A 144,179-nucleotide genomic window follows, 5' to 3' on the forward strand; every position below is an offset into this window, starting at 1 on the left:
CGCTCCCCACTTGCGACGGCCATCCCAGCTAATAAGCCTGGCACTTCTCTAATCCTCGTCTTAAGCCACCTAAGCTGGAGCACTGCTGCGGAGGATCTCTGGGTGTGGGAGCGGCGGGGGGGAGGGGAGAGGCAAGGGCACCCCCTCTCCCCACTCTTAGCGGAGGCTTGCGGGGCTGCTGTTGCTGCGGGCAAGTAGTTGCGCCTACCCTGACCAGCCTCAGGACCTAATAACGCTTTGGGGCTTAGCCTGCCCGCTCCCCAAGGCGAAGACACACGTCGCCCCTGCAGGGCATTGCTGAGAGATCTGGCTCTCCCGTTGCTGCAGCCGAGGCCAGCCGTTCCCCGCCCGCCCGCCTTTGCTCTCACCTCTCTCCAGCCGCACCGGCTCCCCCAGCGCCGCCATCTTCTCCTTCTCCAGCTGCTCTCGGGGAAGTGACGCCGGGCAAGAGGCGGCGCTGCTTCCAGGACGCGCGGAGGCGAAGGAGGGGCGAAGGCCGCGGCTTTTCCCGGCTCTCGCCGGAACTAGTGAGGCGCGCGAGGGGATGGCGCGTCGGGTGCTCTCGTTCTGCCTCTTAGGTAGGCGGGCGGGATTCCGGAGCCCGTTCGCCCAGGTGGGCGGAATGGTAGCTGCTCGAGAGAGAGAGATGGAGAGAGAGAGAGAGAGAGAGAGAGAGAAGTAAATGGGGCGCGTGTGTTAATGGTTACCAAGTGGGGTCCAAAGGCCGAGAAAGTGCGAGCAAGAGGTTTGCCCAGCACGGATGGAAACGGAGGTGCCCTCCGAAGAGCAGAGAGGTCCTCCCAGGGCGGGTGCGACGCGCTTGCCGGGTGAGATAGGCAGGCAACGCAGAGAGAATTCGGCTCCCGCAGTTTCGAGCTAGATGCCTTTAGGGCATGAGGGCAAGACTGGTATGCTGAGGGCGACGCTTTGCATGGCGAGTCCCAAGACCAGAGGAGCCAACTCCTAGGGGTTTAGGTCCCTTTGGGCCCCGGTAAAATATTTGAGGGCCCCCAAAGTTGATGGACATTGCCATTCAAATAGTGTGATCGATGATGCAGGGCCCATGGGCATAGCCAGTATTTATGTTGGGGGAGCAGAACAGAACTATCAGCAATGCAGCTGGTCAGTTGGTTAAGTATTTTTATTTATTTACTTGATTTAGGGGGGCAGTTGCCCCCCTGGATGCCCCCCCATATTTTATTCGAGTTGGTACCCCTGCCCAAAATGATGGTGTGGAACTTGTCCCTGAAGTCCAACCCAACAACTCTATTCCACAGCCTCGCTTTGAAATCTTTGGTAACTTTGAACTCTTTGTTTCCTGGAAAACTGAAATACTGGTTTCAAAAGGTCTTTGGACTCACTAGGTGTGTGCCCCTTCAGCATGTCTGTCTCAGTGTGGAGGTAAAGTAAAAGGTAAAGGACCCCTGGACAGTTAAGTCCAATCAAAGGCGACTATGGGGTGTGGCACTCATCTTGCTTCAGGCCAAGGGAGCTGGTGTTTGTCCACAGACAGCTTTCCGGATCATGTGGCCAGCATGACTAAACTGCTTCTGGTGCAACTGAACACCGTGGCAGAAGCCAGAGTGCACGGAAACGCCGTTTCTAGGTTGGCCGAAGCTGGAACAGATCACCTTGTCGCACGGATTCAAACTGCTGACCTTCCGATCAGCAAGCCCAAGAGGCTCAGTGGTTTAGACTACAGTGCCAACCTCTCCCTGTGAAAACAAAGTAGTGGAATCATCATCCTAGAGATAATAGTCCTGTTCAGAGGGTCACATCCATGTGTACAGTAAATTTGTGGAATGGAGAGGGGAACCTCATTTGCTGGCCCCACCCTTAAGTGTCCATGTGTTCTATTTGCCCCCAACATCTGTGTGATGTGTGAAAAGGGAGCCTTATTTCTTATCCAAAAAATCAACATAAATGGCATCTATAAAACTACAGATGCACTAGCTTTTGGAACATGCGAATGTCATGCCCCTAATATAATGGTGGCACAGGTAAACTTCAATACGGATTATGGTGCCAAGCCCTAACACACAGCGCAAGGATGTTGTGAGGGCAGCCCAGATAACATTTGCAAAGTGCAGCCTATCCTAAAAATGTGATCAGTGTGCTCTTGTGGGTGGAGAATTAGTTAAACTTTGAGTAATCTGAGTTCATATTCCACAATACGCCCCATGCTTTTCAACTATTTTTCTTCAGGATTAAAAATCACCATACTATTGAAAAATACTGAATGTTTAAAGTGGCAATCCTATGTATACTTCCTGAAGCTGGGTAGCCAATGTGGTGCCTGGCTCCACTGACCGATGTTGCTGGACTCAAGCTCACATCAGCCTCTGCCAGCCTGGCCAATGGTTGGTCATGATGGGAAGTAGAGTCCCAACAACATCTGGAGGTCACCATATTAGCCTTCCAAGTCCTTGGAAATGAGTTCTATTGGACTAAGTTCTGAGTAAATGTGCATAAGATTGGCTACACATCTGCTGCCTGTACAAGGGATGCTTTTTGCTAATACTGAATCAATCCCTCCTTGATGCACATGGCTATGTCCTCAGTACTATGCCTGCTGGCTGTATGTGTGTTGCACTTTTTCCTGAGTGCTTCATCTGTCGTCAATTTACTCTTAGTGTGTGGGGCGAGTTTCTTCTGTGTTGTTAAAGTGATCAAAGCATCGGGTGCAAGAAGGACAAACCCATTGCATGCCAAAGCTTTTTTTTTTTTTTTTTTTTTACAGAAATGGGTGTGGACTAGGGTCTGCCTGGAGGGCATGTGCTTATGTGTTGTTAATTTCATCCCAAAGTATTTGAACTCTTGTTTGAAAGCACATGCTTTGGCTTAATAAATGACACGACCAAGATGCCCACTACTAGCCCTTATACACCCAGAGGGATTCCCAGCTTCTGGGATTCATTTTAAGGTTGTCAATCCTTCAGTTGTGTGATGGAGCATTCTGCTATGTGTCTTTCAATGAGACATTCAAATGTGAAGGAATTTATGTCAATGAACAAAGTCAAATCACAAACACGTTTTCAGCCAGGGACAAGCTGGGGCTGAAAACACTATAAAATGTTTCTTTAATATAATCCAGATGTTTGCACTTTATGGTGTTCCATGATCTAACTGCCCGTTTGCTTTGGCAATGGTGTCCTTTTTAGGAACCTGCAGCTGATGTGTGGACATACAAAATTAGCTGGTAGTATAAAATCCAGATATGTACATCCTCCACACCATACATTTCATAAAGTTATAGAATTGTAGAGTTGGAAGGGACCAGGAGGGTCATTTAGTCTATCCACCTGCAATGCAGGAATCTTTTCCCAATCTGGGGCTCGAACCCACGCCCCTGAGATTAAGAGACTCATGCTCTACCAACTGAGCCATCTCATTTAAAGCACTTCCAATGTATATTTAAAACACATGGTTCCCCGCCCTCCCCCCAAATCCTAGGCACTGTAGTTTGGCTCTGTGAGGGGCAAATTACAGTCCCCAGGATTCTGTGCAGGAATCATGAGATTTTAATGTCCATTTGATGTGCTTTAAATGTATGGTGTGGATTGTGATCCACAAACCACCAAAGTCAGAGTAGCTTCCCACAGATCACAGTACAAGCTACAACAGGACCAATTTATGACCAAGGAATTTATTCTCATGAACACTTTAGTATTCTCCCTACCTCTGCATCACATAGTAGCAAGGCAGGTGTTCTCCTATGCTATCCTGGGCTGAATTCAGCACAGGTTCAATCTCTGACATCTTCAGGTAGGACTGAGGACTTCTGCCTGAAACTCTGGAAAGCAGCTATGAGTTAGTGTTAACAACGCCCAGCTAGATGGACCAATGGTCTGAGTCAGTAGAAGGCAGTTTCCTGTGTTCTAAGGTGATCTACATCAGGCATAGGCAAACTCGGCCCTCCAGATGTTTTGGGACTACAACTCCCATCATCCCTGACCACTGGTCCTGTTAGCTAGGGATGATGGGAGTTGTAGTCCCAAAACATCTGGAGGGCCGAGTTTGCCTGTGCCTGATCTACATGATCTCTCTGTGCTGACGTGGCTGAGATTAATCAGGTGCTTGATTCTCTACCTCTTTCCTGTGGGCCCCCATGACCTATACTGGTACTGTATGATAAAAATATATGTTGACTTGACTCATGTAGAACTAACTGTATAATACAGCCATGGGGGTGGCACTGTGGTCTAAACCGATCAGAAGGTCAGTGGTTTGAATCCCCACGACGGGGTGAGCTCCCGTTGCTTAGTCCCAGCTTCTGCCAACCTAGCAGTTCGAAAGCACGTCAAAGTGCAAGTAGATAAATAGGTACCACTCCAGCAGGAAGGTAAACGGCGTTTCCATGCACTGCTCTGGTTTCACCAGAAGTGGCTTAGTTATTCTGGCCACATGACCCGGAAAAACTGTCTGCGGACAAATGCCGGCTCCCTTAGCAGGTAAAGCGAGATGAGCGCTGCAACCCCAGAGTCATTCGTGACTGGACTCAACTGTCAGGCGTCCTTTACCTTTACCTTACTGTTATTGTGTCTTCATTCTGTCATCTTGCAACTGAACCCATACTGAACATTGCAATAAATATTGAATGTTTATTCAGTATGTTTACTCAAAAGTAAATCCCACTGAGTTCAAAGGGACTCCTTAGTAAGTGTGTTTAGGATTGTAGCCTTAATGTGCTGCCTCTTGATCAATTTGGGGCAGCTCTGAGACAACAGAAGCAATGCAGGTTTGAGCTGAAAACAAAACATATTGTTCGTTAAGAGGCACATGGGCACATGCTTGGCTGCAGCTAAATCTGTTAAGAACTCTTCCGAAGTTACAACTTGCTTGCGTCGTGCCAAGAAGAAATTTTGAGCCTCTTCTCACTAGATTGAAACACATTTAATTGATCTTGAAAGGTCATCCTGTGCCTCCAGAAATGTTAATCAAGAGTTTTGTGGGATTGCCCTCAGTACAGAGGGAGTCTTCCATATGCCCCAGCAGAATACACTGATCTGAGTAAAAGAATGTAGAAGAAATGTTGGCATTGTACTCAAGTTTGGCAGAATGCTCATTCAAGCAGGTGAAAATGGTTGGGAACTGGATGGGATATCTCGGGGTAGGGTTGTTGTTTTTTAATAACCGTCTTGGGTATGCGGATATGAATGCTATTTTTTAAAAATAAAAAACCCTGCCTAAATTGCAACTCATTTTTGTCCCGGCTTAGCCCACTTTTTGATTATTTTTAGCTGTCTTACAATTACTACAGCATAGTCAAATTCAGGCTTCTGAGAATTTGGCCCCAGTATTTGTTTACAACCTTACTTATTGGCAGAACCCAGAATAAGTTTCAGCGCTCGCTTTGCTTGCACAGTCTCATAGATGAATTGATGACACCGCATAGTAGAGGCCACCGTTTTGTGCATGCTTTGGGAAGTGTTCAAGGATTCGTCATGCATATGTTCATGTGGACACCTGGCCTCACGTCACATAGCAGATTTCTGCACTGGTACACACCAGAGAAAATGCCTTATGATTAATCTGAAGTGCCGACTAATTTGCATGTAAGAAGAACCCAGCGTTTTGTTATATGCCACAGAATGCTTTTCTTGATTAATTTTGCACAGAGATTGACTGGCACAAGCTCATTTAGAGAGTTTTCACATTCACTTCTGGCAAGCGTGGGAGTGCACAGCGGACATATGGAAGGACCTTTTTGTGCATCAGCTGTTGGAATTTATGTCATTATGATGCTTTTCTCCCTTCTGTGCACATGAAAACTGATTGATATGATAAATGTGACTGGTATGATAATACTGACACAGAAGAACTTGCTGATTCCTTGGAGAAGGTTCTAAAAGACTTTGGATGGGAATGTTAATTAACTTTCACTTTCAAGCATGTAGTTTGTTAACTCTTTATTTATAGGATCCTAGAGTTGTAAGGCTGTCAGTGGATAATCAAAGCCAATGTCCCTCCAGATTCACTCTGAAGCAGGGTATCTTAAACCTGAATCGTCACTTATAGGCCCTACCTTTCCTTGAAATGTCCCTGGAAGGAAAAATCTGGTATCAAAATTTCACCATAAACCAGGAGCTTCAATAAAAGATAAACATGAACATAGCAATAGCATAAAACTAAGCATTTCTGAATGCCTGTGCTGCGACCAGGAAGTGCAAGATGTGCCTCTAGGGCTAGATTATTCCAGAGATGAGTTGCCACCATGGATAATTTTCTCTCCCTTGTACCTCAACTGGGGCTGTGACCAGTAAGAGAACCCCTCCTGAGCAGCATGATATGGGGTGAGGCATTCCTTCAGCCCCAAGTCATTTAGGGCTTTATAAGTCAAATTAACACTGTGACTTGGCCTCCAAAGCATATAGTCTGCCAACGCAGTTCCCTCAATACCTGTGTTATGTAGGCTCATCTAGAAGTACCAGTTAATATCCAAGCAGCTGCATTTTGCACTAGTTGCAGCTTCTGAACTGTCTTCAAGGGTAGCCCTACAGGAAGCATATTACAATAATCTAATCTGAAGGATAGGTAACTGTGGCCAGACTATGACCAGCCAAGGCCCTTGCTGATGTTCACCTTGATTGGCCTTTTCCCCTCTCCTACCTTTCCTGATGTCATGCAAGTGGCTTACCCTGCGCATCAGGACTTAATTGGGATGGGCACAGGATATCGGGCATAAAATTCAACTTGAACCATGGGAAAGATTATTAAAGATTGGTATCAGATTTACAACATCCAATGCAATTAAAGAGAATATTATGACAATGTTTCATAGATGGCATGTAATGCCAGTAAAACTTGCCAAGGTATATAAATCAAACTCCAGTCACTGTTGGGCATGTATGTGAAAGTGTTTTGGAATAGTGTGCATGAGGAGTTGAAAAAAATGTTAAAAATGCCTTTGGGAAAAAAACCGGAAATATATTTACTAAACTTGCTAGGCAAAGAGATCATGCAAGATAGAAGAAATTTCTTGCTTTACGCAACAGCAGCAGCAAGGTTACTGTTAGTGAAAAATTGGACGAGTGCTCACATACCCTCGAAAGAGGACTGGTTAAATAAGTTATCAGATTTTATAGAACTGGCAAGACTAACTGCGATAATAAGATATCAATCAAATCAGAAACTAAGATCTCAATGGAAATACTATGAGGAGTATATCAATAAGTTTGCACAGTATAATCAAACCCAAATGAGAAGAGGAGTAAAGATCAGATAATTAAGTTCATAGATTCGAATTGGAATATATGCAATGTAGAACGCAGTTTATGGGATAAGGTACGGATGAGAACTGGTGGAGGGAAGACACATGGGATGGGGAAGCTGGGTATAACTTTATTATAACTTTTGATTGTTAGTATTGGTAGTGGCATTTGTAGTGGCATCTCATTTTTTTCTTTTTCTTTTTGTATATGTATGTTGACTCTTTTTTTTAAAAAAAAGCAGAAAAAAGGACTTAATTGGGTTAGTGACACTTCAGCTGATATTGGGAGTCAAGACAGGCTCCTGCCATTACTACAACACTATCTACTATTGTTGTGCACTTCCTTGATTGGTGAGACCAGCTTCCTCAAACTCGGCCCTCCAGCTGTTTTTGGTCTACAACTCCCATGATCCCTAGCTAGCAGGACCAGTGGTCAGGGATTATGGGAATTGTAGACTCAAAACATCTGGAGGGCCGAATTTGAGGAAGCCTGGGTAAGATGCTTTAGGGATTAAATAGGCAATCCTATAATGCAGCTCCCCAGATACTGTATCTACTTTGGCAGTCCCTAGGCTTCAACCCAAATTTCAGTGTGTCCATGTGCTCATTCTCTCTCTCTCTCTCTCTCTCTCTCTCTCTCTCTCTCTCTCTCTCTCTCTCTCTCTCAAACATACCTGTTACTGTAATCAGCTGGAGGGTGTCACATTGTGTAAATACTTTATATACATTTATGACATTTGTAATCTAATCTTAAATTTGTACTCCATTTTAAATTGCCTATTATTACTGGTGGGTCTGTTAGTGTAAGAAAGCCTGTTGAGCAGACACACACTCACTAACAGTCACTTTTGCAGCAATCAGTAGCTCCAGTGAAAGTATATGAAACTTGGCCACTGGGGGAGTCTGTAAAACCTCTAAAAAAACAAGCAGTGTACTTGATCAATTGCGATAACAATCAGTTTGCAAAATACGTTTCTGTTGGATCTCTAGGGGTATTTATGTATTTTCTCTCAGTGTTTGTGCCAGAGTCTTCTTTTTGCTAGTTTATAAGTTTAATTTTTCATTGAATGTTGTTTTACTGTTGGGACCTTTACTAGTAAAATATTTTGTGTCTTTTTAAGAAGAGAGATTTTGTATTGCACAGATTATTGAAACTGACTGTTTTGTGATTTCTTTGATCATTTTTCTTTATTATTTATATTTTGCAATGGATTGCTATTGATAGAAGTGCTGTTGCTAATGTAGCTATTATTAGTTGTAAACTACTTTGGATTACACTCATGCAGAAATGGGTATATAAATAAATCTGTCTTTACTTTGTTGTACCTTGATGATTGAAGTTTCCAGGCCTTTAAAGTGAACCAACAAGTACCAAAATTCTACTGTTTGACTGTAGACTATCAGGGCCTTGTGGAATAGACCACAAGGGCCATCGAGTCCAACCCCCTGCCAAGCAGGAAACACCATCAGAGCACTCCTGACATATGGTTGTCAAGCCTCTGCTTAAAGACCTCCAAAGAAGGAGACTCCACCACACTCCTTGGCAGCAAATTCCACTGTCGAACAGCTCTTACTGTCAGGAAGTTCTTCCTAATGTTTAGGTGGAATCTTCTTTCTTGTAGTTTGGATCCATTGCTCCATGTCCGCTTCTCTGGAGCAGCAGATAACAACCTATCTCCCTCCTCTATATGACATCCTTTTATATATTTGAACATGGCTATCATATCACCCCTTAACCTCCTCTTCTCCAGGCTAAACATGCCCAGCTCCCTTAGCCGTTCCTCATAAGGCATCGTTTCCAGGCCTTTGACCATTTTGGTTGCCCTCCTCTGGACACGTTCCAGTTTGTCAGTGTCCTTCTTGAACTGTGGTGCCCAGAACTGGACACAGTACTCCAGGTGAGGTCTGACCAGAGCAGAATACAGTGGCACAATTACTTCCCTTGATCTAGATGCTATACTCCTATTGATGCAGTCCAGAATTGCATTGGCTTTTTTAGCTGCCCCGTCACACAGTTGGCTCATGTCAAGTTTGTGGTCAACCAAGACTCCTAGATCCTTTTCACATGTACTGCTCTCAAGCCAGGTGTCCCCCATCTTGTATTTGTGCCTCTAATTTTTTTTGCCCAAGTGCAATACTTTACATTTCTCCCTGTTAAAGTTCATCTTGTTTGTTTTTGCCCAGTTCTCTAATCTGTCAAGGTCGTTTTGAAGTGTGATCCTGTCCTCTGGGGTGTTAGCCACCCCTCCCAGTTTGGTGTCATCTGCAAATTTGATCAGGATGCCCTTGAGTCCATCATGCAAGTCGTTGATAAAGATGTTGAATAAGACCGGGCCCAAGACAGAACCCTGTGGCACCCCACTAGTCACTCTTCTCCAGGATGAAGAGGAACCATTGATGAGCACCCTTTGGGTTCGGTCAGTCAGCCAGTTACAAATCCACTGAGTGGTAGCATAGTCAAGACCGCCTGAGTCACCTGATGTCATGATCATGCCAGGTGACTGATGGGTGGGTAGCCCCACCTACTTGTCAAAGTGGGTTGTCAGGAGTTTAGGAATTGGCCTGCTGGGCTGAAAAGGGTTCTCCCAGACTTAAGTGGCAATTTAACCTATGGGCATGTGCTACAGACAGGTCTTCAAGTTCCTAACGTGGAACTTGGTTGGTTCACTATGACTAGTCAACTTGAAATCATACAGCTCAGAACAAATGAATCACAGTTAGTTTTACGTAATGGAGTCCATATGTCTAATTAGAGGGAAACACACACATGGCTCAAGGTTCAGGATTTGCTCACATGTCACATCCCCCCCCCCCCAGCACCACAGGAAGTAAACACTTACCGAGTCTTGGGCTGCAGATTATAGCAGTGAACTTAAAACTGAAATGTATTTAAGACTGCTTGAATACAGTCTATTGTACTACCTATGGAAAGCTGCTCAAACATACCACACTGGAGAGACCACTGAAAATATTTCCCTCATCACACTTACTAGGAGCTGTGCCTCCAAATGCAAAAGTGATCTTTTTCCTTGGAGGGTTTTAAACAGAGGTTGGACGGCCATCTGTCATGGTTGCTTTAGCTGAGATTCCTGCATTGCAGGGGGTTGGATTAGATGACCCTTGGGGTCCCTTCCAACTCTTAAGATTCTACAGTATGATTCTGTGATCTTGCATTGTGTTCTGCCTTGCCTAACAACTCCATGGGGTGTGACGCTGCATCATAGAGCCCACTCACATGTGTTCTGGCTTATGCATTGTGAAACCTGCTCCAATTTGTATTCACTCCAAGATGCAGTGAAAATCCATGGTCTCAGTTTTGAGCAGAATATTAGAATTATTAACACAAGGGAGGTTTGACCTGACATTTTGGTGGCTGTTAATTTTTATTTTCCTTTCTTTTCTTTTCTCTTTTTAAAGAGAAAAGGTTATATTTCTGTAGCTCCATCTGCTCATATCTGCTTGATTTGTGAGTGATCTGCAGCATGTAGAATTTGTGTGTGTGTGTTTGAATAGCAAAAATGCAGCAATACAGAATAGTTAGTAGAAGCCACAATATTGCAAAGCACTTGGGTAAATGCTTCCAAATAAATTATAAATAAAATCACACATAGGAATAAATAAAGTAATGCTTGAGTCTCACAAGGAGCAAATAATGAGGAAATCAAAGAGAGTAAGCTTTATTTTAGTACACGCCAACGGTGCTTCCTGTTCTTTTCCCATAGCTCAAACGATTTACTGGTATTTATGCAAGACACAGATTTCATTTTCACCCATCAGAGATCATCTTAAAGGAGATCATTGATGCAGCATAATAAAAGCTTCTTAATGGACTTGTGTGCAGAAGCAACAAGCTGCTTCAAATAATGAACTTTCTGTGCTCAAAAATAATTTACAATAATGAATTAATGGATGTGCACAGTAAAAACTTCACGGGTGGGGGAAGAAGCTGTGTATTTCCCCCAACCCCCATCTATATATTATGGATTGGCTAGTGGCATATCCTGCTGAATTTGCGTGCATCCACAGGCTGCAACTTCACGCACTCTTACTTGGGAGTAAGCCCCACTGCAAAAACACCTCTAGCAAAAGTGAATCTTCTGTAGGTGGCTCTTCCACATTCTGTATATGTCCGAAGATATTCATTATACAGCGGCACGTCTTCCCAACATGAACCTGAAACTCTTTTCAGAAGAGTGACCCAAGAAGAAGAGTACTGTATTGGGTTAAAAGCAGGGCTTTTATCCAGGGAGAACTCAAAGGAACTCAGTTCCGGCACTTCTCACGTGGATTCCATCACCTCTATGATGGGCGTGTTTGTGAGGTACAGATTGTGTATCCTCCGTATATAAGACACAGGGCTGCCCCTCCTCCCCAGATACATTCTCTGGGGACAAGGCCTTATCCCAATAGTGCAGGGATGGGGAACATGTGGCGCTCCAGATGTCAATGGGCTTCAACTCCCATCCTGCAGCCCAAGCCAGCATGACTAAGGGTCAGTTTGAAAGTGTCATAAGGCAAAATGAGGGGGACACACGGAGAATTCATTTTCAGCTGTGTATTTTGGGGTTATTGGCTGCTTGTCCCTGGAGATCTGATGGGGAAACAGCAGAAAAGTTTTTAACCTGTGCCACTACCAGTGCTCAACTTGCATCTCTCTAAATAAACTCCACTATTAGAAAATACCCTAAACCTTTTGTGACTTCCTTCCAAAGGATATTGTTATTGTTGTTGTTATTAATAACAAATTTATATGCAACTTATTTGTAAAAAACCAGGTAAATGCTGTCCCCCATCCCGCCACCCAGGCCTCCTCACTGTGTAGAGTAACAATACTCAATAAAAGGTAAAGGGACCCCTGACTATTAAGTCCAGTTGTGGATGACTCTGGGGTTGCGGCGGTCATCTCACTTTACTGGTTGAGGGAGCCGGCGTTTGTCCGCAGACAGCTTCCAGGTCATGTGGCCAGCATGACTAAGCCGCTTCTGGTGAAACCAGAGCAGTGCATGGAAACGCCGTTTACCTTCCCGCCAGAGCAGTACCTATTTATCTACTTGCACTGTGTGCTTTCGAACTGCTAGGTTGGCAGGAGCAGGGACCGAACAACGGGAGCTCACCCTGTTGCGGGGAGTCAAACCACCGACCTTCTGATCAGCAAGCCCTAGGCTCAGTGGTTTAGACCACAGCACTACCCCCTTCCCTTAACAATACTCAATAAAATATTGCAACCTCTATGAACTTTCTGAAAGTAAGAGCTGTTCAACAGTGGAACAGTCTCCCTTGGGAGGTTGTGGACGCAAATGGTATTGAAAGCCTTCCCAATGGCATCATGAGTGCAAAGCATGCTGAAAGCACCATAAAAAGGACGTATGGAGAACCCCCAGGTGGTGTGAGAGAAATAGTCCAAACATTGCTAAAAGACCACTCTTCTTTTTCTAAGTATTTCTCATGGTTGAAAACTAAGCACTGAGTGGTTTTATGGCTAAGTCCCTTGTCCATAGTTATATCCTCTTTCTTTTCATTTTTCATGGCTGTTAGCCTTTTGAACCAAGGACGGGGAACCTGTAACCTATTTGTTCCCCCTTATTTCTTTTTCTGTTTTCTTTTGGCATGTATTTTTCAGTCTTTCTGATGGTAAGAGCTGTTTGACTGTGGAATCAACTCCCTCAGAAGGTGGTGGGCTCTCCTTCCTTAGAAGTTTTAAAGCAGAGGTTGGATGGCCATCTGCTATAGATGCTCTAGCTGAGATTCCTGCACTGCAGGAGGTTGTTCTAGATGACCCTTGGGGTCCCTTCCAACTCTACAATTCTATGATTCTGTGACTCGAAGAGTAATGCAAAAATACATCAGTACTGTATACTGAATTGGACTTGTGTGGTTAAAAAAAATGCAGAAAAGGTCAATGTATAATTGTCTTTTAAGTGCAGTCCAGTTCTGCTTCCTAAGTCCACTCATGGTGCAAATTTTGGAGCTGTGTTTCCAAAGAGCAGTCCTGCATGTCTCATGGCAAAGTGCTTTTGAAGGTGACATGCTTTGAAAAATGGCTTGTGATCCAAGAGCAGGCTGCGTGTATGCAAGCGTGCAGGCGTGAGGTGTGCAAATGCACTGCTGTTCAAACGAAAACATTCCTCTAGGCATGCACAAAGCTTTTGGCTCATGTAAAACAGCCCTATGGAACCTGGCCATACATGTGTTCTCTGCATATGAATGTCCACTCCTTTCTCTCCAGAGGGCACTTTTTGGGGTTCCTTTTGTTTATGTGATTCATATGCTATACAATTGGAAATTGATTTTAAGTGGAATGGTGAAATTCCTATAGCCTTCAGGAAACAAACATTAGGGTGTGTGCGGGTGTACCTAACTAACTACAGGAGCCAGATGGGGTTTTTCCTGCTGCAGGGCTGCCTTCACTCTTCTACCGACACATAGATCTGGCACTGAATCCAATGTCTGTTTTCACCCTTTTCTTCATGCTTCAGGCAGGCTTCTAGCTTTTTTCTTACTTTCTTCAGGTGTCTGACATGCTCATTTGATTAAATATTTATTTTGCAATCTCTTTCGTAAAGAGCTGAAGCAATGCTCTAGGGTCAGTGGTTCTCATATATTTTTCTCTGGGTCACACTTTCAGAATAAAAATTGCCACACTGAATTTTTTATTGATAAGAAATACATTGGACAAAACAAAAATAAACAACTCCTAGCAAGATTTGATTTATAACATAAAACACAACTACTTTATAATATGATCACGAGACATGCAGAAAGTACAAAGCAATGCAGCTACAGAAGAACTCGAATCATTCCCAAAATATAATAATAAATGAGTCTTCTTCTGTACTCTGTTTGAACAGCAATTCTGGATCAAAACTAGGGTTGTCATCAGTGTCACTTGATGCTCTTGCTCTCTTGAAAAGATATCTATCCATATTCTGAAAATAACAAAAATAAAATAAAATGATACTATACTACCCTTTTTGTGTGTAGCAAGCCTTTTTCAGGGTAGTAAGCAACAAAGTAATAAATAAATTCAGAGAACTCAGAACCTTGCTCACAATATTGTGACATTTTGGTTGGTCCTAATACAGGTACTGCCCAGCTCTAGATTTTGGAAGTCTTCTTACAGACAAATACCGCTTCCTTGGCTTTTTATCAAACACAAGTGGCGTTGCTATCCAAAGGCTGCCTATTCAGAGAGGAAAAGGCTATCAGTGACAACTAGGTGTGATGGCTCTGCACTGCCTCTACTGTCAGAGGAAGTACGTCTCTGGATACTTGCAGGTCCCACTTGCAGGTTTCCCATGGGCACCTGATGGGCCACTGTGAGAACAGGCTGCTGGACTAGATGGGCAACTGGCCTGATGCATCAGAGTTCTTCTTATTATTATTTTTCTGCAATCTTGATTAGGACTCCTGTCAAACAGACAATTCCACGCTCTGTTAAAAGTTCAACTTTGAGAGTCTTCCAGACTGCAGTGGGGATATCCATTACTGGAAGCACTTCATTTCGTACACTGTGTTCTGCTCGGCATACAAGCAACCACGGAACACCTGCTGGCCATTAGAAGATGCACAAAACAGGCTTCTTATGTTTGAGGCAAGCCTGGCCATGTTGAGAAGAAAAGGATGGGGTCTTTGCCAAAGTTTGTGTATGTTTTCTGCCACAGTCACGCTCTGTACACCCTAACCTTAAAAGCATGAATCATATCAGAACCCGGGGCTAGGTCTACCAAATAAATATGTTCCAATCACTGTTTTAGATCAGAAACACAGAGGACTTAATACCCTGCAGAAGCTTCCCCAAAGCTCTATAAAGGGAGGCTCAGTATTTTGTATTCTTTGCCATTCACCCCCACCTAACACTACTCCTTTCTCAAGGGCGTGATCCAAATCACAGATATGTAGACAGGATTACCACCACCCCTGCCTCCTCTGTAAGTCAAAAGCTTTGGCTCCTGATCAAAGACTATGCCTACACTAAGAGAAGGACCCTAATAAAAATGGCTTTCTATACAGGGGGACAAAAAGACTTTCTTACACCTGCAGATCTGCAAAGTCATCAGAAAGCAATACAGGAGTTTTCCTCTTGCACACCCACAGCAGATTCGATAACTGATTCCGGAGCCCCCATATATTGTCTTCAGATCAGGCCTACAGGTATATTTCTGAAACATGGAGACTTAAGTATATCATTCAGCAAACTCTGTATTTTTAATGCCTACAAGGCAAGGAGATGGGTGTAACTTTGGATGTGTATCTGTGGGTGTTTTTGTGTGTGTGTTTTTTACTGGTGTAACCTTATAGCACACATTCAAATGTGTGCTATAAGGCTATATTTATTCATTATATTTATCCATTATATTTACACTTACTTCAACTGTGCTTAAAGGACTCAACCTTTAGCAGTGGCATGAAAGGCAAATAAAGAGATTCATTGCCCTCATAGTTCACCACATCACCATGAACAGAGCACCTGTGTATTCATGCTAGGGCAGAGGCAGCTTCTCCCCTCATCTCTGTTCTAGAAAATGCCAGATACTGAGCTGGGAAAAAAAGTTTTAAACCCCCACCTTGGGCTTGCTGCCCAGGTTGCCCTATCCTTGTCACGTGGAGATAGTATGTAATTCAGATAGGGTGGGGCAGATGTCTGGCCTTTGCTGCTTTGCTTCTTTCCTGCTGTCTATGTGTCTCCTCTGTCGAAAGCCCTGAGACTCTGCCGCGTTGACCCTTATTAGAGCTAAATAGACGTTAAATAATGGGAGCAATTCTGTTACTAATATAATGGATGCTGTCAAGTGCTGCTGAATGAGGGCGCGTTTCACAGCAATCATTCTGTTTGTGCGCTTGATAGCCTTTTAATCCAAACATTTTGAGCGAGGCTGTAACCTTGTTGTGATGTGCTGGCTCCATCCCTCCCTCCCCGCTAATCAACCTTTGTTTATGGCTTTCTTTCTCTAAACTGTCTTCCTCCACCACCTGTTTCCCAAGCCAATTTGTTTCTCGTTTGAACTTTAGTCGCCTGCAAGATAGTGTCAAAAGCAATCAGGGCAGGAACAAGCTTTGTTTTATGCTTTGCATAAAATATCTCCGTTGAGCATTCTGCGTGGGAATCCTGGATGCAGCCCTGAGAGGCTGAGATACAAAAGCATTCCAGTGTGGAGTCCCCGAGCCACCATTTGTCTCATCTGCAACCTGATAGCTGCAACATGTGCGCAAAAGCTAACAGGGGAGCTCCAGTCAAATGTCACGTTTGCCCACTAGAGGATTGCACTCAGTTTGGCCTGCCAGCACTTGTGGCTGGGCATGAGGCAGAGGCTACCACACCAAGCCTGCACAAGTTGGGACCCATCAAGCAAAACATAGTCCAACAACTGTGGAGCATCTCCACTCCCATTGTGAGGTCCAGCTCCGAGGGCCTTCTGGTGGTTCCCTCACTGCGAGAAGTGAGGTTACAGGGAACCAGGAAGAGGGCCTTCTTGGTGGTGGTGCCCACCCTGTGGAACACCCTCCCATCAGGTGCCAAGGAAATAAACAATTATCTTACTTTTAGAAGACATCTGAAGGCAGCCCTGCTTAGGGAAGTTTTTAATGTTTGATATTTTATCGTGTTTTAATATTCTGTTGGGAGCCGCCCAGAGTGGCTGGGGTATAAATACAGTGGTGCCTCACAAGACGAAATTAATCCGTTCCGCGAGTCTCTTCGCCTTGTGGTTTTTTCGTCTTGTGAAGCACAGCTATTAGCGGCTTAGCAGCTATTAGCGGCTTAGCTGCTATTAACAGCTTAGCAGCTTAGCGGCTTTAAGAAAAAGGAAACAAGCTCGCAAGAACTCGCAAGACGTTTCGTCTTGCGAAGCAAGCCCATAGGGAAATTCGTCTTGCGGAACGACTCAAAAAACAGAAAACTCTTTCGTCTTGCGCGTTTTTCGTCTTGCGAGGCATTCGTCTTGCGAGGTACCACTGTAATAAATTATTATTATTATTAATCAGGCATGGCAGCTCACCAAGGTGGGTCTCAGTAAGCTACTCTGAGTGTATTGGTCCTCAGTGTTGCCAGACTACAGCTTCCATCATCCCTGACCATTGACCCTGTTGGCTGAGCTTGATGGGAGCTGGAGTCCAGAGGGCCACATTACCTGAGCATGAAAAGACACATTCAGAAAGGTCAGAAGCCAGGCTAAACATGACCAGCCTTGATTCTGTGGGTCTCTTCACAAAAGAACAATAAACCAAGCTGCCTTTCTGTCAAGGCAAGATGCACCTGTATCTTGGTGCTTTTCTGTATCTTAGCTGATTTCCATGTTATGTTTCGTATATTGCTGCTCCTTAAGACTGAAGGTTAGGTATGCTTGGAGCAGGGATGATTTGCTGCCTGAGATGAAGGAAAGTTGGTGCTGCCTCCCCTGACTGGGAATTGGAACCTACTTCAGCACTAGCAATGGGATAGCATTCTCCACTGAGGCAACAGGCAAGTTTAGGTGGCCCAGGAAAGGCCTCATGACAGACATGCCTTTCCTACAATGAAGGAGAATGGCTAGGAACAGCCTGCACTGTCTGCCTAATAGTAGGGCTTGCCTTGGAGTATTTTTTCTCTCCCTTTTAGGATAGAATCATGGTCAGCTTGAGGATGCAGACAGAATTTTCAGCATGCCGCCCTTGTCTTTCAAAACTGCCACCTCTGCACACAAATTGCAAGCGTGCCTCCGAATTTTCTGTGACATTGCTTAGGGTTCTTGCTCTCTCAGTTCATGCTCACACCTTTCCCTGCCTGTATAGCAAAACAATTTTAGCTGGCCCTAGATTGAATTAGGAAGATCTAGACTCCTGATGCAAATTTCTAATGGCCCAACAGTGACCTAACCAAGTCTCCTGGGAAATTAAAAACTAACATTAAATAGGGTGATATCATTGTTGGTCATACTCAGAGTATGACTCACTGAGAGCAATAAAGTAAAGTAACAAGTCCATTGGAATCAATGGCTCTACTCTGACCGTGTCACATAGGATTTGATAAAAAAAACTTCATAATACTGGTGTAGATCAATTTTAAATAATATTTGTCAGAGCAGCCATCAGGAACCCTGAGAAGAACAGTGTTTGAGAATGCCGAGAAAATTATGCCAGCAAAAAAATATGATTCCCAGGCAGTCTTGGTGTCCTCAGCTGAAAGCTAATATGGCACCCTCAGGTAAATGCTGGGTCCCTGGGACCCTCTGCTGTTGACAACAAATCTGTTCCCCTCTTCTTCTTCTTTGCCCAGCACTGACGGGAGAAATGGGCTTGTACAGCTGCACTCCACCACACACAATTTGAATTTCCCCACAGTATAACCCATTGTGAGGGCATTCAAGTGGCGGTCTGGTGCTCCTGTCCACAGCACAGTTGGGCCACTCAATGCTGGCAGCTCTTAGAGCCCAGAAAGCCACCTGCCTGACAGCAGTATATATGGCACTGAACTGTGCAGGGTTCAAAATGGCAAAGGGGCAAGTTCAGCCAGTTGAAGTATCAAGCCAGACCTCCTGTCAACACCCTGTTCGTTGTTACTGCCACTGCTGGACCCTCTGCCTACCAGCTGGTAAAAAGTGGGTATTTTTTCTGTTGTATTTCCCCCCCACTCCATTTTCTGGACCTTTGACACAGCTTTGACACTAGCCTCTTGCTGCTGGTCATTCCGTCATGTCATTCAGCCTTTGAATCTCAGGCTTTGGGATGCTGGAGAGAAGTGGTATCTTTACTCTTACCTCTTCTTGCAAGGCTCCTCGATGTTTTCCCTGGCACAGCTGTACTCCCAAGGGACAGCAGAGCACCCAGAGGAGAGCTGGTGTAGAGTGTGCACAGAGGAGAAGGGGCATGGCATTGGGGGAATCCTGAGAACAGAAAAGCCTGGATAGCTACATTCAGCCCCCAGGCCTGAGGGTCCTTACCCCTGGCTTAAGGGATGTATCCATTTGGTCCTGACCTGTGTTCAAAGCCAGTATGTGAATGGCACTGGGAAACCATATTCTCAGTGAAATGGCTAACTAGTGTACTGAATCTTATGTTTACTGAGGTAGGGGAAGGGGAAGGAGAGGCTGGCTGGCTCTCATTCGTCCAATCCAGCCTGCTGCTTTTTGGATAATTGTGTGGAATTTGTCTTTCTTTTGGGGGGGAAAGGAGAGGAGCAGCAGGTGTTCCTGGCTGCCCGGGCCGTAAATTGAGACAGGCCAAAATCCTCGAACCAGCAGTCTAGTAGTAATACACCCGCAGGCTGGCCACTCCCTTCTCTTCTCACCCTCTGAAGCTTGACTGTGAAAGGGAAGCTGATCATTCCACCGTGAGTGGGTGGCATGCCTGTTATTTTTCCCTGTGCTGTAGACATAAGCAAGGGATGACCTACCAAGCACCTCTACAACAAGGTGGGGGGAGGGAGAGTAGAGGGATGATGGCAGGGAGCTCAGACAGTAGAGCGGACAGCTAAAAATGCCTCCCGATGATGGAAGAGTAAGGGCTTTTGGCATTCATACCTTATGAGACTTAACACTTCTGCTTCTCATGGGATTTGGGGATGAAAAGTGCGTGTGCCTGTCTGTCTCGCTCAGTGCATTTTAGTGTCATGTGTTTAACTTTACTGAGGGCAGTCCTCAGTTGACAAAGTCCTCTTTTTTTAGCTCCAAGCTCTGTTTAAAAATAAAGAATTAACAAGGGAGTGCAGAGGCCTTGAAGTTACCCACTGATAACACCTGGGCAGCAGACTGAGGAGATACGAAGGTGAGTCGGTCACAGTCTTCCCCCACTATAGCGAGATGCATTGTATTTTTAAATTTTAAACTGTAGTCATAATTTCTAAATTTGCATCTATACTTATAAATCAACATATGCAAATGTTACCAGGAGCAGCCATGGGGCAGAGCCTTGGCAATTGCTTCCCAGAAGCAGTGGCACCGCCACTTAACAGGGTGGGGGGGGGGGCAAGGTAGTGGCTATTTGGGAGCTCCATGCTGCACTAGTCCTGCCAATGCACCACATAGGCCTGATACTGCTGTTGCCTTACCCTTCTTCCTGCTGGTAAGCAGAAGCAACAATATTGGTAGGAAGTTATCACTGTGGTTTGGCCACACCTGTGAACTACACCCTAACCTGTATCAGCGGAGTAGCTAGCTACTCGGGTGCCGGGTGCGGCCCGTGCGGCCTGCAGCCAGGGGCAGGGTGAGCCGTCCATGGGGTGGGGGCACGCTGTGTGGAGCCTCTCTGCAGCCTCCCCCTCAGCTGTAGGGCAGCTGAGGGAGAGGCAGTGGGCAGACACAAGCCCCATGCTGCCATTTTAGGCAGCGCGGAACCTGCAGGCGCCCAAGCCACAACATCACTCCCAGGAGAGATACTTGGCTCAGGCATGCTGCGGGCCCCACGGTAGGTGCCAGCCGCATTTCATTATGTTTGTTGACTGAACTAAAAAGTTTTGTGAGCCCATTTTAAAAAAACCTCATATTTTTGTCATTTTGTCACAACCCCTCCCCGCAGTGATGACACCCGAGGCAGCCCTCAATCCCCTTCCTCCGCCACTGACCTGTATACATTGCCATTTCTCTTTTACATGACTTCCTCTGAAAGGGGATGAATCCATGCAGTGCTTTTTTTCTAAAAAAAGTGTTTAGGGGTACTCTCATTTTTCTTTTCTCCCCCCAATTTTTTATTCATTTTATAACACATATAAAAAACACAAACAGAAAAGACAAACAATACAAACAAATTCTTGTCATATCCTTCCTTTTTCTAAACATTGTTAATCTAAACATTGTTAAACTCTTATTTTTCTACTCATATTGAAATACAGCCCTGCATGGGAAGTTGGGAGGTTGGGGTGAGTGGATTTTGTGTGGGAGGGTGGGGGGAGGGAGGAAAAATGGGGAAAAAAATAAGGATGATATGTTTCTGGATAATATGTTTTGTTTTAATTTTGAATAATAATAAAAAAAGAAATACTGCCCTGCAATGAGGCCAAACTTAGATTCACAAAATGTTTAGGGGTATGCGTCCCCCCCCTCCCGAAAAAAAGCACTGAATCCATGTGCATATGTAATGTGCCTGACAAACAGCTATGTTAAGTGACTTTGCATTGATGAAAGAAAAACCATCAATTATTTTAATTAATAAAGTTAATTTTAAAAATGGAACTTTGAACAAGTTAAAGTGAACATTTATAAAAAAAGACTTCATTTTTAAAAAAGTTATGCTTCATTTGAATCCTATACTTCAAATGCATCTTTTGTCTTGTTACTGAACTGTCATAAGCATTTACCGACTCAGTCCTGAAATCCTTCATCTATACCAAAAATGTATTCAAAGTTTGAAGTGTAGAACTTAAATACTGGCAATATGAAGATTTGGCTAACTCCTATCAGTCTCTCATTACACTCAATTCTCAGTTTCAGGAGAGAATGGAAAATAATATTGGATACTCCTCATGAATTAAAGTGACACATCACTTTATTTCTATGCCAAGAAAAGTTTCATTGGCTTAAATTTCTGTATGTCTGGTTGCTATTAAAAGCACAGGAAAAGGTCATGAAAAAGGTGGCAACTCTAAAAAGAAAATAGTGGCCCCCAATCCACAGAATGCTATTCTGAAATCCCATTGAATTCAGTAAGGCATAATGTAGTTGTGAGGGAGCTGTCCTGTGGATTTTGGTGACCAGCCCTTTTCATACATTATATTAACAGCAAATCCTATATACGTCTACTAAGAAGTAAGTGCTACTGATTTCAATGGGACACTCCCAAATAAGTGTGTAAAGGATTGTACTTTCAGTGTGTGTCGGGGGAGGGAAGTATTGTATGTGTCATTCCTATCACAAACTCATATTTGCAATTGATATACTAATCAAAAGGAAGGACAGAAAGCTGTCTACTGCTCAGTTTACCATCCCATATGAAATCATACTCAGGTTCAAAGTCCAAGTTATGGTGATGATTCTATCCAAGTTAAGTTGAATGATGAAGGTCTTATAAATCATAGAATCATAAAACTGTCGAGTTGGAAGGGACCACAGGTGTCATCTAGTCCCAACCTCTGCCATGCAGGAATCTTTTGCCCAATGTGGGGCTTGAACCTACAACCCTGAGATTAAGACTGTCATGCTCTACCGACTGAGCTATCGAGTCAGGAATATATAACTTGGCTATGGGAAGTTGCCAAGAAAGCCAGTGTTTCGCCCCCCTCAAAAAAAAATATTGTATTTTGGGCCAATAAATATGAGAATCAAACTATTGGTCAGGTAGGCACTCTGAGGAGTAATTCTCCAGGTTTGTAACACAGGAACAGGCAGCCTGTGGGCTTCCAGATATTGCTGGACTACAACTCCCATCATTCCTCGGCTTTGGAGGCCGAGGCTGATGATAGGCAAGAGCCCAACAACATCTGGAGTGGGGGCACTAGCCTTTATGGACCAGTCGGCAGCTTTTAAATTTTGAGTTGGTGCTGTGGCCACCAGTCACAAAATGGCTGCCATGGAGGCATGGTATAATGCAAAATGGCAAAGGACACCCAAATGGCAAAGGAGGTGGTGCCCCACATGACTGCCTCAACTTCCTTCCCTTCTGCTTTTTCCTCTACACCAACACATAAGTTAGAATTCTAACTGACTGTCATCCAAGGCTTCCTGGATCTGCTTAGTTTTCTTTCCTTTTATTTTTACTACAACTCTTAAGATCTACCAACCGGAGCCAAGAACACATGACATATAATTAGAATTAAATAACAGAGTGCCTCTGAAGCACATTCAGAGCCTATCAATTTATTTCCAGGATCAGATGTAAACTGGAATCACAGTCCTTTCACACAAAACTCTATTCCTGCTTAGCTTTCTAGTTCAGGTGAGGAAAGTTGGTTTGTGTTTGCTACCATTCAGCCACTGGTAGTAAAAAAAACAACCCCTTGACAATCTGCTTGCAGATCACCAAGAGATCTACCAGTAGATTCCAATCTACTTTCTGCTCCCCCCTGCAGTGAATCACACCACAAAACATTCATAATTTTAAACAAGGCAACACATCTCTCAAGATGCTCAGCATGGGGCTACATCATTTCATCCTCCTTCTATCCAGAGAACAATGGGCATATGGGGCAACTTGGGAGGATTGGAAACTTGGTGAATGTCAACTTAGCATAAAGGGTGTACTTTGCAGAAAAACAAATAGCCAAAAGTCAGACACACCGTTGTTATTTTTTAAAAAAATATTGTTTACCCTGCCCTTCAGGCTTACAAGTCCCAAGGCAGCTGACAATCCAGAGTTGAAAAAGGATTAAAAAATAAAGCATTGGTAAAAGGAACAGAGAAAAAGAGAAACTGGAAGATCCATGTCAACTAACAGTGTGCTGCTGTGAGTCTGTTCAGAAGTTAGCCTCTTTAAGTTCAGTGGGCCTTATTTACAGGCAAAGGGATAAAAGGTTGCAGCCTAAAACAGAGTTAGCCAATGAATTTTTTTAAAAAGGTCCTCAACTTCTGCCAAATTCAGCACCGGGTAAGGTTCCTTCCATAGCGTGTTGCATAACTGGGGCACACAACATAGAAGCCCTTTCCTTTGTCCCCATCCAACTATCAAAAGGCAGAGGCGGCCTGAGAGGGGCCTCAGAAAGGCAATGTTCAGGTCAAGTTCATATGGGTGAAGGTGGCCCCTAGGAAACCCAGACAGTCAATGGCTTTAAAGGTTAAAGATGGTACTTTGAATAGTTCCTCAAAACAGATGTTGCAGCCAGCAAAGCTGCTTAAGAAGTGAGAAGATATGTTTTGTGTGGCCAGTTCTGGTCAGCAATCTAACAGCTGCCATTCTGAGTCACTTGAAGTTTCTGAGTATTCTTCAAAGGAAGCTCACATGCTCTGCTTGTAAATGTGTTCTCATCTGTCAGTAGCCCACCAGGTCTGAGACTGCTCCCTGAGTACTAGCTGGGCAAGGAGAAGACCGCCTGTGAATCTCTTGGTTCATACATACTGCCCACTGAGTGGTTTCTACCAAGTCTGCAGTCCATGTGACTGCTCAGTCCAATGTGTAGCTGCTGCTATGGGCTATCATACTGCTTAAGTCAATATGGCTTTCCCTGTTACTTTCCAATAGCACCTTACTCAAAGAAAATCCAAAATAGACACATGCTTGGGACCTGCAATGTGTTTTTCTTAGAAAAAGGAGCTGTGGAGCGTGAGCTGAGTTGGGACTTTGGTGCAAGGAGAAGGGGATTTAACCCTTTCCCCCAACCCCCCCCCCAATTGTCTCCCCCTCTGAAGCTGCTATTTTCATTTTGAACTTGTTCTAGTATTTCCCCCCCCCAAAAAAAAAAAAAAAATCTGCAGGTGCAAAGGCACTGCATTAGAAGCAGCTCTGCTTTTGCTGGATCTGCTGTACTAAGCCTGACCCAATAAAATCAATGTTATAGTTTCCTTGCAAGCTGACTTATTAGCGGACCTATGTCATTGTTGATTCCCTTTAGTGAAACACAATAAGCATCCACAATAAGACTACATGCTAACTATGCAAAACTTTCCCTGCATAATTAGGCTGTGGGGACTGAAATACTCTCGCTGCCAACCTCCTGTCTCTCTTACACCTGATTTGTGATCAAGGCACCAAGGCATGTCTGCTTTATATGACCCCTTGGCGCAAGGCTAATGGATGAGATCAGATGCCTGTCCATCTGCAGCTCAAACAGCTGAGCAGTGGGATTAGCACATTAGTGTGTTCCGAAATGGGAGGCCTACCAAATGAGATTAAAGCTTTGGCTAGCGGTAGCCAGTAGCATCCTGTAACATGATGTCCTGTTGCATTGTTTGAGAGAGGGGGGCCTGTATGCAACTTTTGGATAGCAAGAAGGATCAAAAAGAGTTGCTGCGGGAAGCCTATAATGGGGGGGGGGGAGTCAGATTCATTGGTAATTTCACTTTATAAGGATATATATATATATATATATATATATATATATATATATATATATGCTTTCGTAGATTTTCACGGGTACAGGAATGCAGGTTTTGGTGTCTTCGGGTGTCTCTCAGAGGATTGTTAAAGGTGACCTCTCATCTTGAGGTCCAAGAAAGAAGTGTGACAAGGAGAGAGAAATTGTAAAACAGGATGCAACCTGAGAGTATCAGTTTAAACAACAAGGAGATAGAGAAGTAAGCTAACTGGGACCTTCAGATTCCCAGACTAACCTAACTCTGTCTATTTCAAACCATGCAACACCCTTCTTCTATAAGCTGAGTTGCACTCAAACATCCAACAGTTTGGTTTGAGAAGTTCCTGGGTACTTGTGCTCACCTGTAGAGGGAGATGTGAACTGCATACACAACACCAGCCAGTTCCAGAATCTCACAAGCCTGGGCAGCCCTGAGGCAATAGGAAGCACCCTATCCACCTGCTACCCAACACCACAGAGATGGCAAGCAGAAGCACCATGTTTGTTCAGGCTTCAGATCTCTCGGGGCCAAGCATCTTTGTGGCTGAAGCCCAAGAACATAACAAGATCCTGCTGACTCCTATCAAGTCCAGCATCCTCCTGCAGCTTCTGCCTCTAAGAGTAAAGGCAGGACATAGACATCAGTCTATGGGTGCTTCTGCAATCTGATGGAAATTTTATTAAACCCCTGTATTTCAGTTCAAAACCCAAACTTTATGTATTCGCTCCCATATATTGAGAGAGAGCTGGACCATAAAGAAGGCTGATCGCCGCAGAATTGATGCTTTTGAATTATGGTGCTGGAGGAGACTCTTGGGAGTCCCATGGACTGCAAGAAGATCAAACCTCTCCATTCTTAAGGAAATCAGCCCTGAGTGCTCCCTGGAAGGACAGATCCTGAAGCTGAGGCTCCAATACTTTGGCCACCTCATGAGAAGAGAAGCCTCCCTGGAAAAGACCCTGATGTTGGGGAAGATTGAGGGCACAAGGAGAAGAGGACGACAGAGGACGAGATGGTTGGACAGTGTTCTCAAAGCTATGAACATGAGTTTGACCAAGCTGCGGGAGGCAGTGGAAGACAGGAGTGCCTGGCGTGCTCAACTAAAACACGACTAAACAACATATATATATATATATATATATATATATATATATATATATATATATGCAGGTTTTGGTGTCTTCGGGTGTCTTCCCGTGTAAGAGTTGGGGTGTCTAGGCGACGTTTCGACGAGGTCTCACTCGTCATCTTCAGGCTGGTGCTTTCGGCTTCTTGTTACTGGAACAGAGCAGGATCTCAGTGTTTGAGTTCCTATAAATACTGTTGAGGGGGTGTGGTGTATAGCCTCCAACGTTCTGGGCAGAGAGGAAGTTCCCAGGTTAGTGTGCCTTTTCTTCTTTTGTTCATTAATTACTTGAGGGATATCTTGAGTGATTTCTTGAGTGATATTCTGAGTACCACTTAGGAGGGTCATTAGGTGTGGATTAGTTGCTAAAGCTTTTGTGTCTTGACCTCTTGAGCTTGTGAAGAGTTTTTCTGAGAAGATGGCTGTACTGCAAATAGTTGTGCTCTGGCTTGGCTTCGTGTATAGGGGCGAGCTGTGGTTTTGTGCCCTGTGCCAGCCAGATCTGTGTAGGGATTGCAGGGGGGTGCAGCATCCGGAGGTGCCACTATGGTTTGGCTACTGGATGGTGTCTGTAATTTATCTGTGGAGAGGGTCTGGGTTTGGGTCTGGTGTGGTTGATTGGAGATGGCGTTCTGTGTGCCTCTGGTTCTGGTGTCGGTTTTTGTGGGGAGGGCTAATTTCCAGATGTCTGGCAGGCGGGACGTGTCGTCACGCTTGTTCATGTTGTGAGGGTGTTTCTCTATCTCGATGGCTTCCATGATTATTCTCTTGTGGTGATGTTCCATGTTAAAGAGCAATTTGGAATCTGCAAAATTAATTTCGTGTCCTGTTTCTTTCATGTGTTGGTAAAGAGAGGAAGTTTTTTCTTCTTTTTTGACGGCATTCTTGTGTTCTGCGATACGTGCATTTATTCGTCTGTTTGTTTGTCCAATGTACGTGGCTGGGCAGACTTTGCAGGGTATTTCATAGACCCCTTGGTTTTCTAGCTGGATTTTATCTTTGGGGTTTCTGAGGATATTGGCTATTTTTTGGTTGGTGCAAAAGGCTGTTTTGATATTGTGTTTATGGAGGATTTTGCTAATTTTATCTGTAGTGCCCTTGATATAAGGAAGGAGGGCCATGCCATTGTTTTCTTCTGTGTCTTGGTTTTTGGGGGGTGTTTCTTTTTGGATTAGCTTCGTAACCCTGTTTTGCTGGTATCCGTTGGCGATTAACACATTTGAGAGATTCTGTAACTCAGTTGTCAAGTGGTCTTTGTCAGCCAGGCGTTTGGTTCTGGAGATGAGAGTCTTGGCTACGGAGTTTATTTGTGCAGGGTGGTGGTGTGATTGTGCATGTAAGTAGCGGTTGGTGTGTGTTTTTTTCGGTAGATAGTGTGTCCTAGGGAGCCATCAGGTTTTTTGTAGATTAGGACGTCAAGGAAGGGAAGTTGGTTGTTGGCTTCTATTTCCATAGTGAATTGTATTTTGGGGTGTAGGCTGTTGAGATGTGTGAGGAAGCTATCTAGTTTTTCCTTCCCGTGTGGCCAAATTACAAAGGTGTCGTCAACATATCTGAGCCAAAGTTTGGGTTTGTGTTCTGACTTGTCTAAAGCATTGGTTTCAAAGTGTTCCATGTACAGATTTGCGATGACCGGAGAGAGGGGTGATCCCATAGGTGCTCCTTCTATCTGTTTGTATCTTTGTCCATTGTGGATGAAGTACGTGTTGGTTAGGCAGTGGTTGGTCAGGTCCAGGATGTATTCGGGGGGATTGTATTTGTTTTGAATGGCTGTCAAGGCTTCATTAATGGGCACTTGTGTGAAGAGAGATACAACATCGAAGCTCACAAGTAGGTCATCGGGATGTAGGTTTTGCTTCTTTATTGTTTCTATGAACTGGAAGGAGTTTGTAACGTGTGAAGCGATAGATTCTGCATAGGGCTGAAGCTGCTTAGCGAGAAATTTAGCGAGATTTTGTAGAGGTGAGCCTATGGAGCTGACTATTGGTCTGAGTGGTGTTCCATCTTTGTGTATCTTGGGGAGACCATAGAGTTTGGGGCATCTGGATGATTTTTCTCTGGGGATGATTCTTAGCTGGATTTCTTCACTGATAGGAGAGGCTTTTATTTTGGATTTGGTGGTTTTTTCCAGATAGGTGGTGGGATCTGTTTTTATAGGTTGGTAGGTAGGGTCTTGGAGTAGATTTGATAGTTTTGCTTGGTAGTCCGATGTGTTCATCACAACAGTGGCATTACCTTTGTCTGCTGGGAGAATGATTATGTTGTTGTCTTTCCTCAGGTTGGTGAGTGCTTCAGCCCTATGCAGAATCTATCGCTTCACACGTTACAAACTCCTTCCAGTTCATAGAAACAATAAAGAAGCAAAACCTACATCCCGATGACCTACTTGTGAGCTTCGATGTTGTATCTCTCTTCACACAAGTGCCCATTAATGAAGCCTTGACAGCCATTCAAAACAAATACAATCCCCCCGAATACATCCTGGACCTGACCAACCACTGCCTAACCAACACGTACTTCATCCACAATGGACAAAGATACAAACAGATAGAAGGAGCACCTATGGGATCACCCCTCTCTCCGGTCATCGCAAATCTGTACATGGAACACTTTGAAACCAATGCTTTAGACAAGTCAGAACACAAACCCAAACTTTGGCTCAGATATGTTGACGACACCTTTGTAATTTGGCCACACGGGAAGGAAAAACTAGATAGCTTCCTCACACATCTCAACAGCCTACACCCCAAAATACAATTCACTATGGAAATAGAAGCCAACAACCAACTTCCCTTCCTTGACGTCCTAATCTACAAAAAACCTGATGGCTCCCTAGGACACACTATCTACCGGAAAAAAACACACACCAACCGCTACTTACATGCACAATCACACCACCACCCTGCACAAATAAACTCCGTAGCCAAGACTCTCATCTCCAGAACCAAACGCCTGGCTGACAAAGACCACTTGACAACTGAGTTACAGAATCTCTCAAATGTGTTAATCGCCAACGGATACCAGCAAAACAGGGTTACGAAGCTAATCCAAAAAGAAACACCCCCCAAAAACCAAGACACAGAAGAAAACAATGGCATGGCCCTCCTTCCTTATATCAAGGGCACTACAGATAAAATTAGCAAAATCCTCCATAAACACAATATCAAAACAGCCTTTTGCACCAACCAAAAAATAGCCAATATCCTCAGAAACCCCAAAGATAAAATCCAGCTAGAAAACCAAAGGGTCTATGAAATACCCTGCAAAGTCTGCCCAGCCACGTACATTGGACAAACAAACAGACGAATAAATGCACGTATCGCAGAACACAAGAATGCCGTCAAAAAAGAAGAAAAAACTTCCTCTCTTTACCAACACATGAAAGAAACAGGACACGAAATTAATTTTGCAGATTCCAAATTGCTCTTTAACATGGAACATCACCACAAGAGAATAATCATGGAAGCCATCGAGATAGAGAAACACCCTCACAACATGAACAAGCGTGACGACACGTCCCGCCTGCCAGACATCTGGAAATTAGCCCTCCCCACAAAAACCGACACCAGAACCAGAGGCACACAGAACGCCATCTCCAATCAACCACACCAGACCCAAACCCAGACCCTCTCCACAGATAAATTACAGACACCATCCAGTAGCCAAACCATAGTGGCACCTCCGGATGCTGCACCCCCCTGCAATCCCTACACAGATCTGGCTGGCACAGGGCACAAAACCACAGCTCGCCCCTATACACGAAGCCAAGCCAGAGCACAACTATTTGCAGTACAGCCATCTTCTCAGAAAAACTCTTCACAAGCTCAAGAGGTCAAGACACAAAAGCTTTAGCAACTAATCCACACCTAATGACCCTCCTAAGTGGTACTCAGAATATCACTCAAGAAATCACTCAAGATATCCCTCAAGTAATTAATGAACAAAAGAAGAAAAGGCACACTAACCTGGGAACTTCCTCTCTGCCCAGAACGTTGGAGGCTATACACCACACCCCCTCAACAGTATTTATAGGAACTCAAACACTGAGATCCTGCTCTGTTCCAGTAACAAGAAGCCGAAAGCACCAGCCTGAAGATGACGAGTGAGACCTCGTCGAAACGTCGCCTAGACACCCCAACTCTTACACGGGAAGACACCCGAAGACACCAAAACCTGCATATATATATATATATATATATATATATATATATATATATATATATATGTTGTTTAGTCGTGTTTTAGTTGAGCACGCCAGGCACTCCTGTCTTCCACTGCCTCCCGCAGCTTGGTCAAACTCATGTTCATAGCTTTGAGAACACTGTCCAACCATCTCGTCCTCTGTCGTCCTCTTCTCCTTGTGCCCTCAATCTTCCCCAACATCAGGGTCTTTTCCAGGGAGGCTTCTCTTCTCATGAGGTGGCCAAAGTATTGGAGCCTCAGCTTCAGGATCTGTCCTTCCAGGGAGCACTCAGGGCTGATTTCCTTAAGAATGGAGAGGTTTGATCTTCTTGCAGTCCATGGGACTCCCAAGAGTCTCCTCCAGCACCATAATTCAAAAGCATCAATTCTGCGGCGATCAGCCTTCTTTATGGTCCAGCTCTCTCTCAATATATGGGAGCGAATACATAAAGTTTGGGTTTTGAACTGAAATACAGGGGTTTAATAAAATTTCCATCAGATTGCAGAAGCACCCATAGACTGATGTCTATGTCCTGCCTTTACTCTTAGAGGCAGAAGCTGCAGGAGGATGCTGGACTTGATAGGAGTCAGCAGGATCTTGTTATGTTCTTGGGCTTCAGCCACAAAGATGCTTGGCCCCGAGAGATCTGAAGCCTGAACAAACATGGTGCTTCTGCTTGCCATCTCTGTGGTGTTGGGTAGCAGGTGGATAGGGTGCTTCCTATTGCCTCAGGGCTGCCCAGGCTTGTGAGATTCTGGAACTGGCTGGTGTTGTGTATGCAGTTCACATCTCCCTCTACAGGTGAGCACAAGTACCCAGGAACTTCTCAAACCAAACTGTTGGATGTTTGAGTGCAACTCAGCTTATAGAAGAAGGGTGTTGCATGGTTTGAAATAGACAGAGTTAGGTTAGTCTGGGAATCTGAAGGTCCCAGTTAGCTTACTTCTCTATCTCCTTGTTGTTTAAACTGATACTCTCAGGTTGCATCCTGTTTTACAATTTCTCTCTCCTTGTCACACTTCTTTCTTGGACCTCAAGATGAGAGGTCACCTTTAACAATCCTCTGAGAGAACAAAAGGAGCAGGCATAAGTGCCTTGTTCTTCTCTAGTTAGACTAGAACTGGAAACTCCTATTCAAGTTATGTATTTCCTACAATAAGCAACTTTATTATTTTGTTACCTACAGGTATCTGTGTATGTAACATGTAAAGTAAACTCTTTGAGCACGATTCACGAGCTTAAATGCTATTCATTCTGCATACAAAATTGGTTTCAATAGGTTATCACATTATGCTTCCTATTCAGAAAGGCTAGGAATGATACTAACCTTATCTCTTAGGAATGATACTAACCTTATCTCTTAGGAAACTCCTGGTGTTTTGAGATTAATTCCCTTGTTATATGAGAGGTTTGGGTAGGTTGAGGAGTCTGTCTGTCCTTTTGACAAGGATGAGGAATCTACTGAATGTAGAGAGCCTTTGCTTCTCCATCCAAATACATCAAATTGCTTCCTGGGCTGTATACATGCCTAGCCAAGGTACCTAATTAAATATATATATGTTCAAATGCAACATAGTTCAGTAGACTGAAATTGAACTTGGAAATCAAAATCTCCTGATTTTGTTCCATTTTGAAAATGTTGGCAGTGATATTAGTCTAAGTTTCTTGTCTTTTAGTAATTATTATTTTTTTAAATAAAGGGGTTTTTTATTAGCAGGTGAAGAAAGCATACAGAATTGCAGGGCAAGGTATATGTTTTGCTGATGTTGGGTTGTCAAAGAGATCTTGGTTTGCTTGAAAGCAAGTGAACTGTATGAATTGATCAGCACAAAATTCACTGTCAATAAAGCCAATTTTTCGGGGCCACCAGGGGGAGCATTGGAAGATGGCCGACAATAACATCTCTCCGACCCACACGAGGTAATTAAGAGGCTGCTATGGGAAGTATGCAGCCTTCCTGCCCCCCCCCCCAAGGGGATGGGGGGACTGCCTTGCCAGCGGTGTCCATAATTCACCCCCGGATTTGAAAGAAGGGGGTGCGGACACTTGGCACAAGCCCTCGTGTGAAGTCGGCTCTTCCTGATGCTGTCTCCAATTAGCGCACTGGTTCACTTTGGCTTGAAATATATAATTGGAAATACATAATTGGAAAGAAGCTAAAGCACATACATCAAGCGAAGATTGGGAGTTAAGACTGCTGATTAATGGATCTCTGTGAGTGGAGCGATGGGCGGGACAAATAAATCAAGTGATGGGGGGCCACTAGGGGGCGCATCGGAAGATGGCTGACAATAACATCTCTCCGACCCACACAAGGTAATTTGGAGGCTATGATGGGGGTAATTAGCCTCCTTACCCCCCCCGGATGGTGGGGGGGGACTGCTCTTGCCTGCTGTGCCCTACACCACCCCCGAATTTGTGGGGGTGGGGGCACTAGGCACAAAGCCCTCCTGTGGGATTCCGGCACTCCTGGACACCGTCCCTGATCCGCGCCACTAGCTGCAAGAACTTCAAAAGAAACAATTTGGATGAAGCTAATTGCACATATTTCAACGAAGAAGGGGGAGTAAAGACTGCTGACAGAAGAGATCTCTGATAAAACAAGACAAGAATAAATCATGAGAAGATACGCCAAGATACGGTATGGCAAATGACTGATGGGGGAGGGGGAAAAACTTTCCTTTCTTTCCTTATGTGATTAAACAAGAATCCCCTCCCCTCACGAGTCATAAATGTCATTTTAAGGACTTAAGCTGTGGATTTAAGACTGTGTGGAGATAAACTTTCGAACCAAAGCATGTTTTAAGAAGAGCGTGGAATGTACATGAGCTCTGGAATGACGCAGTTAAAATTGCCGTCGCCATATTGGGAAGTTCTGTCGGGGGTTTTGAGTCTGGGAGGAGAAATAGAGAAATAGAGCTGCTTTTATACTGTGGGTGAAACTCCTCAGAGGGACTCAAGAGCGACAGTTTTGCGAGATAATGATGGAAAGAGCGATGTTATCTATGAAGGTGATGATATATGAAAACCATCTCGATTTGAGGATTGGAAGAACGGAAAAATTCACACAGGATTAATATTGGTGTTTATTGGCTTAAGGAGACTATCAGAAGAGATCATAAAGAAAAAAGAGAAAATATATGAACAAGATGTGATGTGGAAACAGCAAGATAAGACTGGATAGAATTATGAACTCTGTTTGGACTGATTTGGTCTGATTTGGACATTAATGCAGTAGCAAGAAGATGATCAGAATCCCCCTTCGGATCTTGAAATATGGGTCCCCCCAACAAAATTTAAAATTCGGCTTTGTAATTCGGAACTTATGTGATGTGATTTAATTTGATTTGATTGGCCGGTTAATAAAAATTATTTTTTAAAAAAATCAAGTGATGAACCACCATTAAAAGACTGGTAAGTCTGGAGTGAAACAGAAAGGGGGTGGAGGAAAAAACTTTTCTTTCTTTTTTGCCTTATGTGAGTATTAATAACCCTCCACCCCAGAGAGAAGAATCGTTGCAATTTATTTATCACAAGCAGGAATTTAAGAACTGTGTGGAGTGAATTATTGTTCAAAGAGAGGATTGGTAAACATCGGAGAACGGAGGAAAGCTTTATGATGCAGTTTCAAATGGCGTCTCGCTAAGACAGGCTTGCCTAAGAAGGATGGGGGAAGGAGGACCAGGGCCATCGGAATGCGAAGGATTTTTGGAATGTGATCTAGACCTGGCAGAGCCCTCTGAGATATGTTTGGCAAGCCTGGGGAAATCAACGGACAGACTGAGGGAAAGTTCTTTACGGAGGTGTGGAATGGCGTCTGTCCTTATGTGATATGATTTTTGGAGAGTGTAAAACCCACACAGAGGATGTTTGTTTTCAACCCGCTTGTGAAGATTATCAGAGATCGCAAAGAAAGGAATATATGATAACAACAAGAAGATGAGGAAAGTAACAAAGAGACTATCTGGACAGAACTGGATAGAACTGTCTAATTAAAGCAGCAATATAAGTGATGTTTGGACCCCTTTTCGGAGCTTGAAGTATGGGTACCCCCAACAAAAAATTAAAAATCTGGCTGTATAATTTGGAACTAATGTGATTGGAAATAATGTGATTTGATTGGCCTGTTAATAAAAATTATATTTAAAAAAAAATAAAGCCAATTTTTCTGTAGATTACTGATTCCATCATATGTAGCTATGATGATTTACGTTGGGTATTAACAATTCTCAATTCAATTATTCCAAAGCAGCTTTGAAGTAATTCAGTTGGATAGAGGAGAATGGGTGGTTACTTCTGTCATAGTTTTAAGATGTTTTAAAGATGCTTTTAATTGTATTGTTTTACTGTTGATGTGTTTGTCACCCTACAGTCCTTTGGGAGAAAAGATGGAATATTACAGTGGTGCCTCGCAAGACGAAAAGAATTCGTTCTGCGAGTCTTTTCGTCTTGCAATGTTTTTCATCTTGCGAAGCACGGTCCGTCGCAACTGCGCCTCTTCAAGCGGCTTTAAAAAAAAGCGCAAGATGTTTTCGTCTTGCGAAGCAAGCCCATAGGGAAATTCGTCTAGCGAAGCAACGCAAAAATGGAAAACCCTTTCGTCTAGCGAGTTTTTTGTCTTGCGAGGCATTTGTCTTGCGGGGCACCACTGTATTATTAATTATTATCATCATCATCATCGTCACCACATCTGCATGCCCCATGCAGAAGTGTTTGTGGGCTAATTTCATTAAATGTTTGTCTCATAACTTTTGTGTGTTCCCAGCCCAGAAACACCCACCCAATCCATTGGTTTCTTTACAAAGGCCATAGGTACTACCTTTCTACCATCTACCATTCAAAGTGCTGAAGGGTACTGCACAAAATAAAATAAATATTCATTACTCCACCCACTTTTTCTTCTGGCCCGCCCACCACGTGGCCCCTGGAAGGTTGCCTGGAAGGTAATGTGGCCCTTGGATTGAAAAAGTCCCCCCACCCCTGGTGAAAAGAATGGGGCCCTCACAACTTCACCAGTTCAGCCTCAGCTTTTGCCATGAGATAGAACTTAAAGCCAGAGATGAATGTTCTTCCACCATCTAAAGATGGGACTTGATATTTGGTGATTTCATACCCTCTGACCACTAAGTAACATTATCGACTTTTACCTAGCACACCTCCACTTTTGTTAATACAACCACTACCTCCTTCTCTCCTTAAGTCTGCAGCACAAGGGACTTGTACTTGGAGCTGGACAAAAGAAATGTGTGTGTGCACTACACAATAATGCCTTCATTTCACCACTTTCTGTTCTCATGACAACTGTCCTCTGATTCCAGCCCCAGTTCATCAGGAAGACCAGTCCCCAGATATGTGGATTGCAAGTTGTCAATGCTATGCTTCATCCTGATGAGGCCTCACCGTCAACCCTCTCTGTTTCGTGACAGCGTTTTCTGTAGCAGGGAAGAGTTTCTGTGGAGTAATAATTGGTTTTCTTTTCGTTTTGTGGCGCTTCTTAATTTTTTTGCTGCTGACAAAGCCCTGAGGGCATCTTAAGCCGGTCTGCAAAAGAGCAACATGACAATAACAGTAGTAACCAGAGGTGCTTTTATGAGAGATTTATAAAGCAATTCAATGTGTGTACTTTTTACTTTATTTTTTGGAGCTCATTGCAAAACACCTTAACAAGGGAATAATGAAATCTATTTTGTAGTCTTGTGTAAGAGCTCTGCCATTCTAGCACATACATTTCCACCTCCACTTACATTGTGTTGTGGTTCTGAAAAACAGCATCTCCCTTGGATAGCTGAAGTGACAAAACTAATCCAGTTTTTCATAAACGTTCAGAATGGTGCACTATTCTCAGTGTGATAAAGTTGTTCTTGTTGTTTTCAAAAACCAGAAGGTTATGATTGTGATTACAGAAGACAAAATACAAAGCATATTTATCAGATGTGTCTGTGTGTTTAACATACATTAATACTGTTGTTTTATGTTTGTTGTACTTATAATGAATGGCAGGGCTGTAACAACAACAACAACAACAACAGCAACAATTTTATTATTAGCAGACCCAACAAGGGTCCCTATTTCCCAAGGACGTCCCTGATTTAAAGAAGCTGTCCCGGTTTCTGATTTGATCCCAGAATGTCCCACTTTTCCTTAGGACGTGCCTATTTTCATCAGAGAAATGTTGAAGGGTATGGAGTTATCCGACCCCTGAGCCATCTGAAGGCAGCCCTGTATAGGTAAGTGCTTTAATGTTTAATGTTTTATTATGTTTTATATATGTTTGAAGCCACCCAGAGTGGCAACCCAGTCAGATGGGTGGGGTATAAATAGTAAAGTTGTTGTTGTTAAATAGGATGTCCCTATTTTCACCAGAGAATTGTTGGAGGGTATGCTTTGGGTGGCTTCCAACATATATAAAACATAATAAATCATTAATTTTTTTTAAACCTCCCCTCTTCAGAGCTGCCTTCAGATGTCTTCTAAAGGTTGTGTAGTTACTTATCTGCTTATGATGGGAAGGTGTTCTACAGGGCGGGTGCCACTGCCCAGAAGGTCCTCTGTCTAGTTCCCTGTAACCTCACAATGAGGGAACTGCCAGAAGGCCCTCAGAGCTGGATTTCAGTGTCTGGCTGAATGATGGGGGTGGAGATACTTCTTCAGGTATACAGGGCTGAGGCCCCATATGATTTCCATCTCTCTTTGTACTGTTTTCCATTCCATAACCTTTCACTCAGATTTGTGATAAAATGTAATAAAATACTGAACATAACTGCTCCGTCCAGCCAGGACATATGTGCTTGCTACTAGCCAGAATGGCTGTGTTCTGCCTCCACTGTTGGAGGCAGTATGCCTCTGAATGCCAGCTGCTGGTAATCGCAGGTTGGAAGAGTACTGCTGCAATCTTGTGGACTCCCCATGGGCATCTGTTTGGCCAATATGACCACAAGATGCTGGACTAGATGGGCCTTCAGCCACCATGGCTTTTCATGCATCTTATGTATGAGGCAGACAGGCTTTAGCATGGCTCTTCCTACTCATTTCCTAGCCCTTAAAATACTCTCTAGAAAAGGACTCCATGTCCAAGTCAGATCATTGGTGGTAGTGCTATTAACTGATTTGTGAGGAGGCAGAATGTGAAAGACTAGATTCAGCACCACCTCTCTACTCTCAGCATCTGAACAGATAACCACTGCCACTTCTGATGATCTGATTGAGACCGTAGTTGTGTCCACACAGCAGCCCCTGAGTGCTTTGGAGGCAATGCTTTTTTGTAACTATGTGGAGGTGGAATTAGAATGGAGGTTCCACATAGCATGTAGTATAGTATATTACAACTATATTAACTAGCAGCATTATTCCTCCCTATGGCCAAAGCCCATCACTCATGTCTACTCAAAAGTAGCCTGCAAAGCAAATTTAAATAAATGTTTGTTGTTTGCTTGGTCAGCCAGTTTTATTGCTTCCTATTAATTGCAGGAGGATTCGTGAATAGCGTTGAATAGCCTCTCTATAAATTGCCCCGTGTAATTTTATTTCCAGGGAGGGGATGATGATGATCAAAATCAGTAACTAAACACCCCACGAAAAAATAAACTGAGGCAATTCACATATAATCTACTCAACTAATCCCCCAACCAGAATGAACAGGAACAAATGAAGGCATCTGACCCTGCAAAAAAGGAAATGTTGCATTTGAAGGCACAGGAGCCCCCACCTACAAATAAAAATACCCTTAATGAGATTTTGTCTATTCACATTGGATGAGGTGGAACATCAATTGCATTTTATTATAGAAGAATGGTCACAAATTAGTCAGTAGGGGTGGAGATAGGAGGTGAATAGAGTAAACACTGAAAGGCAATGTTTTGCAAATGATGTTCTCTGGGTATTCTGGGAAAAGTGAGTAAGCATTCAGAGAATGTGGCTGATGTGGAAGCACCTGGTATGTGCCTCTCCAGACAGCAATTATTTGGTAACATTGGGGACTCACTGCAGATCAACTAAGAAAGCAGAATGTTGTGTGGGCACTCAGAATACCAACCTATAATATAATTATTAGAGGAAGTTCATATATTAGTGACAGTGGACAGTATTCTCCCAATGAGTCCCATCAACACAAAGATTTAGGCTTTCACAATTAGACTTCCACCCCATCTCCCCCGGCAGGCACCCCACACCATTTCTCAAATCTGTTCCAAAGGGTTGGAGGAATCCCTACAACAGATTTCATGGAGAAGAGGGGACATGTTCTGTTGTGGAAGGTGTGTTGAATTTTGTCCAGGAACAGCTAGTTTTTCAACAATTGAAAATTCAGTGTAGTTATGGGAAAGATTTCTCAGTTTTGTTTAAGTCTCAGAACTTCATGGAAGATAACATATAATTCAAAATAGTCCTCAGTGAATTAAGATAGTAGGCAGCATACTTGGACTGTGAGGAGGTGAGTTCAATAAATGCAGAGGAGCTAGCAAGAATGTCTCATTATTGTCCCTCAAACATTAAATTTGGTGAATGGATAATATTGGTAAAAGAGTGGGAACCTATGAGCAATTTCATTGGGTAGAGGGGAGAAGGAAGAATCTACTTTGCCTCTCACACACTTCATGAAATTTATATTTTGGCAATCACCCAGTGGTATAATGAAATGGCATTTAAACTAACGGGTCAAGATAGTTTGTTAATTGTAAATCTCATTTGGTAAGTCAAAGTTGTTAATTGAGCTGAGAATACTGCTTGATACAGCAGGGTTCTCTATATTAATAGAGGACCTGAATAATGTAGAAGTCAAAGAAAGAACAATTTTGTGTGTCACTTTGAGCTTTTGCTTTGAAATTGCTACATTCCTTAGATTATGTAAGATCTGAAATGTTGATACAAGATCCATTTTTTAAAAAACCACACCACTATATAAGCAAGGGATTAATTTATTACTGGTCAAAGGAATTTTTTCTCTTTTTTCGAAGTGAGAAAGATGTGAGAATATTGCTGAACTCTCTATTTATAGCTGTAGTGAAGCTAAAAAGCCTTGGGTTCTTAAGTAAGAGACATACTTCTAAATATAACAACGCTCTCCGTTGTGAATTTATGTCATTTTCCAATGGCAGGAGAGCAACAGTTGTCTATTCCAAGAAGGGCGATAACTTTTTGATTTAGGATGGGTCAAAAAGACTGTTGTTCTGATCTCTGTACTAGCAGGACTCCATGTTGAATGTCTTAATGTGTATTTGGTGCTTACAACATGTTGGGAACACCTTAGCATACAGACCTAATCTAGTCCCTGCCAAGAAGACTTTACAGAGACCACATAGGGAAGGAGTAGTTTTGCATGTATCAGTAGAAGCAGAAGCAAGGCATGGCAAGGTTAAAGAAGAGGGTCTGGAGGATGAAATCAAAGCATAGGGAGACACCCAGTTGAGTACCAGGAAGAGCTTGATGCAAGTATGACAGAAAGCATGTAGGTAGGAGAGGCAAAGGGAAGTGATAGGAAATGAACATGTGCAGAAATGGTCTCCTATAAACGCTAACAGGATGTGCACCACCATCTTCCTGCCCTGCCATTTAACTGTATTTGTATGTTAGCCAGCTCTTGAATGATATCCTGAATTTTGGTGTGGAGGATACAATTGGTTTTTCCATCTTCCCTCTGGTGGCAGAGCATGATCTCAGCTACGGGGAAGATGCTGGCTGAAGACCACATATGTTTGCAGTTCACAGCGTTCTCTTACGATGTGCCATTTGTGTATCTCCGAAAAACCTTAATGTCATTGGAACATAGGAAACTGCTTTATACCAATTCAATCCATTGGCCTGCCTTTTTATTAACACTGACTGGCAATGGGTTTCCAGGGTTTCACATTCTCAGTCCGAACTGGAGATGCTGACGATCAGCAGTGTAGCGTGGGTTGCTGGCACCCAGGGCAGGCCAAGTGTTACGCCTCCCTGGTGGACTGGGCAGTTGGTATGGGGGCGCAAACAAGGGGGGCATGCACAGAGCCTGCATGTAGGGTGAATGGAGCCCGCCTCCCCCTTGCAACCCCATACCCCTAAACCTGCTCCAGAAGTATGTCTTTAAAAGTTAGATATTACATTATTCCAGTTATTGAACTACACACTGGAACAGTTTCATGCACCACTATTGTTACCCTCTTTTTAAACCAGGAAATGTAAGAAGGATGTGTACTGATTTTTGGATACTCCTGAATAAATTATTGGCATCTGGGGCTGGGGTGGGAATGTGGTTTCGATTTTTTTAACTGAGCTTCAAATTTTTTATCATTAAGATTTATTTTATTATTACAGGACTGTAGTGTCATTAAGTGTACAAAGGCTTGGCAGTTATAGCAGAAACATATCTTTTTAGTGATGCTATGACTATGTTCAGTAATGTACAATTCAAGCTGGGGGTGTATAACCATCATTTTCACTGGACAGCTGTAATGACTTGTAACCTTGTCAGAAATTCCTGCTATCCTAGATTTCTTAGTGACAGGTGTGATTGGCAGATGATCATGTGAACACGGCATGAATGCATCACCTGCATCCCTCCCATCCTCCACAGAAAAAGTACGTAAGGCCAAACTACACATAATTGATTGCTTAATAGGACTGTACTACTTCAGATTGCTTGTGGGGAGGTTGCACTGCTATGTATAAAAGAACAAAAAACAACAGCAACAACCTCTCTGCACAAAGTGAAGTCCTATATATTGCAAAAGCACAGGTTGGAAACACTGATTCTGAAATTCTAACTTTCCACAAGCAGGGACTTTTTGATGGGGTACCACCTTTAGCCATGTGATCTCCATCCTGCATTCTTAAATGGCAGGTTTTCTGTAAGTACAATTACCTTAAAAATGCAGAAAAGGATATAAAAGCTGATCAGTGTCCCAGTTTTCAAAAAATTCAGTGCATGATCTGTCTAACAATGATGGCTCATTTTGCCAAAGTTCTAGAGCGGGGTTGGAAAGCCTATATCCCTGTCGCTGGTCAGGCTGATGGGAGTCTGGAGGGGCAAAGATTCCCCACCTGTGTTCTAGGGAGTGCTGATGCAGAGCAAGGAAGAACTCTTTTATGTGAGCAGATTGGTCTTTATTGCTGAACCAAATTGAGCAGCTCAGAACTGCACAGAGCAGAATCAGTACATTGGAGACTTTAAATATTTTCTGGAGCTATCAGATCCGGACATCATATATTCACATACATGATTCAGTTTTTTTATATTGATATATACAAAGTTAGACTTGTTCATTGTTTTATAGTTGAATGAAAATCATGATGTTTGATCCATGGATGCTAGTTTTGCTAGGAATTATTCTGGGAGGAGCGGGGGAATCCTTTCTTTGTGTGTGTGTGGAAAAGGACCTCTTGCAACTCCCCCTCCCCTGCCAACTGTCCAAATATGAAACAGCTGCCTAGCTGCCTTACCAAGAAGATTTTATTGTTAAAATAAAAGTAGATTTTGCTTTTGGGGGAAAAAAAGAACACACATCTTCATTGTAAAACTCATGTTTGGTTTACAATTAGAGAAAAGTCACATGGTCCCAAAAAACCCGAGTTTATATATACTGTATATATATATATTGAAAATATATTTAAAAAACATAAAAATCTATATTTAAACATATATTATATGTTAATCAGTACACTTAAATATAGCTTAATTTTATTTACAATGTGACGCAGATGCTTGTAAGATTTAATGCCAGATTCATTTTTTTCCAAAAATCCCATAAAATTATATAAATATACAATAAATATTTGTTACACATGGTGAATAAGAGAGAACAAGGCCACAGACATTAACTTACATTTGCAAGAGGTTTTTTTTTTTTTTTAACAAAACAATAGGGCCAAAGACATGCATGAAATACTTTTGCCACAGACAGATCACAGCAAAAAAATAAAAAATAAAATAAAAATCAATTGAGTGACATTTTTGAAACCCCAGTTCAACTAAAACTGCCAAGCCTGTGATCATGTATTTATTTTGTTGTAGTAGGTCTGGCATAGAATGGGTGTTAAGAATAGTGCTTGTTTCAGTTTACAAAAGCTAGGGCTATATTGATTCGTTGCATAGCAGATTCTGCATCCAAATAATGATTTGTAGTTGTTTGTGTGTTTACAGTGTACTGTACAACTGTTAATAAAAATTTAGTATTCCTAGATATACGAATTACATTCTCATGTAGCTTTCAATCTGTGATACTCAAACTTGTGATTCCACAGTAAGCCCATGGAATTGAGTAGATCTGCTATAGTGGTTGGAGACAGTGAGCCTTAAATTGTCCTGTTTGAAGGCTGCAATCTTTTGGGTTTGTATCAGTCATTGTCCACTAACGGAATAGGATTCTCCAGTTTATTAGGAATAGGACTGGCTAAATCTGATTTTATTTAATTTTTAATCCTATGTTATACGATGCCCAACAGGGATAAAGTTATTATAAAGCTGATTCACTCTGGATATGTACAAAAACATTTCCATGTTCTGTTCTGCTGGTGGATTATATTACAGCAAAAATCATTTTCTTTCCTTGTGAGTTAAAAAATAGCCAGAGACCAATATTATGCATCCAGATATAAGATCACATCTATTCCAAGAGTCTTTTATATAGGCTAAATTAGTATAGTATATCTGATATGCAATAGTTACCTTATTTTCAGATTTTCCCTTTGTTTAAATTGTGAACTGCATGACTCTAAATAATGATCCACTGCAATTTTTTAGTGGGAATTTAGGTGACAGGCTTTAGTTAGGACTGAGTGAGGATGTTGACCTAGTTATATACACAGTGGGGCTGGAAGGGAATTCATTTATATCAGCGGAAATGGTTTGAGAACAAGTCTGCACACTGTTTCACTACATAAAGTTAGGAACAGCCATAAAGCAGGGAACTAGCCTAATGGATCTGAAGGAAATCAGGATCATGATATTTTCTCATTGCATAAGAAAACATCACCGAGGGATGACAATGATTCCCCTCCATTTCCACTTTCAAAAGTGTGAACAAAAGCAGCTTCTTGCTTATAACACAATCTTACAAAGACTTTCCATTCCAAATGCATGGATTAATGTAACCCAGATATTTTCCCTGCCTTTAAGTTATATGTCTTATATTAAATGTCTACTAGGATTTTGTGGTGAAGATAGCCTGGGATGCAGGTTAAAGCTAAATAAAGGGATTGCCATTGGGCTGAAAGGCTGATTTAGCTCCAGTTGGATTGCCTATTAAAAATGGACAATGACAGCATCTGCTTTCCTTTAAGGTAACAACCATTTATTTGCCCAGTCTTGGGCAGTCAAGAGTTCATTAATGGCAAAGCATCTACCTGCATACTGTCGTTAATCAATTGGGTTAGTGTTTTGTTTTTCAACAGTGAACACATGTCCAAGGAGAGTGAATAGATTTGTAATAACCAGAACCAACCTTCTTCTTCCCGTATTAGAAGTTGGTGAAAAGCTTTGATATTTTCTATAAATAAAATAAATAAATACGCTAAGTTTGTTTGCATCCAATTTTTACTTCTGATAACTGCATAAACTGACCATTAATGAAATGAGGGACTGATTTCTACTGCTAAATTAATAATCCCAGGATCTGAAATGAGCTTATTTTTGGATTGTGGTGTTTTAAGACACATTATCTTAAGGCCTGAGTCTTCTAGTGAATTATCACCCAAGAAAGGTTGGGTTTTTATTTATAGCCTAGTTCAAACAAATAGCACATGAAATAGTAAACCAGTGTCTGGACTGTACTACTTTAGACTGCAGGTGGAGATTCATATAATTGAATGCCTCCTTTCCCCCTTCACATAGAAAACTAGATGTCAAAGGAGAAGGGCTGTAGCCTAGCCTTCTCCCTGACACGACTGCCTCCCCACTCTGGGGAGGTGGGGGTATTTCATTTTCAGTTTGAAATGGTTCAGTCCAGAAACAGATTTACCTTATCTACCACTTTCGAAAACCTAGGCCTACATCAAAGCAAAGACCTCTGTTTAGCAAAACATTGGACCCCACCCATGGAAGTAGGCATCGTCACTATGAAATATACATGCAACTATCCCTTGATAAATGACACTGTCTGCATTGCAACGTGTGGGTTATATGATGCATGCCAAAACAAAAACCGAATATATTTAGTGAGAGGTCACGCTCTTGCTGTGGCATTTCTAATGTAGTCATTGTCTATTTGTGTTGCAGGTTGTGATGGATTTGCTGATAATTCTCCAAGGCCAGAGGCATCAGTCCTGTGCTCAGTTACTTACTTAAGAGTAGCACTGGAGTTACCTTTAATTAAAGTGCATGCAACTGATTTCAGGATTGCATCCTAGGATTTCCTTTTAAACCAAGAGCTATGGTTCTACAGGATTCTCTTGCCTGTAGAAGATAAGGCTATTGTGTGCTACCTCTCAAAAAGCCATAGACCGTTGCAGACATATTTAGACGAAACAGGTAGTTGGGTTTTGAGGTAGAAGGCTCTGCCTACCTGATTCCAGAGCCACTCCTTCAGGCCTGGATTCTGTCATATTATCTCAAGTAAAAAAAGTAGCAGGTATTTGAGAACCGGGGCATACTAGACATTCTTTTTTACAATAAGAGCATCTGGCTGCCCTGCATATATTTACTTGCACAGGGAAGCCTTTACTGCTTCACTGTCTGTGCAGTTCTTTTCAGTAGCGATTGCTAATCCTTCCGTTGCCAACACAACTGTAGACCGTCTGGATCCATAAGTTACAGCATTGTGGCATTCCAAATGTATTTGCTAAAGTACCATCTGATATTCATGTGATTCTTTCCCTTTTTTTTCTTTCTTGCCAAGATTTGGTAATTGTACTTCAACGGGATAGTTAATCCAGACACAAATACTACTTCTCCCTGAACCGACTCCGCTCATACAACGAGAGGATGGTGATGAGATTCTCCATCCTCACCAACCTCAGTGCAGCTTGGCGAAAGATCCTGGGGAATCCACACCAGCTGTATATGCAGATCTCCCTTCCTAGGTTGGGGCAATCATCTTTGTTCTCAACACCCAAGGAAAATGGGGGGAATATGTTTGAAAGAGAATGCAATTTGTTTTCTTCCTAAGAGAGGAAAAGTGTTGGGGGACGGACGGACCCCAGAAAAACCAAAATACAAAACAAGCAAAAGGCAGGTCTTTAAAGCAACAATCATAGAATAGAAACCACACCTAGACAAACATAAAAGTGCTGCCTGTAGATTAGAAAAGAGCACTGGGAGGAACATCAACACTGTCTTTTTCAGTTGCCTTTTTTATTATTTTTTTCAGTAGTCTGATTTGATATTGCAAACACCTTCACAACATACAAAAAAACCCCAAATTTGTTTTATCCAGAACATATACGGTGACGACAGGGAGTAATCTCCTCTTTTTAAAACCATGTGGGAATTTTAAAATTAAAAAAAAAATCAACAGTAAAACTATGACAACAGCACCTTGACATTGTTTTAATTCCAACGCTACCAGAAGAATTTAAAAGCAGTAAACAGATATAATACTAATAGGAATCAAGATACTTACTGTCTAAAATGTAAACGGAATGTTTTGGTTCATTTTCTTTTTTTTGAAAGGACAGTTTATCATCAATTCACAATTGAAGCAGCATGCAATTTTATTTTTTTAATTTTTTTAAGTTTTCAATTCTTGGCAACAGCAACAAACCACAATGTTAGAGGAATGTAATGCATTTTTTTCTCAAAGTTGTGCGCAAATGAATTTATCTCTCTCTCTCTCTCTCTCTCTCTCTGTCTTGTTCCTCTTTAGCTCATGGATATGTTCAATAAATAGATTGTGGAACCACTGTACTGTATAAACTTCATTTATACATGCAGTCCATAAAATTATTATTTTTTCTTTCTTACTGAATAATTTACCCTGTTATGTATATATACAAATAGATAAATTTTGTCTCAATATAATCTATACAACACAAATCCACTATCTTCCCCTTTTTATGGTCAGTGTACAAACACAGGAAGTGTCTATTCTTATAAACCGCCATCCAACTCTCTTCTTGTTATCCATAGTGAGAGCTCGCACATAAGACTGGGTAGTTCGGCACTGGGAATTCCAGTACCTCTTGTCTATGCCCCGGCAGCCCTCTTTCGTATAACCCTTGGAGTTGCATTTGGTCTCATAAAAATATTGCTTCAGTTGGCCTTTGGGTACCGGGACTTTTTCCAGGACTGTGACAGTTGCCCCCGACATGTCCACCGCCGTTTTTTTCTCGGCCGCCGTCACCCACTCGCTCGTACTGTCACACACACTCAGCTCCCCACGGCGAGCCGGGTCAGAGTGACGCCGGACCCTCATGGACATGTTTGCAGCATCCAAGTAGTTTTTATACTCCTCAAGCAGAAAGAGCAGTGGTGGCTCCAAAGGCACTTGACTGCTTAGCATCACCCGAGATGAGTATAAGTCGGCATCCTTATTTTCCTTGCTGGGCTGGATGACCTGCTGCTCATCCAGGAGCTCCTCTATGACATGTTCAAAAGTGTCCGCCAAGGACGTCAATCCTCTGGAGGCGTCATTGGGCCCGCCGAGGTTCTCCAGGTTTCCCTGTGTCCGGAGACCGGGATAAGCCAAGCTGCCTGGTCCTCTGATGCTCACTTCTTTCATTGGGGCAGCTTTCATGCAACTGAAGTATGAAATAACCATAGTAAGGAAAAGGATGGTCATCACTCTTTTCACTTGGTGGAACTGTGGGCGACAAGAAGAGGGGAAGAAAGATAGAAAAGAAGGAATTCAGAACAAATAGATGAAAGAAGCAACAACCGTTTGAGGTGCAAAACAAGCATACATCCCCCTCCTCTGCCAAGTTGGAAAGAGTTATGTGTTAACCCTATGTAACTTTTTAACCTCACACAGAGACAATGGGCATGCGTTTATATTCAGTCATCCCAGTCAAGCGACAGAAATCACACCTGGAAAAAGGTTTCCCACATTTATCTTTTATGTCACAAAGGCATTCATTGAGAGCACTCACTATGGCAGAAGCCAATGATTGGACTACCCTGCTTGGAACTAGTTAAAGATGTTGGCCTGAAGTCTCAAGAACCCTTGCACAGTAAATGTCACACTCTAGGCATGATAATTAATTACCCTCTATTTGCATGACAAGTGTAACAGCATGCTTGGAAAGGTTACTAAGCATCTGCGGTATGCATGCAGTAACGGGGAAAGATTTCAGAAAGTTATTGTCTTTTGTAGAAAGATCTCAGCACGGAGGTTGGAACTATATGAACAGTAATTACCTTTAAAAAGACAAAGGGGGGAAAGGATTGTCTCACAGTATCTAAGGCTCCCAAAACTACATTTCAGAAATTGGGGAGCAAATAACCATCTGTCGGCATGGGAGGGGGCATGGAGAGCATGCACACAAGCCCAAACACACACCAGACTTTCCTGCAATGAGCTTTGGCTTGCTTGTTTTTGTGTAAAGGTAAAGGTAAAGGTACCCCTGCCCGTACGGGCCAGTCGTGTCCGACTCTAGGGTTGTGCGCCTATCTCACTTAAGAGGCCGGGGGCCAGCACTGTCCAGAGACACTTCCGGGTCACGTGGCCAGCGTGTCGAAGCTTCTCTGGCGAGCCAGCACCAGCGCAGCACACAGAAACGCCGTTTACCTTCCCGCTAGAAAGCGGTACCTATTTATCTACTTGCACTTAGGGGTGCTTTCGAACTGCTAGGTGGGCAGGAGCTGGGACCGAAAGACAGGAGCTCACCCCGCCGTGGGGATTCAAACCGCCGACCATGCGATCGGCAAACCCTGGGCACTGAGGTTTTACCCACAGCGCCACCCGCGCTTTATTGTGCTTTATTATTTATTATTATTATTATTATTATTATGCTTTATTATTTCTTTATTGTGTAGCAATAAATAAATAAATTGACCTATGGAACTCACAGATGCCAGGTGCAATTACAACACATATTTTCATGCAGCTGAGGTGGCATTCATAAGTGAAGGTAAAGGTGTATTAAGGGAATACTGAGTAACAAGGGAAGCATTCAGCTATCCCAATTAAAGGTAAGCCAAAATGGGTGTGTGGGGTTGTTCATGAACATTTTAAAAATCCAGCCCAATTACATCCTTGCCTTTTGCTATTTTGTGGCACATGGAGGTGCTTGCTTGCTTGCATGCTGCTCATCTCTCTGTACTAAACTAGCAGCAATGAAATTCAGTGAAGCAGAGGTCAAGACCCCTCCTTCGTGCTCTGAGGGCCAGTGAAGCCCCTGCACTGCCCTTGGTCTGTATAACTTGGGGGAGAAGGAAAGGGAGTGCGACAGCCCATTACCAAGGCAACAAGGCGGGTGCTCCCTGTCAAGCTGTCCCTCTTCATCACTTTTCCAGTCTGCTCTTGTTTTCTAGCATGTGCTCCCTTGCAGAATATACTATGGTAATTTTTAGAAGGCATTTGTTCAATTTATGCCTTTAGTATATGGCAGTTTAGGTAAAACACTGTTCTGTGGGGAAATTTATCTGGAGCGAGTGTCTGGGAAAGATATACCCCTGGAATTCCTGACTGGACACATCTCCCCAGACCAGTTTTGAAGGGTGAAAAACCAAGGTAAAGTGTGAGTACATGGTGCCTAGCTTGCAAACAAGCAAAAGAAACAATCATGTACAAAGCTTTGCTGCTTACATAGTGTGCAAGTTTAGGAGTATGTCTTTAATTACCGTTTTAGCAGAAATGGTTAAATCTCGCCATAAACCAAAGAGTTCAATTATGGAATTTCTTTTCTTTTTTCTTTTTTAAAAAGGGGAGGAATCAATGTACCCTCCATGTTTCTTTTCATAGGGTGGGGGGGACGAGGAAAGCAAAATTGATCCTCATATGGGCCCTTTTCTAAATTATGGCTAGTAATACTGTTGGGGAAAGCAGATCTCCCATCCTCCCTCTCTGTTTTTTTACTTTATTTTCATGCTGGACCTTGCTATGGATGCTGTTGGCTGCCATATTTGAGGCTGGGCAGGAATTTTTTCATCAGGCAAATTGCCCCACGATTCACGGTGTTTGCCTACCTCATAGCAATCATCACAACTTTGGCAGTTTAGGCATTGGGTAAGCTTTAGTCTTGGCTGGAGGGGAAGCTGTAGCCTCTGCCTGCCCCTCTGAGTAATGGGTACCCCATTAAAGGGATCCAGGAGGAGTTTTGTCTGTCCAAATGCTAAGGCAGGGGCCACAGCACTCCTCAGGACAGCAGGTGGCACTCCTATTTGATGTAAATCATAGGTCCCCCTCCCCTCCATCTGCTGTTGGGTTGACCCAGGTTTTAGTTCCAGCAGGTGGACCTGGAAGTCCTTGGTAGAACCCAATGCTTAGGCCAGACCTCTGACACCTGTAAGCAATAAATTTGTGGCCTTATTTGATCCCAATACACTGTGTCAGGTCTATTGTGTGGATTGGGACGGCGGGTGCTGCGGGACCTTAGCACACAAAAAACAAAAGAAAATGAAAAGATCCTACAAGCCTGACGTTTCCCCACTCTTGAGGAAACATATTTGAATGCTAGATGCAATAGGCAAAAGAATTCATAGAGTGACATCATCACTTTCTGAGTAAATGCCATGTCACTACGGGAAAAAAGTTTCTCTTAATTGGGTAAAACTCCTAAACAAGTTAATGCACTGAATTATGAGGATGGTGGTATGTAGGGATTGCAAGAGCCATTCTAGATCAAGGACACCTGAGGGCAGAATGAGGCATAAACCCTATCTGCTTCTGCTGATTCCCTCAGCTAATTGCATCTATGATATGAGATGGATATTGTAGATATGGTTTTAATTTAAAAATGGTCCCCCATCATATGCACTCAGACGGATTACTGGATGACATGTGTGGTCTTTCAAGTTCCTGAACCCCACTATCAACCCAGAATATAAATGCCATGAACTACTGTACTTATTAATGACTGATGAAAATGTTTTCCTCACTTTTCTTTCTTTCTTTCCTTTAAAGCAGCCTTTCATGAATTTGTAAGGTCATAAATTTAGTTTTAAGAAGTTCTATTTTTGCTTTCATTTTTAAACCAGGTTATTTTTAAAAAGAAAAACTTATAGCTGAAATCTGAACAAAAGTTACAATCTAATTATTTTTTAAAGATGTGCTTTAAAAAAATCCACTTATTTTTATTTACCCTGATTATCCCACACAGAAGTACGGTAGTCCCCACACAGCTGTAGCTGTGTTGTTAATGTGAGCCTAAGTCACAAAGGAATAAAGAAACTTATCAAGGAGAAACCCACCACAATGGCATTAAAGCTGGTTGCCTTATACAGCTTTGAACAATCTGCTTTCCCACCTTTGCTTTGGTCTTGGAAGACTTATATCCCAACCTAGAGTAGGAAATATCTTTTCCTGGATAATCTTTATGTTTGTGACAGGTTGAGGAACTTTGCAAGTCTCCCTACGAAAAGACACAAAATCCCAGTTTTCTGATTTTACCAAAGTTAGGATCATGACTTTGAGAGAGGGTTTCAAGCACATACTGGAAAATTAGGTCTACACAATTAAATGTCAGCCTAGCACAACAAATCCACTTAAAACAACAACACAGACTCTCTGCAGTTGGGAAAGCAATGGGCAAAATGTATTGAAACGCATAGTGCATAACCACTGCACACATCCAGTTGGATGCTCATTGTTGTATAAACAAATCAGAGTGAATGTTCAATAAAGCTCTGGACATACTCTAACTTCAGGATGAATGATCAACACCTAAGCCATGTGGAGCAGCCTAGTGGGTTACCTTCCTTTCTGAACTTGTTCCACTCTTCTGCCCCCTTTCACAACTTTGTGGCTGACCAATTGCTTCTTTCTAGCAAGCAATATTTCTAGCATCTTAAAAAGTAGAGACATCACCTTGCCAACAAAGGTCCGTATAGTAAAAGCTATGGTTTTCCGAGTAGTGATGTATGGAAGTGAGAGCTGGACCATAAAGAAGGCTGATCTCCGCAGAATTGATGCTTTTGAATTATGGTGCTGGAGGAGACTCTTGAGAGTCCCATGGGCTGCAAGAAGATCAAACGTATCCATTCTTAAGGAAATCAGCCCTGAGTGCTCACTGGAAGGACAGATCCTGAAGCTAAGGCTCCAATACTTTGGCCACCTCATGAGAAGAGAAGACTCCCTGGAAAAGACCCTGATGTTGGGAAAGATGGAGGGCACAAGGAGAAGGGGACGACAGAGGACGAGATGGTTGGACAGTGTTCTCTAAGCTACCAGCATGAGTTTGACCAAACTGCGGGAGGCAGTGGAAGACAGGAGTGCCTGGCATACTCAGGTCCATGGGGTCATGAAGAGTCAGGCACGACTAAACAACAACAAGCAAGCAATAGCATTATTCACGTTTCTTAAGAATCAGCTAATACTCATTTCAGTGCTTTTGATGTTCATGCCGAAGTACCTCATACTTGGCAGTAAGGACTGGAGTAAACACTCTTTTTGTTTGCCAACACAGCGCTATGTATAAAGACTTACTTCACATCCTTATTTTGTGGGAAACAAAGAATCCTAACACTTGTCAGAGGAAAAGCACAACAAAGACACTTTACGCACTAAGACAGGAATTGCCCAAGTTTTAGGCCCCGATGTTCGTATGAGGAAATGTTATGCTGTTAGGAATTCTGTTGACAATAATCTAAGCTCAACACGTCCTTTGGATACTAGTCATTCTTCCTATTCATATATATCATTGTGGCATCTTTGTATAAATATTAATAGTTTACTCAGTCCCTGCAGGTCATCCCTCACTGAATTGTTTGCTGCATTTATTCTGAAAAATCCTATATATCTGTCATCTGACTTCAAAAAGGTCTTTATAGATTTGTACAAATTGATCTGGTTATTGAGGCGACCAAAGCCAGCTTTTGGCATGTAAATTCCATAAACATGTGGCAAGATGGCAACTGAGCAAAAGTAGGGGGCTTAAAGTTCATTTTCTCTCAGAGCTATCTTCACCACCCACCTACCACCTGGATTTCCATTTTTCCCTTTGTTGACTGAATGCACGTACCAGGGAATTCACATTGGGAGACTGCTGAACTGGTTCTGGAGCCAGGTTCTTGGTGTGGCCTGATGCCATACACTTCTAAATAATGACAGCAGGCAAACATTTATAGCAAAAGGTAACTTCAAAGGGCAGTTCAGAGGCAATGATACAGAGCAGGGATTAAAAGATCTGAGTGTCTCTCATAATAATTTTGATTTATTTATTTCAATTATTAGCCTTGAGTATTATCATGCTCAATTATAAGTTACCTTGGTGCTCATATATGACGCTCTTATTTGGGTAACTTATAATACATGAAATCTTCTCTCTCTCTTTCTTTAAAAAAACATTATTAAAACATATAAAGTCCACCTCCCTGATAAGTCCTGGGCAAAGCTAGCTAACCCAAAGAAAAAGATGTTTAGGAGCATTTCTGAATTGCTTCATGCATGGCTTTTGGGAGGCATCTGGAGGAAAAAAGCTCCACAGCTGTGGGGCAGAAGGGGTGCATGTACACACATGCCGTTCAACACTCTCAGGCACGGGGTGGCTCTTTCTCCTCAGAAGTGGACACTGCTGCATTTAAGGCCATGTAGACATGATGTCACTTGCTCTCATCTTGCCTACAGTTTGTCTTCCATTGTCTCAGTCCACACCTTGCCTAAGACACTTCAGATACATTTTACCGTCAACTTCAGCATCCCTCCATGTGTATGAGTTTACACTGGGCATCGAATGCAGTAGGTCTGGCTATTGCCTATGAAAGTTTATGCCACACGTTCCCCACACCATAACTGCTCATAGAAGTTCTTTTCTATATATTTTTTGTGAGAAAGAACACAGAGAGAGCACATCTTTTTTTACACACAAGACTCAGCAGTGACCTCATTGTGGAAACTCAGAGGCAAATCACATCAAGTGAGGCAGTCTTGTGGTGTGAGGTCATAATAGAAAAAGGGGTTCTGAAAAATCAGCTCATGTATAAAGAGACATCTCTTAGGCAGCTTAGAGAACTGGGTCACATTTTGAGTCACAAACTTTCTTTGCTCAGTAAATGAGCTTTTGTTTCTTACTTGACATGCACAATTCACATCTTTCTTCAAGGATGTGCTCCTGTTGCAAATATCCCCCTCCCACCTCGCAAAACTGGACAATTTTCTTCCTCTGAAAACATTACTCTCTTTCCAGAAAGTATATTCATTGCTTCTTAAGATGGATCTGCGAGCATATTTTCACATGAGGTGGGAATACAAACCTATACAATTATCGTTTCCAGATGACCACAATAATCTACTCTTTAAGAACCTTTTTCATGTTTGTTAAGGGTGTTGAAATCTGTTAGGGGACCCTTCCCAGAGCTTACAAGTCCAAGTACACCTTCTGATGGATATACAGCTACAGAATTGCGGGGGGGGGGAGCCTTATGTGTGGGGCCACATAAATACCCTTTACCCCTGGCCTAGAAGGCAGGCAAATGAAAACCTCCTCCCCTTTCCCATAAGAAGCAGACGATGTCAAACTTAATAATAAAAAATTTATACCCCACCCATCTGGTTGGGTTTCCCCAGCCACTCTGGGCAGCTTCCAACAAAAGATTAAAAATACATTAAGACATCAGTCATTAAAAACTTCCCTAGACAGGACTGCCTTCAGATGTCTTCTAAACATCAGATAGTTGTTTATTTCTTTGACATCTGATGGGAGGGCTTTCCACAGGGCGGGTGCCACTACCGAGAAGGCCCTCTGCCTGGTTCCCTGTAACTTGGCTTCCCGCAGTGAGGGAACCACCAGAAGGCCCTCAGCGCTGAACCTCAGTGTCCGGGCAGAACGATTGGAGTGGAGACGTTCCTTCAGGTATACTGGGCCGAGGCCGTTTAGGGTTTTAAAGGTCAGCACCAACACTTTGAATTGTGCTCGGAAATGTACTGGGAGCCAATGTAGGTCTTTCAAGACTGGTGTTATGTGGTCTCGGCGGCCGCTCCCAGTCACCAGTCTATCTGCTGCATTCTGGATTAGTTTTAGTTTCCGGGTCACCTTCAAAGGTAGCCCCATGTAGAGAGTATTGCAGTAGTCCAAGCGGGAGATAACTAGAGCATGCACCATTCTGGCAAGACAGTCCACGAGCAGGTAGGGTCTCAGCCTGCGTACCAGACGGAGCTGGTAGACAGCTGCCCTGGACACAGAACTGACCTGCTCCTCCATGGACAGCTGTGAGTCCAAAATGACTCCCAGGCTGCATACCTGCTCCTTCAGGGACACAGTTGCCCCATTCAGGACCAGGGAGCCCCCCCCCCCGTTAACATTCCGTTTCAACCTACATAGTTCCTGACGCAGACAAACACAGTCATTTGTGGCAGCCTGCTTGGGGTATATGTGTGAAAATAAACCAGTTTCTGCCGGCTGCTTGCAAGACCAGCTCACCCATGAGGCAAGGTGAGGTGATCGCCTCAGGTGGCAGGATCCACAGGGGCAGCAGATTCCAATGTAGCTATTCATTGCCCCCTTGTTCCTGGTGTAAAACTTCACTCAACCTTTCTTCCCCTGAGGCACAATTTTGTGGTTCACCTCAGGTGCCAAAATGTATTGGGCTGGCCCTGCTGTAGCAATGTAAGAAGACCTGGATGGAAGGGGTTGGAAAGGAACCTTTAAGGCTACAAAATATGGTCAGAAGCCCAGAATTGGCCTGGTGCAGGCCTGCAAAAGTCCACCTCTCCCCTTGCCTTGACATGTAGTTGCTACTTGCAAAAGCAGCACTTCCCAAGAACTCATCCAGACCTTTTGCCGCCCAGTCAGCATTCTCAGATATGGTAAAATTGCAAAATTTGAGACAGAGCTTGGCCATAGATTCTACTGACTATTCACCCTGGAACATACAGTGTTAATAAGAAGGAGCATGGCCAGAGTGCCTCTGCCCTATCAATAACTACTCAACAAAGCCCACAAGCCAGGAGCTTAGGTAGGCAGGCCTTTCAAATCAGAAACTGTGGCCTCCAATACAGCCTTGACATATCCAGCTCTCTTGGAAAAGTTTCCACTGTATATTATACACATAAAAATATATGTGCATGCACAGTTCATTATATTTCTTACCCATCATTCGCTAGCAAATGCACCAAGGTGGGTTGCTAATCCATGCACACCACATGCACATAACACAATAACAACTGAAATAATAGAGGATATGTACCAAACGCCTACACTCTGAATTGGACAGATTGAGATCACTTTGCAATTGTACTAAAAACTGAGTTGCTGTGATGTATGTTTGAGGAAACAAGAAAAATGCCATCCAAAGTTAACCTTTCCACATCTGAATTACCTTTACATCTGAATTACTCTGAAGTTAGTAGCAAAGGATTGCAACTTTCAGAAGCAGTCCGGCACTGAAACTTGCTTACAAATCAATAAACGGTGACATTTGCAGTGCAATCCTATGCCTGTCTTCTCAGAACTAATCCCCATTGGCTTCGGTATGGTTTATCCCCAAGAAAGTGTGTATACTCACTTTCCTGGGAGTAGTAGTGGATGGGGTGAGGAGGCAGCACCGCTCACCTGACCTCCTGTTGGTCACATTGCTGTTGCTTACTGGGAGATAGAGGGGGAGGGGCAAGGTGGCAGTGAAGCTGGAATGGTGGAGCCAATCAGGTTCTCCTGCTGGTGTATTTCCACCACGACAACCTCCCCACCCCTCGCCCCTGCCCTCCTGGTAAGCAACAGCGATGCGATTGACCAGAGTTCAGGTGAGCATGAGTGTTCCACCACACCATCAACTACTGAGTAAAACTCATTGGACTCAATATAACTTACTTTTGAGAAGGCATCTCTAGGATCACACATGGCAATTCTACAATTTATAACATAGAAAAAGATCATAGGAAAGTGGCAATACTATGAACCCCTGCCTGGGTGAATAAGTCCCATTCAACCCAGTGGGGATTATTTCTGAATAAAAATGCACTGAATCAGGTTGGAAAACTGGCAGGTTAATCATAAGTAAACACCACTGAATTTAGTGGGATGCTCAACTTCCCGAGTAAATGTGTACAGGATTCCATAAAACCAGGGAATTAATTTCCTCCTATTATCATGCATGCAGTACTTCAGTGTGCTTGGTGTTATTTAAAGGCGCCTACAAAAGATTCCTGCTTTATGTATCTTTTTATAGGTGTGGGAACAGATACCAAAATGCGCTGCATGTCAGGACATGATTTGCAAAGACTAAACGTACTGAGAGCAAGCAGAGTTAGCAGTCAAATGCATAGGCTGCTGGCAGTTCAGCACACACGTTATCCTTCGGGATATTTATTCATCCAGCTGTATAATTATTTTTTTAATTAATGAAAACAAGAAAACAAAGAACCACACACAAAAACACATGCTAATGAACTGAGCGCTCCTAAACTGCTAGTGGAAGAAGCAATTGTCTTGGTTGCCCACTTTGGCAGTTTACAGTTTTGCTCAGATAATAAACCATCAAATAAGAAACATCAAACTATTTGACCATGAGTGTGCTTGTCAATAGAGTTCACAGGATAGTACATGCCTTTCCTTCCCACTTTCTGATGCACAGGATAGAAAGACAATCCTTCCCATCACCTCCAAAATCCCCAGAAGATTCCCACCACCTACTTCCACGTTCTTGGAATATAGAGAATCATAGAAACATAGAAAGGTAGTGTTGGAAGGGATCCTGAGGGTCACCTAGTGCAATTGGCTGCCATGAAGGCATCTCAACTAAAGCATAGGGCTAAACCACTACTCTGCAAGTACTTGCAAAAGATTTTGCTGACTGGCCATTCATGGGATGTTTGCCCTTTGGCCATCTGCTGGAAAGTGAAATGTTTTCTACCATTCTTGATTCTATTACCCCACCCCTGCCTTCCCTCATCCCAATCCCTATAATTTATGGACTCATATTCTGCTTTCCAAAATATAGGTTAAGGAAGACACACACACATATGCTCAAGAAACCACAATGGCCAGTTTTTAGATCTGTTGCTCTCAAACTTGTCCGACCACTAAAAATAACTTTAATAAACTTCCCTCCCCCCCCCCATTCAGCACTGGCATCATTATGAAAAACAACGCCCAATTATGAAAATCATGAGCCCTAGGCTAGCTGGCACAGAAATGCCTCTTTAACCAGTAGAGTACAAGGGGAAAATTAGACCATGCCAGTGTTGCTTTTTGACAATTATTTGTCTTGGGCCATGGCATTCTTTGGCTGTTTGCTAACTGCACTTGACCAAAATGTCCTTGATCTCTCTGTGTGTAGATATGTCCAGGGTGACCCAAACTGCAACTGGATTCAAAGCACACCATGGCAGATGTTCTCAGAGATGTGGTTCCTCCAACCATTGCTATCTGTAACACTTCATGCAACAGCTCCGAGAAAGGTACAGTTCATTACTGTGATGGACTTTCCCCATTCCAATATGGATCTGATGCGCCGGTTGAAGTATCTTAATCAGGGGTGGGAAACCTGTGCAAACATTCCAGATATTGTCGGCCAACTTCCATTAGACCCACCTAGCATGGCCTATGGTCAGGGATGATGGGAATCGTTGCCACAGATTTTACCTCCTTGCCTTAAATGACGATGGGAGACCTCTATGCACATCCCCAGCTTGGTATATTGTTGTTAGTTAAAAAATGGATTAACTCATCTTGTTTGAAAGCATGACAGAGTCCTAGCAGACCTTGAAGGGTTTTGTATCTTCAGGGTGATGGAAACACTAATTAGTAAATATTAACTAGCTTGTACAAACAATGGAAAATAATTGTGCATTTTAAAAAATGCATGTATCACTCACTTTATCATAATCTTATTGTAATTCATACCTTTGATGCAAATGAGGCCTTTTAATTCTACAGAAAAGTTTCCTTTGCAGCTGAGCCCAAGAGAAATCATTTGGGAAAAGCTAGACACATAAAAATGGAATTGTAATTCATATGGGTTTGCTGTCAAAGCTGCTTCCGAGTATTTTCAATCCAATGTTATCCAGTGATAATTATGTTGCAATAATTATAGGAAAAGCCTTACTAAACAATAAAGATGTCAACAAATTGTAAATCATAGTTGTGTAGTGGGAATAATCCAGCATCAACAGAACGTTTTATGAAGAAGGCATTATATTTGGGAATAATGTCCAGTTTTGAGCAGGTACCCTAAATCTCAGCGCTGTTTGGAAAGCCTACATCTAGTAATTTTACTAGGTACCTCTTTTGATAGCCCAATCTAGAGCAATCTACTAGACCTGCACACTGAAGCAGACCAATTTTATAGGCATATTAAGGAACAAAATGCAAATCACAAGCCACATTCTCTGAATTTTGATTGAGTAGATAGTAACACTTGTTACCCAACTGGACAACAGCCATGATTTATTATTGATGCCAGTTTTGCATTATGGTTTTGTTTGGAGATTAATAACATGCCTACCACAAACAGGAGCACAATGTACAGTCAAAAGTATTGGCAGAAGCCAGTAACACACATGAAGTACTGTGACAGATGAAACCTAAGAAAAAATGAAGTACAAACTGCAGGACAGGGGCTGGGGGCCGCTACTTCTCAGGAAAACCCTAAATTAGGATATGGGAGCAAGGGCGCCATCTCACCCTCAGGATTGTGGGTGCCCGCTGCTGCAACACAAACGTGCAATGTCACATGTGCATACCTGCACATACAGTTACAGATAGGTAGCCGTGTTGGTCTGCCATAGTCAAAATAAAAAAAAATTCCTTCCAGTAGCACCTTAAAGACCAACTAAGTTAGTTCTTGGTATGAGCTTTCGTGTGCATGCACACTTCTTCAGATACTTCAGATACCACTTCTTCTTGGTATCTGAAGAAGTGTGCATGCACACGAAAGCTCATACCAAGAACTAACTTAGTTGGTCTTTAAGGTGCTACTGGAAGGAATTTTTTTTTATTTTATACCTGCACATAGTATGTGTGACGTCACATGCACTGTGTGCAGGCGTGTGCGTGTGATGTCGCATGTCCACGTTGCATCCGCCGGCGGTGACGGCGACTCTTGTTTCTCCTGCTACCCGCATCCAGTGAGGCGTGCTTTTCCATGGGAGGGGCTTGGATGCAGAGGCAGAAAGACTTTGCCTCCACATCTGCCTGCCAGCTTTTTTCATTGACTTTGTGGGTGCTTGGCCACCACCATTATATTATTGTGGGTGCCCACACCCCACACCCCCCTGGAGTTGGCTCTTAGGTATGGGAGCATGTTTTGCCCTGCCCCTAAACTACTGCTCAAGTGCCCATTGTGGTCCTCCTAACTGGAACTCTGGCTATTAACCAGAAGGTTGGTGGTTCAAGTCCACCCAGGGACAGCTGCAGGCAGGATTTCTGCATCGCAGGGGACTGGACTAGATGACTCTAGGATTCTTCACTTACAGTGGTGCCTCGCAAGACGAAAAGAATCCGTTCTGTGATTCTCTTCATCTAGCGGTTTTTTCGTCTTGCGAAGCAAGCCCATTGACGGATTAGCGCTATTAGCGCTATTAGCGGCTTTTAGCGGCTTATCTGCTGGTTGGATCAGCTGATTAGCGGCTTAGCGGCTTAGAAAAGGGGGGGGAAAAACCCGCAGGAACTCGCAAGGCATTGTCGTCTTGCGAAGCAAGCCCATAGGAAATTCGTTTTGCGAAGCACCTCCAAAACGGAAAACCCTTTCGTCTAGCGGGTTTTCCGTCTTGCGAGGCATTCGTCTTGCAGGGCACCACTGTAATTCAAGTATTGATATTGGGGAATACCAACTGAAAAACTCTAAGCTAAATCTGAGCCTCTGCGGTGGAAGTGATGCTCTAGCAGAACTAGGCTTGCTGGATCAGAGGATTAAATCCCCCCACAAACTACTCCAGTCACAGAGAAAGGCCATAGCCTTGTTCTCACGCAATGCTAAACCAAACCCAGAAATCTCCAGTAACTCCTTACCTCAAGGCTCACAGACTGTATTGCTACTGCCACATCCTTTTCATCTCCACCTCCCATAGTAGCAGTATGTTGCTGGGCTTGGCTGCAGAAAGGAGAAGAGTCCAGTCTATTACACCACTAGAATAGGGATGGAAAAGCTGTGGCAATCAAGGCTGCTGCTCCCAATATCCTGGACCGTTCCAGCCAGGACTGATGGGAGTTTGGAGTTTAGAAGGCCATAGACCTTGGAGGCCATAGATGCCTCACTTCTCCGCTAGAGCACATTCAACTCGCTTTCAAGCTCTTTCATATTAACAGGGAGTTCTGCCTGATGCGCAAACCAGAGTCGAGACATCTCTGCTACACACCAGATTTGCAGCACAAGGCAATTCCTTTCCAGCCAACCAAAACAGCATATCTGTAGGGCACTACTAGAAAATGCACCCAGTGCCTTTGCAGCAAAGAAAAATCAATGCGGAATGGCACAGAGTCCAGGATACCAGGGGACAGGCACAGTTGTGAACATCTGGCCCACTTTTGAGAGAGGAAGAAATCAAGGGGGACGGTGGCCACTCAGCCTCAGCCTATTCCAAGTACCATACCTAGGAGGAGTCCTGTAGCTCAGTGGTTGAGAATCTGCTTTGCAGGCAGAAGGTCTCAGGTTCAATCCCTGGTGTCTCCAGTGCAGGCTTGGAGACAACCCTGCCTGAAACCCTGGAGAGCATCTGCCTGCCAGTGTAGACAATATTGAGCTAGATGGACCAATGGTCTGATAAGGCAGCTTCTTATGTATGTCCCTATACTTACCTCTGCTGATATTCTGACAGTGGGTGGGCATTGGTGAAGGTGACAAAGAGTTGGAACCAACACCTTGCTATTAGCCATTGCTGGCCTCGGAATGGAAGAGATTGCAGCAGGCCGTGCTGAACTGGAAATGCCAGTTAACAGCGCTTCAACAGGTATTTGACAACAACAGGTTCTTTTTTTCCTCTCTCTCCATGTTTGAAGGCTTGTATTTGTCAGTCGGGCTGCCAATCATTTCCTGGCTATCCCTGATCTATGCCAAGATCCCTCTCGGCACATGCCCAGTCCAGTCCCTTGCTCAGCATAGCCATTAAAGGATGCTCTCCTTATTTGGGCAAGGGATCCAGCTTGCATGCTGGTTCCATAGTGGGTGGCCTCTGGAAGAAAGTCAGAAGGAAGAGCCGGACATTCCACCACAACCCAGAAGGACAATGTGTATTGACTTGCCATGCTGATCCAGTTAGCCAGTTAGCGAGTTCAAGGAAAAGCCTCGCCGCAGTCATTTACGCTGGAGCCCCTGGCAGCAGGGAGATGTTTGCAGTGAGGGCTGCGTGCAGCGCTAAGGGATCTGTGTTAATACACTCTCAAACGCTGGGCAGGCAGACCCTGGTGGTTTCCTGCCCCAACTAGTACTTTTTGATCATTCGTTACCATTACAGTCAAATCACATGCTTTCCTGACAGATCAGCACTAGAAACCTCTGGCCCAGGAACTTCCTTGAAATGAAGAGATTTATTCCACAATTATGAATATTTATGTGCACGCACACGCACACACACACACACACACACACACACACAGGCACCACTCTTATTTTAGTAACAAATAGTAGCCTGTGATCAAACCGCTGTGGTTAATAAAAGAACATCATGCACCAGTCGTATATAATGAGCCCTGCTAAGGAATTCATGCCCCCCAAATGTATATAAATACACCACTACCAAAAAATAATATAAAGTGATTTATACGTTTATCAGATATATAAGTGTATACATACATATGCATTTCTATAAATTATTTATACAAAGCTAAATGGGGCTTTAGGCAAAAGTTTCTCTCTCTCCACAGATAGGAAAGGACTCAGCCCCCACCCCCCTGCCGGAGAAATTGTTTGAACCTTTCACTCCTAATTTATGTATTTCCAACTTTCCATTTTAAACCATTCGGCAAAAGGAAAAACCTGGTTTGTTTCAGGCTTGTCTTGAGATTTAGGACCTGGTTTTGGTGTCTTCTGACATTCTTTCCATCAAAAGTAATGCCTTGCTGGGGCAAATCCCAGAAAGACGGCACGTGGCAGAAACTTGTCTGATAAAAGTTGGGAAAACCTGAGCTTTGTGACAGATCTCACAGCCAATGGCAGGCAAGTAACTTGCCAACATTAAGAAGAAAATACATAAATCTCATTGTATCTTAAATACACCTATTGCTAAAAAATAAAAAAAATAAAAAGTGGGTTTTTTTAATTGTCCAGTTTGGACAAAGGTTCCCCCTGTATGTGAAATTCTGTCTTTGTATAAGGAATTTACTGTTATGTTATTTTGTTCAGCATAAAGGATGTACGTAACAACCAAAGTCAAAAGACACAAAACTAATAGCCTCACAGTGTGTATGCAGTGATGGCCAAACGCAGCCCTCCAGCTGTTTTGGGACTACAATTCCCATCATCCCTGAACACTGGTCCTGTTAGCTAGGGATGATGGGAGTTGTAGTCCCAAAACAGCTGGGGGGCCTTTGGCCATCACTAATTTAAGGGGACAGAATGTTGCTTGGGTTTATCTACTTGCTGCAAGCCACGCAAAGGGAGGAATCCAACATTGCACTATTATGGTTATTCTGTCCATGCAAGCAGGAGGAGGGTGGGCAGAGCGTGGCTTCAGTGGCCAGTGTCTCCTCCTCTTCCTGCCTCCTCCTCTACCAAGTATGAGCTGGCCATTGAAGCGGCACTGCACTCAGCTTGTGTTTGGCCTCCTCCACCCCAATTTTGGGGGGACATTGGGGGGCCTGCCTCCCCAAATGGGGGGAAGGTCTCAGCTCCCAGGAGTTGCCCCACTTGATAGGGCTGATAGCATCTGAAAGGACCACAAGACCTGTGCTCCCCAGCAACCAGTATTCAAAGGGAAAGGAACCCCTGATTTTAAAATTGGCGCAACCACCTCTCAGAAACAAGGTGGGGAAGTATGGAGCTCCACCTACTGATCTATAAATTAAGGCGCTTCAATCATGTAGTACAAAATAAGAAGTTAATTAAGCTTAAGCTTCCATTTCCCTGTGTCCCTACGTTCATACAGCAGGGACATCTTTTTAAACTTCCTTTGCTTTTACAAAAACATTCCCATTGCCCCAATACTCAGACTACAAAACCCAGAGTGCTGATCTCCGTTCCCCGTTGATCAGACTGAAACAGGTAAGCAGCTTTTTGTGACTTACCTATAGTCATGCAACACCCCAGGGCTGTTGCCGGAAGAGGGCCCCACTCTCTAACCACTACCAGGCACTCCCTCCCCATCTATATATTTTGCAGTTTCCTATGGCAATGCTTAGGCTTCTAACCCAGAAAGAGGCAAGGCTTCTGATTAAAACCTTTGGGGTATTAATTTTTTCCCTCTTAATACATATGCTAGCTCACTCCCATCTGTGTGGTTAATTAGTTCCTGACTGTAGGTTAAATGTAGGGCATGTTGTCACGAGCCTAAGGTGGGGTGGCCAGACCTCCTGCTATTGCCATATGGCTTTTTCTTTTTTAACTCTTCCCATCCAAGCTTCTGGTTTTATAGGCACGCAAACAAAATAACAAACCAAAGAATTGAGTGTGAGGAGGGGATGTTTGTTCATGTTCATTTGCAATTCTAAGAGGAAACATGCTCTTTGTGGAAGCAGATTTCTCCAGCAGTATTGATTTAAGACCCAGCTTCCCCCCTCCCTTGCCTTTCGCCCACTTCCACCGCAGAGCAAAATCATTATTAAAAGCAGGAAATAACTCTCTGCATAGGGAGAAACTACTGCACAAATAGGGTGTTTCCAGGGGTCCTGAAACATGCTTTATGACAGCTGCACTGGCAGCATGACAAGAACATGAGGGTCACTCTCAATTAGCTTAAAACAGAGAACCAAACTCTCCTCATCACTGAAGCAAACATGAGTGAGAAAAGCAAATTGGGCTGATTAGAGGAAATCCACAAAGTATGTTGGTTTTGGCCACCCTGTCAGTCCTCAAGCCTGTGTGTATGAACAATGCACAGGTCACATTCCCTGCGAAATTCCAAGGGATTTTTCCAGGTACCTGCAACTCTCCAAAAAGTCGAGCCTGTTTGGTGAAAACAGCTGTTCAGGGCTTGGCTCCTCTCAGAATTTGGCTCAAAGCCTGGTTGCTTGCAAATAATATGAAAACAATCAACAGGTCTTTATCTTCTTAAGAGAAAGTTTAATATTGCAATGCGACAACCTTCCCTGGGAGCAAACGCTTGGGAGATCTTTGGAGATCTGTCACATTAGCCATCAGAACGTTGAGAGGGTTCTGATGGAAGGGAGGTCATATGCGTTCAAAATGAAGTGGCCTGTCTGGTCTCTGACACTCACTTTACTGATACTATTACTCATTACCTGCACTGGCTCTCAGGTCATGTCAAGGCTCAATCCTTGGAGTTAACTTCAAAGCCCCAGACTGTTTGGGAGCAGGCTATCTGAATGACGGAAGAGACAATGAACCAAAGGGTTCTAATTACAAGCAAATAACCTATCAAGCAAGTAATCTATCAAGGATGCTGTAGTGGTGGATTTCCTGCATCGGACATGAGGTTGGTCTAGAGGACCTCCAAGACCCTTTCCAACACCATCTTTCTATGATATCCCCCCACCCCATATGCAACATTAGAGGCTCTGCTATGCTTCCCACCACTTTCAGAAACATGGTTGGTTGAACCTAAGATGCAAGACGGGACCTTTTTCATATTGCCACCCAGAATACAGAGCTCTCTTGCTAGAGAGGTGTATTTGGCTCCTTTTCTTTAAAGATTCAGACATGCTTCCACCCACCCTTTTTATTCCTGCAAACTTTCTATATGGTTTAATGTTTTTATCTCCCTGGTTGTAAATGATTTTAGCCTGATCTTTTAATTGTTTTAATACCCTTCAGAAATTTTGTAAGCATGACATTTCTTAATAAATATTCCCCCTGTTCCCATTCTTTTAAATGGCTCTTTGCAGGACCATTTTTACAATCTTTACCTTCTGGCCAGACTTCTGTTTTTAGCATGTGGCAGATGCAATAAGTTTCACCTGGATGGGGTGATGAAAGAAAGGTTTTATTTTATATTAAAAAATGCTACTTAGGGTGTATGTGAGGATCTAGAGAAGGATAAGGAGAGCATGGATGGCTCCAAGCAACCATTGCTATGGGGTTGGAAAGGAAGGAGGGAGGCACCAAATGAGGAGGAGAAAAGCAGCGTGAAAATGGAAAAAGAAAAGGGAAAAAATGGAGAGTCCCAGGTTGCATCAGAGTCTGCTTCTTGGATTGGACACTGGAGCAAATACCAAAAAGGCACTGGTCATCCTGGTTTAGAAAGTCCTAAGCACTTTGTCTCCTCTTGATACAAAAGGACTCCATTTTGGGTCACTTGCCTGCTGTTGTTTGTGCCTCTGTTTTGAACTTCTACTTTGCTAGAGGTCTGTGTTGAAATCTTACAGGAAGTCAGTTATCACCTTCTCATACCATTGACTCCGATAAACAAAGAAGGCATACGGGGAGACAGACTTCTTCTGTGCTCCAGAAAACCACAGGTTCAATATTTGAAGTTCCCCAGAATCAATATTTGCACTTCCAACAACCCACTCCTTCCTTGAACTACTTTTGCCTATACAGTTGTACCTTGGAAGCCTTGGCTCCCGAACAAATCGGCTCCCGAACGATTGAAACCCAGAAGTTCCGGTTTTCGAACGATTTTCAGAAGCCGAACATCCAGCGCGGCTTCCATGGCTTCCGACTGGCTGCAGGATACTCCTGCCACCAATCAGAAGCTGCGCTTTGGTTTTTGAATGGTTCTGGGAGTCAAACAGACTCCCAGAATGCATTCTGTTCGAAAACCAAGGTATCACTGTACTCTTTCCCAGCTCTTGTTCATAACATCAAAAGTGGTGAGGCAGGCCCAGCTAGAGTGAGCATGGCGGTGGGGCAGTTTAGCAGTCACTGTATATTAATATATGGATAGGCACATAGTCCTTAACATACATAGAACTATGTGAAGATTATTGGATGCTGCTGCCGTGTCACAGAGAGTTATATACATCAGTGGCAAGAGTCCAAGATGCAGCTTGGATTTGGCAGTGAGCTCCATCTCTTCGTGTGGTCCTGTTTCCCATGCTGATAATAATTATGTCAATCCAGGGGGTGTGGCCATTTATCCTGTTGGTTCTGCTCGTGGGATTACATGTGTGCAAGTAGTGATGTTCCCACTCAGTTTTTCTCGGAGCCCTAAATATGTGAAGAGCTTGACATAGGCAGCGAGGAGGTGAGGTTGGGGAAGAGAATTCTAGAAAAGCCATTCAGAGCACATATTTAGATTGCAAGCATTGCTGATTTTGTATGTGTTTAGAAGTATCTGTTCTCAAGACTATGGGTGAAGTCCATTATCCTTCAGAAACCCAATGCAGTCCAATAGGAAAGACAGCTGTCAGTGGAGAAACACTTGTGGCTTCACATAGAGCGCCTGTCTTTTTCTGTCTTCTATTTTACCTCAGAACAATTAGAGAACTCACAGAATGCTCTCAGCGACCCAGAGCAAGTTTCACAATTTTTCAGACCGTGATACTGTCTTTAGAAAAACCCGTGTATTTAAATGTTTAGTTTTAGCTAGTAGTATTGCTCTTTAAAACATCGCACGTTTGTTATGTGTGTTTAAACTAGTTGTACAGATGAGTTAGATGTATTCTGTAATACAGTGCAGTATATGGATTTATACTACTTCATAATTGGAAGAAAATGTAAGAAGAAAGAAAGACACCAAAATGTGACCCTGTAACCAGCATGAGGGACGTTCTTTCTATTAACTGCACTGGCAAAACACTATGGTCATGATGCGCTGATGTTGATGATGTCACATCGTGATGCAAAACCTATCAGACCAAAAGTGCAGTATCTTTTTTCTACCACTACTATGTCCCTCAGGGGTCGTGCCGCTTTGCAAAGTACAAGGGGACACGTCTCTGCCCCCAAGGAACTGGCAGTGCGAACGCGAGAGAAGAGGGAAAGACGTGGAGGCAGGGACGCATGTAATCACGGGCTGCAGGAAAACACATGCTGTAGCATAATGGATTATTGCTCCAACTCTCCCATTGTTCCCCACTGTCACTTTGCCAAATGTGAATACCGTGTCTTTGAACCGCAATTCTGTAACATCCTCCTCCGCGAAAATACAGGGAAATGCAGAGAAGGCTCTCATCCCCACATGCAGGCAAACTCTGCTGGCAAAAATCAGACACTTTTCTCTAAGCACTGTCATTGCTGGCCAAGTTACAGCAGCAATGGGGAAACCTCTGATCTGTGGGCCTAATTTGGCCTGTAAAGCTGTTTCCCCAAGCCAAACCACCTGCACTATACCTGACATCTTATCTGTCAGGGAGTGGGGCAGGTAAAGACTGCTGCTTGCTATTATGGCTGAGTGGCTAGGGAACTGCTGTGTGACGTTTGTGCTGTGGGTTTGAGTCCAGGGTGCTCTCTCTTCCTTTCATTAACCCTGATATGACATTCCTCCCTGCCAGGCATGCTAACGGTGTGTGGGGTCGCTTCCCCCTGGTAGGGCTCAAACTCTTGTCTCCTGCTTCTGCTAGTCCTATGCCCTGTTCAGTGATTCATTAATGGCAGTGGCTGTCAGTGTGTGTGTGTGTGCCCCATTCCCTTGGCTGCTTGGCAAAAAAATGAATCTTTCTCTTCCTTAGGTGGGTTTTGAACCGTTTTCCAAGCCGGGGGGGGGGAGCGGTGTATGCTATGTGCAGGCAGGTAGTTGTGCAGATGTCACATTGTACAACCTCTCCCTCCTTCCATTTGTGCTCCAAAACAGTGGTTGTCATAAAGCACAAAGGGATTAAAAATCTGGACTGGTCATTGCTGGCTGTGCCATTGGGGTTGATATGAGTGGTGTTGCCTTGTGTGTAGTGAGACATATGCCTTGAGCATATTCCTGTTGTTAGCTCATTGGCTCCTTCCCTGTGTTGATGTCTTTACTAGCACTGGCTGTGATTGGTGGGCTGTGGTGGCATTCCCAGGGATGTTGTTGTGGATGTGTTTGCCATCTCCTCCTGACTTTAAATTTCTTATTGTGAGCATTTCCCTTCCAGGGTTAAGCATTGGATTGGCTGGCCTTTCTGCCAACAAAGTGGCACCATAATTCTGGTCCAGAAAAATGAAAGTAAAGGATTACTCTCTGACAGTGAAACCTGAAAGGATTTATTTCTGTGAGGGAAATCCTTTCATTTTACCCCCATCCCTCTTGCGGCCACAAGCTCTTCCTCCCCAGGGAGCTGTTGGTTTGCAAAATGTTGTGCACATTTATACACTACGTTGCAGTCATAAGGACCAGACAAACAAGAAATCTGGATGTAGAGAGTACGGAACAAAAGTCAGGATGACAAGGCAATTCATTAGTAGCATTTGGGCCACATTAGAATGCAAAGTGAACTTTCCACTGAGCAGAAGCTCCAGAGAATGCAAAATATTACTGAGAATAAGGTGTGGTGCCTTGAAGTGAGGCATGTATGAAACCAACCATAAACACAGTGGGAGCAGCCATTCTTTCACATCCTCGCACGCCTTCCTGCTAAATTGTTTCCTTCCAAATGGATTTTTTTATTTAAACTGAAAACAAATCCTTTATGAGGTTTTGCATCTTCAGCATTTGATGCACACGTTCAGCATGGAACCAAGCCTTGGTGGCCACCTGTAGCAAGACCCAAGAAATTTAATTTGCAAATAGTACCCTGCTGGCAAGAGCAGAAAGATAAACATGCACCTAGCTATTGATGCTAATCCTTGACATTTGACTATTTTTTTCCACTGAAAAAGGTGGGAAGGAACCAAAACTTGTTTTACTGGGTTGTTTGGATTGGGGGGGGGGTGGAGATAGTCTTGTAGTGGTTTGTGATATTGCATTGACACATTGTTCAATATGCTCTTATCTTAAGCTCTTGTTTCTTTATGACACAGGTCTAAAGATGTGAACAGGTGCTGGCTCTAAATTACTGGCTGCAAACAAGGAAGTTAGAACTGGAGGGAAGAATAAGTTGATCTGTGAGGTGGCAGTGCTTCCTGCTGAAGAGACAATCTGGGAAAAACTGCAGCAAAAACAAACAAACCCACAAGTGTGTATTTCATACCTTCATGTCCCTTCTTTGGTTCCCAGTTTTAGGATCCAAAATTTTAAAATAAAATAATTGTAGGGTGGCTAGAAACAAACAAAACTTTGAAGTGAAATTCATAAATATATTTTGTTTGCTGCCCTGTTTGTCACTAGAAGCTCAAGTGGCCAGAGTGCCTTCTACCATCTTCAGCTGAAAAGACATTTAGAGTTGTTGCTTGAACTGGGAAAGCCTGACCACTGTTGTCCATATATGCTGGTAACCTCCAGGCTGGATTACTGCAGTATGCTGGGGGGGGGGGGCTGCCCTTGAGGCTGGTCCAGATGCGACAGCTAGTGCAAAACGCAGTGGCTTGACTGGGGCAGGATATCACCAACACATTAGCCCGGCTGTTTAAAGGACTGCACTGGCTGCCAGTTAGCTACTGGGTTATGTTCAAAGCACTGGTTTGGGGGTATTAAGCCCTACTGCACTTGGGACCTGGTTACCTGGAAGATTGTGACACTTTATATACCCTTTGGAACTACCCCTGTTGCCATTTCAGCATTTACTGAAGACCTTCCTCTTCCAACAAGTCTTTTAACTGGAGATTTTTCACAGTCTGCATCTGTCTTGGAATTGTTTTTAGTATGTTTTTATTTTATCTCGTTTGCCACTCCAGACTCCTTTGGGAAGAAGGGCGGGATATAAATAAATAAATATAAAAAGAAATGGTAAGAAATTGAAATGGTCATTATGACAAATGGATGTATAGGTTCAATGGTATGAATGTAGTCTTAAAAAGTTTTCTGTTCATTGAAAAGGGTAATAGCCAAAAACAAGAGAGCCAGTGCTATCTGCTGTTAGATATGTGCAGTCTGGAAGCAGACCAGCATATCCCTGTCTTTCTTATGACTGTAGGCCTATTTATGAAACCTTTCCAACTACCAATTCCAGATGCAAGAACTCCTTCGGGGTCATGCCCATGTCTTGAACCTACTTTCCATATTAGAAATGTAAGTCATCAGTATGATCCTGGAAGTAGCTCTCACATCTGAAATAGCTAGATGGAATGCTTTCAAATCTATCTATTCATGAGAAAGACACAGATATGCTGTTCTAATTGTGTGCTGCTTGTGGAATCAGTCAACTGCTTTCCATACCATCCCCCTTTCCCTACCTTTTCCTCATTCTCCTTGTCTTCTTGAACATAGTTCATTCACTTGTCATCTTGATGGATGAGTGGGAAGTGACTGCCTAACTTTAGGTACCCCTGTGTGAAACCCAGACCCATTTTAGTCTGGCTTCCATTCTGCTTTGGGGACTGAAACTGCTTTGGTTGCTTTAGAACAGTTGCACTGGGAGATAATCAGGGGGAAATGCAACTCAGTTGATTCTCCTGGACCTCTCCATGGCTTAGAGTACTATTGACATAGTATCCTTCCAGATCACCTGTCTGGGATGATCCAGCTTTTTTTGTTGCCTCTTGCCTCCAGTGCTATTAAACACTTTCACAAAACTGCTGCTGGTAGCCATGTGGAGATCTGGAGATCTGCACCTAGATTCTCCTTTTCATCTAGTCCAGGTGAGGCACTGGACACTCTCAGCAAGTGCCAGGACTTGTAATGAGCTAGATGAGTGCCGATAAACTGGGGCTCAATCCAGCCAACAAAGTTTTAGATGGTTAAGTTTACAGCTGCCCTGAGTGTCTCTTTGAGACAAAGTGTGGGATACAAATGATCTACATAAATAAATACATTTTGGGAAGCTGGCATTCCAACTCTTTGGGATGGAGCTACACTAATCCTCAAGGATCAGGTTGACAGCTTGGGGTTGCTATTGGATCTGACCTTTCAAGTGTCCATTGCACAAAGCACCTTTCACCAAACATCCTTTGGTGTTTCAGCTGTTACCCTGCCTGAATAAAATGGATCTTGTCATAGTTACCTGTGCTCTTGAAACATTCTGCTAAAATTACATAGTGTCTAATACTTGAAACATGGCTTTGCCTGTGTTTGGAAACTTCTGAATGTAGCTGCCCAGTTATTAACTGGGTCCCCAATTCCAACATAATTAAAAGTGCTGGTCTCTTTTTACTTTAAAACAATCTGGGACAAGGATATCTGAAGGTCCTCCTTCTTGCCTGCATAGAAAGATCATCTGCTGAGGTATTCCTCCAAACGCAGCAGTGGATCTGCCACAATTGCTCCTCAACTTCCTCTGAATCCAAGCTTGTTGGAGGGACACCTCTGCCACATCCTAAACCCCTCTAGCAGAGTGAATCAGGGGGTTAAGATTGCCCTGCCCATCCCACTAAAATGAATGAGACAAGTTAGTCCCAGGCTGCGTTTTGGTTTTATTTGTGCACTGCCTTGTGAGGGCTACACAATGAAAGCTAGAAGTCCATGTAATTAATAAACAGAATCCCATTACTACAAGACCAAAGCATGACAAGCTACCTCTGGATTCAACCCTGTAATTCTCCAGGAATGGAAGATTCTTAGCTCCTCCAAATTTCTGAAAGCTTCTTTAGAACATAAGATCCTGCTGAGCCAAACCTGTAGCCCATCTAGTTCAGCATCATCTTCTTACAATGACCAACCAGAGGCCTGTGGGAAGCCCAGAGTATATAGACTGGATAGCAACCTTAATTATAGTGATCTACAAGCTACCGTAGTATCTGTACTTCAGCCACTTAAACAGGTTGTGGCTCACTGTTTATATTTTTCTCCGCTGGGTAAAGTCTGGCACTGTGATTCATTTAAGGACTTTCAGAGACTTAAGTTTGTTGGTTTTGATGTTTCGAATTATTCCATAAAGTTTTTCACATTGTTATTGTTTCTGGCCATCGTGTTGCTTTTGATATTGCTGACTCGTTTTTGCAACACAGGGGTTGATTTGTTTACTCACTATATTTTTCCAAAGACAGAGAGCTTTGTTTGGGTTTCATCTGACAACACACAAAGAGAGATCACAGACTGCCCTGGCCAGGATGTTTAGCTATGGACTCTTCTGCCTTAGTGCAACATGTTGGACTGGAGGAACTGACCAGCCTTATAGCAATGAGAAACACACCTGATGAAAGTCAATACTGGTATATCTTAAAAAGTTGTCATTATAACTAATATCACAGATATGGCCAGAGAGAGACCAGGCATTCTTCAGTGGGAAGAGCTGCGGATGTTGTCCCAGATTGGTTGCATTCTCTGAAGCTTCTGGTTTTGAAGAACTCAGTGGGCAAGTAGTTGCCCTGCCTTGGACAAGTTGTTATTTCTCTGCACCAGCTGTTCTCCCATGGTATGACAGCAGGACATGGGATCATGTGCTAAGCAGCCAGCATTGATGCAAGGGGAGATTAATCCCTTTGTTGGGCATAATGCACTGGAGTGCAAGTGTAGAAAAGAGAAATTTCCATAACAGACGGGTTGTATCCAATTAGTTCTGCTCTGAGTAAATGTTAGCTGGATACAACTTACAGTGTATAAAATTATGCACAAAATTGGGCACAAAATTGGGAAATTAGATAGAGAAAAATGACACTATTCCCCCCCCCCCCCGTGTGTGCATGGCATGAGATTGATGCTTCCTCATTTATTTCTGTCCCACGCCCAGCAGTAGAGCAACAATAGATGTTTACCCACAGGTCTGGGTAAAGAGATGTTATGTTGCTCCACACCACTGTGGAAAGGGGATTTGGAAGGGCATGTTATCCCAAAGACCAAGGGAGTGACCTCAGCCCCTACATAATCTTCGCTGTCATAGGCCCATAACAACACTAAGGGGTTTTTCGTAGAAGATGGGACATATCTTCACAGTCTTATCCTATGTTCCTCAAAGGGATATCACTGCCTCGACTACAGCACAGCACAAAAGCTGAGTTTATAAAAGACCCATGACCTTCAGATGGTCTGAACTAACTGTAATACAAATACTTAAATTTAACTAGTTTACAGCATACAGACTGTAAACACGTTCAATGGACTTTGGTTTAATGTTGATCTGCTGCTTATTAAATAAGGGGCAATCCATATATTGCATGCTATTTTCCCCTGCAAAATTGCAGCCTGTCAAAGCTATTCTTTGTTTACAATTAAAATAAAAAAAAAATAAAAAATGACAGGACTATATTATACACATGTGTAGCTTGGCCCCAAGGGTGAAAAGTAAAGGGCATGTTATTTTGGTACCCCTTGTACTAGTGACATACAAAGAGAGTTTGTTCTTTTTTTCCTAAGCCAGAGCTCTGTTCCTTAAGTTCATATTCAGAACAAAACACTCAGGAGAAAACAGTTCAGTTTTTGGTAAGATGGAGCGTGCCAGTATATAAACCTCTCCTAGAGATGATTAAGAGGTGTTCCATTAAGCTGCAATTTTGCAGGGGAGGGGGCTGAGTGCTCATAACAATTATGTGAAAACAAGTCAATGCAGGTTAGTAATTAACCTATTAAAAGGGATATATCCGCTCACACAGGAGCCTCTGTCACGATGCTCAGCATACTGAGCAAAATTTCCAATGCGGCCATAAATCAAAGGCTGGAAGCAACATCTGTAGATATTAAAGAAGCAGCCACTTAAAACAAGAGTAAGCATTACAGCTCGGGCTAAAGATATCCTCTGCTCAGAGCTCTCGTAGCATCCTGTTGACCTCTTTTCCCAAAGAAAATAGCTTGACCTTATTCTAGATAGCTACAACTCTTGTGAAGTTCAGTTTTCTTCCATGCTGTACCTTTTGGGTTTACTGAGACTGAAACAAGAAAACCAGTTTTATGGACTCTGGGTTCAAGCAATGAGCAGTTAAGGGAAACAAATGTAGAACACGAGTGTTAAAAACAAATCTTTACTGAAAGTTGTCTTTCTTTACACTCTCTCTTAGGAGTGACAAGCAAGTGCGTATTGTGCAAAAGCCTGGTTGCGCCTGGACAAATAAGCAGAACAGGGCAAGCGGCTCATTTATTTCAATTTCAAACTTTGGGGAGACGACTTGCGTTTAGTCTTGGTCCACAAATGCAGCCAGTGCCCATTTCCCATGACTTTTTAAAAGTAGTACCACCACAAAGTTGTTACCAAATACACATTTAAATAAGCAGGAGGATCTTTTCTCATCTCCTGCCATGGCACACAACCTTATGCCTTCCGTCAAGTGATTTGTAAAAAAATAAAATGCTCGAGACTTTTGGCTTGTTATGCCAACCACAATTTACAGTCTTCGAATGATGACATCCTCCCTGTAGCAAGAAAAATAGGACTCTAACAGAGAGTGCAATTTTTTAAAATGGGTTTTCCAGCTGTGATTCAGTGAAGTTGAACACTAAGTGGCAGTACTACAGAGGGAAAATTGTTCCGTGTTGTTGAATCTCAAAGAAAAGGCCTTTCTTTTTATCTCTTTTCATTAAATAAACAATAGTGAACAGCTCTTTTTCAATTGCCTCATATTGAGAGTTAAGTAGCGATTTTATCTGCAGCCCTGAGTGAGATATACTGGCCTGAACCCAAAGAGTTGTATTTCCTCTGTTCTTTCAGAGCAGGCCCCAATCCTTTTTATCAGAGACAGGCCTAACACTATAGGCGACAAGGCCTAGGGCAGGCACGGTGGGCACCAGGGTGGGCCATTTGCACAGAGGGGGGAATTCAAGCACGGACAGCTTCTGCCACACATACAAGACATGATGCACCTCCTATGAGGCTGGGTATTGGCTTGAGGGTCAGACAAGGGTTCAAATCCTCTCCTAGTTCTCATACACACCATGCATCCAAAGCACAACATCACCCCCCTCAAAAAAGAAGAACCCTGTGAACTGTAGCTTGAGAAGCTCACAGGAGTAGAAGGCAGCCATTTCTGAGGGAATTCAAACTGTGCTGCTAGATAGGCTTCAGGTAGTTCCCTGGAGATGAATGAGGAAGGGCCATAGCTCAGTGTAGGGCATCTGCTTTGCCTGGAGATGGTTCCAGGTTCAGTACCAAAGATCTCCAAGCAGGGCTGGTAGATAACCCCTGTCTGAAATCCTGGAGAGCTGCTGCTGCCTGCCAGTGTAAACAGTGCAGCACTGGATGCCCAAATGACGTGACTCCGCATAAGGCAGTTTCCAGGGTTTCTTCCCTACTTGCTGACACCAGTTTCCACCCCCAATTCCAGATATGGGGAGAGACGATGCGAGTGGTGAGGCCTGCCTTTATTCAGAAACTTTCTCTGGACAGCACATAAGAGTTCACAAAGACAGAAACATGAGTGAGCAAGGGATGGTTACTTCCACACTAGCAGTGTACTCCAGAATTAATACCATTTCATTACTCATTTATTGCAGATGATCCAGATGAAATCACTGTGAAACAGTTTCGATCCAGTGTGCATGCATGTTGCACCCTTTGCAGACATCTACATCTGAAATCAATGTATGAGACCCTTCTGTGTGTGTGTCTCTCCTTCTTTCTCCCTTGTCTCTCAAACTATAGCATTTGCAAATTATCAGATGTTTTTCAGCCTTGACTAGATTAGTTTTCAGTTGGCTTACTCAGAACCAGATGCCAATCCTGACCAGGCACACTGGGAAACTAGTAGGTAAGATGAAGAATAGAACCAACCCATATCAATGTACAAGGCGATGGCGATTGTGCCAAAATTGCACAGAATCATTCAGCAGGGATTCTATGGGCATCTGCCAGAAATGCTGATAACTAATGGATGGTTCTCATGTCCAAGAAAGTAGTTGACTGCCTGCAGTGAGTGTGGTTGTGGTGCCTCCAGAAGACAGCCCAAAAGGTGCTCCTGGATCCAGCATTGTCAGTAGAGTGACCTAAGTGACCTTGTTGGGTAGGAGAGCTTTTCACAGGCTTCAGCTGGTTAGGCAACTGCAATCGTTCGTGGACTAGGCCAGCTTGACCTCAGTGGTTCAGGAATTGGAAACCTCAAGACTGGGCTACTGCAATGCATTCTATATGGGGCTTCCCTTTTGTCTGCTCCAGAAACTGCAGTTAGTGCAGAATGCTCCAGGATGATTGCTGACAGTTTGTCAGGTAGAGTCCATCAGCATAAAGGTAAAAAGGTGAAGGACCCCTGGACATTTAAGTCCAGTCAAAGGCAACTATGGGGTTGCGGTGCTCATCTCACTTCAGGCCAAGGGAGCAGGTGTTTGTCCACAGACAGCTTTCCAAGTCATGTGGTCAGCATGACTAAACCGCTTCTAGCACAATGGGACACCATGACAGAAGCCAGAGCGCATGGAAACACCGTTTACCTTCCCCCCCACCTATTTATCTACTTGCACTGACATGCTTTCGAACTGCTAGGTTGGCAGCAGCAGGGACAGAGCGATGGGAGCTCACCCTGTTGCAGGGATTTGAACCGCCGACCTTCTGATCGTCAAGCCCAAGAAGCTCAGTGGTTTAGAGCACAGCAACACCCATGTCCATCAGCATATTACACTTGTGCTCAAATATCTTCACTTCCTGCCAGTTTGCCATTGGGCCGAGTTCAAGTTGCTGCTACTGGTATATAAAGCCCTTACATGCTTGGGACCAGTTTACTTAAGGGATTGCCGTATGGCAACATCTGTACTTCAGAATTTCCAGTCTCCAAACATGAGGCAGCTGCCATAATTGTATTCCTTTAGATGTCTGCTGAAAACATTTCTGCTTTAGTTACATGTGTTAGTTTTTGTTAGAAGTTTTTAAATTACTTTTACAGTGGTACCTCGGGTTAAGTACTTAATTCGTTCCGAAGGTCCGTTCTTAACCTGAAACAGTTCTTAAGCTGAAGCACCACTTTAGCTAATGGGGCCTCCTGTTGCCACCGCACCGCTGCTGTGCGATTTCTGTTCTCATCCTGAAGCAAAGTTCTTAACCCAAGGTACTATTTCTGGGTTAGTGGAGTCTGTAACCTGAAGCGTATGTAACCTGAAGCGTATGTAGCCCGAGGTACCACTGTAATTGTATTTTATTGAAGATATTTGCCACCCTGGGATCCTTTTGGAGGAAGGGCAGGATATAAATTTTTACAGAGAAATGAATAAAATACCATATTGGCCCAAATATAAGCCGCACCTTTAAAATTGGAGGGGGGGGGGAAATACCCAAATATAAGCTGCTCCATTCCTCGCTGCTCCTGGCTGCATATTGGGAGGTGGGGGGGTGCATGCTGCATTGCCAACAGCCTTTCCCCTTCATCGCTATCTCCCTTCCCAGTCTTGGGGGAGAGGACAGGGACTATGTGCAGGGCGGGCACCGCTTTGCCACGCTCCTGGTGCTGTCTGCCCCGCACTCCTGGCTGCATACTGTAAGGTTGTGAATATAAGCCCCACTTTAACTTTTCACAGTCGGAATTTGGGGGGAAAGTGAGGCTCATATTTAGGCCAATACGGTGTCATCCTAAGCACATAAAAAGAGGACCAAAGTTAAGAGTCAGAAAGATATTTCAGATTTTTAGGAGCCAACCTCAGTTATTCAGGACATATAAAGGAATTATGTATATATAATTTCAAATTAATAGGAGCTATCCACAATTTTTTTGTGCTCAGGAAAACTAGTGTGTGAGATTCAATCATAGTACTAATAGACTTAAGTTAAAAGTATTGCTGCTTTGAAGTTACATGAATAGATGGCACATGCCTACTGAAGGTGAAATAGTAAGCCTTGTCATTCATGCTGCCAGTCAGTGGCTCAATGAAATTCACTCAATGGGGCAGTATAAACAAGTATCATCATTATCTTTTTATTTTACTCATGCCACACAGCCTGGACCATTGCCTCTGTGTGTACGTGCATTTATAAATATCACAATGGTTTCAATTCTGAGTATTTTTATCAATCCATGAATTAAAGATAGCACAGGTACTTGCTGTATACTACCAGGATAGATTCTCTGCATACATTAAAACTCAGTTACTAGAAGCATAAATAAGTAATGGTTATTGATCTCAAAACGGTAATAACCTAAAAAAAAAAAATGTATAGCAAACAAAGTAATTAAAAAAAGTACTTTTGGAAAAAAGAAAAACCCTTAACGTTCAAGGCAAGAGGCTAATGGCAATTCTGGGAAAAAAGAATGCACGTGGTTGTAACACATTGCTCTTTTAATCTTATAAAAAATTGAAGAATTAGAGCAATCAATAGCACACAACAAAGCTGCCAAATAGTTCATTCATTGTTTGGACATCTGAAAATAATTACTAGGTAGCATTTTCAAAAGCACCTCATTTAGGTGACTTGTAGCATAAGAAGAATTGTATTTACCTGAAAGTAAGACGCACTGACTTTAACATAAATTAAAGAAAGTTGATGAGGACAGTGACTGCAGCTGCGATCCGCAGCAGTGATGGTTGGTGGGAAGAGAGAAATAAACCCCTTTAAGCATTGTGAGACTTACTTCTGGGTAAACATGCACTTAATTGGTTCCCCCCCTCCCCATCATTCAAATCTCACCTTAGCCACATATTTGTTCAATGGTCTTAGGCAGCCTTCTTCAACCTGGTGCCCTCCATGATGACTCCCATCAGGCTCCAGGCAGCACAGCACAGAGGTGTCATCCCAAACATCTGGAAAGCACCTGGTGGGGGAAGGCTGGCCTTACGCAAGCCACTATTATCAGCTTCAGCAGTACAGTATGGGGATAATAATGATCTAATGGGCAGGGCTGTCGTAAGGATTCTCAAGGCAATGTATATGAAGTGTTTCAAGCACAGTGAAGTGCTATAATGCATTATGAAGTCTTGTTGACACAGCAGCCTAATTCTGCTGCTGCGCCTGTTTGAGATCCAAATATGAATGCTAAGAGAGTTGTGGTAATAACTAGGATGGGGTACATAATCCTCTATGCTACTCAGTGCTATCAAACAGTTTCATGTGTATGTCAGCAAGATCCTAATCAAACTTACTTGAATCCAAGATGCATTTAAAACAACAGGATTTCATTCCACATTCAGGACTGGGGTGGCAGGAGCTTAATCTGTGGTCCTCAGTTATGCTTTGTCATGCATGCAATGCTTAACTAACCTATGAATCCCCAGGTTGCAAGTTGAATTTTCAAAATAGATCTTAAACAACCAGATTCTCAAATGGCCAAAGCAACACAACCCCTGTTGAAATGGAAAGTGCTTATTCTGCGGGAAAGAGAATGGCAGACCCAAGTTCTGTTACAGTACTAACTAAACTTTCATGTAGATAAGGTGCATGGAAATGAATGGGATGAACACTTTCAAATAATGGATAGGATTCGAAGTGCCATCTGTACACTGAGCGTTCCCGGACTCTCCCTTTCCACAGCAAGCCCTGGTGTGGATGTGCACACACTATAAGATGCTGCAGAAGGTCAAGGGACCATGGGGCGGGGGGAATCACTGTGTGCACACAAGACCACTTTAGACAGCCATATGGATCTCTTTAAATCCTGGTCACTGTGATAAGATTGGGATCACAAATTATTGCAGATCTGATAAAGCAACGAATAGGAAATGAATATTCTCTGTTCTTGCAATGAGTGAATGAAATGCACAGGTGAGTATTGCAGAAATATATAGAGATTGCTTGCTTTTATTAAGTTGTTTCCTCCCATCCACCGACTGAACGCACAATATAAAAGGAGTTTAATAATTTACGGAAAGCATGCACACACACACAGAGAGAGAGAGAGACTTCTGTCTAGCGAAGTAGACAAAAAGGACAAATAAGTTTATAGCCCTGGAATTCCAGTTATGGTAACCGGCGTGTTTTAAATTCCAGTAAAGGTTACATTTCAACAAGTGTCTCCTTCCGTTCACTTACTGAGCCTTGCTGGCTTGTGTAGATGCATAATTCTGAGCTGCAGCCAACAGAGTAACTTCCCGTTACATTCCATTTATAACCTCTGGCAGTGTGTCATACCTAGGCGGTTATGCATCCCCACTGCTGCTGCCACACATCCTAATTCTCTCTACAGCAGCAACAACAACGTCAAGTTGCCCAAGTCATAAATAGATCTCTACATACCCTGAAGAATGAGTGAAACTTTTTGTTTCCAGGAGATGACACTCAAGTTAGATTTTGAATCACAGTGATGGAAGGAACTTGAGGCAATGCTAGAGGGAATTACTCCTAATAACACGGCCAGTTTCTTGGGCTGGTGGGGAGATGGACCATGCAGCCACCACTGCACACAGCCAAACCTATGTCACTCATTTCCCAAGCAATTAGCTGCAACAGACTTGCATTCCCTGGAGCAGGTTAAAATCTATGCACCCCAGCATCCTGATCGAAACATCCTGATCCTTGAAACATGGAGGTTCCACTAAGCTATCATAGCTAATGTGTGTAAATAGATGTCTTATCCATAAATTTATCTACCCTGGAATTGACCATCCAGATATTGTTGGACTCAAAGTCTCTGGTGGGGCTCCAGCAGCCTGTCAGAGTCCAGGGTTGGTTGGTGCCCATTGGGACAAGCAGGGTTGTACGCAGGGAGACCACCATTGGCTGGTGGAGCCAGAGCCAACTAATACTTGTTTTGTTCCCATTCTCCTCCCTGCATTACATGGAGCAATGCTGAGACAAAGGTGGAGGAAGGTGACAGGCAGTGGAACCCCTGAAGGTGGACTGAGGATGGTGGGGCAGAACCATATTCGCCCTAAGGAACCGCCTACCATGTGTCCCAGGTAGCATGGTCAATGCAGCAGTCCATATCTAGAAATCCACAGTTCCCCATCTAAAAGTGCATCCCCATGTATGCTCATTCAGAAGTTAAGCCGATTGAGTTCACTACCATGTATAATACCATATAATGACTGCAGCCTAGACGTAATTCTCAAATCCGTGTGAAGAACAGCTCCCCCAGATTCACTTTTGTCCCCATGTTCTCCCCGCCCCTCCCTTTAATCCATTAGGAAGTGCATTCTTTGCTTGCAAGCTCATTTCTGTACCCAAATATTTTGGCAGCTTCCTCCCGTTAATCATTAAAATAAACGTTGGTGGGTGGGCATTGTATTAAAAGGAGATTGATCTCCGGTAATTTTCAGAGAGAGAGAGAGAGAAAGTTCCAAGCAGGAACCCATTTCCCTGGCTTTCCTACATCTCTCACACATACAAGATTGGTCTCCGTCGCTTAGAGCGTTTCTCTGCCTCCTTGCCCAGTTGCCTGCCTTTGATGTCATCAGGAAGCGTTCCCCGCGCCCTGGCTGCTCTCATCTGGGCAGGAGTGCTCATGCAAAAAAGTTCCTCTAGCACATCATGTTACACAAGGAAATCCCCCTCTGGATGCGAGGCCCCTCCGAGCCAGCGATGTAAGACGCATCGAGCCTGACGCGGATGATCCCACCTAGCCCAGCTGCGTGGAGCAGAAGACCTCCCACTCCCATTCAGAGGTTGGCGGCGGCGGCGGCGGCGCTTTGCTCTGGAATCCCGCCCTCTCCTCTGGGCCTTGAGCCGCTGCGCCTCTCTCTCTGACCAGCAGAGGGCCCCCTGTCCCATTAAAAACGCACAAAACCACCACCCGAACAAACTCGCTCCACACAACTAGACCACCACAAAAATCCAAGGAGTATCGCAATTGCAGCGCTGCTTGGGTTGTTTTGCTGGTTTGGAGGGGGGGACACGCCCCCCGTCACAAAAACCCACCCTTCCTTCCTAAAACCCGCGGCTGCAGTCTTAAGAAGGCTGCCCTAAAAGGAGGGAACCCCTTCCTCGCCCACCAGTAATCGCGCGGCAGGCAGCCAGCCGCCCCCAAACCCGCTTCCTCCGCTCCGCTGCGCTGCAGCCTCGAGGGGCTCCCCACCTCTCCACGTACCGTCGGATGGGACCAGCCGAGGGAAGCCCTGCCTGTTTGCCTGGGCTCCAGCGAGTGGGCTCCAGCGGCGCGCCTGCCTCGCTCGCTCTCTCCTGCCGCCCTCGGACTCCCACCGCCTCCGTCGGGTGGGCTTTCTGCAGAGGAAAGTGCGCGGCAAGTTGCAGGCAGCGAGCAAGCGAGAACTAAGTGCGCGCGTTGGTGAGCCAGGTCGTGCCATAGCCTGGCCAGAGGCGGCCACCCCCGGAGGCAGCGAGGGCGCCAAGTCCCTGCCAGCCGCGAAGCGAGCAGGTGTCTGGTGCTCTGGGGGCGACACCCGAGAGGGGGAGATCGGACAACAAACCTCGCTCGTTTGGGCCACGCTTACCTGGGGCTGCGCTCGCTCTCGGGCTTCACTTCCGAGGAAGCGGACGGGCCCGACGGGCGTATGGCGCCGCGATCCCCTCGCTCCCAATCCTCCCACCCGCCCGGCGCTCCATCAGCTTCTTGAAGGGAATCACCCCTCGGCAGGGTCCTGCCGGAGCCCCGGGTCCGCAGCTCCCTAGCCCTCCCCTTCCGACGCCCTCTCGCGTCTCCCGCTTTGCTTGGCGCCCCTGCTGCTGCCCCTTTCCGGGGCGCCTCTCTCTCCACCCAGCTCGGCTCGAGTCAACTTTTCTCTCCCCCCCCCCGCCCCGTCCCTACCTTGCCGTCCACACAAAGCCTGCTGGGGTCTCCTCCGGAGAGTCACATCGTCTCCCAGCCGTCCAGTCCCTGCAGCCGCCTCCTGCAGCTCCAGAAACACAGGAGGAGGCGAGCAGCTCGAATGTCTCATCAAAGCTTTATGAAGGGTGGGAGGGCAGCGGCGTGGTGGGGAGCCTCTGATCTCGTTCTCTCCCTTCCTCTCCCCCCCCCCAGCGGGGCGGAGGGGGGGGCTGGCGTAGGAGCCTCTCTCACACGAGCCCGCCTGCCCCCCCCCGCCCGTTGCTGGCTTCTGCTCACTCAGGAATTATTTAGATCTCCGTTTGGGCTTCGATTGGTCAAGCCGCTTCCAAGCAGGAACGCCGAGGACTGGGGTGCCCGCTTTAAAGGAACCGCGTTGCCTCTCCCACCCCATCCCAATGCCGGACGGCAAACGCTGTTTGCTCCCTAGAAGGGGAGGGCTCCCTTTCGCCTGCTACAAACTTTTTTGTCCCTGCCTGGGTAGGGTTGGTCGACCAGATCTCTCTAGGGAAGGAAGAGGATCGGGTTGGACTAGGCACCCAAATCGCTTCCCCACCCCAACCCCACGCCTTATCGCGAAGCAAAGTTGCAAATAACTGAAAGCCAGTAACAGCCACGCATATCGCAGAGACTTATGCCTTCCCAGGTTAGTTTGAGCCAGACCCATCCGCAGGCTGGTCATGCTCAAGCCCCCCCCCCATCGCAATGCAATAGGACTACTCCGGAGTAAGTGGATTGGACAAAAAGGCGTTGGGTGAGGAGATGGGTAGAATACCAATAACAAAATTTTATTATTTCCCCCCTTCCAGTGCCTGGCTTTTAATAGCAATTTAAAAATCCAGGGAACTGGGGCTTCCTCTGGAAATGTTACGAAATCCCTTAAAAAGCTGGAAAAGATTGGCTTACTTGTTCGTGCATTAAACAAACCAGATCCATTTAAATATAGCTCCCTCACTGACCTCTCCATAGTCTGCCTATTAAGAATGCAATCAAGATAATAACAAACATTCTTTATTAATGAAGGCTCCGGGTAACGTTACAACTAGTCACTTTCGAAGAGAACACGCAGCGGGCAAACGTGCTCGATCCAGCCAGCCGGCGGATTCTCTCGCAGACAGAACCAGACAGGCAGAAGCAGCGCAACCCCAAACTCACCTTTCGCTTAAAAAACAACAACAAAGCCCCGCAAAACTTAATTTATTATTTTGGTTCAAAAGCGCGCCTCCTGGCAAAAGCCAGCCACCCCAAGTGGGCTCCTGCGGGGCTGCTTTGGGAAGCGAGAGGGAGAAAAGAGACCCCCCCCAACTACTTGCCCAAATTTTGCAACTCGTCCCCTCCCGCGCGCGCAGCTCTTTCCCGCTCATGCCGCCAACGCAGATTAAATTATTGCGAGTGGAAATTGCGTGGCGGAGGTTAATAATTGCAACACACGCCCCGCCCCTTCACACACGACTGAGCAGCTTCCTTTGATCTCGGCCCGGACGGAGAGATTGCATTGTTTATCAGCGGCTCGCCTCGGGTCAGCCTAGCGCCGGATCGAAACCTCCCGAGCGCCGCTAGGGTGGGATGTGCGGACGGGAAGCCACGCGCGCCATGCGTGGAGGTCACGTGACGCCCCGCCCGCCTCTCCGAGGGAGACGCCGCTGGCAGCACTAACGAGGAACCGCAATCCCGACGCAGGCGAAGGATGCCTCCCATTAGAGGGGGGGGCGGGGGAAGGAAAAATCGCTGCCAGCCTCCGGTTGCCGCCCCTGGCACGTGCTCGATGATGCTCCCTCGTCACTTGTTTCGCTTTCTCCTTAAAACTCTGGAAGAGGGTTTTCCCTACCTTGCGAAAAGGAGACATTGATTTGGAAGCGCTGAAGGCGCCCAGAGTGGCCGGGGCAACCCAGTCAGGTGGGCGGGAGACAATTTTTTTTAAAAAATATCATCATCATCAAGCTGAAACACTTAGTTTTTTGTAAAGTATCCATGCTTTTTCTTCCTTTCCTAAAAAGGTGCTGCAGTTGTGCCTTTAGCTTGTGCTGCCAAAGATTTTGGTTTCATAACGATCTTGAAATGTGGTCCTCATTGCAGTCCTCTACATGTCCTTAGGAATTTCAAGGGGTTCAGGATTGCAGATCAAGGCTCTTAAAGCATCTCCCAGGCCCATCGCACAGACAGCGATGCAAATGTCAGTCTTTGGCTATCTACACACTATACCTTTAAGGTGCAATTTCTATTCCTCCTCAAAGAATTATGGGTACTGTAGTTTGTTAAGGGGTGCTGGGAATTGTAGCACAGTGATACCTTGGTTTTTGAACATAATCTGTTCCGGAAGACCGTTCGACTTCCGAAACGTTCGAAAACCGAGGTGCAAAGGGTGGCCTGCAAATTCAATAGAGAAAATTGGGGGGGGGACGACTCCGCGGAAGCTGTTTGACTTCCGAGGCGCATTTGTAAACCGAAACATTTGACTTCTGAGACGTTCAAAAACCGAAGTACCACTGTACTGTGAAGGGTTAACTACAGCACCCAGTATGCAGCCTCAGCTGGAACTAGTAAACTAGCGGATAGGCCAAGCAAAGTCAACAGTGCAAGGGTGGCTCACAGTATTTTGTACAACATAAAATGGTGCCCAGCTGCCTTCAAGTCAAGTTGCGTAGGACCCAAGGCCAGCCAAGGAAATTGCAGAGCTTCAAGAGGAGGGAGGAGACACAGGATATTGGAAATGTTTCAGAAAAGAGCAGTCAAAATGGTGAAGGGGTTGGAGCAACTCCTCTACATAGAAAGGGGGTAACCTCTGGGGTATCTTAATTTAGGGGGGGAAGACAAGCAAGGGGGGGACATGGTAGAGATGAACCCTCTCTCATAATACTAGTGCTTTGGACCAGCCAACAAAGCTGAGTGTTGGAAGATTCAGGACATACAAAAGAAAGTGCTTCCTCACACAGCCACATAGTAAATTTGCTCCCACATGATGTAGTGATAGTTACTAAGTTTGGTGGCTTTGAAAGGCAATTGGACAAATTCATGGAGGATAAGGCTACCCATGTCCACTAGCCATAATGGCCATGTTCTGTCTCTGCTACTGGAGGCAATATACCTCTGAATACCGGCAGCTGAGAATCACAAGCAGATCCTTACTGGCTTCCCATAGGCATCTGCTTGACCACTGTGAGAGCAGGGTTTTAGTCTTGGTTGATCCAGCAGGGCTCTACTATTTTGAGGCAGACAATCCCATATGCACCTCTCCCCCTTCCAGGGAGCAAGAATCCATCAAGATGGTGAAAAAAAATGAATGAAGGAGATACGGAGGAAGGAAATGGCTAATATACCTTAGATTTAATAAGAACAAAAGAGGTAATTCTACAAGCGGCTCTTTTTAGAGGGATCACACTTACAGTGTGATCAAGAATACATCTCCTGAATATCCTGCCTCTAGTTGCACCAGGGAAGTGTTTGATTTCGAGAAAGATCAGGTGCCACAGGTCATGTAAGCTTGCTGTTTTAAAGAAGCAGGGCTTCATTTGCCTTTAAGCAGGTATGTGACAGGTAGAAATGCTTCACCTCTCAAAGCTCTCTGTGGTATCTAGTGTTAAAGAACACGAGACCCTTGCCAAAAAGAAAAGAAAAAGAGATGTGAAAGTCCTAGGCTGTTGAAGTGTGCATGGTGGACTCCATCCACAGTCCTAGATGTGTGCAGGTTTGTAGTGCACACACATCAGTGAGAAAATGGTACCTTCAAGCATGTGCAGAGTACAATTGTTTATATTTTATAAGTTTATGTGATGCAGGGCTAGAGCCTGGCTCAAACCAAACTTCCTTGTTTTTCACTACTCCCCATCCCTCCCCAGTCATCCTCCTAGCAGTGCCAATGGAGATATGCAGTCATCAGTAACTAAAAGAGAGATGTTAATGTGAGGTCTCCAGGATCACAGTTGCCCACTGAGCAGAAATCTTCATGAAAGCACAGTGAGAAGGATGTCGGGAGGGGCTTAATGGCCAAGTAAGACCAAGTCAAACTTCTCAGGCCCGGGCCGCACTTTCAACCCAAACATGCATTTGGGGGACCCATTTCTTAATTTTTTACCATGTATTTTGCATGGTTGTAGTTGAAGACCAGAGGTCTAGTCTAACTGGATGCAGCTGTCCAAGGTCTTAGACAAGAATCTAACCCAACTCTGTTACCTGAACTTTTCTCTCTCTCCCTGCTGAACTAGGAAACTATGTATAAGAGGCAGATCTGGGCTTGATGTTCCCCCAAAATGGGGAGAAGCCATGGCTTAATTTTCCTAGAACCCTAGGGATGTAAGCTGATATCTGCAGCACCTAGTAGAGACTTGTGCAGGCCGGAATCTCCACACCTTGGAAATAAGTCTAAAATTGCCTAATGTTTAAACTCCTTCCCCACCTTATGTAACACCTTGCCTGATTTTGGGGAGAACTCCAAAACTTATTACTATGTTGTGACATGTTGGAGTGTCCCAATAAATATCCAACTGCAACTTTTGGAGTTGTTTCTTTTACTTTTTAAAAGGAGATGCAGAGAGCTGAATGGACTACTGTAATGCATACTGACCTCAGTGGTACATAACACTAACCCTGGTTAACATGGTTATAAACCATGGGATCTCACAGACAACCATGGCATCTTATGTCACATCATAGTTTCTCTCACTTCCACTTCCACCCCCTTCACCTCTCCACAGCGCCAGCTTGCAACCCTAAAGGCCTTTCCAGCATCTTTATACTGACTGTGCCTCACCATGTTATCAGTGTCGGCAACCTGCTTGCTATTAGCTGGATGGATGAATGTAGGGGGCATGGAAAATTCCTCAGCCAGACTTGGCATCTGCCATAGCAGCCCCCTCCCTTTCCCCACGGAGTTAGAAACGAGCCTGGAAAGAGCTTTAACTCCCTTGCATGCAGCGTACTGGACTGGAAATTTGAAGTGTAACCACAGATGCTGAAGGAGGGCAATTCTTCCCCAAGCCCTCTCCTCCTTTTCATACATTCTAAAGCTTTCCTCCACACCCCTCTTGAAACATTATTATCTCCCCTGCCCCTCACCTTTCCCCCTTGTATGGGTCTGGCCTACATTTCCTACAAACTATATGCAGTGGTACCTCGGGTTAAGAACTTAATTCGTTCTGAAGGTCCGTTCTTAACCTGAAACTGTTCTTTACCTGAAGCACCACTTTAGCTAATGGGGCCTCCCGCTGCTGCCGCGCTGCCAGAGCACGATTTCTGTTCTCATCCTGAAGCAAAGTTCTTAACCTGAGGTAATATTTCTGGGTTAGCGGAGTCTGTAACCTGAAGCATCTGTAACCCGAGGTACCACTGTAACATGTACTAAGTGGAGCTGCTGTTGAGTGCAAATCAAAGTGCTGGCTATTACCTATGAAGCCTTAGATACCCGAATGACCGTCTCCTCTAATGTGAATCTGCCCAGCCTTTAAGATCAGTTGTTGCATCCCTGTTGCACATACCTGAGGCAAGATTAGTGACTATGAGTAAGAGATCATCCTTGGTGGTGGCACCTTAAACGTGCAACTTCTTGCCCTAAGAGTTTAGGTCAACCCTCCCCCCCCAATCCATTTTTCTATTCGCAATTGGAAACATTCCATTTGAAACACTGCTCTTTGTGTTCTTGTGATGATGATTTTGCTGCTGATGGTTTTAGTGTGAACAGCTGCATTTCACTGGTTGGATCACTGTGTTTTTGTTTTTTAATGTTAGATTTTATGTTTGTAAGCCACTTTAAGCTATTCCACTGAGAGGGAAAGTGGGGCTATAGGTGATGGATTTCTAACATTTTAAGAGAAAGGCAAAACTTCATTAGCTAAAATTAAACACTTCCCCCACCCTTCAAAAGAGTCACATTTTAATCTACCTATAACAGGCTCCTAGGATTCTCTCTCTCTTTTTAAAAACATAAACAAACTTCTCCTTGCTATCTATTTAACCATCTGTTTGGTTAATATGATTTCATCCCAAACCAGTTTTCTGAGAAGAAAAGGTCAAGAAAATGTCCTGGATTCTTGTTTCTCCTTGTCAGGAAATCTAAATTAATCCTGATTATACAAATGAGAGTGATGTCAATGAACTCAGAGTTTTGACACCGGAGTATTTTTTCCCCATTAATACTTTTTAATTGGCTGAGGTCACTTCTAATACTACTAGCAGCATTTTATATTTAATTGTGTTTATGCGCGTTTCCTAGTTACGTATGTCCAACTATTCCTGTCCTCCTTTTGTACTCCCAAATACAAGCAATAGGAAGTTGCTTGAAATCAGCTAGCTCGCGTCACGCTACAATTTAAATATAATAGCAGCAATAATCAGAAATGGAGCTATTCAACACAAAATGGAGCTTGTAGACATGGCACGTAATTTAGTTTAACTTGTATGACAACATGCTAGCTATGGGAGGGCACCATATAGATTGTACTTTTTAGCCAACACAGAAATCTCAGCAGAACACACTAGATGGCTCTCTGGGTCCCTTCCAACTCTACAATTCTATGATTCTATGAAATCCATCATTTGCTGCTGCACTCATTGGCCTACATTGCCCAGTGAATTATTATATTATAAAAGTGTTGGTTTCCACTACAAAATGTTAATTTCCCAACCATCACAAAGGGGGAGGGAGAAGCAGAAATAATGGTCTTTCATGAAAACAATGATTTCCACTGATCAAAATGAACACATTCCTCTTCCTTTCTGTCTTTTTCCATTTAATATGAAGTAAGTTACCGGTATATTTCTACACCCACTCCTATTGCAATATCTGTATGCCTTACAGACACACAACACTGTTCCTAGTATCCATCTCATGCAATAAAAGTGTTAACAGGGCCATTATTTTCTGAAGAAGAAGAAGAAAGTAGGAAATATACATATATATATATTTTGCAAATAAACTGTATTTTCTTCAGTGGCTCCTCTGAAACCGTTTTTCTCCTGGCTTTCAGTAACCACGAACATCATTCATCTTTCCAAGAAGTTAATGCTACCAATGCTCTATTCCAATTTCTCAGCAAACCCAATCCTAAAAGTGCACCTCCAAAAGTGTGTATCCATCAAATAAAGCTGAACATTTTATAAGTGGTGCCATCACTGATAACAGAAGAGCTTAAGAAGAGCCCTGTTGGATCTGACTGAAGTCCCGTCCATCATCCTGTTCTCACAGAGACCAACCAGATGCCATTGAGAAGCCCACAAGCAGACCCGGAGCCCACCAACACTCTCCCCACTTGTGGTTCCAAGCAACTGGTATTTACAGACATACTGTCCCCAGCAGTGGAGGTTGAACCAAGTAATTGTTGCTCATAGCCCTTGATAGCCTCCCTTATTCTCCATGAATTTATATAACCCTCTTCTAAAGTTATTCTACTTGGTGGCCATCGCTACTTCTTGTGTGAGAGAATTTCATAGCTTAACTCTGCACCTTGGCATCTTGGCTCCTTCAAAGATGAGTAATTTGGTGAAGTAATGCATGGAATTTAGTATAATAGGTATTTCCACCCCTTTAAAAATGGGGGGGGGACACCTTCATGTTATTGTTGCAAGCTATCCAAGAACCCAACAGCAGTATCTTTACACTGAATTTCACAGTATACGCGGGGGCCATTTTGGGCACATCCAAGTGGCATGTGATCGCTGATGTGTGGGACCTTTTGGACCTGGAAGAAGGCAGAATGGGGGCAGTGTGTAATAGGGCATGCTTATATGTGTTTCGCCAGTGCACAGGTGGGTTGGGAGCAGAACCCCCCCCACACAAAATTGTCGCTGCCCGTAGTGCTTTATTAGTGGTCAGAAGTGCACTAGTCACTCAGCGTCTATCTCTCTTATAGGCAGCCTGTCTTTATTCCATGCCCAAACCCCAATTGCCTCAAGCAATTCAGATTCTGCATCAAGAAATTCTACATTCCTGTACAGATTTTGCACGTTTATCAGACCCATATAGCTTATCACAGTTTGTGTTGTTAATTTTGGCATGCTGATGCTGCAATCCTATACGTACATCCCTGGGAATAAGTGAATTCAGTGGGATGGACTTGTAAGTAGGCATGCATATGGATTGTATTGTGACTCCACTGGTCATGGGGAGGGAAATAAAGTCATCTATAGCATTGGAGCCTTGCCCCAACAACTAGAAACCTTATTCAGCCACCTCTCAGGCTTCTGAGATTTTTGCTGGCATTGCCCACATACCTTCAAGAATATCTTTGCACCCACAGGGCTATAGGCTTGTTTTTCTGAAATGAAAGCTGGGATTATTAGGAAGCTGAATTTTGCCCCCCAAATACCAGATTTGCATTTTTCCCGTGTTGCTGCAGAATCACAGCATACATTCAGTTCTGGCTATCAAGGAGGGAAAACTTCCAAAGGTTCCAGCATAGCAAAAATGTGGGGTAACGATGCCCTGAACCACATAGGAGAAATGGATAATATAGAGACAAAGGTCTATCATTAAATATAGCAGCAATGCACACACTGTGAAACCCAGAAAGCACCGGGAATAAGATGGACGCAAGGTTTAGTTTGTTGGGTCCAATGTCATCTTTCCTGATGTTTGAGATCCTTCAGTGGTGACAGAGTTATACCTTGTGCCTATGCACTCACAACTCATAAGAACTGGGAATTAATTTCACTGGTGTTACTGGATTACTCTCATGTGCTCTGGTAGGCATTAAAAAGTTAGTGTCTGAGCAGAGAGCAAAGTATCTGGGTATCTGGTGTCCAGAACCTGAGTGCATTTCTGCCTCTCACTTCATGATTCTCTGGGCTAACAATACCAGAGATCTTGACCACATGTCTTGGTGATAGCTGAAAATGAGAAGAAATAACAGGAGGGGAGATCAACATGCAGACAGAGAGAAAGTGCAGCAAAAAAACCCCCTTTGTTAACAAGAGCCCCAACAAGATAGGCTTAGCCACAGAGAGATACGGTGAATCCTGCCATTGGATCTCTATTATTCCATTTCCAACGAGCCTTTCAAGTGATTTTCAACCCAGTTTATCTGCATTGGACTAGACATATTTAAAATATGTGGTTTATTGCTAAATTGCTTCAGGATGTTTCATAAGAAGCGGTTCATAGATTCAGGACTGACTAAATGTGGGAAATCAGGAAACTCTTCCTGCACTGTGGGTCGAAACATGCTGGAAATGACTTCTCTTTCCCTTCCAAGAATTTATTGAGTTTATTGATGAATTATTCATGATATTTCTCCCTTGTTACCCATTAGGCCCGGAACTCCTTCCCAGAACTGTGCCACATCTTCATCTTCCTTCAAATTCCTCAATAACTCATTTTTTTCCATGATGCTTTTGACCAGAGACTTTAACTATTGGTGGGAAACCTGTGACCCTCCCAGTGTTCTTGGACTCCAGCTCCCATCAGCCCAAGCCAGCATGGCCCATAGTCAAGGGTGATGGGAGTTGTAGTCCAGAACCTCATTCCACATTAAGAACAAAATATTAAGTATATATAACATGGATCTCTTCTTCCCTCTGCTCTCTTCCTTCCCATCCTCATTCAAATTTGAATTATAAAGTCTGAGGCTGATGGAGAGATGGGCAGAGAGATAGATTTCTGTCAGGTCCTGTCTCAGGACTTAGTGGTTCCTCCTTGCTGGGGACTGGTAAATCTGAAAGTGGGTTGTATGAATAAAAGACTGTTGAGGAAGCCCGGGAGAATTATGGAACTATTTTGTCTTTCAGAGTATAAATGTCAGCAGAATGCTAAAAGTTAAATATCCTACTGGGTACCAATCCAAACCACAGTGTTCTCTTCAGCCACTGTGTATGGCTTGTGGTCAGAGATGAAACTTATATTGAATTACATATGCATAAGGTCTAAGGGGTTCCTTATTAAAATGACTCATTTGTGTGCTGTCATTCATTTCATTGAATATGTGAGATGTTGAATCTACCATTAACTGAAAATACAGACCATGCTGATACCCATTAGAAGATGGCCAAATGCCAGCTCCAATGGTTCCTGCCCCCTTGAATCCATACTAAAGGTGAGAATCCCTGTGTGGTCCCATTGATCTGTAAACTGGCAGATGCATTTGACCCCTGTGGCCAAATCTATTGTCTCTTTCCATCATTGTGGCCAGTCATCTTGTTTGACCATTTAATACTGGTATCTAGTAATGGGTAAATTATAAAGTCCCAGGACTCTTTAAGATTTCTCCACAATGGTTTTTGTTCTGATTTGTAAAGCAAGACAAAAGCATATTTCTCATTCATACGTTGATAGTGGACTATAACAACAGTAGAACCCCTCAGAGGTATAATAAAACAAAATTATTACCATATTTTTTTCTTTGATTTTATCTTGTTTCCACGACCTACAATCTATTAACTATACAGCTGGTGGATAGTAAAACCAAATGAATGCATGAAAGAGTGTGGTTAAAAACAAATCTATCTTTGATATTCTTATATGGAAGGAATCAGAATACTTTATATCTCTAGAAGATTCTGAACATTCCAAAACAGGGCAGGCCCAGATGGGGTCAGTTCCAATTCCAAGCAGAAAATGGCCAGTCAAATGTTCTCTAGCTTTTCTCAACAGGAGCAACCATTAATTTTGAAGTCATCTCTATGATTTAATATGAAATGTCAGATGTGCTGTAGACATTGTCACAAGAAAACCTAGGATCCTCTTGGTTCTGGAAATCAGGTACACCTAGAAAGTCAGTTTTATTCCATTGTCCCCTATATAGCTCCAAGGTCTGCTGCATACTTTCAGCCTGAGCAATCAATCACTGAGTTGATACCTCACATCAAATTTATGGACATCCTCACCTAGTGATTTCACAGAGGTGTTTATCCAGCATGGGAGGCAAGATAGAACCCTGAGGGGTCACATAGTATCAATGCCACAGAGCTGAGCAATAATTCTTTAGCATCACATTCTAGAATAGGTGATACAAGCTGATTCAGAACCCTTGTACTGTGGTACCCTCAAACTGGACTTGTTGCCTAGGAGATGGTATGTCATGTCATCTTTCCAGTGTGAGTGAGTAACAGATCTCTATCTATCTATGATCTATCTATCTATCTATCATCTCAATTGAAGGCATCTGACACCCATAGAACAGTCTAATTGCTAGACAGAAGCTGTTTCATTTTCATTATTCTTTCCCAAAGATTTTTCTGAAATCTAATCTTTGGAAGAATAGCTACTTAACGTGGAAGCATTTTCCAAGCTGCCTCCCCTGCCCCCTGCAGTCCTATTCAGTAGTGATCACATATCCAACCCATATATGCAACATGCATTACTTTGCCGCGCAATAAAACATGTTTATATCCTGCTATGACATTACTGGTGCTTACTGTGTTAAAAATTGACTTGCCAAGTGTGTTTTCATTAAGGAAAAGAACTGAAATAGTTAATGAAGGCTGGCTTCCTCCAGCCAATTAAGTGCGACAGTAGTGCAGTTTTGGAGGAAGTGATATTAAGATTACAGAAATTTGTGAAACAGACAAAATTGCACATATAGTCATAAGCATGTTTCAGGCTACAATCCTGTACTTGCTTACTTGGGGGGGGGGAATAGTTCCTTTGAACTAAGCCGGACTTACTTCTGAATAGGCACGCATAGGAGTGCATTGCACAACAGTGCCACTACTGAGCTTAAGAGAAAGGAGGGATTGACAAGTAAACCTGTGGGGCATTCTGAGCACCTATGGGTGAAAACAAGTCATGTGATAAAGTCAGAGCCACCCACCACAAGTGATTCTGGGTGAGGTCAGCTTTTTCACTCTGAATGGCAGCAGGGATTCACACAATGCTGAACCTGCTACAGAACTGCTTTGCTTTTGCCACTGCCTGATCCACCTTGCCTTGCTTAGTATTCTTTGCCCTTGCTTCCTGGATCTTGTCACCACACGGATACAACAAAAATCAGAATGCTAGCTGCAAGCTCCATATTCTGTGAAATCTGATTATCAGAATCAAAACTGGCGTTCACTTTTCAGGCACAGACTCAAGTTTGGCATTGTGAAGAAGCTATTATTTACGGAAACCCCATCTTCAGACTCACACCCTTGTTTAGCAACAGGAAAAATCTGCTAATTGAGTTAAATTTGGCAAATGTTTCCATTGTTTTGCATATGTCAATTCAAATTGGGAACCCACGGGTTTTGCATTATTTTCCAGCTCTGTTTGCACAGCCTCTGTTTGCCCTCGAGAGCTGGAGCCAAAGCTTTTCTTTTTATAGGAGTGCCTAATTTGCATTGTAGAAGCGCTTGCCTCGGTGGTGTTTAACGTTGCTGTTGCTGAGGGTTGACGTTAAATAGCAAGCTAAGCAAAAATGGCAACAGATGCAACTTTTACTGGCATTCAAGCATCCCTGCAGCTGCAGCACCACACACTGAATTAGTGGTGTCTGGTGCCCATTGAGACTGTAGTGGGGCATTCAGGCAGGGAGCCCAATGGTCAGTTTACCCAGAGCCAATGACAGATGCAGCCAACTAATTCTACTTTTCTCCACAACTCCTCCCTGCAGAGGCAACATTGCTATGAAGGAGGGAAACTGCAAGCTGTACCACCCCTGGACTGGTTGTCTGTTTAGCAAGTAGGCAAACGGGGGTTGGCTGAGAACAGACTGAGGTTAGCAGAGCAGAGCCCCATTTGCTTCAATGGACCGGCCTCCAGTTAGCTGCATCATAACTCGGCCAATGGGTTGCTGGAGAGCAGCTGGTCTTTATTGAAAAGCACCATAAAGCACTGACTCATGAAAATGCAGGCGATTTGATATTTAAAAGCCTTGAAGGCTCATAAATCACCAGAGATTAGATTGCTAAAAATACTGTCTTCTTTAATTTGTGGAGTTTCTGTTCCCCCACCCCCACCCCCTGCTGTTCCTGAATTAGTAGCTCCTTTCTCGTCTCCACCAGGCAACCCTTTGGCAAGACTTATTACATTCTAAAGGTCATAACTTGTTGGTAAAATGGGATCGCCTGAGTCATTATCATGCTGCTATCAACCATATCACCATCTCTTACCAGATCCACTTGAGGGCAGAGCAGGGCTCACTTCACATGCCTTATTATGAAGAACCATTAAAAGTCAACATAGTGTTGATTAAAGAGTGTATTGTTATATATTTATGGTGCAGGAGGCAGTTCAGATTCCCTGCCTCACTCAGGCCAAAACTCTTTTATGCCACCTTTGCTTGGGTTGGTAGCATTCATGCAATTCTCTGAAATTCAGGGCTCGTGCCAAAGGCCAGCATCACTGGGCATCTGATGAGGCCTGTCTGCTTAGCAGGAGCTTCACTGTTGATCCCTGGAACCTCTGACCCGTGTTGCTCTGCCTTGGAATCTGCTCTTCTCTTGCTTTTTGACCATGCAAGTGCTCCCAAGAGTGACGAGACAAAGCTGCATCCTCTCCTTGCTTTCCACTCTCCCTCTGGGTGGTTGAAAATGGGCAATGGTGGTGGTGAGGATGCCCTAACTGAATGAGGCTATCTTGATCAATAAAATATTTGAGGGCCACCCCCAAGTTAATGGGCATTGCCATTCAAATTGTGTCCGTGTGCCGCATCATGTGATCAGTTATGCAGGGCAGGGCTTACTTGCCCCCCCCATATTTTATTCAAGTTGGCACCCCTGTCATGAACTATCCAAAATGTGGAGTTGGCACTATCTAGTTTGTTTATATCTTGGATAATCTTTCCACTCTGATGCATCTGAAAGGTGTGCAAGGCTTCTGTTGCACCAACTGACTTTTATGTTTACTTCAGAATCAGAGTTGGCTTGTACTCAGGTCCTGCTTGTGGACTTTTCACAGGTGTCTGGCTGGCCACTGTAAGAACAAGATAATGGACTAGGAAGGCCTTAGATCGTACAGGGCTCTACCTATGTTCTTAAGTGGGGCTACTTCCAACTGTTGATAGCCCCATGGAGCTCCAGATTGTGTCTATTGTGATAAATAGTCCGTTGCGATGATAACTGATATGGTAAAAGTTCTTCTGCAGAACTATTCTGTGATGACCATACATGAGCCTTACATTTTCTTGAATGGTGAGGAATATCACACATGTTGCATGACTGCTGTTATTTAAATGGGATGTGTGCTCTTGTAATTAGTTTAAAGTAAATGACTTTAACCTGAAAGGAGTTTGCTTTATACAGGTGAGGAAAAGAACCAGGTGTATTCAATTAACAATCTTATTTTTGAAATACTGAAGCTTTTTCTGATGACGTACTCTGGGATATAGGCTGCTCACATAAAACATCTTGTAAATGTGTTTGGAATACAGGCCAGCATTAAGAAAGCTGACCTCTTTCAGCTTGTTTCAATTCTTCATTTGAGATTTTAATGTTTGAGGAACAAAGAACTTTGCCAGGCAGTTTGCAAGTTTATGGAGTTCTGCTTTGGGGAAATAATGGAAAACTGGTTTCAAAAAATAATTTCCTTTAGATTCATTCCCATAAAGATCTATGCTTGTCATATCCTGTAACAGGATTCACTAATAGATTTCAGGATCCTTTATTGCCAGGGGAAGGTGAGTTGAATTAATATGACCTATAGTTACTCTAGTTGCTTTGATGCACTTAGTGAGTGGAAATCAATAAGCTACAATTCCCAGAGTTCCCTGAGAGAAAGGATTGGTTGTTAAACCACTCTGGAAATTGTAACTCTGTGAGGGGAATGGGGGGGGGTGTCTCCTAATGATTCTCAGCATCCTTAACAAACTAAACTTCCCAGAGTTCTTTGGGGGAAGCCATGATTCTTTTAACATGGAATGATACTGCTTTAAATGTACAGTGGTACCTCAGATTACAAACGCCAGGTTACAAACCCTTCAGGTTACAGACTCTTCTAAGCCGGAAGTAGTACCTCCGGTTAAGAACTTTACCTCAGGATGAGAACAGAAATCGTGTGGCGGCAGCAAGAGGCCCATTAGCTAAAGTGGTACCTCAGGTTAAGAACGGTTTCAGGTTAAGAACGGACCTCCGGAATGAATTAAGTTCATAATCAGAGGTACCACTGTATAGTGCAGATGGGGCCTTAAGAGTGATGTAGGCTGAGGCAGAATGACATTGAGAGTTGATGGTGTGGCTGTGGCATTCCTTGCAGTTTCCTGAGGGTGCTGTTTACAGAGGAAGACAAAGGCCTGAGAAGTGATTGTTAAGAGCCGCACAGCAGCAGTGTCCAGGGAAATGGACGCTTGCAGAGACTTTCTTGTGGGCCACCGTGTCAGCTTGAAGCCGTGACCCTACCGTGCTCATTGTCACTCATACTGGACTCTTTTATTTCTCTTTGTCAGCAGTTGCACCAGCTCAAAGGAAAAAGAACTATGATGCATTAGTTGTTTCTCCCTTAGCTTCCCTCTCAGAGTTCCATACTTTATTTTTTATAAGCAGCATTACTCCTCAGTCCCTACCACAAGCCTTTCTTGCAACAAGGAATCCACCGAAATGAATAGTAGCTGCTGCTAGGTGTTGTGAACCTCCTGCGTATTTCAGCAAGGGATAGCATAAGAGAAGTTCCCAGTTGGTAGGGTCCTGTACTCAAGTGGTAAGGATCCTGTACTCAAGTGGTCATTAATTTATATGATGTTTTATGGCTCATGAGAGGAAAAAATCACAAGTAGCTTATATGATCACTGCTGGTGGTTCTTCTATGTAGCTACATCTCAGTTTTGCTTCTATTGCTATTTGATAGGGTGATATTTACTGCCTTGCTTAAATTCATTTAAAAATAAAACCATCAAGTATTTTTCTTAAAGAAAGTTAAAATAAAAGTTGAATAAAACTGTATATCACTGATAAAACCAAGTGGTGTGTAAAAGGAAAAAAAGTTTTAAGATTTAGGAATCAGAGTCCAGGATAGATATGGGTAAACATATGTCTCTGTTATGCGGACACCTCTTGAACCACCCATGCAAGGACATGCCAAAGAGTGGCTGCTACCATCAAGAAAGCTTGTCACCAAAATACAATCTATAGAAGATCTTAAGCGTGGTTTAGTAGTTAGAGTATTGGGCTAGGACTTGGGAGACTAGAGTTCAAATCCCTGCTTAGCCATGAAACTCACTGGGTGAAACTCACTAGGCCAGTGCCAGTTTCTCAGCTTAAGCTAACTCACAGTGTTGTTGTGAGGAAAGAATGGGGAGGAAGACAACCACATATGCTACCATGTGTTGACTGGAAGGTAGAATAGAGATGCAACAAATGAATAAATACATAAAGACACAGCTTGGTCTGTACTGGGTGAGGCAGTCTGCTAGGTACCTTAGTTCTAAGTTGTTTAAGGCTTTAAATGTCAACCCAAACCCCCTTGAACTTGGCTTGAAAGCTAATAAGAAGCCAGTACAAATATTTCAACACTGGTGTAACATGTGCAAAGCTGGATACACTACTGAGAATCCTAGAAGCTGTGTTTTCAGGTAGCTTCAGCTTCTGAATCGGGCACAAGGATAGTCTATCTACTGCATGGACCACTAGGTCCAGGAACTGTTGTAGATGGCAAAACAACCAAATTTGGTAACATGTGCACCATGCTACTGAGGTCATCAAGGCCCATAGTGACAGTGATGGCTCTAGGAGCACCCTCAAACTATGCACCTTCTTCATCAGAGAGAGTGGAACCCCACCCAAAGCTGGTACAGACCATTTCCTAAACCTAGGGACTATCCATCTAGAGGGTTTCTGGGCCCCCCTCCATTATTTGGTCACAGTTTATTAACCCTCATCTAACTGTATCCAGGCACCAGTTTAAGATGTGCATGTCCTCTGCTGATTCATGTGTTACAGAGAAATAGAACTGGGTGTCATCCACATATGGATGTCACCTTGCCCCATATCATCTAGTGTACACCTTCAGAGGATTTGCATAAATGCTAAGTAGCACTGGGAACAAAACTGTGCCCTGTGGCACCCTCAAGATCACTTACCAGGTGTGGAGGCACTGTCATCTAATACTGTCATCTGGAACCATCCCTGGAAGTAGGAGTGACACCATGACAGAACAGTGACCCAAACTTCCAACTCATGAGGAAGACATTGTGGTCAATGGTATCAAATGCCACAGAGCAGACTCAGTAGGGTTGCACTTCCTCTGTCTCTCCATCAGGGTGACCGAGGCTGATTCTGTCCCCAAACAAGACCCAAAGTACTTGTCTTATTTAGTAGCTGTGAGGTCTCTTAGTCTGCTTAGCAGAGTATATATAACCTTTCACCTCAAATCTGACCACCATCTTTAATTACAATAGGCTGAGAAAGTTCCTAGAAACCTCCCAGTGGTGAAGATGGTAGCAAAATTCAACACACAGTGCTTTATTTGGTATCAAATAAAGTAAAAGTAGGCTGGGAACAGAGACCACAGTAATATGCGAAATGAATCTTCTGTTGGGGATACACTCTATAGCCAGGAAAAGCAATGAGGAGCAATGAGGATCTTGGAAAATGTCCAGGGCAGGAGATTAGGGAAACACACAGATCAAGGAATTAAATTACAAAGCAGCTGATAAACTGCAAGGCTTGTTGTGTGGGGGTGGGGTGGGGTGAGGATATCACAGGAACTCCAGGGGCATCAGAAAATTGAAGAAAACTATTACACAAGCTGAGAACTTTGAAATCAATAGATGTTTTGTGAACGAAGACCGAACAGAGAGGAGTATACATGACAAGGGTTGTATCTTGGTGATTGCTATGGCTCAGCAGTGGAAGCAAAAATGTATGCATTGATAGTCCTTCTGCTAGCACTGATCTCCAGCTTATACCAGATCCACATCTATGGGCTAGGGGAAAGCTCACACATGCATGTACATCACCTGATTTCTATGTGTTTAGGTAGGTACATATTGCATGTTTGCCACTTGTTATAATAAGATCAAATAATGACCTGCATGGGTCAGTGGACCATCGTAGTATAAAACACCAAAGATGGAACTTTAATCTCTTTCATGTCATCTCACATGCCATGCTTTTCAGTGAAGGCAATTTACACCTTCATCTGCCAGTCACCAAATGAACAGTGATCAAGTGCAGAGATGTCAAGTGGTGCAAATGCATGTGTGAGCGAAGCCTTAACAACTGACCGGTGAATGTGCGAGAAGAATTGCAGTTGAATTGACACTGTGTGATATGGCCATTATTTATGTGCAATGATTTGGCTGCAGTAGCTCATTTGAGCTGTAGTAGCTCATTGATGCTACAGCCATGTACAAGACAAGGATTATTATTCATCCTTGGTCTTATTGACAATGTGGACTAGAAATCCAATTCTAAAAAAGACTTAAAAACCTAAGGGTCAAGCCAACCTGCTTTTTACTCTGTATTCCAGAACAGTATATACAAATGGGGGGGGGGGGATGAGAAATAGATTGAAAAGAAGATGGAGAACGTGTTGTCATAGAACATTTCCTAAGACAGCTGAGAGGCTTCTTACAAGACAGAACATCTTTGGATTGAACTGAATATATGAGTAATTTGCTATTTGACTCTTCGCGGACACAACAAAATATAAGAACTTCAGTAGATAGGCTGACATTTATTGCCATGACAGAATCCTAGACAGGAACTTGTCAAACAATGAGCTTAAGACAGCATTTTAACTCTGGCATCTTTATAAAGTCAATAACAGCTGCATCAAAGGGCAATCATGACCAATGTGGGCGTCTGCCAATTGTGTTTTGAACTGCTGCAATAAGCTAGCCAATCTATGGGAAGTTTGCTAGGTTTGTGTGTGTGTGTTTTGACACCCACATTTCTCCTTAATTATCTTCATGAGGCTGAGGTAGTTAACGCCAGATCTATAGCGCTTCTTAGATGTCAAAATGCCCACACACCTTATGCAATCCCTGGGTTCCCGGCCCCCTTTCGCATTCTTCTTAGCTGGTCCATCTAATTATCTCTTATCATGCCTGTATATCATGTATTATTCATGAAGTTCAAGGTGTAAATAGCTTCTGATTTAAAAAGCCAGAATACGTCTAATTACCATTGCATGCATTTCTCCCCTTCCCAGTATATATATGAGAATATGATCAACTTTGGCATTTATGATTGAGAAATGAACAAATACTGTTTATAATGATGTTTACGTTTTTAAAAGTCTCCCATGAATTCTAGACCAGTTGACACACATACTGGTGGTTTATTATTGTCTTTTCCTGTTCTGAGCCACAGGGGGGGGGGGGAAGGACATTAATCCATACCCCACCCCCCACATGTGATATGGTCAGGGAAACATTTAAGATGGCAAGCTAGTGAAAAAGTTGAGGCTTAATGATTAGGTTACCTAATCATTCTGCCTGAATGTCAGAGTAAATTGGATGCCACATAGGATATAGGTTAAGTACCCAGCTGGAAAAATGGTGCCCTCGATGCACTGCAGAAAGAGAACCAACTTTCTAACTGATCCTGCCTGCTTCAGAAGGAAAGAAAAGGAAGCATGTTTGCTTTGGGACATTGAATTTAGAATAAGACATGCTTCCAGTGCTGGAAAGTTTATACACATTCTGTATTAAATGGCCTTTTCTTTTAGAAACTTTCTTTCTTATTTGTATCTTTTATGCAGTTTTGTGATACAGTAATTTGAAGGTGTATCTCCCCCTGCTTTCATTTTTCATAGGGCATGACCCAGACAAAGTTTAAGCCCCACTGATTTCAGTAATTTAAACAAATGCTGAGTTTTCACATTGAAACTAAGCTGTCCTAACTTTAATTGGATACACTTTTTTCTTTAAACAAACAAACAAACAAACAAACAAACAAACCAAAAACCCACCAAGCTGCCAAAGTTGTTAAAAATGAAAACGGGGCATGCCTTGTTAAGAATACCTTAACAAAAATGCAGGATAAATGCATCTCGAGGGTTAATAATCCATATATCATTTCCCCTGGTATTCCTAATTCCAATATTTCATGCCACCAGCGCATTTTACTGTGCTACTGCAGCTGCTGATGACATACTTCAAAACTTTGCAGTGGCCCACACAGGGAATGGACGGTGAAGTGATCGCATGGCCAAGCCACATCAATGCAACTTGCATCTTGCCACTTAAACAATGGCCATGCAAAATTGGCCCAAAAACTAATGTTGGGAGGACAAGCATTTCTCCAAAAGGGGGTCAGCATAGAACATCCTGTGTGGCAGGATCAATATGTCCCGTCCTCCTGATCAGAAATTAAAGGCTAGAGGCTGATAGTCTGTAAGATGGTATACAGACCAGTTCTCAGGGTGGGGGTTTGTGTACTTGGATTGTTTTTATTTATTATTGCTTGTCACACTTTATATTGACCTCTGCCACCTTGTAGGACATGTTCTACAAGGCATTTATTTATTAAATAAAGAAGAGAAGCAGGAAGAATCCAGAACAGTCGCTTAAAACAAGGAGGTGTGAGGTTTATTGACCTCCAAGATTCTACAGGAGGAGGACTAGCTGGCTTGGAAGAAGAACAAGGATGAATTCATCATGAGCCCATCTTAACATGCCAGCACATTCAAGTTACGCTCTGCATTGAACTACCTCTGACTTGGACTTCTTGGAACGATTGCCCCTATATAAGGGGCTGCAAAGTGGGAAATCAACGTGAGGGCGTTCAAACGTACCTCTGGTTAAGAACTTAATTCATTCTGGAGGTCTGCTCTTAACCTGAAACTGTTCTTAACCTGAGGTACCACTTTAGCTAATGGGGCCTCCCGCTGCTGCTGCACTGCCACCGTGTGATTTCTGTTCTCATCCTGAAGCAAAGTTCTTAACCCAAGGTACTATTTCTGGGTTAGCAGAGTCTGTAACCTGAAGCATCTGTAACCCGAGGTACCACTGCACTGTGTAAAACAGTTACACCCCCCTAGCCATCTAAAGAGTATATTAGGGGGAGAGCCAAGAGACTACTGGCACAATATTGTACCACTGTGAGAGGAACAGAAACGGTATTTTTAATCCGTTTACTCTTCCGAATCCTATGAAACGACTACAACTGGCAACTTTTCCGGCAGCATCTGAAGGCCCAAACTTTGAGATCTTTACTCAGCCCTATCGTTGGCAAACCCTCAATTTATTTCAGAGATTTGGCACAGCTTCTTTCACATGTCATATCGCTCTGCCAACATCCTGTAAAGAATTTCTTTTGGCACTTCACTATCCTTTGCTTCTTCACAGGGATGTAACTAGGCTTAAATGGTCCCTGCTGCACAGAATGGAAGTGGGCCTCATGGCTGCCAACTCTGTATGCTTGTGAGGTCTGGAAAACCTCCACCACCTGCACGTATTGTATATATGATTTGAGGCTGCCCTAAGTCACTTTGCTGCCCGAGGCAGAAGGCAAGATGGCGTCCCGTCCCACTTCATCTGCAGAAGCTAACCCAACTGGGAGTTGAATCTTCCTTTGAGAGCATAAGAACATAAGACGGACCTGCTGAATCAGGCCAAAGCATCCAATCTAGTCCAGCATCCTGTTCTAACAGCAGTCAGTGAGAAGGCCACAGGCAGGAACAGAGTGAAACAACCACCCCTCAGAAGCATATTGCTCCCTAACTGTGGAGGCAGAACATAGCCATCAGGACCCTTAAATTGCCTAATGCCCTTTTAAAGCCAACCCAGTTAATGGTCATCCCTGCCTGTCATGGGAAGGAATTCTCTGGGATAGCTCAGATAGTACAGCATGAAACTCTTAATCTCAGGTTCATGAGTTCGAGCCCCATGTTGGGCAAAATATCCCTACATTGTTGGGGATTGGACTAGATGGTCCTTATGGACCCTTCCAACTCCACAATTCTATGATCTTTGATCCACTGTGTGCTGCATGAAGAAGTATTTCCAACACTTAGCTGCATAGCCACAAGTTCTAGTGTTATGACAGAGGGAGAATAGGCAGTTCTCTAACCACTTTCACCATACTGTACATGATTTATTTATTTATTAGCCACCTTTTTCTTCCAATGAGCTCAAGGTGGTGTAAATAGTTCTTGTCCTCTCCATTTCATCCTCTCAACAACCCCATGAGATAGGTCTGAGAGTTGGTGACTGGCCCAAGGTCACCCAGTGAGCTTCAAGGCTGAGTGAGGATTCAAACCCCGCTCTCCCAGGTCCTAGTCCAACATTCAAACCCTTATGCCACACTGGCTCATTGTATACATGACTGTCATGTTGCCTCTTACTCTAAGCCCCAAAAGTTTTAACGCTTTCTCGTAGAAGAGTTGCTCTATCCCCTTGAACATGCTAGTTGCTCTTTTCTGAAGATGGTGAACTTGGACTCTGGTGACGGCACCTGCAGCCACCAGGCCAGTTCACATGACACTCACAGCCTGGATCTCCAGCATCTCCATGCCACCCCTTGCAACCACCAGCAACATTTGTGGCCTGAGGGAACTGTCACACTCTGTCTAATGGGAGAGGTGGTCCTGCATCTATTTGCTTACTAAACAGAGAGTCAGTCCCCATGCTCCATTCCTCTGGGGAATACTTAGGATTTTTAAGTATACACCTGAAAAAGGAAAGTATCCATGCAGAGGATTTGAAAACAGGGATGCATAAAAGAGCTGAGATTGCATCCAGCTTCTTGCTGGGTTTGTGACAAGTGGCAAGACCAAGTTGGTTGCTATCTAATAGCTAAAATGGCCCAGATATGGATGTTCTTGCATCAGAAAGCTCAGAGTCTCATCCCAGCGCTGACCAAGCTCAGATCTGACTCACTTTAACAGCATCACATGAGCCCAGTGATTAGCCCCTCCCTCTCCATTTTCCTCCGAAGAGGTGCCAGCTATCCATATGGCATCTGCTCCAAAGCCATCCCATTGACAGGCTGCCCTGGAATAAACAGGCTCTGGAATGCCCCCACATGACGTCAACGGGACTACTCCAGAGCAAGCGGCTCGAGGATTGCAGCACAAGAATAGAAACAATATGTAAGCAGATGGAAATGTTAGCACTGCCAGGGATGACAGCTCACGAGCATGCATCACACATTGGTGAAATAATGAAAAATGGGTGGGCAGTTGTTATGCTAACTTCATGCTGCCCGTTATGTTTTTCTGACTCCAAAATCTGCTAGAGAACTGAGGGGGAACATGCTTGTTGCTTCTCAAGAGATATTTTCAGCTAAGCAGAGCAGCCAGAGTAAGGATTCTTTCTGGCTTGTGGGTGGAGGACAGACGCTTATATATATATATATATATATATATATATATATATATATATATATACACACACACACACTCTCTCTCTCTCACGCACACACTCACTCATCAGAGCCTGTCTTAAGGGAATGTGGCAGATCCAATGAAAAGCGCTCAAAATTTGGGATGCTGTCAGTGGCAAAGGACAAAAAAAGTCACCCTTGTGGGTGAAACAGTCCGAGTCCCCTTGGACTTTAGCTGTGAGAGTAATACGAAGCTCCCTTTATATGTCGATGCTATGTCCTCCACTGGGAAATAAATCTCAGTCAATCAAAGCTACAACCTCCAGTGGGAAATAAATATCAGCCAACCCAGGTATTTAATCTTAACAGGGCTGGTGGAGCAGGATCCTCGAAACACACACATTCATTTTGTTTATCATAGGGTTGAGCTGCACATGTCATTTTCGTCATGTGGCAGGTGCAGCATGAAGTGGCGACTGGCCACAGATAACTCCACTGGCAAAAGAGATCTGGAAGATCATGGGTCCCTCCAGCTCAGTCTGGTCTGCATTGACTGACAGCGGCTCTTCAGGGTTTCAGGCAGGGCACATTTCCAGCCCTACTTGGAGAGGCAGAGGATTGAGCCAGGGGTCTCTTGCATGGAAAACAGATGCTCTAATACTAAGCTGCAGCCCTTCTTGGCCATTGTATCGGAAATGCAATGGCCAAGATCCAGAGCACCTGTGAAGGCAAATATAGTGACCACAAGAGGGCTTCTTAGCCTTCTTTCCTTAAGCATCAGTATATCCATATCCCACTGAGGAACAGATGGGAGTTTTAAACAGAGGCAAGTTTTTAGAAGAAGCCTGTAATATAGAAGAAAGAGTTTAAAAAGAGAACAATATATACTAGGCTACTGCTATCAATTCACAAAGGGCTAGTTTTCATGTCCATCTCCATCACTTAATCACTGGGCTGTACCTGCACTCTTTTTCAGTGCTTCTCCTCATGCATAGCCTGAGGCTGAGGCGAGATTGCACATAGGGACCGTCCCCTCTGAGCACCGGGTGAAAGGGGCCTTCTTTACACTGCTCTATTTGCCTTGAATCTGAATGTGCCCAGTTCCCACATTCAGATGAAAAGCCTATGCAGGAGTGGGAATATGCTGCAGAAGCTTCCTTCAGACCTTCAACCAAACTCACAGAAGTTGCGAAGACGGGGCCAATCCACCTGTTCCGTCTACACATGAACAGATGGTCTGAAAGGGCTTCAGATGACTAAAGCATATGTGAACTGTGGGAAACATTATTTGTGGGAGGCGGCTGCTATGGAAGTGCATAGCTCGCCCCGTTTTCTGGCAGACGTGCGATCTTCCCCGGCTGAGAAGAGGGGAAACCCATTCTTCCTACTTTCAAACTAGGAGCAGTACATGGTGCTGATTGGTTGGCCTTAAGAAGAAATCGGCGATGTATGTAGGAGGAAAACCAACTACAGTAGGGGAAGGATGACATGTTTGAAGTTCTGTACAAGCATGTGTGAACCAGCCTTTAAACTACAGTGCATGGGTGCATACTTGGAAAGTGGCGGACTGTCCTTCATTGGAGGTTTTTAAACAGAGGCTGGGATTTCCTGAATCAGGATTTCCTGAATCAGCAGTGAGTTGGACCAGATGAGCTTTGAGACCCATTCCTGAACTAGGATTCCCATACTGATAAAATACTGATAAAATCACAGTGTCCATGTACCAACTTGGTAATCCAGCTGTCCCTCCTGCATGTGGAGGAGGATTTTACTGCCCAGGTATGGAAATACAGTAAAAATTATCATTGCCTAGCAAGACGTTATAAATGATTCCCTTCCCATGTGGTGCACTGCTGTGCTACGTGCAGAGTGTGATAAAATACCCCTTGGTACATAGTCTCAATATTTCTCCTAAGAGGCAAATCTAAAGCACTGAAACAGCAAATACTTGCTCCTCCTCATTATGGTTTGTGATATTGTATTGGCAATGCAATTGAAACATCTTGACTTAAGATTGCATGGGCTAATTGTAAAGGAGTTAGCTGTAAGGAATACTTGCATATTGATAATCAACAAGTTGTGTTCTCAAGTTACTCTGCTTAGGAATTGATTTCTAAAACTACAGCCCCTTTCTTCAGAAGTACTGGAGTCAGTAGGATGACTTGAGTATGTGGATGTGAGGGCAATTTGGCTGTGACATCGGCCACCCCATTGAGTAGAACTTGTTTCTGATCATAGCCCTAATCACTCTCACTCCCAAATAAGTTTCACAGAAAGCAGAGGCAAAGAGTTAAACACAGTAAAGGATAACAGCTTACTTTCCTCACAGAATATGAAAAAGTTGGCAGGACCCATCATTCCATTGCTATGCTTGGTTCTATTTATTGTTGGCAAGTAGATGTTGCAGATCATGCTTTGTCAACCAGCTGCATCCCATATATTTTGGACTGCAACTTCCATCCGTCCCAGCTGTATGATGTTGGGGCTCATGTGAGTTACAGTCCAAAACATCTGGAGGGCACCAGGTTGGAGAAGCCTGCTGTAGACACTGAAGCCGTTTGATTTATCTACACTAGCCTCATGTAGATGCCTTATTTTAAGGCAAGGATGGCCAAGAAGTGGCACCTTAGAATTACCTGGCCCCTGAAACTGCTTTACGTGGCCCCTGGCCCACCCTGCCAAATTTTGATCATTATGATCAAAAGGCGGCACCCAGTTTTGCTCTAAAAGGGAATTCTTAATGCAAAACCACTCTTTGGTATTCTGTATATAACACGTGTAGCATAATAATGTGCATCTTTCTATGTAGAACTATGCCTGAGCACACAGCTTTGAAGCACTTACTGCTATAGCATTCCAACTTTATGACTGAGTCTGGGCATTGCATGTGCATGGGTGAAAATCCACTTACTGTCCTTGGACTATTTAAAATAGTGTTCCAGGGAAGCCTGGATTGTGTGAAAGCTCATTAGAGGTGCCCCAGAGAAGTCAGAAATGGTGGGCAAGCATCCCTAGACTACCAACCTTTCCTTGCATTGTGCAGCCATAGGGGAGCACTGGACAGGTTCTATGGTGGACTCTTAGGCATAGAACCTAAGGCAACGGTGAGATTTAGCTTCAGGCCCATTGCTAGATCCCTGAAAGACTCAGCACACAGGACCATGTCCACATTTAAAGCACACAGCCTCCCCCAGTTAATCCTGAGAACTATAGTTTGTTAAGGGTGCTGGGAACTGCAGCTCTGTGAGGGGTAAACTCAGGATTCCCATAATTCTTTGGGGGCACTTAAGTATTTTAAATGTGCATTAAATGCATGGTGTAGGAAGACCTGGGTTCAAATCCTGATTCAGCCACAAACTCCAAGTTAGGCTTAATTTTAACTGGGCTCATAATGGCTACATCTTACAACCTGTTTTCAAGGGCAGGGTCTCTATTGCACAGCCTGCAAAGTAACCAGTACATTTTTTTCCCAACTACCAAGGCAAACACATCCGGAATTAGTGTTAAGAGCTAAGGGGGGAGGGGTTTTTCTTCCAGGCACGCTTGAGTCTCACTACATCTAGGTTTAGAAAGCTATGACTACTGTCTTTGGGCAAATCACTCTCTTGCACCCTCATCTGCAAAGTGGCCATGTTGATGACTTATCTCAGGGGACTTATATATATATATATGGTGAGGATTCCCACACCTGGCCATAGCCAAGGGAGGGCAGATGCCCCCCTAAATCAATAAAAAACACTTAAGTAACTGAAGTTCTCTGCTCCAAAAAATAAGCTTGCCCCCCTCAACAAAAATCCACGTTACGGCCATGCAGGCAAGTGTTCCACAACACTATAGGCATGCTAGAAATGAACGCCTCACACCACCTACCCCAAGGCTGGCCTGGCTTTAGCACCAATCCTATTTCTCTACCCAGAAACTCCTTTCTGGACAACTTTGTTCGTGAAACCAGTTTATGTCGCGGCCACAAGGACCTGCTCAACCAGAAGCCACCGCGGCAGATCTTTAGCTTGGAAAGGATCTCCCCGTCCAACACACACACACACACACGTGTTCCTTGAGCTGCACAGCCCTCTCTACGCCATTGCCTCGGTCCATCTGCCCACCAAATGCGTAACTCCGCTCAGATCCCCCTTAGCAACCGAGGCAGGTTCTCCACCCCACCACGCACCGCAGCCTGGACGGCTCCTCTCCCCGTTGGCGAAAGTCACAGTACTGACTTCCCTCGCTCCTGCGGGCGCCAATTGGAACTCGGAAGAGCAGGGGCTCAAGCGAGAGGCAGGAAGGCGCGCGGCGCCTTTAAGGGCTCCCTCCGCATCCTCCCTCTCTCGCTCTCCGCCAATCTCCGCCCGAGAGCTCTCAGCCCCGCCGATCCGTATTTAAAGGCGCGCCATCTGGGCAGGTGGGAGGTGCGAGTGATGCCGCCGCTGCCTCGGAGTTCCTTTGCAGCACGTTTGGGATTGCATCAGACCGAGCAGAAATCCCCCCTCCAGCGCCTTGGCCGGCCCGCTCCGCCTCCTCCTCCTCCGGAAGGCGAGCTCCAAATCCGAACGAGGCGCTCCTCTCCCCGCAGGCTCCGCTTGGAGCGCCTCTGGGGACCCCGGGGTAGCTTCCTCCTCCTCCTCCTCTCCTCCGGCAGCGGGATCCCACCCGGGTCCCCCGCCCCTACACACCTCGACTTCCGACCCGTGCGTGGGAGGCCGCTCTGTATCCTTACTCCCCCGCCCCAAGCCACACCCTTTTGCGAAATCCTCTCTTCCCTCCCCCTGCCTGCCTGCCTGCTTGGGATTCTCCCTTCTTCCCTGAGCTACGTGATCGCAATCGCGCCGGAGGAGACACTCGCGGCCCGAGGAGCTGCGCTGGGAAGCGGGTGGGAGGAGGAGGAGGAGGTGGAGGAGGGAAGGCGAAGCCAAGGAAGATCGCCAGGCAGGCAGGCAGCAGCGCGTTGCAGCCAGCTAAAGCCGGCCGAGCAGCCCCGGGAACAAAGAGCGAGGCCGGCGAGATGGGATCTCTCTCTCTCTCCAGGACGCAGCAGAACCTGCGATGGGGAGCGAAAGGGACAGGGGAAAGCAAGGGCCGGATCCAGCACCAACAGTCCAGCACACCCTTGTTAGTTTCAGCTCGGGGCGATGGCCGAGCGTTGCTTTGGGGGAAGGCAGCGGAGCGGCTGTCCCTGGTTTCTCGTGCAGGCTCCCGCTTCTCTTAAAGCCATCGCGCGCCTCCTTGGTTTGTAACACCTGGCCAGGCTGGCGGTGGGTGAAGAGGCCGCTCTTCGCCGGGGGTTTCCTGCCTTTTCCCGTAAAGCCTAGCTCGCCTGCCTCCCACTTTGCTTTCTGCGGATGAAGATTCCCATTCCCTCCTTGTCCCTACCCGGCTTCTTTCTCCACCCCCACTTCTCTGGGCACCACGCCGGACGGACGGATTTGAGGCTGGATCGGATCTCCGCTCTCAGCTAGGATCCTTGCAATGGGCAGAGGGGGGTTTCAAGGGAGCGGGGAGACGATGACGACTTAAGAAGGGGAAAGATAGAAATCAGGGATGAGACGCCCCATCACCGCCGCGCGCAAAGCAAGCACCTCTCTCTCTACCTGTGAGCAGCAGCAGCAGAAGCACCCGCTGCTCCAAACTGCTGACTTTCCACAGCTTATTTTTAGCCTGGAGACTAAATATTATTAGCTACATTTCTACGTAGGAAGAATCGACAGAGGAAAGGGGAGGGGAGAGAGAATGGAAGGGAAGGAGGGGGGGGGAATAAAACACAGGAGCAGGAAGACTGCAAGAGAATGGAGTTTCCGCTGCGTTGATACGTTGGAGGGTTTAGAAACACCCCGCTGGAGAGAAAAAATAAAACTGGCAACTAAAGTACCACAGAGAGCCGCTTTTGGAGAAGGCACCACACGTGAATGCAAGCGAAGGTATCGTCCATGTAAACACAGGAAGGCGATCGTTTGGAGAGGAGTTTCTGGAGAGCTGACTCTCTCTCTCTCCCCCCCAAAGCGGTGACCAGCTCCTAGTAGCTTATCACTTGCCGGTGATCTCTCTGTCTTTGCGCCCATCTCTCTCCAGAAGACACACACTATCTCGCTCTCTCTCGCACAAACACACACCCGGCAACCTGGGATCCAACCCCACGAGTTAAGCCAACTCTTGGGAGTGAGCAGTCGCGCCAGGCGCCTCTCCCTCGCCTACCTTGCCTCTCTTCCTCCGCGCGCCCAGATCGGAAATCAAGAGAGCACAAACTCGGCCAAGAGGAGCGAAGAAACCTCTCTCCCCGTCGCGGGGAGACGGAGGACGGGTGGGAAGGCGCGCACGGACACACACGCACACCGGGAAGCGAGGAGGGGGAGGCGAGAGATCGGCGCCCTTTCCTTACCTTTAGTCACCGCTAACCCACAACCCGTGGCGAGCTCTTTCAGAAGCAGCGCACTCGCATCTCCCAGAGTTGACCCGACCCGTCGGGGCCAAGCGCCGGAGCTGCTCGCTCTCGCTCTCTGCCTTGCACTCCCCGCCGCTAGGAATCCGAGTCAATGTCAGCCCAGAAACCGGGACGCAGTTGAAACTGTGACGGGAGAGGGTTTGCTCCGTCTCTTTCTCTCTGCCTCTGTCTCCCTCTCCCTCCTCCTAGCCAGATCTTATCAGTGTGAGGGGAGGTCCACCCTAGCCGCCTTTTAAGAGCTCCGGGATTCGCTCCGGAGGGGAGACAGATACCTGGGGTGCCAAACCCATTGCCTCTCTCCAAGGTACTGATCGACACCCCCTCCTCCTCCCTCCTCCCCACCCCTTTCTCCTCAACGCCCCAGGAAAGGTGGGGAGGGGGCGTCGAGGATGTTCACTTTCACGAAGTGTCACTTGATACGGGTTTCGCCTTTTCTTTCCCTTTTCTCGGGCTCTGTCACGTGAAGCGAGCTTGGCAAAAGAGCCGGGCTGTAAATAGAAGATCACATGTTGAGTTTGCTTCACCGGGGCGGCGGGGAGCGGGGGGGGGGGGTTGGAATCACCCATTACATTATTTTATGTTTTTTGTTCTCCTGCCTCCTCCCTACAACTGTCCCCCCTCTCTCCGCCCCAAACATCCCGTTCCAATATTATTCTCCCTCCCCCCCAAGTGTCCGTGTGAAATAACAACAAACACCCTCGCCACTATCATCCTCAACAGCAGAAAGGGTGAAAGTGGATCGCGCAGCCAACAGCTTTCCCAAGGAAAAACCCCGCTCCAAGTTTCTGATACGCAGCCTTAAATCAAAAAGAGCGTTGCCATTAAAGTTGGAGCCTCTTTAAACACACACACACACACTTCCCGCACGCACGCAATTCATCTGGCCTCTGAGACTCATATTATGCCTGGTGAAATTAAAGTGCTACCGAGTGGGGACGTCGGGGGCGAGAGGAGGGTTGAGAGATTAATAATAATAATGCTAATAATGATGATGATAGTAAGGTGAGCTGTGAACTATTGTTGTACAGCCCCAAGCTTTACTGAGATCTATCTATCCATCTTCTTTGAAATCACAAGTCTGGAAAATAACAATACCTGGTCTTGGTACTCACCATTGTTTCTTTGCTGTCCTGGCGACAGAAGTGCCTTTAAAATCCAGTCTCTCCAACAGATGCTGGGAGGTAATGTGTCTCGTTTGAAGTCATCATGTGAGAAGTTCTGCTCGGCTCAGTGGATCGCCCACCACTTGGTGTGACTTATGAATCTAATAACAACCCTTTGCAATATCCGCAAGCCTCAACTCTTCCACCACCTTGGTGGCTACAGGAAGGAAACGGAAAGCGACGGGCTGGCAGGGAGTTCTTTAAAAACCGATCTCGGATTTACGCAAACGCCTGAGCTCACAGACACGTTTTCTCTCCCCCTTTGGGTTCTTCTTCTTACGTGATCTTAATAAACGAGAAGGGGGTTGGCAACGAGACCCAGCTGGAACAATCCAGGGAAAGAAGTGGCGCGCGGGGTGGGGAGGGGGAGAGAAAACGTGTCTCTCTCTCTCGCCCCCTCCTTTTGAATTGCCTCCCTCCCGACACGTGGGGAGTGGGCTTCAAAGTTCCCCGCCAAAGTCTTCTCAGGACACCCCATAGAACGCACGCAGGGAAAGAGAGAAAAAGTCCAGCTCACTTTACCTCCCCCCACCCCGCGCCCGCTCTAACCCGTCTGGTGCGTGCAGGCGAGCAAGATGAGCCGGCTGGAGATTTGCATTTGGTGGGAGCAGGTAAGGAAGCAGCCAGCGTTTCCCTCTCTCTCTCTCTCTCTCCCCTTCCCTTGCCGTGTCACTTTCACTCTAACTGAACACACGGACGGCACTCCAGGGACTTGTTGCATCCGAGCGGAGTGGAGCCAAACAGGCGGAACTATGCAGGTGGCATGGCGAAGGGAGGACGAGAGGGAGGCAGGCAGATGGTGGATGGAGACCGGCAGACAGGTGCTCGAGGATATTTACATATACCTGCATACACATATGAATGGCTGGCTCGCTGATGGAGTGTGCGCGCGTGCGTGTGTGCGCATCAGGGAAGGAAGACTAAGCAACGCTCTGCGTTAATACGCATGGGTGCCTATGGGGTTTAGGTCTAGGATCCAGGTACAGGATTGATGGCCATGCTCAGGTACGCACCCTCGCACACCTGTATAATGGTGGCGGGATGGATGGGGGTGGGATACCTGTGTATACCCATCCGTTTTGTACCTGGATCCTAAGCTCATTTGCTGGGGAATAAGACCATGGATTTCAACGGAGCTTACTTTCAAGGAAGCATGTTGCAGTCCTATGCGCGTTTACCTGGAAGTAAGCCCTGCTGAGTTCAGTCGGGCTGATTCCCAAGTAAGGAAGTGTGCAGCAAGATTAAAGCTGTAGTTCTTCACTCCATCCTTCAACTCCAAGGACTAACCCCCTGTTCATTATAGCAAAGCATCGATCCCCTATATATCTGCCTCTTTCTCTCCCTATCAGGCACCTTCTGTGCTTCGGCCTTTTCTGCAATCAGTCTGCGTTCCTTGTGAGTGTGACACTTTGGTTCTGGACAATAGAGCTCTGGATCTTGGTCTCTCAGCTCCTCCAGAGATTAGCCCAAAGGTCCCGGGAATGCCACCGGCCCCTCTTAGCCTCAGTTGCCCAAATCTTGAAAATGGGAATGGCAGTGCCCTTTCTCACGTGTTGAATCACATCATGAACATTGTAAAACCTGAAAAAACAACCCATACGACATAAAAAAGAACACTAGCTAGGAAAATATCCTGATCCATTTGGTTCTCTGGCAACTCCTGCATCATCTGGCAACCATCCACTTCTGGGGTTATCAATTCCTTACACAACGGAATCATCTAGAGAAAGACACTCACGTTGCAGTTTACTCCCCATTTCGGAAATTCGGAGAAAAGTAGCCAAAGAGTTGCAAGCCCCTAACTTGCAATCAATCAATCAATCAATCAATCACTAACTAACTAACGGGGGGGGGGTGGAGAGGTGGCCCTCCAGTGAGTTTGCCTGCCCCATTGAGGAGACCAGTTGCTGTGCTCCTTTCCATTTGGCGTTCCCTCTCTTCCAACGAGACTCTCGGTTTGCAATTAGAAGCGGGGTCTCCATCGAAAGTTTGCCTGAAGTTGCCTGCAGGATGCCTTAATGGCTTCGCTGCCTCTTAGCTGTGAGTAACGACACTTGGTGTAGCCAACTTGGCGTCTAGGGCTGCGGCAGGGAAAGCCTCCGCTCTCTTCGCTGAATTGCCCAGAGAAACATTTTTTTCCATCTCTCTCTCTCCTCTCTTCCCGTAAATTGATTAGCAGCAACCGAGTTAATCCAATTATGGGATCCAATTAGGGAGTTGGTTTGCACTTGAGGATTACTGAGCCCCCGTGAATCTCCCAACACGTAGGTACCGGGTGACTCCTTTCTCCACCAGCAAGCAGAGGGAACCAGATTTTGGGGGTGCTGGATCCCCAAGTGCATCCCATCTGATGAAGCATTTCCTACATCTCATTCCAATCGGTGAGACTCCAAGCTGAGGGATGGGGAAGCCTGCAGCCCTCTAGTTATTGAACTCCATCTCCCATCAGCTCTTGGGCATCAGGGCCAGTGGTCAGGAATGGCGGAAGCCTTAGTCCAGCAACATTAAAGGGTTCCAAGTTCCCCAACCTTGCAGTGCAGCAAATTTGGCTATGCTCTGGACCGCAGCCTTTGAGTTCATGTGAAGTCTGATGGGGGAGGAACTGGAATAGGAGGGACTTAAGAGATACCATCTCAGATCCACATTTGGATTCAAGGATGGAGAATTGCTTGTGAGGAGCATCTCTAGACTTCCTTTGCTAAGCACATGCCTGTAAAATGGAAAGAGCTCTTGATATGGCACTGCTACCATTTCTGTCATAGGTAGATTGCGCTCAGTGGGTAAGCCTCTACTAGGAACTTTGACAGCTTTGACGAAACTGCCATGGAGATAATCATCATGTCGAGACAAGGAGGATATTGTTGATAGGAAGGGAAGAAGGATTGCTTCCTGTCATAATGAGGTCATTCATAGAGTCATGAAAGGACATCTAGACAATCCTGGCTGACCCACATGGAAGGACCACCTGTCTCCACAGATTCCCCTCTGCACCGACTACATTTTGTGTTTATTCTATTATTTTGGTAGTGACAACATTTCCAGTGATGAGTTTCTATTAAAATGGCAACCCATGCTTTGATACAATTGGTCATTTTAATTCTGACAGCTGTAGCTTCTGCTCAGGAGGACCGAATGCTTCCCATGCTAAATCAGTGCCCATTGAACATGCCACCTGTTATCTCTCCCTTTTGGTGAAAATTAATCTGATTGCTCTTTGCTTGGCCATATGTTCACGTCAATGGGTTTACCGGCACAAACAGAGCAATAAACCTGTTGCATACCTCCTTTTTAGATGCGGATAATACCAATATTTATTTATATTTGGAACAGAAACCTTGCTATGTATTTGATAAGAACAAAATATCAAGCTATGAATCATTCTCTAGCAGCTTGATCAAACTGCAGTTTCTTACCAAGAGGATGAGAGAGGGAGAGGGAGAGAAAAAGAGAGCAAGTTACCAAGCCCAGATATCATTTATAGGAAGGACTTCCTAGTTTTAAAGTTTGATTTTGGCGAGCAGCTCATTTTTTTAATGTATTGTGAGTTTCTCTCTCAAATCTCAAAAAGCTTGTCAAGAAAAAGCAAACCTTAAAGCAAATGGTTCCTTCAAAGGAATTTGGTAGAATTGTGGGATGGAGAAGTAAATTAAGTCAGTAAGATTGAGTCAATGTGATCAAGTCAAACTCACCAGTCAAGAGACAACCTTTTGTCTGTCCAGCCCTAAAGTTCATTGCTTAAGGCTATTACTTTCTACAATTTAATACTGAAGATGCTAAATGTCTCTAGTATTTCATTAAGTCATTGCTTTCTCAAGCATTTATTTATTTAAAAATGGAGTGATCCACAAACCTATCAGTTCCACGATTTCAAGTTGATTTCAAATTGGGCTTATTCCTGTGCTTCTGCGTGCAATATGACAGTTTATGGGTTATGCCAATCCCGCCCACACCAAGCTCTGAAGCTGTTGATGCAACAAAGACCTTTATCTGGAAGGCAAAGCAAGCATGAGTCCTCATGTGGAGCCATGGAGAAAGCAGGAGATGCTGCCCTGAGATTGATCCCTTGCTGACAGCCCTGCCCAGTATGGGCATAGCCAAGGGAGGACAGGGAGGGGCAGCTGTCCCCCCCCCCAATCAATAAAAATACATAGCAAACTGAGGTTGTGCTCCCCCAACAAAAATCCTGGGTACGTCCATGCTGTCCAGTCTTCTGCCACTGGACCTACTACTGTAGCATTCCTCTCTAGTGAAGCTGCTCATCTCCCAGTTCTTCAAATCCCTTTGCAAAACAGGACATTTTGCATTACTGCTCAACAAGAAGGTTGTGTTCTTCAGATAACCTGGGGTGGAAACAGCCAGCATCTTAACAGGCCTATCTTCAACATATGCCATTTAAACTGTCAGAAATCAATAGCACTAGTAGGTTTCAAGATTCTGTCTTCAAAACTGGGCAGACCAATTCACCCTTTAGTAAATGTCTTCAACTAGTGGATTGCGGTCAATAACTGGGTCCTGATCTGGGTCCACGATGGACTGCTCCAGTACCACGCATTGAGTTACATTTGCAGTATGGGGTTTAGGTGTGGCTGTAATGTAGGCAGCTTGGATCATGGAAGTTACCCAGAATCTTTCTCATTAGCTACTGCAATTGTTCCTGCTAGCTACCCAATTCTGAGTGTCAGTACCTCTCTTGGGGCTGGCTGGTTAATTTACAATACTGGTGCATGAGTTTACAAGTTGTAAACCCAAGCATTTGATGCTGACAGTTCTCTCCTGCTGCTCAATGTACTGTTGATAAGTTGTCTCTACACATGCACATATAATCATTGTATGGCAACAATCTATGCATAGGACTCGGAGGAGCTATTTCCACTGAACCACCCATTCATGTTACTTATATAATAAAAGCAGCTCTCCTGGTTTGGGTACCATCCTTTCCTGGAGAAGAAAGGGAAGGGAATGGAAGCTAGAGGCCTTAAGAACAGAAGAAGAATCCTGCTGGATTAACCCAAAAGCATCACATAAACATAAACACATCACATAAAACACACCTCACAAATGCAGACTTTCAGTTCTTTATTTATTTACCTTTTTGTCTGGAACATTTCTATACTATTCTTCAGTTGAAATGGTTCCCAGGGTGCTTCACAAACAAAGCATACAAGCAGCAGGTTGGATCCTGACTATGTTAGTTGAACTTGGTTCCAGCTGAAATACATGGGACTTAATTCACAACTGACTTCTCCCATGGATTTCAAGGTGTACCCAGCTCAGCTAATTTAGTGTGGATCTGACCCAGTAAAAGCAGTACAATAAAAGAGAGTAAGAAAATGTCACCGTAAATATCAGCAATTAAAAGCAGCAGTTTAAAACAAGTTACAATGCAGGACATAGTAACTTTTAAAGCCTGAGAGAATAAAAAGCTCTTCAGCCTGGTGCCAAGAAGCTAACAGAGAAGCTGCCAAGTGAGACCTCCTGGGGAAGGAATTCCATAGGCAGGGGGCCAACACCCAAAAGGTCTTCTACTTGTTTTTTTACCTGCCTAAGCTCAGTTGGCTGACATATCTGCAGCAAACCCCTCATTGACGATCTCAGTGATTGTTCTCAACTTTTTATCTCCCTATTTGTCCAAGGATTACAAAAAAGCACTCTATACACACAATGATGTTGTATAGTGAATCAGGTTGAGAGGCAGCAACTTGCCCGAGGTTGCCCAGTGGGCTAATAGAAAAGCAGAGAATTGAACCTGGGTTTCAAGCCTGTTCCTTTATCTATCATACCTGAGCAACTTGGCTCTTTAATCAATAGGCTGCATCACACTAAACATTTTGTTTTGTTGTTCAGCTTTTCCCATTTCTCCCTTATTACATCTAATTGACTTTTCTGTCCTTCATAAACAGTTTTAATTTATTATAACTGGACACAATGATGTTCAAGGAGGGTGGGCACTGGAGGGTTAGAATCTGGTGGTCATCCTTGGGGTATTCTGCCTTTACAGAGGCAGTTGGTCTCAATTTCTTGGTGCACCCCAAACGTTTTTGAGGTCAGGGGTAAGTCTGAGCCTGGTAAAGGCCTGAGAATTTTCTTGCACCCACTCAGAGCTTGCTCATGCTAGTTTATGGAGCAGGAAGGCTGACCTAGATCTGGGATATCAAAGGGCCCAGAGCTTAATGGTAGATTGCATGCTTTACTTGTACAAAGTCCCAGATTTAACCCCTACCATCTCCAGAGGAAAAGGATCTCAGTGTGAGGGCATGGAAAGATGGGAGACCTTATGAACATAAGAAGAACCCTGATGGGTCACACCAAAGATGCAACTCATCCACCATTCTGTTCTCACCTTGGCCAACCAGATGCCTTGGCCAACCAGATGGACATGAGCACAACAGCACAACCTGAATACAGAGAACTAAAGCAAGTTAAAAGGGCAACTTAGGAGAGGACCCAAAGAGAAAGCACTAAATGTTCCATTGTCTCTTGCTCCTCCCAGGAAATGTGGTATGGGCCTAGCTGGTGTGTGTGTGTGTGTGTCAGTTAGTTATTACTTAACTAACTGACTAATTGTGTCACAGATAACTCTGTTCTGTCCCACTAAAATAAATCCTGGCTATGCCCATGGTGAGTAGGGTGTGGACATCAAGGGGTTACAATTCTTCATGAATCTGTAGAACTTTGAAGATATTATTCTTGGTTTCCAACTAAGGTTTGCTCAACCGTAATTATTTGATCCTTAAGTTCTATAGCTCTGATGGTAGAGCATGAGACTCTTAATCTCAAGCTTGTGGACTCAACCCCCACGTTGGGCAAAATACTCCAGCATTGCAGGGGGTTGGACTAGATGACCCCTGTGGTCCCTTCCAACTCTCTACAATTGTGCTCTTTGACTAATGTTGGAGACAACCCACTATGTTTAGCAGTTTGGACCCCATGCTATTATATCCTTCCCATACTTGAATAAAACATTTACTTTGACCTTCAGTAGGAACTGAAAACATTTACCCTTTTGGATCCAGGCATACCCATTTCTGTCTCGTTTTCTAGACAATGCCTGTACGAGTTATGTGTTGGAGAGCTAAACTGACCTTTATCAGGGGGTATGGACATACCATATCATGTAACAATCTTGCTATAAAACATTTTGAGAAATTCCCTCATTTAAGTGCCTAATATATATGATAGAACTGGCCTTATAGATGTTTTCTTACATACAGTAGTCTCTTTATTTGATCTAGCAGCTCCTGGTTGTGTAATATGACTTATCTCTGTCTGTCCTTGTTACCATATTTGACTTTTTCTTTTCTTTTTGCAGATTGTTACTTTGTAGCCAACCTACACAGAGAGGGTCAGCTTGTACTCTAGAGTCTAACATAGCAATTTTGTTGTTTCAGCTCTTGCATGACAAGCTACATCTCCAAAATTTATGTACTGTATTCTATAAAACAATCAAAGGTGCAGGAGCCATGCACTCTCTAGCATCTGGCCACCCTAGTTTGTGGCACCTCATCTGTGATGTCTGTTTCACACATGCAGGTGTTCTCTAGATTGTGTACTCACCAAGCAGTAAATAAGCATGTGCGAACTCACTTTAACTGACCCAACTTGGTTTGTCAGCAGCAATTGTTTGTGCCTACTGTGCCATGTCAAGGGACGCAGGTGGCGCTGTGGGTTAAACCACAAAGCCTAGGGCTTGCCGATCAGAAGGTTGGCAGTTCAAATCCCCGTGACGGGGTGAGCTCCTGTTGCTCAGTCCCAGCTCCTGCCCACCTAACAGTTCTCAAGCATGTCAAAGTGCAAGTAGATAAATAGGTACTGCTCCGGCAGGAAGGTAAACGGTGTTTCCGTGTGCTGCTCTGGTTCGCCAGAAGCGGCTTAGTCATGCTGGCCTCATGACCCGGAAGCTGTACGCTGGCTTCCTCGGCCAATACTGCAAGATGAGTGCCTCAACCCCAGAGTCAGTCACGACTGGACCTAATGGTCAGGGGTCCCTTTACCTTTTACTGTGCCATGTCAGCACAATATTACAAATTATAACATGATCTCTGCACTGAAAAGATGTAACCCCAGCCTGATAGGATGATACAAATGTTTTGGGTCAGTGTGCTTATTCTGTTGAAATCATTGGGCCTGAACAGTCTTCTAACACTGCATGGGTATTGTGCATTCCTGTACTTGGGTTTCTCTAAATATAAATCATCTAAAATTGTGCTTATTGTATGTTTCCATGTGCTTATTGCATGTCTATGTGCCTTGATTGCATATCTTGATTTCCCTTGTTGTAAATCACTTTGAGATCTGTGGATAGTAAGTAGTTGATAAATGGACCAAATCAGGGGTACCAAATTGAATGAAATATTATGGGGGCCCCGGTAAGCCCCCCCCCATAATCAATCACGTGACACAGTGCACACACTCCATTTGAATGGGAATGCCTGTCAATTCTGTGGGGGCCGAAGCCCCCATGGCCCCTAGGAGTTAACTCCTATGGACTAAATGAATAAATAACACAGGACACTGTGTAGACGTTGAAGTCCTCACAGCCCTATATGAATGGAGAGAAGAGAGAAGGGTGCATGTTCTCTCTCACAAAAGTAATATGAAAAAAATACTTAAATATGTCTTTTGTTTCGCTGGTAGAAAAGCAAGTTGCAAATGTCTTAACAGTTTCACTTAATTATAAGTATGAATGTTAGACTATATTTAAGCCACAGTCTATGGAGCCTCACAAATTGTAACTGAAAGTTGAAACTTCTAAATTCTGCCAAATTGAAGAACAGATATGGACGCTGCTGTTCTCTGACAGTCGGGACCCAAAGTAATAAATCAGTAGACTCTCTTGCGGCATAGAGCCTAATGTCCAGGACCTGCACCTGAGGCTATTGATTCAATCCTTTGTCCTATGTCACTTTATAACTCTCGAAACTTTTCACCCTGTTGTCAGATATACGTTTTGCAGGGTTTTACGTGAATCTGTGACTCCTCTGTACGGGCAGGGGTACCTTTACCTTTACCTAGGGACGTGGGTGGCGCTGTGGGTAAAACCTCAGCGACTAGGACTTGCCGATCGCATGGTCGGCGGTTCGAATCCCCGCAGCGGGGTGAGCTCCCGTTGTTCGGTCCCAGCTCCTGCCCACCTAGCAGTTCGAAAGCACCCTTAAGTGCAAGTAGATAAATAGGTACCGCTTTATAGCGGGAAGGTAAACGGCGTTTCCGTGTGCTGCGCTGGCTCGCCAGATGCAGCTTGTTATGCTGGCCATGTGACCCGGAAGTGTCTGCGGACAGCGCTGGCTCCCGGCCTCTAGAGTGAGATGAGTGCACAACCCAGAGTCTGTCAAGACTGGCCCGTATGGGCAGGGGTACCTTTACCTTTACGTGAATCTGTGACTCCTCTGTTTCAACTACAGCAACTTTGAAGGGGTTACAGACATGATAGGGGAATGGATTGGTTTAACTTCCCTTGTTTCCATGAAAATTTGGTATCTGTGTCCCAGTAAACTGGGATTCTGGATGCAGTGAACCTACTACTCTGCCTTGCAGATTTTGGGCTTAACCAGTAAATACTTTGACTTGATGAATTTGCTACTTGGGCTCTCTCTCTGCTACCAACCTTTTCTTTTTGCTGTAATCTCCCTGCCCCAAGTTGTTCATCTTTCCCCCTGTCTACCACAGAAATAGTTTGCAATCTGAGCTGGGTGTTGATGGGTTGTTGTTGTTGTTTGTTTTTTTATTTGGTAGCTGATGCCATTTCCTTTTCTGGATCAGCTTTCTGAGCCTAAAAGCCATTCCTAATTATGTATATTCCTTCTATCCTCTGGCATGCAGATGAAAACCACTGAGTCACAATGCCATTCAGATAATAAACACCCCTCCCACCACTGCCTAGTGCACTGCACAGAATCACAATGATTCTCTCTAACCCCCCCCCCCATTCCTCTTCTTTCAGGCTGCTTCTTAAGATATCAGGAAATGCTCTGTTTTAAGTACGCCTCAGGCACTGCACTTGTTACATTGACACCTTGGGGCACACAGGGAACGGGGAATCACATTTAAATGATAGTGGGAAGAAAAGGTGGGCTCTCTCATATCGCTTGTTATCCCTCAAAGACACAATTTGCCCGCACTGCCGCTAGACAGAATTTATAAATGATGGGTTTTAGTGCAGTGCTTGCTTTTGTACTTCTTGTTCAGATGAAACTCCCAGTGAATCCCCATTCAGAACAATGGGAGTTTCTGTAACTTAAGCAAGACAAGATCCTAGTGTCCAATTGACTTGGGCCTGGCAGGACAATGAGTTCACTGTCAGAACTGAGGTGCAGAATTTCACGTACAAACAAATTATCTGTCTATCTATCTATCTATCTATCTATCTATCTATCATCTATCTATCTAAATAATTACTTTTTAAAAGCAGTATGCAACACCCCCACAATAAAACAATATAATAAGAACAATGTCAAATCTTAGAGGTCAGGGGGAACTTGGGGGAAAGGTATGTCTGAAAGTACTTAACAGAGGGTGCTTTGTGTATGACAGAAAGAAGGGCATTCCACAGGGCAATGGTAGAAAATACATTATGTAGGGTGCAGTGCCACAAGGAAAAATATGATCTCAGTGATCTTACAGGTCTATAGAGGTCTACCAATCAGGTGCAAGTTATATATATATGTATATGGTGTCACAGCTAAGGATATCATGATTTCATGATAGCAGTATTCTGAACTAGAGAAGTAGATGGCATGGAGGTAACAAGAGCCCAATGTATAAAGATCATTTTAAGCCATCTCTTTGCTTCTCTCAGTTCTCAGTTTGGATGCAGGCCAAACCAATCCATACCTCAGGCTAAAATAGCCTGAGGGCTGCTCTAGTTGTGACAGGACAGGAATGGAACTGTTCTGCTGGCCCAGGGTCCTTATGTTCTAGTCTAGAAGAAGAACCACTGTCCATATTTTCCCCACGCTAGGTCAGCAGTAGAAGGGAGAGTGATTTGTATTGGACAGTCTTTTGTACCACCAGAGACTTTGCCATTTGTCAGCTCCCTGATGAAGACTCCCATCATGTTCCTTTAATGTTGCTTCTGTGAAGGCCTGGGCATTCTGTAAAATATGCTTTAGACAGAGCATGTGTCAAGCCAAGCTGGGGGGCCTCTATTGTAGCCTAGACATCTGTGCAGAACCAGCCCGAATGTTAGTCACGGTGATGTGACCTGTTTCAGCTGATAGATCTTGAGGTACCATCAAAGAAGAACAAATGGTCCATTATTCATGATTATAATTTTACTGCTGTGGGATGGTATCATTTGGAATTTCTGCCTCGGGCACCTAAACATCATGGGATGCCGTAAGCTGTTTCTGCCAGCCTTTTTTGGCACCTATGCCGGCTGCCTCTAACTGTTCATATTAAAATGGCTGTTCTTCTGTCATATGATAGGAGAACCCAGGGCTGTTCCCCCCTTGCTACAGACACGTTTCAAATAACAGCAACCAGACTTATGGAAAGAACCAGCTACTCAAACAGATTTCATTTGCAAAATTGGCAGCATAAGGAATGAGCTTCTGCATGACAACTCCGCTTTATCTTCTGTTCCCAACCCTGGTTGCATAATGTTTGTGATGCAGGGGTACCAGTGCGCATGCAGAATCCCTAGTGCTTATGGGGTTTCCAGTGCATGATAGGGATTCTACATGTACATACAGAGTGTTACCATTTACAGAACAAACTCTGGAAAGCCTTGAGTATGCATAGCTTTGATCGTGCCCTGTATGTGAATTGGTAGCACATGGGATCCATTAACTTACTGACCTGTGCTGATCACATCTGGGCATTCTGAATTGCACAGCAACCATTAAGACAGATTTGTGCACTAACAATTTCTCCTGGCCTTGAACCTCGAACCAATGCAAAAGCCGCTTCAAAGGCATGTGCACAGAAAGCTTTCCAGTCCATTGAATGGGATATAGGCACTGCAGGTAGGGAAAGTTGGGGCATCAAAGCCATTTCACAGCAAACAACTGGATTCACATGATGAGATCAAATGATGGTACTGGTATGTGGCTGAGAAATGAGTGCTAATGGAAAAGGACCAGTGTTTACAGTTGTCTAATACAGAGGACAGCCACCTTTTTGAAAGCATCCTCTGTTTGAACACTTGACTGGTCCAGATCCAGTTTGAAGATATGGAACCATTAGAAGGGAGAGCAAGGCTGTGAATTTGTCCACTATCAGTTAGCATCTGGACAGCAGATTGAGCAGACACTTACAGGTCACCTGGTCACAGTCTTCCTCACTCTGGTAAATGTATTGTATTGTGGTGTGATGTGTTTTTTTAAGCATAGTAATTATTTCTAAATGTGCACCTATACATATAAATTAGCATATGCCTACCTTCTTCCTCTGGTCCCAATCTCAAGGGGACCTACTTATGCTGGTGCCCTGGGAGTCCACCACAACCTGAACCCAACTCTGGCCGAGCTGCAGAGCTGTTTGTGTTCTTAACTTTTACAGTTAAAATCGTGGGCCGAATATTCTTTTGCTAATACCTGCCTGCAGCTGCCGCCTGGAGGACCACCCTCTCCTTCCACCTGTTGGACCTGTGACCTCGACTGGATCTTCAGACCAGGATCTGCCTGCAGCTGTGCAAGACCCTGGGCAGGCAGGCAGCATTGGAAACACCTGCTGCCCCAGCTAGGCATGCATCAATTTCTGGCAGTCATCCCTTTGGGAGCAGAATAAAGGTGTGGGCTAAAATTATGGTTTTAATGGGGATGGGTGTTGTTTATTTGGGGGGGGTGTGTGTTTTAAATTGTTCTTTTAAATTTGCATTGTAGTTTTTTGTTTTCTAAGGCAGGTCAATATTCTAGAATCTTTTAAGAGTTGGCAGAAGAAGACTGGAAAAAATTTAAGGCCTATCTACAAAAATATTGTAAAATTAAGGAATGTTGAATGATGCTGGATTGAAATTAAGTGGTTTCAAGCTGTAACTATGATAAAATGACTTTCTTTTTGTAAGTAAGAATTTAAAGCTACAATAATTTAAGATGTTGAGATAAGGATTTGCTGTATAAATAATTTAAACTAGGTATACAAGAAGGGGAGGTATGAGGAGGTCGGGGAAATAAGTTACAAGAAAATAAGTTGTGAAATTTATGTGTTTTTAATATTTTTATGTTTGTTCTTTCTTTTTGTTTGTAAAAAATTGGAAACTTTAATAAATATCTTTTCAAAAAACAACAACAATATTCTAGAATCTTTTAAATGTGTTTGGGAGAGTTGCCTTTTCATGTCACACAATTATAGATACCTGGTTAAGGAAAGGGATTTGGGACTAAACATCTGCACCAAGTAGATCTACTGCTATTGCTACAATTTTGATTATTTAGAATTGGAATAGTATGAAGCCAGCAATATGAGCTATTGTATTGTTGTGTTTGTTTTAGCTATTTACATGCGCTTCTTACCTTGTATTTTTATCCTGTGAACCACCTTGAGACCTTGTGATGAAGTGCAGTATATTAATAATAATGATGATGATGATATCTGAGTTGGGAGAAAGTTTCTGAGGCACATGACAGTGTGTGTGTGGTCCATGATAGTGGACTGTATCTTCAGGAGTGGGGCTGGGAAACCCTTGAGAGCTGCCTTTGATCTCTGAATCTCTTCCCCACCCACAAACAGAGAGTATGAATATTCAGGCAGTGCTGTTGGTGTTGTTACCTTTCCTTCCTTCCCTCCCTCCTTCCTTCCTTCCTTCCTTCCTTCTTTCCTTCCTTCCTTCCTTCCTTCCTTCCTTCCTTCCTTCCTTTCTTTCTTTCTTTCTTTCTTTCTTCAGGGGTACGCAGCACCTCTCTCTTTTTTGTTGTTGTTGTTAAAAAGTGTGGCGCTTACTTTCACAACTTCATGGTAAGTACTGGCACCTATTTTTCTAGGGGGGGGGGAACTGGTTGTTTCTATTTTAAAATGGATTTAATTTGTGTCTGAGATAAGTGCCCCAAACTTGCCAAGGACTTCTGTGCCATATGAGCGTTTGAACACAGCATTACATTCAGTTGTCAAAGAGAGGAGGAGATGAGCGAACTGTAATGGAAACTACTGGTCCAGGTACATTCTCCCAGGTGACCCCAGCAAAATGAGCCTTCAGGTATCTCTTACTAGGGCAAAACCAGAGATAGGAAGGGAAATCAGAACCTGAGGAAAACGGAAACATGACTGCAGTAATCTGTTACTATTTGCAACTTGACTACTGGAGTCTTTGAAGAACCGCACAGCCTCCTCTTTGGTATTAAAACAAACGCATCTAGCTTTCTGCATCCAGGGTGTGAAAACCTTTCAATGAGCAACAAATTATGTCCATGTTCTGGTAGTTTCTTTTCAGTCTTTCAGACTAAATATTAATATATATCCTATGAGGAAACTCATTTGAGAATGAAAACGGCCCCTTAGTGTTGTGTGTGCCTTTATCAAATAATGCCCATTAAATGTTGATATTAAGCACTTTAAATATAAATATTCAGTTTTGGATACTATATGTACGTGAGGTCAAATGATGTTCTCTCTATATTTAATGTCAGAAATATGCTTGAAGTGATTGCTGGCCTTATTTATTTATTTTAGACAAGCCTACTCAGATGTTTAGAATGTTGATGTGTGTTTTAATCTGTTTTTTTTGCCCATTGTTATTTTATCTTTGTGAAAGTCTTCAATTACTGTGGATAATTTTTCTTAGGTTTATCTTTTTATGAGATAAATAATAAATATATTTGTTTTACAAATTGATAAACTGCTTCATGGTCCGAGGCCATTAAGGCAGTTTGCAGCAGGATAAAAAATATAAAATACAAATAATACAAATTAAAACCTTTTCTACAAACTCTGAAAATAATAAAACCATTCCTACAGATGTACAACTAAAATTTAATAAATTACTAGGTCTTAAACCTTCTAAAACAAATCTTATAAAACAAAATGTCTTCATCCTAAACTTAACGAGGCTGAGTGTCTGTCTAATTTCAACTGATAATTGCTTCCAGAGAGCTGGAGCTGCAACACTAAAAGACCAGTTTCTAGTATGACCTAAGTGGACCTTTGGTGCCTGAAGTACGTACTCACAGCAGTGCCCCATCTGATTAGGCAGAGTGAGGCTCTTATTAGGCTCTGGAAAGACAAAAGTATTGGTTCCAGCATTACTTATGCCATTTCCCTGCATGTGTTTTGGAGACATAAGTAAATAATTGAGATGTCAGAATCAGTACATATGATGAAAGAGGAATGTATCTCTAAGAGTGAGACTATGCATTGTGGGGGGGGGGTGGCTGGTGTCTGTCTGTCTTGGGAGACAGTGGAAGAGTGCACCTTTGGGGGTGAAGTCAAACCATTAGAGAATTACAGTGCCTGCTGTGGCTGTAGAGACCAATATGGGAGAGACATGTTTTGTTGCAGCTGGGGCAGATGAAGGTGTTTGGTTTCACTGTTACAGATGCACCATGGTGTTTCATCTCTCCGTGTTCCTCCCAGCGGTCATTTCTCCTCTGGTCACTTGCTTTGATGAGTGCATTGAAAAATGATCCTGATGGATGAAATTCACACACGCAAAGCTCCTTACATGATTCAGGATATGTATTTGTTGATTAATTATCTGCCTTTTGGCCAATTAATCCATGGAATCTAAACGAATTTGCATACTACCAAAACCACAGCATAGACTTTTTTTTTAAGCTATTGAAGAAAGTGTGTTGTGCTTTACAACTCAGTTCACAAACACTACGACTTCTTATTACAAAGAATCACTGTTAACGTTTTATTATATGCTTCCTATTACAATTACAGGCCGGAACAAAAATAGCCTTCAAAACATAAACCAATTAATGTGCCTTTAAGTCTCAGCATCACCGGTTAACAATGGCCCACATCAATTAATCAGCTACAGCTTTAGTTGATTAATCTACCTATTATACTTGCATCCCTATAATTTAAGCCATTCATCACTATAGCGATAGTTGAGAGGGGCACAAATTGTATGCGTGCTGGAATCTTTTAAAGCATGCTCCTAAGTAGTGGCTTCGCAGAATCTCTAAATTGCTGAAAAGACTCCTCTGAATTTTAAAACAACAGGGCTTTGGGGTGTTTCTGTGATTTGAACTTCCTTCTCAGCAACCTTCACAACAAACTTTCAGCTGCTTTTTTAACATCAGTATATTTTCTAAATTCTCGTACTTTTTTGTGTATAAGACTAGGTTTTTTAAATTTTAAAATAAGGTAAAAAATCTGGGGCATCTTATACATGGATAGTGCATATGCCCATTTTCTAAATTTGGGGTCCCCAAAAGTGGGTCTGTCTTATACATGGGGGCATCTTATACATGGAAAAATATGGGGTGTGTGTGTGTGTGTGTGTGTGTGATTATTGTGGGGTGGCAACTACTGGAGCGAATATACAGAAAGCATCTAGAACACAGCAAATGTGGTGTCAGAAGGATTGCACAGGTGGGAGAAGAGTATGCTTCATCTTTGTTTACCTGTCACCTCCTACCCCCAGCCTGATGGGTGGGAAGGATAGAGAGGAGAGGCCTGGGGCAGAGAAAGCAAAGAACAGTGGAAAGGCTTAAGCACCTATGTTCTGTCCACTGCTCCACTCTCTGAGGTCACTAGGTGCATTTGTTCCCATGCAATTGCATTACACTACAGGGTGCCTCCACACCAGCCTGTTTGATCCAAACTGCAGACCAGGACCACTGCAAATGATAAATTTCTGCTAGTCTTTGCTGCAGCTGATAACCAGCTGAGGACCAGTTTTCCTCAGTCCTGGCAGGCTGAAATCCACTGTGTGTGCCCCTGTGCTGTAAAACTGAGCTCTCTCAGCAAGGGATCCCCCAGCAGCAAGAGACCACTCCCCAGTTCAAGCAGTGTCTGACACTAAAGCAGGGGCCAAAGGACAGCCACAGAGCAGGAAAGAGTAAGCTCTGCAGCACCCAGGACAGCTCCCTTGCAATAAACATTCTGTATATAATTCACTACGACAAAGTTCCAAAGCCAGACTGAACCCTCTTCTATGTTCTGTCAGGCCTCTTGCACATTGCAGGCTCTGCCCTCACCCTGAGTAATGGAGAGCCTTAAAGGCACCGTCTCGGAGCCTGCACACACCATTGCCATCCTGTTCATTCTGATTGGTTGGTGACTCTGATGAATTGGGACGGAAGATTACAAGACTCTAGATGGTGAAGGAGATGCTTCCTTGGGGAGAGGTTCTGGCTTGGGAGACTTCAAGTGACTGAAGCCTGAGGAGATCTTTGTGAATGCTTGGCTCCTCTGTGGTTCCTTGAATTTGTAGGGGAGAGGAATACCTGCTAAATTATAGTGCAGATATGCTCTAAAATAAGAGAAGATGAAGAACGAGACAGTAGGTACACCGGCAAGGCACAGCCAGTCTGATCATATGATGTTGACCCGTCAATCAGCCAATAGGCTCTTTTTATGTCCATTGACAAGGTCGTTGAAAGCCTGGGGCCACAGAGAGGAGAGTACTTCAGGAAGTTTCTGGTCTGCTTAGTTTGTGTGGCAGAAAGGCGCCAGCTGTTAGATGATATCTGATATTTATGTTCTGCTTGGGTAAGCTATCCAAGCTTTTTTTTCTTCTTAAGAAAGATTTGAGATCAGGGTTGCAGCTCTAAACACGCTTACTAGGGAGTAAGTCCTATTGAACACAGCAGGAGTTGCTTTTGGGGAAATTTGCATGGATTTTTCAGCAGGAGAAAATGAGTAAGGAGCAACCCCCCCCCCCACATACGCAATGCCTGTATCTCTGATTCCACAAGGATGGGTCCTCAAATACAGCAGCAATTCCCATACTGGCTATGCACAAGCTCATTCTTCTCACCCCTATAAAATTCAATTGGGCAAACAGTTCTGTAATTCTAACTCCATTTATGTGGGAGTAAGCCCCATGGAATTCAATGGGACTTACATCTGAGTAGACATGGCCAGGAAAGCAGCACCAAGCACTAAAATTTAATGTTTTAAGCTCAGCTTTCAAACACTGTGAATGTTTGGAGGTGTCGATACTGAGGATTTCACTTCTGGTGTATTTAAGACGTGATTGTGTTTGCATGAAAGATCCATTGCTAAATATAAGTCAATTGGCACCAACGTCAGCATCAACTCTTTACCTTCCATTTCCATCATTCATTGAAGATGGTTTTTGTTCTGTTTTCAGCCCACATGCTCTTCTAGCATCCCTCTCTTTGTGTTCCCAGATAGACTGTAAATATTAGGTCAGAAAAGTACATATTAGCCAAATCCACCATTGAGAGGCAATCAGTGAATCAGTGATTCCTTCACTACAGAATTTAAAAGGGGGGGGGTGTATTATAAAACGGGCCTTTTGTTTTTCCAAGGTTAAATGCTAGAATGGCAGAGAAGTATGGCTCTTTTCCCCTAACCATTTCCACCGTATGTTTCCCTGCCTCAAACATTGCTTTATTCTTCAGCGTATGACTCAGTTTCACATATACAAATGAGCCTCTTTCAATAAAAAAATGATGTACCATTCGGAATAAAATTCAGAAGTGTCATCAGACAATTAAAACTCATTTTAAATCAAAGAGTGGATTTTTAGAACTCACTTCTATCTCCTGCTTCCCAGTAATTAGAGAGTAGAAACTCTGGGCTGAAATAATCCAAATTTTGGATCAGCAAATCTCAGATCCTGCAAATCAGAGATCCCTTTGTCTTCCCTGGTTCCCCCCTCTCCTCAGGGACATCAGGGTTCTCTGGTATGCCCATTGGCCTGGAAAGGTTGGGGACCCCTGTGTAAATAAATATGAGTTATGCAAGTTTTTATTTTTGTGGAAAGGATAATCTAAGAATTAGCTAGTATATGAATTCAAGCCCTGTCTACTTAACAAGGCAAATAGTGGCCAGATCTCCATTCTGTCTTTCCAAACTGATAGATTTTTAATAACCTTTCAGAATTGGATATGGAGATTTTAATTATTTGATCCATAGTACTGTGCCAAAGCTACCATCAATATTTTTATCCACCGAACTCAACTGTCAGTATTTTCATTCATTTTCATTCTTCCTCATGTCTTCATATACAACTAGAAGTTATTATCTCATCGGATAGAGCAAATAATTTTAACATCAAGTGGCGGTGTCTCAACTTCCTTGCCACAGAGGCTGAATCTTTGTTCCCAAACCACTGTTGCAATTTGTGGGTTATATAGTTAGGTGTGGCGTGGGGGTGGGGCTCAACATTTTGGAGACAATAAATTTGAGATACTATTTCCCCCCCCTCCAAATGGAAAAATAAAATGCAAAAAAGTTCTTAAGCACCTTCTAATTTATATAACAATCTTGCATTGTTTCACATCAATGAATCTGATCAAAGGCAAACAAGTTATATGTAGCCAGTGCGTTTTTCCTTAAAAAAATGTTTACGGGTACTCTCATTTTGACTCAAGAAAATCACCATTTTATAGTTCAAATCGGAAAAAATAAATACAGCAAATGGATAAAAGTACAAAGAACATGCATTACCTCATATAACACAGCTGATAGCTCAGAGTAACTTCCACATTGGCATGAGGTTGTGTGCACCAACATCACACATCAACATTCTGCACTGCTTCACACATTAAACGCTCACTTCCATATGAGACTCAGGAAACACGGGAAAAGAAATAAGTCCACCACTGGAGGTGGTAACAACGAAACTGACTAATCACCATGCTAGATTCCGACTCCTACTTCATACATTAAATGCTCGCTTCCTTTTGAGACTCAGGAAACACCATGACAGGAAATGAGGCCACCGTCGGGGTTAGCAATGGAACTGACGATTCACCGTGCCTAGAGAAGAAACTATTTTTTAAAAAAATTCACAAAATGTTTAGGGGTATGCATACTTCTGCATCCCCCCAGAAAAAAGCACTGTATGTAGCTATAGGTATCTTTTAAGCAATATTATCCTTTTTTATGGGAACATAGGAAGCTTTTTTATACAGACGAAGAAGAAGAAGAAGAGGAGGAGGAGTTTGGATTTGATATCCCGCTTTATCACTCCCCTTCAGGAGTCTCAAAGCGACTAATAATCTCCTTTCCCTTCCTCCCCCACAACAAATACTCTGTGAGGTGAGTGGGGCTGAGAGACATCAGAGAAGTGTGACTGGCTCAAGGGCACCCAGCAGCTGCATGTGGAGGAGCGGGGAAGCGAACCCGGTTCACCAGATTACGAGTCCACCGCTCTTAACCACTACACCACACTGGCTCTCACTACAGAGCCATATGTCCATATATCTCAGTATTGACTACACTGGCTGGCAGCAGCTCTTGAGGATTTCTCACCAGGAACTCTCCTAACCTTACCTGGACTACCACAATGGCCCTTCTTTTTAATAACTGAAAGCAGCTACCACAGCTGCAAGATTCAATGAAGGAACGCTAGTAGGAGAGGCTATTAAAGATGTATTGTCTCTCTCTCTCTCCCTCCTTTACTGACTTTTTGCTCAAAATTCTTCTTCCGAACTGTTTGGCATCCTGTATGAGTAAAAGATAATTCACAATAATCACTCACAGTTATTAAAATTTTATCCTTTGCAAATTATTACTCATGGTCACATCAAATCAGCAATAAACTAATTTAATTTAAAGCCTAATAAAAATGGATTCATCACAGACATGTTGTGGAGCATGTCTCTCAATGTTTTACACAGAGCTTTTTCTTTTTTTAGGGCTTTCAGAAATAAGAAATGGGGAGCTGGAGGAAAACCTGCTATATATTCCCGGAACCTAAGAAGAATGATGCTGTGGAGGGCTCCAGTTGCCCTGCAATGAGGACAGCAGGGTGGAAGTTTCAGAACACCCTCCCAAAACCTTTCTCTTATATAGCAGGAAAATCTACTGGTAGCTCTCTGGATGATTTGCAGCAATCGTTTCTGATTCCCAATTGTCTTGGAAGAGCAGCAACGAAACACCTTTCCCCTCATCTAAATTAGCTAAGTCTGTTAAATTTATACATCACTTCCCACTACAAAATCCCAACATGATTTAAAAACAAGATAAGAAATGCAACAATAAAACTGCATAAGCATGACTGAAAACAAAACAACCACCAATATTTATTTATTTATTTATTTATTTATTTATTTATTTCAGCAGCAGAACACTTTATCACTTAGTGCTGCCCAGTTTCCTGGGTAAACAAATATGTATTTCCCTGGTGTTGAAAGAGTGATAAGGTTGGCACCAGGTGGGCCTCCCCGGAGAGGGCATTCCAAGAGTGGGTGGTTATCACAGAAGAAGGCACTTTCCTGTTGCCACCCTCCAGACCTCTGTGCAGAGAAGGGTCCCACAGAATGATTTCAGGGTCTGGGCAAGTTCATTTGGGGAAAGGTGGTCCTTTAGGTGTAGAGGTCTTGAGTCATATAAAGCTTTAAAGGTTAAACACACACACACACACACACACACACACACACACACACACACACACCACACAACTTGGAGTTGGGTGTGGAAACAAATTGGAAGCCAGTGCAGCTAGGCCAGAACCGGTGTTTTATGTCCATGCTGTTAATCACCTAGTAGCTGTGTTTTGCCCTAACTTTGATTTCTGAAACATTTACAAATACAGCCCCACATACAATGCATTTCGGTGCCATAATAATCCAGAAGTTGCTAGAGCATTGACAACCAAAGACAGGCTTCCCACATCCAGATAGGGTCGCAGCTGGCTATCAACTGAAGCTGGTAGAAAGCATTCCATGCTACTAAGGCCACCTGCGTCTCTCAAGAGGCTGTTGCATCCAATGAGTGGCCTGAAGTTGCACACCTGCTCCTCCAAGGGGAGTATAAACCCATCCAGAATGGGATGCCTTCCACTCATCTGGACACCCACTGAAGGAGGCTGCTAGCCAGAAGCGGACTTTTGTGTCAAAGAGCTGTGGAGCTCTGAAACTGAAATATGCATACTTACCAAATATCAGAATGTGTTCAGAGGCACTGAGTTCTTTCATTCTAACTACATGTCTTTTGCATCTGACTCTTAGTTGTGTATATTGGAGGTCTATTGAAAAAACAAAAAGACTGTGAATTTGACAAACCTGAACCCGAAGTTTGCATGGACTCCACCAGCTCTGAACCTAATCCTTTTATTGCTGTATTATATAATGTGTGCTTGGAGTGGAGAAGTGGTTTCTGGTGCTTGGCAAAACAAAAGGGTATATTCCAGAAAACCCCTTGGTTTCAATAGGATTTTTTTTAAAAAAATTACAGCATCCTGACTCCAATTCTTTGAAGGATGCTGATTGGATTGAGCAGGCCAATCCACACCCTCCAGCCACTTTTTCACCAGCTTTCAATAGCTATGGCTCCTAGAGGCCTTGCTCAGTCTTTGCCAGCCTGTTCTAGGAATTTATATTCTTTTTCTTCCGAAAAGATCTCCCCATCACTACCTGACGAGTCACCTCCTCGCTACTTTGCCTGCAGGCAGTCCCATTTTGTGATCCATCTGATCAGCAGGAGACCACAGTAATTGAAAGTATGAAGATGATTTAAAATACTGATATCCATATTGGACATGGCAGCTAGAGCTGAAGGGAGTTTTTAATTCAGCAACATCTGGAGGGCACCACATTGGCCACTTCTGCTGTAGCATTAAGGTATGTTGAGGAAGGAAGGGTCAAGGCAGATATGGCTGTCCTTGGTTCTGCCACCTGCCTTGTCCATTGTGTGTATGTATTCATTCATTCATTCATTCATTGCATCTATATCCTTCCTTTTTGTCCAAGGAAGGCTTCATGATTCTCCTGCTCCTTGTTTAACAAACCTGTGAAGGAGGTTAGGCTGAGAGGCAGGGACTGGCCCACCCAGTAAGCTTCATGGCTGAGTGGGGATTTGAACTCTGCTCTCCCAGATCCTAGTCCAACACTCTAACCACTATTGATCCCAATCGATTCCCTGAAATTACAGATTTTTGGACAGCTCTTGCAGGTAACTAAAACACAGAATCGTTTATGTCAGAGAAACGTTGAGAAGGGGATGGAAGGCAGGCATTGAAACCTACCAATTTTTCATAGGACTCTCCCACACTCTATATGTCATGGGGCACTGAAATGTAACTAGGTTTATGTTTACCCTGCTATTCAATTTATTTGATTGTCACCTTTAAGTATCTGGTTTCAGCAAAGAGCCTGTGTCAGACATTCTCACATTTCTTTTACTCTCACCTTTCTCCAAACCTTCTGTGACCTGCTGTGGCAGCCACAAAACAGACAAACAAATTGTCAGAGAAGCCACCCACCAGCCTGTTATATTTCTGGGACTCACAACAGGGGAAAGGGAAACCTGTGTTAGAGCAAACCGGGCTACTTGACACCCAGGGCCTATAGACTAATGTGCTGAAAGGAGGACAATAGAGGAAGAGCAAAACTGTGCACTCAAACTAGCAATGTTGGCTACTATGTTTCTCCATATTTCTGCTTCAGTTTGCTTTTAAAAAAGTCATTGTGAAAATCCATCAGGATTTTAGTGTGAATTTCTCTTAATACACAGTTTTGTGTTCATTTATGCGTAATATACACCTTTTTTTGCAAGCAATTTCCCCAAACATAATGCATTTGGGCCTGTTATTATTCCTAATATAAGCACTGTAATGCACACCTCCCCTCAATTGTTGTACACATTATTTGATAGGAGAACTGCGACACCAAATTCAGAAAAGTGCCGAGCATTTGGCCCAGTTTATTGATACCTGTCTCATCCAGGGTAATCCGAATCAGCTCAATTGTGTGGGAAAATCTAGATAAAGAATCAAAAGTGACTAACACAGGAGCAAAGTTTCAAGGAAGAAGCCCAAAACCAGCAATGATTGCATATTTCTACCGATGTGCAATGAATCAGTAGTCTATAAAGATGCTCGAAACTTTGGAAACTTTCTTTTATTATTCATGTATTTTTGCAAAGACCTGTAAAATGTATTGCAATTGCAAAAACTGCAGGAGCATAATTCAATATGGCAGGACACAATAACATCAAAGATGGAAACAATTAATTAACAGCATATCTGGTGCAACATTAATTTCATTTTTATAGTGGCTTGGCCAGATTCATCCTCGGTGCAAATTAGTGAAGCACAGTAGAAGCCAGTGATCTACTCCAATAGGCAGGTGGCCAAGTTTTGGCCACATCATTTGCTTCTGTTCCCCTCCTTCTGCCCCAGCAAACTCCCCCTCCTCACATAAAACCCTTCTAATAATTATTGTTCTGAATCAATAAAGCACGCCTCCAACATAAAGGAGGACAGGAACACTTTTTGCCTTGAGATAACTTTTATTACTACAAGGAGCTAATACAGGAAGTTTTGTGTAGGACTGCAGCCTTACAGAAGTATTTGTATTTGAGGGCTTGTTTCAGGGTGTGGAAATGGAAGATGCTTTTTATTAAGATAAGCCTCTTTTGGTACACCTGCAACAGGGGACTGACACAAATGCTGCCTCCAATTTGGAACAGGTAAATAATCATTAATTTTTTAAAAAATTGTCCCAGTCTTGTGCATGTATATTGAATTAATTTTTTTTAACCTTTTCCCTTGAAGACAGGAGTGCCTGGCGTGCTCTGGTCCATGGGGTCACAAAGAGTCGGACACGACTAAACAACAACAACAACAACCTTTTCCCAAAATGGCAGATGTTTTTGCGCTGTGCCCACTGAATAAGGAGCTGCTACTGACACACAGAAGCTCTGTACCTGACATGCAGAGGTTGTTTCTTCCTTGGTTGGTAATCACTGTCCAAAATGTGTAAATCAGAGGGCCAGTCACTCCAGAGGTGAATGGGTGATAGAACCAGAAAACAGAATAGCCTGTACTGTGCAGGTGAAGGCGAAATTGCACTATTTTGAATGAAGAAGCAGTTCCTGGTTAGTTCATTTGGTAGTTCCTTTTCCAAGAAGAAAGGCCGACTCTCAAAAGGACCAGTCATGCATTGTCTTTCTGCTGGGTGATACTGAAAGAATGACCACCAGATTTACCTAGATGAAGAATGGAAAACCTGTGGGCATCCTGATGTTGCTGGACCACACCTCCCAACAACACTGACCGTTGCCCATGCTGGCTTGGGCTGAGGGGTGTTGAAATCCAACAATATTGGGATTTCCATCCCATCATTATGCATATACATGAATTAATTTCTGGTTCCTAAGAGCTGGGCCTTACTTTGCATGTTAATCCCACAATACAGACCCCATTCTTTCCACCAGAGGACATAAGAGATGGGATTAGAGATTCTACCTCTTGGTTTTCCTTGTTTGTGGTGTTAATGATGAGCATGTTCCAGGGATTTATGTACATTCACACAGCCGGCACCAGTTCCACAAATCCTGATTAACTGCAGCTACCATGTGAATAACACAATATGAGAACTAACCTTCCATGGTACGAGAGAGAAACTGACATCTATTGTTAAGTTTAATGAACAGTTTTATGAATCAAAGGGATGGAATAACTTTCAAAACAACAAAATAACTGTTAAACATGTCACACGGTGAGGCTACAGCAATCCAACAAGATCTATGATGTTATATAATGTCTGAAATCATCATAACATTGACTCATCAGCTGTATAAAGGATGCTAGATTCTTACACCTTAAAACAGGCTAGAGCAAGCATTGTGAAATCTGCCATCGGAGAGCGTCAATGGTAAGAAAAATCCCACCTTACCTTGTGCAGGGCAGAATATTTGCGTAACGCAGGGGAGCAAGAGGCGTATGTTCTATGTCGGCAGCATATAGCATGCTCCCTTCCCCATTGATTTGTAGGAATTTTGTGACCACAAGGGGCTAAAGTGTATGGGCTGCATTAACATTATATTATGCAGACCAAGAATGTTTTAACATTCATATCAATATTGGGGAAAAGATAGCATTTAGGTGATCTGCTAGGGCATTAAAAATGGTTGCAGAGATATAAATGTGACACAATATAAAAGCACAGAACACAATAATTTGCAGGGGGACAAAAGAATGGTTTTATGAATTTGTCACACACAAAATGAATAATAGAAATGTTAAAACAACAAAGCTCTATAGACTCATTTTTTCTTTGAAAAAACCTCTCCGTATATTTTTTTTTTGCAAGAATTCTGATTTCACTTTGAAATGAGACTCCACACCCCCCGCTCTGCACCGACATATAACACTTGGTATAGAGAATGGAAGCTCTCTGAAGCACAACCCCTTCTTTCTTTCTTTCTTTCTTTCTTTCTTTCTTTCTTTCTTTCTTTCTTTCTTTCTTTCTTTCTTTCTTTGCAAGAATACAGAGACTGGAGTTGATCCAAGCTAGAGGGGGGCAACTTGGAGAGCCCCACCCCTCCATTGTCAGCTATTTTTCAGCAGCTGCTCAAAAAAGAGTGGATATCTTCTTTAGGGAGGATGAAAAGTTTTTATCTCAAAAAACACACATCGCCGCTCTACTCAAGACAGCTAAGCTGCTCTTCCTTTCATCCCTTTCCATGCTGAGTTTCCATCTTGACTCCATCCCACCTCTGTGTGTTCATTGTGGAGATCCATTTCTTTAGAAATCATTTCAGTGCTTTCCTTTGTAACTATGTTGGTTTCTGCGTAGTACCCACCTTATTATGAAGGGCATAAAAATGTCCATTGGCTGTGTGTGTGTTGGGGAGGCACAAATAATGAGGTGAATTTGGGTGATTTGGAGGTCTTCCCCCCCCCCCAAGTCAATGTGCGATGTCACCAATCCCCTCCCAGGTCAGATCAGGGCTTCTGCAAAGCCTTGTGTGACTTTTTAGTTTCTGTAGCTCTATGCTTTCCTTTCTCTCCACAATTCTCTAGACTTTGTAAGAAGTGAGGTTGTCCAAAATGTTGCCCGTGGAGCACTGATGAGCTCTGAACTGCTCCTCTGTTCAAACACAACAATGGAACGTTTTTATTAAAAGTTAAAAGCTACGTTTAAGTTCCTAAGTACTCATGCATTGCTCTGCTTTAACAAAAACACAAAACCAGAACAACGCCTACTGGAGGACAGAAAAGAACACCAGAAAGAGAAGACTGATGTGAATCTGGAAAAGTTTTTTTTTAAAAAAATGTACAAGCAATAATACTCACCCCCTCAACCACATCAGTATAGGCAAGAAAGAGCCAGAGTCAAACCCCTGCTTCCCCTCATAAGAGATTACAGAGGAATCCCATTTAATTTCCCCCATCCCCTGAACCTATTTGTTTGTGATATGTCAGGCTTAATCCACACTTGGATGGGCTTCTTTGACTGTAAATTCACTCACTTTGGCCCAGTCTCCATCACAGTGAGTGGGGAATACAGAGCTTAATTTAACTAGAGTGGTTCAAGCCTTGAATTCAGGCCAAAGTTGAAGAAGTATAGAGTGACTCAGGATCTGAATTTTCAGGAATGCACAGAGACCTGCAATAATTGAGAAAGGCAATAATGAAATACTCAGATCTGCTTCAGTTCCCACCCACTTTTCATTCATTTCTTCTTCTTCAGGTTTTTAAGCTCACCACTTTCACGGCAGTCTACTAGACTCTACTTTCCATCTAATCAGTTTTTGCCTTTACTTCCTAAGATCTGTTATTGTCTTTATGCCACACTTCTCGTTAGCTTAACTGTAACTGACTCAAAATGGAGCGATTGTTTCCTGCTTCCGGCTTTTCTCTCTTGCTCCCCCTTTTCTCTGACCCTCACCACCTTCAGATATCCATGCCTCTCCCCATGCACCTTAGCATCTGAAAATGTGCCTCTTCTTCTGAACTGTTGACCTCTAAGTTCTTTCTCCACTTTTGTGTATCTTCCCCTTCCCCCGCAGTCTTCTTTTTTCAGAGCTTTTCAGCTCCTGTTAAAATAAGCACCATGCACTACCTCGTTTTAGACAACATTGTGAAAGAATGGCTGCGCTATTTCTCAAATGATTCTGTTAAAGGGATGGGTTTTCAAGTTTTAGCTAAATGCCATAATTGGACAAGTGTAACACACTTTGTGCCACTGAGATTGATCCGGAAGCTGCAGCTGGTGTAGAACGCTGCAGTTGCATTGTTGAAAAAAGTACCTGCATGGGCACATATTACCTGTCCTGAGGGAACTGTATAAGCTGCTGATTGGATCATGTTCAAAGCCTTTGTTTTGCTCTTGCTCTTATTATGTATTTTGTGTTTTTCTCTTGTGGTTTTTTTATACTGTGAACTGCCCTGAAATCTACAGAGGAAGGGCTGTATACAAATTTATTTATTTATTTAATAATAATAATAATAATAATAATAATAATAATAATAATAATCATCCACTCCCTGGAAAAGACCCTGATGTTGGGAAAGATTGAGGGCACAAGGAGAAGGGGACGACAGAGGACGAGATGGTTGGACAGTGTTCTCGAAGCTACCAGCATGAGTTTGACCAAACTGCGGGAGGCAGTGGAAGACAGGAGTGCCTGGCGTGCTCTGGTCCATGGGGTCACGAAGAGTCGGACACGACTAAATGACTAAACAACAACAACAATAATAAGCCCTGAACAATTTGAGGATCAAGTTACCTGAAGAACCATCTCCTTGTATGCAAACCTGTTTGACCACTTAAGACTTAATTCATCAGGTGAAACACCCTTAGTAGTAGCATCATGCCTTAGAGATGGTTGTAGGGCAATGGCATCCTGGGGTGCATTTCCCATGGTCCCTCCATAGTCTGGAATATCTTCCCTCTGTAATTCAGGAGGCACCATCAGTTAATCTATTTTAGGTGCCTCCAGAAAGCATATATTTTTGCCCAGGCAAAAGTAAGGTTGGATTTTGAAAATGCTTTGGGGGTGAATTCAGCATAGTGCTGTGGCAATTATTCTACCAGTGCAAACTTTCCAGCTTGGCAGATGGAACGATTCCCCTACTCTCCTCCCCACCATGGTTTTTCTCAACCACCAGAGCCATTTGGAGGGGGGGGGAGCCCTGTTCTGCTAGTAGAAATCCTTGCCCAAGCTTCTGCCAGTGACACTTGCTCTATGAATCCTGCTCTGTGTCTTTGTACTTATGCCACTGTAGTTTGCTTTTTATGTTTTTGTTATGTGTTCAGTAATTTTATACTGTGTTCTTTTGTTTTGGTTTTTTAATTGCATATTATATATGTATAACTTGCCCTAAAAAAAAAGCTAAATGGTCTAAACAAATCTCCGGATAAATAAATAGATAAATATAAATGCCAACTATATTTCAAAATGGGTGTTAAAATGGATTCCTGTTAAAATCTTAATAAGCATTGTTGGAAACTTCAATTATTATGTTATCTAAACTAAATACCGGTCAAAGCTGTTTAATCAGACGAGGCATAAAAGCAAAGGAGAGAATGTCTGTACAACAGACTGGAGTGTATATTGACAGATCCAAGCTGAATATTTGTGTGTTGCTCAAATCAATCCAGTTCATGAACCAATTAAATCAGAATAACTTGATCCAAATGATTTATTCTAAATAAATCATTTGCTATATTGCAATGTTATTTATTCATACTAGCATTTTCAGTCATTGGAAATAGATGCTTTTTAAATCATTTTTTTTCATATCACATATGGATAGCTATACTTGATGTGTGAAGATGCTTGGGATGTGGAACTATGTTGTTTATATAACTACGTAAATCAAGGGTTATGGAGAAGGAGAAAGAAATAGAGCGCAGATTTATTTTCTGGCTGTGTATGTTTTTGTTCTGTTGATAACTTCTGCAGACAAAGGAAGCAAAAAATGATGTGAATGTCTTTGATCCCCTGAAGTTCTGTGGGGTATTTCTAACCCCCTTCCTGCCACACCTATCTCTTCCCCAAACAGCTAATCATTCTGTGTTTTAACTCCTATGCAGGTAATCTTGTTTTGGCTCAGGGAGGAAATTGGATTTTGAGTCTGTAAGTGGAAGTTCAAATGAATGATGAATGAAGATACACACAAAAATACAGATTTAGGGAAGATATTGATGAATTAAAGAGGGTACTTTGGAAAAATACAGATTTCTTAGCTGATTACATCAAATTGCACGAGTAACTGGCTTGGTTAGTATTACATTCTGATCATACAAAAGCATACTTCTCAAAGATATTTTGGTTCTAATTCCTTGTTTTCTACTATTGGAAAACAAAGATTCTCGGGGATAGTTTAATGAATAATTATGAGTACTGGTGAATCACTGTACAGAGAGCCGTCAGCTTTCATTGAGCAGGACTGGCATATGAGGAGGATGACTTGGCATTTTGGAGAGCAGAGTTAGTTAGCTAGTTGTCCCCAAGTGCTCTGGCCTAGACTCTTCAAATCTACATCTTTCGTTAATAAATGACATTGCTTGAATAGTGGCCAAAGGATCAACCGGAAGCCAGCCTTATGAAACAGACAACTTTGGTAAGCAACATTTTAAACTAAAAGAATTAAGGGTGGTATGCAACTCAGTTTTACTTAGAACTGTGCCATTGAATGAACATGACTAAAATAGATTAATTAATTTCAGTGTGCCTACTCTGAGTAAAACTGAGTTCAATACCACCTTAAGGAATTGGCTTCTTTAATTTTT

General features: G+C 43.8%; 2 protein-coding genes across 6 annotated transcripts in view; both read right to left on the reverse strand.

Moving 5' to 3' along the window:
* LIN7C (lin-7 homolog C, crumbs cell polarity complex component) overlaps window positions 1-528 on the reverse strand; it is a 9,569-nt gene extending 9,041 nt beyond the window's left edge. The window contains exon 1 of the mRNA XM_081166838.1: window positions 369-528. Within this exon, the coding sequence (XP_081022964.1) occupies window positions 369-405 (37 nt within the window). The 5' untranslated portion in view covers window positions 406-528. The remainder of the gene's footprint in view (window positions 1-368) is intronic.
* Window positions 529-41,835: 41,307 nt separating this feature from the next.
* On the reverse strand, window positions 41,836-114,445 carry BDNF (brain derived neurotrophic factor). 5 transcript variants are annotated; one of them, XM_081166461.1, is made up of 3 exons: window positions 61,164-61,543; window positions 60,378-60,459; window positions 41,836-47,137 (listed from the first exon to the last, which is right to left on the reverse strand). In XM_081166461.1, the coding sequence occupies exons 2-3, from the start codon at window positions 60,432-60,434 to the stop codon at window positions 46,376-46,378; spliced, it is 819 nt and encodes a 272-aa protein (XP_081022587.1). In that variant the 5' UTR covers window positions 60,435-60,459; window positions 61,164-61,543; the 3' UTR covers window positions 41,836-46,375. The 5 variants fall into 5 exon arrangements, with proteins under 5 accessions (XP_081022587.1, XP_081022588.1, XP_081022590.1 ...); XM_081166462.1 differs by lacking the exons at window positions 60,378-60,459; window positions 61,164-61,543 and adding an exon at window positions 113,581-114,445; XM_081166464.1 differs by lacking the exons at window positions 60,378-60,459; window positions 61,164-61,543 and adding an exon at window positions 112,406-112,841.
* Between the last annotated feature and the right edge of the window lie 29,734 nt (window positions 114,446-144,179).

The sequence above is a fragment of the Podarcis bocagei genome (genome assembly GCF_964188305.1).
Source record: "Podarcis bocagei genome assembly, chromosome: 1".
NCBI classification, from domain to species: domain Eukaryota; kingdom Metazoa; phylum Chordata; class Lepidosauria; order Squamata; family Lacertidae; genus Podarcis; species Podarcis bocagei.

Excerpts from the sequence above, each read along its gene's own strand:
- BDNF (XM_081166461.1), bottom strand. The coding sequence starts at position 60,434 with ATGGGAGGTGGAGATGAAAAGGATGTGGCAGTAGCAATACAGTCTGTG. Across the intron at positions 47,138-60,377 it reads TACAGTCTGTGAGCCTTGAG|TTCCACCAAGTGAAAAGAGT; the intron begins GTAAGGAGTTAC and ends TGTCGCCCACAG.